At 46.2% G+C, this 144,179-nt stretch overlaps 1 protein-coding gene and 1 non-coding gene across 10 annotated transcripts; both read right to left on the bottom strand.

Moving 5' to 3' along the window:
• Nucleotides 1-34,605: 34,605 nt before the first annotated feature.
• LOC127233173 (small nucleolar RNA U13) lies at nt 34,606-34,710 on the bottom strand. The gene has a single exon (XR_007835472.1). It is a non-coding gene; the product is annotated as a small nucleolar RNA U13 (small nucleolar RNA).
• A 24,179-nt stretch (nt 34,711-58,889) lies between these two features.
• Syt6 (synaptotagmin 6) lies at nt 58,890-115,922 on the bottom strand. Of its 9 annotated transcripts, none has more exons than XM_051199089.1 (7): nt 115,484-115,922; nt 104,989-105,337; nt 102,874-103,432; nt 70,858-70,978; nt 65,689-65,860; nt 64,506-64,635; nt 58,890-59,228 (listed from the first exon to the last, which is right to left on the bottom strand). In XM_051199089.1, exons 1-7 carry the CDS (start codon nt 115,644-115,646, stop codon nt 59,157-59,159), a joined length of 1,566 nt encoding a protein of 521 aa, XP_051055046.1. In that variant the 5' UTR covers nt 115,647-115,922; the 3' UTR covers nt 58,890-59,156. The 9 variants fall into 9 exon arrangements, with proteins under 9 accessions (XP_051055046.1, XP_051055045.1, XP_051055049.1 ...); XM_051199088.1 differs by having other exon boundaries at nt 64,485-64,635; nt 115,484-115,920; XM_051199092.1 differs by having other exon boundaries at nt 64,485-64,635; nt 104,989-105,254; nt 115,484-115,627.
• Between the last annotated feature and the right edge of the window lie 28,257 nt (nt 115,923-144,179).

Here is a 144,179-nt window from a genome sequence, read left to right as displayed (position 1 = left end):
TCTCCAGCCTCTCTATAAAGAATTCTTTATTCCTTTCCCATGTTGTATTTTCTATTCTGTTCAATAAATACAGAGCAAAGCTCTCTGTTATGGACAAACCCAGCTCACAGGCATCAGTCACAGACACACACACCAGACAGAGTGTAGGGAGGCTAGTAGTACAGGCTACAGTAAGTGTTGTGGAAAATTAGTTGAAGATATGTTACATTTGTTTATGCTGTGAAACATTTATTTAATGATGCAAAGATGTATTGCATTCTTTTATGTTGCATTTATTTAACTCTGTGAAGCTGTGATTCTTTGCCTATCTAAACACCTGATTGGTCTAATAAAGAGCTGAATAGCCAATAGCGAGGCAAGAGAAAGAATAGGTGGGGCTTCCAGGCAGAGAGAATGAATAGGAGAAAAGATGGAGGAGTGAGAAAAGGAGAAAGAGGAGGACATCAGGGGCCAGACACCCAGCTGCACAGCAAGCCATGGAGTCAGAACAGAGAAGACAAACGCCCATAGGCAAAAGATAGATGGCATAATTTAAGAAAAGCTGGCTAGAACTAAGCCAAGCTAAGTGTGGGCATTCATAAGAAAGAATGACACTCTGTGATTTATTTGGGAACTGGGTGGCAGGCTCCCCAAAAAGCCAAAGAGTGAAAAACAAACAACTTCAGAGAAGTGGAGAATTCAAATTTGGGCCCACTGTTGGCCAAACTAATCCAAGAGGAACCTTGTGGTGATACTTATGATTTATTAAAGCTTGACTGGGGGTATAGAAAGCAAAGGTAGTCACCAGCCACAGAGCCAGGCAGTGGTGGCACACACTTTCAATCCCAGGACTCAGGAGCCAGAGGCAGACAGATCTGTTAGTTCCAGGTCACACTGAGCTACATGAAACTGATCCAGTAGTAAGAGAAACAGCGTTCACACAAAGGTGACCTCAGCACTTTGGATCACATGCCTTTAGTCCTAGGACTTGAGAGTTGTAAAAAGAAGAAGCAAAGTCAGTTTAAAAAGATTTAGCCTCCAGCCATGCTGAGGACAGGACAGCCCTTTCAGCCTGAGGTAGAGGTAAGAGCTAGTGGCTGGCTGCTTTGCTTTTCTGATCTTCAGCTTGAAGCTTGAATCCCACTATCTGTCTCTGGGTTTTTATTATTCTCACTACAGAACCTGCTTTATTTTCATTCTTCAATGCACACTATCTTATTGCTTTCATCTGTCTCACCGGCTCCCTAATGGCATTTACTTTTTTTGTTTGTTTGTTTGTTTGTTTTAGAGACAGTGTTTCTCTGCAGCTTTGGAGCCTGGAACTCACTCTGTAGAACAGAACTGGCCTTGAACTGGAAGAGATCTGCCTGTCTGTGCCTCCGGAATGTGGGGATTAAAGGTGTGCTCCTCCACCCGGCTCAATATCACATATTCACTCTCATGGCTTTTGGATTGTTTTAAAAGCCTGCCTTCATATCAGCAGCATGAAGAAGCCAGGGAAGATGGTAGTTTCTCCTTTTTACTAGGGAGGAAACTGAGGCTCCAAGAAACTGTCGTACTGTAAGTTATTAGGCATTTTTGTGGCAGATCGTGTTTCAGGTTGTGACTGACAAGGCTAATCTCCAGTCATACCTGTGAAAAATGATCTTGATTGGGTTAATTGATGTGGGAAGACTCACTCTGAAGTGGGCGGTACCATTCCCTAGGCTTGGCTCCTGGGCGGCACATAAAGGAGGCAGGTGGCTGAGTATGAGCATTTATTGCTCCCTGCTTCCTATCTGCAGATGGAACTTGACCAGCTGCCTCAAGCTCCTGGTACCAGGGCTTTCTTGCATGATGGACTGTACCTTGAAATGTAGCCAAAAATAAACCCTTTTTCCTTTAAGTTACTTTTGCTGGGTTTTAAAAATCATGCCAATAGGAAAAGTAGCTAAGACACTGGTCTTTTAATACTAAGTCGTGGTTCATACTGGCTTCTGGGTGTGGGTGTGGTCTGACAATGAGCTAGGGCTGTGGAAGCCTTTGTAGCACAGGTGCCCAGGAGTATGAAGGCAATTCTCACTTTTTGTCCTCTTTCTACCAGCCCCCCAGTTTAGGTTACAGTAAGTGAATGGGCCATTGGTAAATGGGTTTGGGTGTGGGATTGGTGTGGGTTAGGTAATGGGATGAGTGCTGTCTCTGGGTGATGGATTCTAGCCCTTCTCTTCTTCAGTTAGCTTCATGGAGTGACCCACAGAGGACAGCTCTGTCCCCACAGAGCCCATGCCAAGGCTCTTGGCCTTTTCATATCTGTCTAACGTCAACGGTCTCTCCCTCCAATGCACACATGTGCTCTTGAAGTTCTGCTCAGTGCTGTATGATTTGCTTGTTTGTTTTTGTTTTAGGTTTTGTTCTTTTTTTTTTTTTTTTTTTTGGTTTTTCAAGACAGGGTTTCTCTGTGTAGCCCTAGTTGACCTGGGAAGTCACTCTGTAGACCAGGCTAGCCTTGAACTCAGAGATCTTCCTGCCTCTGCCCTCCGAGTTCTGGGATTAAAGGCATGTGCCTGACTATGTTTTCTATTTTTATTTTTTAATAATATAAACTCTGAAGGATTATGAATGAGTGTCCTAAAAAAAGCAGGTGAAGGACTGGAGAGATGGTTCAGTGGTTAAGAACACTGACTGCTCTTCCAGAGGATCCAGGTTCAATTCCCAGCACCCACATGGCAGCTCTCAACTCAATTGGAGTCTTTAACTCCAATTCCAACAGATGGGACACCAATGCACATTTAAAAAAGAAAAAAGCCGCGAAAATAAATATTTTTTTTAAAAAAGAGAAAGCAGATGCATCCTCTGCACATTCCACTCGAGAACATCTAGAGGGGCTCACTTTGACCTCTGTTTTTCCCCCCGCTGTATTTTTGATCAATCATGAATACATTGTAAAGTATCCATTAGTACATTCTAGACATCTCCAACACGTTTCCTCCATTATCATCTTCTTATAGATGAGAAAATTGAGGATCAGAGAAGGTAAATCACTTTCTCAAGGTTGCAGAGCAAAATAGTGTAGTGTCACCACTGTGAGTCAGATCTAGACCTTCTGATTACAGATGCCATGACTTATGCCTCATACCCCATCAAGGGCAGGTGTCCTATTTCTCTGTGGGAGAATCCCAGTTTGGTGTCCCAGACACAGCAGGAAAATGATTCCATAAAGAGAAATGGCTCATATTCACCCAGTGAGCTCACTACCTGGGGCAACAATGTCATCTATCATTTAGCAACTATGCCCTGAGTCCCTGCTGGGTGTGCAGCCAGCTCTGGGTAAGTGAGATACTTCTAAGTCCCCTTCTAGCCCCAGAGGGACAAAGTCATTTCCAGTGATTCATAGATGACTAACTAACATATAGGCTCTCCTGAGCTTTCTGGTTAATCCTTTCCCAAACCAAGCAGTGGCTGTGGGCGGAGTTGCTACAGTATAGAAAGAAAGAAGGATACTAGGAAAGTGATGGGATTGGAAGCATAGGAAAGGAGGAAAATGGATGGGGGGGGAGGGAAGAGGGTTGGAGCAGGAGGGAAGGGAGAGAGAACCTCAAGGGAAACAAAAGCTTTGACAATTTGCTCTGGGTATCACTTTGTGTTATATGGTATTTGTGTATGATCCTGTTCAGTCACACAACGACTCTGTTCCAAGGCTATATGTTTCTTTTCTTTTTGTGGTCTCCATGGCTGAAGCATGTTAGACACATGCTCTGCTACTGACCCACACTCCCTGTCTGAGTAAATAAAACACTACTATTCCCCCTTTAGATTTTTAATGATGGAAACAAAATTATACCTAAAATTGATGTTTCTGGAATAAACCATTTGTTTTTCCCTGTCTTGTTTTCTTCCTCTAACTTCACCTTGGCCTCCTGCCTGGTCTTGGGTTTCAGAGCTCTTACAGGGTCTCTAAGACATCTTGTTGACAACAATTTTGTTCAAGAGGGTGTCCACAGAGTATCTTGTGGGCATGAGGTGATTGTAGTTAAACATTTTCACAAGGGACTTGATCTTTGTGATTTTCTTCTTGCCCATGGCAACTGTCACTTTTCGGAGATAGTTGTCAGTTCCAGCCACCAGAGCATGGCTGTAAGGGAGGTCTAGGGTACCATCATAGATGTCCCTCATGATTGACAGCTTTACATCTAGCAGCCCAGCCCAGGGCCAGCACCACTTTCTCAGGTTTCATAAACTTGCCCACTTCAACAGCAAGCAGCTGGTACCCACAGAAAGAACCTACATTACAAACAAGGGGGCTGAGATCCTAAAGGTTAAAAGTTTTTTTTTTTTTTTTTTTTTTTTTTAAACTCTGGAGATATAAGTCAGGCTTTGTATTACCAATACAACCATAACCAGGCATCTGGAAAATCTCTGTTTTCTTTTGAGGATACAAAGCACTCATCCTTTGGGGTCATGATAAGGAATAAACAAATGGCCTTATAGATGCTAGTGTGTGTCTGCATTATTGTTACAAAGTATCTGTCAATGTTAGTTCTTAAGGCAGTCTGCATCTAACAACTGTTGGTAGCCTCTACACAGTCTCACATGCAACTATCCTAAGAGTCATAGTCAACTACTGTCTCAGGCAAGCTGAACCCAGTATGTCAATTTATGATCAGCACACCTCCACAGTGTCTCATCTCTCTATTTAGCACATTCAAAACGCCATTAGAGAGATCATAGTGTAAGCCTTCATCCCAAAGTCTCTCCACCTTGAGAAGGATATCTAGATGTTTTCTTTAAATGTTTAATCCTTTTTTTTTTTATTTTACGTGTATGCATGTTTTGCCTACGCACATGTCTGTGCACCTTGTTCATGCAGTGCAGAGGCCAGAGGAGGGTGCCAAGTCTCCTGAGACTGGAGTTACAGACAGTTGTGAGCTGCCACGTGGGTGCTGGGAATCAAACAGGGTCTTCTGTAAGAGCAGCCATTGTTCTTAACTGCTCAGTTACCTCACCAGCCCCACTATTTATATATCTTTAGAGCTGTTCAAAACAATTGTCCTCACTTCTAGGGTAAGGCTGTGTGAGTCATTTGTATTCTAGCCTGGTATCCCAGGAGATGATCTTACTTCTAATTCTTTTTAAGTTTGATACACAATCAATTCTGTACACACAACAAAGAAGCCTGAACCCCCCCTCCCAAATGTGCAGAAGTTTAATGTCGAAATTAATCTTAAAGCAAAGTTAATTATCACATAATCATCTTTGTGCTACATGGTGATTAGCTATAAATGAAAGCTATTTGTGCAAATGAAAATAATCGGTAATATTTTGTATAATCAAACTAAGCATTCGCAAAGACTTCTAGGGGTGATCAGCAATTCTGAGCGTGGGTGGGTAACACAATTATAGCTGTCAGTGTCCCTAAATTGCTTGTGGAAAGGATTGGCCAAAGTCCTTCAGATGTTTACTACAACACCTTGTGGTTGTGAGGGCTCTAAGGATCCAGGCATTATGCTGGCCTGCCTCTGTCACCTGGCAGAATGCACTCAGACATCACCCTGGTCAGCAAGCAGGCACTAAGGACTCCTTTAAAAGATAGACTCCCACCCACTTACACTCTCTTTCCTGCCTTCCTTCTGTCCTTCTCTTCTGTCCTTTCTCTGTCTCTTTGTGTCTCTTTACCTCTCTTCTCTTTCCTCCCCCAACCCCCCCACTCCCCTTTTTAATAAAACTTCTCACTTAAGCTCTGTCTGCCTGGTATGTTTGTCCCCTGCCTCAGTCACCCTCACCTGCCGTGGAATCCGACAAGGTTCCCCACACGCCTTATAACAAGGGCAGTAGCCCATTCTCTTCCTTGTCCATGTCTGTTTCTTCTTTACTTTCCTTCTCCCAACTTTCATTGTTATTGTTGTCTTCATAGTGTCTGGGGGTAAGGTCTAAGGCCATCCATCTTCTAGGTACATTTAACATTTAACAAGGTTAGGGGCATGGGAACAGAATAGCAATCATGGTAGAATGGAAAAAAAAAAAAAAAAAAAGAGGCTGAAAGTAGGATTGGAGAGATGGTTCAATGGTTAGGAACACTTGCTGCTCTTACAGAGAACAATAGCTCAGTTCTCAGTACCCATGTCAGGTGGTTCTGTGGGACCCAGAATTAACCTGTAAGCTCCACCCGCCCAAGGAGCAGGTAACTTCCTAGAATGCTGGGAGTTGTAGAAAGCACTATGGGAAATACAGTGATCATATGGTTTTGTCCTTAAAAGCCCCTACAACATGTGTCTCAGAACCACTCACTGAGAACAGGAGTGGTCCTAATCAAAGTCCATCCTGGTCAGTATTTAAAACTTGCTTTAAATTTGCCTCTTTTTCTCTTTCAAATCTCAGGATTAATAGTTTGCAACTGCCTGTAACTCCAGCTCCAAGGGATCTAGCACCTTCTTCTGGCCTCTCTGGGCATCTGCATTTGTGCATGCATACACATAGACAAATAAATAATAAAAACAGGTTCTTTTAGTGACTGTCATCTAGCATGGTAATGATATTTGGGAGAGTGCTGCCTAGACCTCAGTAACCTTTGCCCAAGAACCAGCCCTGTCTGGTCTATCTAGTCACTGGGAAAGCTTCCCAACACATATTCATGTTCGTTTACCTGGCCAGTGGACTGGATCACGAGTAGATTCCTACTCAAGCTGAGACTACCAGAGTCATTTTTCTCTACACAGATCTGTGGTTCACAGAGAGAGAGATCTGTGTGGACATAGAAACAGACATTTGAACTTGGGAGTTGATCACTAAAACTGCAGAGAGAAGCAGAGATGGAGTCGGCATTACTTTTCTTACCACCTGACAAGAAGCCATTTAAGGAATTAAGGATTTACATCCACTCACTGAGGATACAGGCCAGCGTGGCAGGAAAGGCATGGCCACAGGAGTGTGTTTTCTCACACTTTCCTGGACTAGAAAACAGAGACCAAACAGAAGCAAGGCCTGGCTACAAAATCTGATAGCCTGCTTCTGTCTAATGAGGCTTCATCTCATAAAGGTTTCATAGCCTTCAATACGTCACCAACCGCTGGGGACCAGTCTTATGTATAAAAATGAAAGCAACATGTCACACCCACACCCAAACCCACTAAAGAGTTGATATGATTCTAGAGAGAAAGACGGGGGTGGGGTGGGGGTGTTTGGTTGAGTTCCTGGTGGACTTTAGCTCTACATCTGGAGCTTTCCTGAGACATCTCCTCCCTCATCCTCAGATCTACGAGGTCCTCTTGTTCCTATACAGCTCGTTTTTCTCTCTTGTGTAAGCCAAATGGATTCTGTTATTTGCTAAAAAGAAAACGCTGACCAAAATGCACAGAAAGGCAGATTGCTTTCCCAATACTTGTATAAAACAAAGAAGAATTTGAGTGGTTTTGCTGAGAGATAATATTGCTGAAAATTAACTCTGTTGCTTCTAAGATGTGAATGCTAAGCATAGTTAACCTTCTTTAAATCATTTCCCCTCCCTCCGTGTTTGGAGTAATTAGGCTGAATTGGGGGTGGGTGAATAGAGTAGGGCAGGGATATAAACCCCACGTTGACATTACATTATAGCAGTGCCTGTATCCAAACTCATCATCTGAGGCTTGGTTTCTCTCAGCCCACTGCTTCCTGTGGACTTTTGAAGGGCTTCAGGAAATTTGCTTCAGTGGGTCTTATTGCTGGGCCCAGGCTGCCTACCCAGAGCCTTTTGAGTTGAGGACAAAGGGTTCAAAGTCAGTGGTCCAGGGCTGGCAAATGACTCAGAAGCTAAAGGCACTTAATGATATGAGTTCAATTCCCAGGACCCATGTGGTGAAGGGAGAGGGACTAGTTCTGCAAATTGTCTTCTGACCTTCACACACGTGTCCCTTCTAATAAATAAATAAATGGAATGAAAAATTTTAAAGTCAATGGTCCTGCAAAATAGAGTGCTGGGGGGAGTGGAGAAATCAATCTCAAGAAATACAAGCCCACTTCCATCCATTACAAAAGATGTAATGCGTCTGAAAATGCAGACTTAATTTTTAAAAATGGTCCCTTTTCCCCCTTTGTCTCCTGTGCCAGAAACACTCACTTTCTTCAGCAGTTTGGTGTGGTAAGAGATGTTGGATGACTCCCAAGGGGCTCTGAATGTGTTCTCTGTGTTGGAAGTAATTAAAAATCCAGGATGAATTTACACACCTGAGCTTAGTTGGTCAGTCAGATGCCACATTTGAGGTAGGTCATGGCTTCATGAGCATGAAGAAGACCCCATTTCCTGAGTGGAGATGTCCTCCATAGAAAAGAAATCAGGGTATGTGTGTATTTCTGGGTCTTTCCTATGTATATGTTTCTGAATGTAAACTCCTTGAACTACTAGAAAATTGTATATCCAGGAAGAACAGAACTGTAGAAGAAAATCTCTCTGTGCAGCTAATAAGGATTTCATGAATAACTGCTTGGACCTCAGGGGTGAACAAGGAGCTGCAGACAGAAGAGAGACAACAAGGGCCTGGTCTCTAGCTGGAAATCTCAAGGTTTTGTTGCTGCCAGGCAACCCTTAGGAAGCACCCCGTGGAGCCAGACGGTAACCTGGGCATTCGAAGAAAGTGATGGACCAGGAATGAAAAGACCCCCGTTCTCATGGAGGGACACGAAAGACAAGCCAAAAAGTAAGTTTATTCAGAGAACGAAGGAGCTAAAACCAGGTAATAAGATGGATTGGAGTTAAGGAGTGGGGTTAGTTTAAATAGAGGGGTCAGGAAAGGACTCTGAGACCTGAATAATGAGGAGGCAGCTAGGTGAGGCCCTGGATAGGACAGGATTTTCATACCAAAAGCCTAAGAGATGTTCAGGGACAACAGAAATAACTGATTGTGAGGCTACAGGGCAGCGCAGAGGCTAGACCAAAGGAACCTCGTGGAGCATGGAAAAAGCTGTTTCTTTTGTTCTTTCTCTTTCCTTTCTCCATCCTTTCCTCCCTCCCTCCCTCACCCCCTTCCTCTCTCCCTTCTTTGAGTGATGACGAGCCTTTGGAAGGTTCAGGAAGGAAGATTTTATAGAGCACTGAGCCCAGAGTAGGGGCACGGGAAGCCAGGGCCAGGGTAGTGAGGGGCAATGGAGACTGTGAGGTATCATTGCATTTAATATATAACCAGAGGGGTCGGGATTTGAGGGGAAAGGATGTCAGAGCAAGATGAGTTGAGTCAATACACAGAACCACCATCTGTGCTGGAGAGAAGGGGGATGAAAACTGTTCTAATGGGAAACTAAAGATAACTGAAGGGGAAAATTATGGTTTTGGTTATGCTAAATCTGAAGCACTTTACTGTATAGTTTCAACAAACACATTATAAGCAAAATGAAACAGCAAGTCTAGAAAGTGTGGTGTCCAGAGAGGCTTCAAAAAGCCAACCCCTTTCACACTAAGGTCCTTATAATGGAATCCCAATTTTAAAGTTGAACCCATAACCACCCATGCGACTCCTTTGGTCTAGCCTCTGCCCTGCCCTGTAGCCTCACAATCAGTCATTTTTGTAGTTCCCTGGCATGGGTGGTTGTGGGCATATTTGTGTATCATCACTTGTAAAATGTGGCTAAAATATTGATGACATCCCAAGATTTCAGCAAAGATTGAGTGAGCAGCACTCAGAGCACTTAACACAGCTCCGGGTCCATAGTAAGCATCCGAATAAACATTAGCTGTGGTGGCTACACTCATTTCCCAAGCCTACCATAACAATGTGCTACCAACTGGGTAGTTCTAATAGAGCCTTGGTGCCTCGTAGTTCTAGACTAGGGAACTCGGGCATCATGGTGAGAATGGGCTCCTCCTACAGAGGACTACTTCCAGCCTTTTCCAGATTTTGGAGCTTGTGAGAAACTCTGGGATTCCTGGGCTTGGAGCTGCATCCTTCAGCAGATGCCCTGTAGATATGTAGCTGTCTCTGCCTGTGCCTTTATCTTCATGTGGTACTCAATCTCGGTCTGTCTTCTCCCTTTCTACCAAGACACTGGTACTTTATTTAACTATTTTTCATTATTTATTTCTTAGAGAAAGGGTGTATTAGTTAATTTTCTCATTGGTGTAATAAAACACCTGAGCAAGGGGAGGAAGGAAGGCTTTGTTTCAGCTTATGATTTGACCATGCGGCCTGTCATGGTGGGAGTGGGAACATGATGTGGCTGCCACACTGAATCCCCAGTCAAAGCAGAAAGGGAAGGATGCTGGTGATCATGTCTTCTCCCGTTTTCCTTTTTATTAGCTCCAGGACCTTAGCTAAGGAGGTACAGGCACCCATTTACCATTCATGGCAACTCCTCCCTCCTCAGTTAAGTAGTTCTAGAAGTGTCCTCACTGACAGATGCCCGTGATTCTAAGTCCACTCAAAGTGACAATAAATAAGCATCAAATGAGATTTCACTATGTGTCCCAAGTTGGCTTTAAACTTATTATGTAGCACAGGTTGGCCTCAAACTTACAGAAACCTGCCTGCCTCTGCCCCGCAAGTGCTGGTGTTACTAGAATGTACTACCAGGCCCTGTTAGACACCAGTCAGGGTCAGATTAAAGGCTGACCCTACTCCAATATGGCCACATAACCTTGTCTTAACCAGTTATATCTGCAGCAGCCCTATTCCCAAATGAGATCCCAGCCGAAAGTACTGCAGAGGAAAAAGGCATGATAACAACATTAATGTTACAGACAGCACTAACTTCTGTATCTTGGTAGAACAAAACCATCTACTACTGGATCTTTAGATTTGATGGCAGTCTTTTTCTCTAATAAAGGACATGATCACATGTACTTGGCATTTAGTTAAAAGGTTGAGGTGATCTATTTATATTTAGAATCATGGTATTTTTAAAGTGAATCTGAAGTGACCAGGAATAATTTAGTTCAATTCCCTTATTTCATGGTTGCTGAGACTGAAGCCTAGAATTGTGATGTGATTTGGCAGAGGGCACATAACTGGATAGTAGCCGGTCTAAGTCTAGAAACATCGTCTCATGAGTGTTTGTGTGGGTGTGCATGTTCATGTGTGTGTGTGTGCTTGTGTGTGTGTACATGTGTGTGGGGGTGTGCATGTTCATGTGTGTGTGTGGGGGGGTGGGTGGGTGGGTGGGTGTGGGTGGATGTGCATGTTCATGTGTGTGTATGTTTGTGTGAGTGTATGTATTGTGAGAGAGTGTGTGTGTGTGCATGTTCATGTGTGTGTGAATGTGTGTGTGTGTTTCCCTTCAGTGCTAAAGATATAAACTCTAGATTGTGGCTGCTCTACCTAAGCTGTCTACCACAGGCCTATTATCTCTGCAGTCCTAAGAAACCTTGCCTTCTCTCTTCTAAGGTAATGGTTCCCAATTACACTGACTTGGTCCTGGAGTTGAATAGAAATTACATTTCATTCCCTTCATCCATACTGAATCATGTCCCCTCTCCCAAGCATATCACCTACCCGAGGCCAACTGTATCTTCAAGAGAAAATATCAACTGTGGAGATCCAGGAGTCAGGAGAGAAAAAAGAGGTACACAGGACACTCCTCCTTCTCTGCTGGGTTCAGAAAACCTGTCTTCATTTTTTTTACTTAATTCTGGAAAAGTTCTGTAGCAATGAATGAGGCCAGAGTCTACAAAACTAGAAACAAATGTGAAGGGCCACTCCAATGCCATCTGTTGCTCCTGTAACCCTGGGGGGTGGTGTCATTTCAAACAACAAACTCATCCGTAAAGAGCAATTCTACTTCGACAACATTGGTCGGTGTTAGGAGTTTTAGAGTAAACGGAAGGAAAGATCACCTAGGATGCTTTCAGCAGCAGGTGCATAATGACGGGCTAGAAGTGCCTAAAGCAGTTCACAGCTAGTTCACAGCCTGAGAAGTCAGAGGTAGGCAGTTCAGGACTGCTCACTTGGTAGTACAACCAGTGGTTTCTTAGCAACTGGTTTCTCCTCTGGTCATACAAGGGTTGCAGCAACTTCAAAGGCGATTGCCGAATCTTGATATTCTTTCAACACACACTTTGTCCCCTGGGGACCTTGCACTTTCTTACCTTTCCTTTCAGGGCCACTCAGGCACTGGACACAGTAAACTGCTTGCCCAGGTCTGTGTGCACCTTCCTTATACAAATCAACCAATAGTGGGGTCCGTGCACCAAAATACTTTTCTATCAGGCGCTCATGCTTCAGACCCCTTGCTACCTGCTCTAATCGCCCCACAGTCAGCCAGGAGGCCACTGGAGACAGTCGCTAGGCTCCAGAGTTAGCTGAAATTTAGTTGGTCACTCAACTGTTCCATACTGAACAAGGGCTTTAGGGGACTTTCCCTCTGCTTCCATCTCTTCCTGAATGTCCATGGGGTGTCCCCATGTGGCTCTGGATAGTGTGGCACATTGCTTTCTCCAGAAAATTGTGAGAACTAACTATTCCCCACCCCCCACTGGCAACTACTTGAATAATGATAAAGCCTATATTTTAAAACAAATCAAAACCATGAATGGGTACTCAGTCTGTATTCTGAGGACACTGGTCTGAAGGTGCCTAGGATGTCAGATACACAACTACATTTCTGTCCTAAGCCCTAAGAGACTACAGCTAGAGAAAAGAGAAAAACTGAGTGGATGTAATCAAGGTAGACTTTCTGGGATGCATGTGCTCCCAGTTGAGAGCTGAGAGTCCCAGGTGGACTTGATGTGGGGCTCAAATGAATTGGACCTTGATGGGGATGGCAAACAGGTGTCCTTAATGTGAGGAGAGTGGTTGACTTGGGCAGAAAAATGTGTTTGGGTCTTGGCTTGCAATCAATCATTTGCCTTGGGAATGGGAGCAGACAGTGTCTCATCAAATGAAGCCACCTGGCTGTGTGGAGCACTTAGATGCTTCCCCTCCTAGGAGTCCTGGTTGCAGAAACAAGATGCTGTGACAAGAACAGTGGATCATAAGATCTATTTCTGCCTCCTGCTAGTGACTCACTGGATGACTCAAGGTGAATCTACCAAGCTCCGAGGCCCGCCCCCATCCACAGGGAACAGAGCTCATCAGAGTTCTCAGGCAGGCAAGGTCAGCCGTCTGGAGGGGCTGGGCAGAGACCACCAACCTGTCTTTCCATGGCTCATTCCCCTTCGGCCTTTCTGCCCCTTCCTCTCTTCCCACTCCCCAGCTTTATTCCCCGTGTTTTCCTTTCCCCAAAAGCACTGCTTCCAAGTAACCCAGGCAAGCACATGTTCTGGGATGGTATCGCTAACTCTGCAGGCTCCCCCTGGTCTGCTGGGGAGCAAGCCCCTGATTGCTTGTTGTTAGCAACTCGGTTTGCAGGATAAATAATGCGAACCTGAGTGCTGGCCCCTGTGGGCTAGAGCAAATTTCCATTTTGCAGCAGGTCAGCTTCTAAAGCACTGGAGCTTTGAATGTTAATAGGTGTTTCTCTCCAGGCACCCCTCTCCATTCTTTACAACGGGCCCCAGTCCTGGTGGGACTTTGCATTAGAATCCAACGGAGAAACTATTGCTCTTCTCATTGTTTTCCTTACAAATTAGTTTTCTGGATTTAATGGCTCTGGTTGCTGAGCAGACTGAGGAAATTGGGGCGGGATGAGCTGGAGAGCCCATTACAGGCACTTGGTTATTGGTTGCACCCAGAACTGTGGGGTTTGAGATTTAGGTAGAATTAGCTCTCACTAGAGTTGGGGGCGGGCTGTGGAGTGGGGGTGAGCGTTCTCTTTTCCTGGAAGGAATTTTATTTGTTATTATTGCGTGCTCAAAAAAATTTAGAGAAATTGTGTGTCACAATATAATCGATTGAGAAGGTTCTCAATGGGATGCGGGGGTGTGTTGTATTGCTCAGTTGTGGGAAGATCTTGTTATATAGTCAGACCTGAGGATTGAGCATTGCCTGAAGATGGCTTCATTAATACCATGCAGCATAAAGGCGAAAACAAAACAAGAAGGGGAAAACCCAAACCTGAGATGCCCCGGTCAAGAAATGTGGGCTTGGGTACATTCTAGGTGGGTAGACAGGGAGACAAAATGCAACTCCAGTTTCAGGAGACCAGGGCTGGGTTGGCCTTGGACTTGGAGGGGGTCACCAGGTTTGGGAGATAGTTGGCAAGAGCTGGTTAACCTGGGTGATTCATCTTTGGGTTTAGGATATGTTAGTCATCCCAGCAATGAGCTGAGACCAAACAGAGCCTTTCAGCCTGGAAAGCAATGCTGTGTGGGAGTTCCCATAAGGGGCTGAGCTTCCAAGTAAGAAGATGGAAGTGAACAGTGGGATGTGCAGCAAGAAAAACAACTATTAGTAAGGGAGAAATTGAGGAACAGCAAAGTAATGCCAAGGGAGTGGTGTTATCAGTTTCTGCTTCAGGTGGAAGCCTTTTGGGGTCAATGGGGTGATATGTTGCTATGAAAAATGTGCTAATAAGGATGTGAATGTCCCTGTAGCACAAGACTAGGATAATTTCCTAAAGAGTAGAATTAAGGCTCTGTTAATGGGGATACTATGTATCAGTTCTCTATCCTATACTTACTATAGTCTTTGGAAAGAAAGAAATTAGTTGTTGTTGTGGCCAGGGGTGTTTGTTTTCAGGTTATCCAGGGAAAAGCAGACTGTAGCATTTGTTCTGGGGAAAGCAGAAACAGAGTGGAAACAATTCATCATGTCTCTCCCTCAACACACAGGAGTTGTTCTCAGCTGAGAACCCAGTGGTAGGAAGACCTCACACATGTAGACTACAAACTGCTCAGGACAATTCCAAGGTGGATCGCTTAAATGGTCCATCTCTTTTACACCACTCTAGCCAGAACTTCAGATAAGCCTTACCCATTACTTGGAGACTGGCTACAAATGTTACAGCTAGTCCTCATGAGATTTAACCACTTAACCATTGCTTTAGTTTTTTTTTTTTTTTTGTTTGTTTGTTTTTTTTTTGTTTGTTTGTTTTTTTTTAAATAGGCTCCCATAGAGATACCATTGTCTCCTAGATAGCAAGAAGCAATTCTAGGAATACAGCACCCCTTTTCCAATAGGTGGGACGGATAGGTTTTGGGCTTTTCTCAGGGTTATGGATAATTGTCATCTGTAAGGGTTGGTTATAAGTTGTTATCGGGCTGTGGGTGGAGTAGTAAAGATTAGACTCAGTAATCTTGTTTGGAATAGCAAAAAGGGGATAGATAGGATAGGACAATAAGTAGATTATTGTATCTACTTGTAAATTAAAAAAGCAACTATTGGGCTTCTGAGCCTAAGGGGTGGGAGGGAGAAAAGCAACTATTAGTTTTAGATAATTTGCAATGATGTGGATTCTTGTATATTGATACAATTGTAAAATTACTTTTTCTATTTCTGTTTAAGATAATTTGTACATTGTTACAAATATGATTATTTTTGTCATGTTTTATATATGTTTCTACTTCTGTTTAGGATATATTGTATATTGATGCAAATTAAGGATATTTTTGTCATATTGCACTATACATATTTCTACCTCCTTAAGATATTTTTGTATATTGTCACCATTTCGAAGTCATTGTCCTTATACTGTACATTGGTTTACAGATTGTTATTTTATAATGTGAAGCTTTAGTCTTTAAGCTACATAGGTTATTAAGAATTACAGCTTCTTAATAGTCACCCAAATTTGTCATACTTATGTTAGCTAGGTTTTCTAGATGCACAAAGATGTATTCCATATAGGTAGGTAATTGTCAAGCACTTCCAAGACCTACATCATTTAAACATTTTAATAACTTAGAATTCTGTTGACATGAGGCATGACTGCTCCAGGCAGCACTGATCTACCCCCAAGAGCATGATGGACACCAAAGACAGTCCATATGGAGCTTGTTTTCTTTCTGGCAAAACTGGCCTATTGGGTAAAGAACTGCCCTTGCCTCGACTGCTGACAGTATGTATACTGTCCAATCTGTACAAGCAGGATACAAGGAAAAGTGACTGCTGAACCTTGCCAAGATAGGGTAGGACAGTCTTTTAAGCTTTCCTGCTTCTAAAAATGACGTGTAGATATTCTAGGCCTACAGACAAAGTTGGATGCTCCAATGCTACAGAGAAACACTGGGTGATTGTTCAGACAACCAGCTGTTTCTGTCATTTCTTGCATCTTTCAGAAGTCACTTGCTTGCACTTCCTGCTTACTCAGATAATACTATTTTCCTTCTCAGGTCTTTGATGGGGTTGAAGACTAGAAAGTTATAGTTACAATCTTCTTGTATCTTAGCTAAGGGAATATTAGGTACAAGACTCGGATTCTTCAGGATAAGACAGCTATTGGAATATTATCTATGGTCTAGACATGTAGATTGTGTTCCTTGCTTGATGTTTTCTTGTTGGTTGTAGTTTCATTTTTGTTTATGTTGTTACCCTTTCTTTCTTATGGACAATACTTGGTGGTTTTTGTTGTGTATAGTTTGTTAGTATTAGAAACTTCTTTATTAGAAAAAGGTGGCGGGGAGGGGTTGTTGTGGGAGCTTGATCTGATCAGCCAGTGACATTTGCGATGACTAGCCATACAGGTATGAATTGAGGTTGGGAATGGGGGCCCATGTACTCTTATTTGGATGTGGAAGACTTCCTGATGCACCGGTGGGTGACCTGGTCTGGAGCTTTCTTCATCCTTCCTTGGCAGACAGAGTCAACGGCATCACTTCCTGTGTATCTGTGAGTGGGTATATTGCCTATTTCATCCCTTAATAAATACATCTTCTTCCCGCTGCAACACACACACACACACACACACACACACACACACACACACACACACACACACGCACTCAGTGGAAGGTAGGACCAAGAAGAAAATGGTTGAACCTTGCTCCATTCTGTGATGGCAAATCTTCATTGTCAAGTTGAGTTGATTGGCTTTACAATTACTATGGAAACATGTCTATGAGAGTGTTTGCAGAAAGGTTAAACTGAAGAGAGAAGACCTGCCTTGAATATAAGGATCATCCCACTGGCTTAAGGCCCGGATGAATAAAAAGGAGAAAGTGAACTGAGTACCACCATTCATCTCTACTTCCTGATTATGGATGTAATATGACCAATTGCCTCATATGCCTGTTGCCATGCTATCCTCACCTTGATCGACTATATCTCCTTGAACTATAAGCCAAAATAAACCCTTCCCAACTTAAATTGCTTCTTGCCTGGTATTTTGATCAGAGCAATGAGGAATGTAACTGCTACACCATGGGAGGGGAAGAACAGCCTAACAGTGGTGGTTTGAATGAGAATGGTCTCCATAGAGTAATACATTTGAAAACTTGGTTACCAGTTTGTGAAACTGTTTGGGAAAGGGGAAGAGGTATGGCCTTGGAGGAAGGGTGTCACTGGGGCAGGCAGGCTTTCAGGTTTCAAAAGCCCACACCATTCCTAGTTAGCTCTCTCCACCTTGTGTGATCTCAGCTATTCCTGCTGCCATGCTTTGCTCTGCCGCGATGGACTCTAACCCTCTGGAACTGTAAGCCCAGTTAAGTCTTTTGTAAGTTGCTTGAACATCAACAGAGGACAGGCTTTGAAGGAAGATGCAAGAGAGGCTGGAGTAAGAGAGAAGCGTCAGAGAGAGTGAAGGATGCTCACTTGGTCCTTGTCTTCCTTATGTGCAGTAGCTGTCATTTGTTTGAGGACCTACTCTATTCTAAATTCCTTTACATTGATGGTCTCATGGAACTCTCATAATAATAAGAAGGCACCGAAGGATTAAAAAGTTATCTGATACTGAGAAGTGGTAGCAAATAAGTATAATCCCAGCACTTGGGAGGCTGAGACAGGAAGAGCATGTGTAGAGCACATGTATTGTTTTGTTTAATTTTCTATTGATTCTTTGTGAATTTCACATCATGCACCCAATCCACATCCCTTCGTATCTGCCCTCTGCTCTTGTAACCTTCCCTGCCCCACCCTCCAAAAAGGAAAGAAAAGAAAACAAATCTCACCATGGATGTTGTGGTGTGTCATTGTGTGTTACACAGTATACCCCTTTACCCAAACAGCTTTACTTGCAAAAGTTTATCGCTATGTATGAGCCATTGGTATTGTTCAAGGCCTCTGGCCTCTTGGATATCCTGTTGTTGTCCTGTGCCATGGAGATCCTACAGCTTTTGTTCTTCAGGACCAGCCCCTTCATGCGCTCCAGCAGTTCATGGATGGGGTAGATGTTGGGGTTGGCCAACTCAAAGCCCTGGATCTGGGTCTGGATGGTAGTCAGTTTGCCCACTCTCTTGTGCCCATGCCACCAGAGCCAGCTGTCCTGCTTTGCCCAAGCAAGGGGTGGGACTGGCTCTTCTATACTCATGACACCAGGGTGGGGCTATCTCTCCTATGCCCTTACCTTCAGGGCCTAGCTCTCTCATACCCTTACTACCAGGGCTAGCTCTACTGTGCTGCTTAGATGAGATGCAGCCCTAGCCTTGCTCTGCTCCCCACCATTCTCTAAGTACTGCAGCCAGGGAGGGGCAGGACCAGCTCACTGGCTTTCAGGCCTTTGGGGAGAGCTCCCCCACACTGCCCAAGCAAGGACTAGGGCCAGCTCTCCATGAGAAGAGCACATGGTTAAGGCCAACTTGTACTATGTAGTGAAGAAGCCTATCTCAAAAAAACAAAACAAAACAAAACAAAAAAAAAAAAAAACCCATTTCCTTCAACTTTCCCAAGGTCATTCTACTAGTCAGTGATGGATCCCAGCTCTATCTCAGGCAGTGGGACTCTAGAACTCAGGCTTCCCACCATACACATATGGTCCTAGGAAACAGGGTGGTAGTATGACTTGAAGTTCTATGAAGAAGCTGTATTCGAAGATCTGGTGGACTGCCTGACCTTGGACTTCACCTTGGAGACCATTGTGGTTGTAGAAAAGTGGAATGCTACAGGTTCAAATCAGAATCATCTTGGATTATCTTAGAAACCTCTTATAGCCAATTACTTTAACTTTTATATGTGACCTAACATTTTCATGACTGATAAATAAGTTCCTCAGGATGTATTATGAAGCTTAACCTCCATGAAGCCTAAAGCTAACAGTGCCATAAGATAACATCTGAAGCCCATAGAGGAGTGTTATAGTTTTGTAACTGGAATTTTTTATGGAAAAAGCCTAAGCGCCGGCAACATCCTCAGAATGCTGACCGGGCCACCCATCATCATATAAGCTTATTAGAGAGATGATTAATGGTACAAAGCAGGGAGAAGAGGTTTAGACGATGTGGGTACACTGGGAGGCGGGACAGATAGGTACAAAGTTTAGGCTTAAGTAGAGAAAAAATTAGGGCAAAGATCAAAAGTTCTGAATAATTAAGCAGTTGTGGCCAAGGTACAGTCTGGTTGACCATGGCTTCTGTTCTGGTTGTGCAAGGTGGTCTTGAAGTAACCTGGGAATAAACCGGTTCTCATGAGTTGCCTACTTCTGCTCCAGGGTCTACCTCCTCAGAATGGAGAATAGCCCTCATCTTGGGCATAGCTATTCTGGGAATCCAAGGTGTGACTTGAGAAAAAGTTAAGGATAATGTCTTATCTCTGCATTTTCTGCCAAAATAAAGGAGGCAGACAGACCCAAAAACTAAGACATTGGTGTTGGATGTTTGTCCTGTTTTAGTTACTGTTACCAGCTAGGACCACACCATTTTGTACAGCTCTTCTATCTTTGTTGAACTGTGGCAATTCCAGAAACTGGAGTAAATTGATTCCTAGAACTAAGCAACTTGGTTCTGCTCTTCCCTTCCTATCAACTCCTAATAACACCTTGCCAGGAAAGATGTTTATCCATCACTTGACATTCTTAAACTTACCATTCCCTGGTTACCCCTAGCAACAACCAACAGCAAGCTGAAAAAGGAAACATTTCAATCTCCTTTCTACCCACCTTCCTCTAAATCCTGTAAGAAAAGGCTACTCTAGTCACAGGGGCCTGAGCTCTCCTAAGGTGTCCTGCCATGCCTGTCTGACTGCTTGTATGTGGAGTAAATAATTCTTCTAATAAATCTCTTACCCAAATGGACAGCCTGCTTCAATGTCCCCCTTGAAACCCAAACCCAGCACCTTTCAAACTTGTGGAGTCAATGCTGTATAGCAAAAGCAGTTTCTAAGTGTTATCAGTTTAGATATGCAGTATCTTCCACATCTCCCTGCCCCAAAGACTCATGAGTTGAGAGTTTAGCAGCCAGCTGAAGGGTTTGGGGGAAGTAATTGGATCCTAAGGGCTCTGTTCTAGTCAGTGGCTAAATTCCTTGTAGATTAATACTCTGTCAGTATTATTAGGAGGTCAGAGGAAGAAGGAGGCAGGGGCTAGCCACAGAAGGTAGATCGCTGAGAGATGCCCTGGAATGCTGTCTCTTTGCTTTCTGCATGCTGTGAGGTGGACAGCTCTGCTTGACTAAGGCCTGCTGTCACCATGGCGCTCTCCCTCCCCTCAGGCCCAAAGCCAGCCGGGCAGCAAGGCAGCCATGGCCTGAAATGTCTGCATCTGAGCTTTTCCTCCAATTAAGTTGCTTAGGCCAGGTGTTTTGTCACAGTGACAAAAAGGAAACACAAAAAGACTCCTCCAATTTGCTGCCACCAGCCTACCCGTTGCTTCCACCCCTGCAACTAGTAAACATTTCCACTGATTTATGACTTTCTCTTGTTCTGTATTTGTTAAAGTTCATATATCCTTTTCTACCGTGACTCAGAGTGACGTCCATGTGTGTTTCTGGACCATTATCCTTCAGGGCTTAGAATAAATTTTTCCTTATTTGTTCTGGAGTAGGATCTTTATTAGAGTACTGGGGATTGAACACAGGGTGTTGTATATGCTGGGCAAACACTGTTCCACTGAGCTACACCCCAAGCTCCTGAGCTCTTATTTTAGGTCAACAGTAGTCACAACCTTCAGGGCTCTGCATCTTTCTAGCTTTGGATTTCTCTGGTGAAGGACTGTTTCACCTATTATTAGAGATAGAACCATATAGTCTTATAAAGAAGAGTTAAACTGTTAGGAAAGGGCAGTGACCAAAATCAGCAGTCATTCTGCAGACCTGGTTGTCATCTTTGACATGGAGAGGATGATAAAAATGGCCATCAACTCCCTGTTCTTTGGGAACGTGTCACATGGGCCACAGTAGTTACTGATGACTGTGGTGATGGAGTTCCACATTCCAGAGCTAACCAGACTCATCTTTGAAGGTGGCCCAGGACAGCAAAGGTCACAGAAGAGCTGAGGACCCTCCTTGGCACTCACCTGTCCCCTAAGTCAGAGTTATTCAGGCAATTGTGTATTACAGGAAAATAGGAACAAGGTAGGTCTTCCAGAGAACTACCATGGACAGAAGGAAAGGACCCCTGTTTGTTCATTCATTCAGTCAGTCAGTCACTCACCAATCAGATAATGATCACTCTGCAAGTACTGTGAGCCAAATACAACAAGAATAGAAGGCCTAGGTTAGACCTTCAATGTTTTCACTTGTAGATAGGCCAGAGACATAGAGCCATGTGTGAAAAGTGAGAGTGAGTCCTGTGGGAGAACTTAGGGCAGGGGAAGCCAGATAGAACCCCTGGAAAAGGTACTATCCATGCTGACCCCTGAAAGCCAGTAGGCATGAGGCCTGGTGAGGGCTGGGCAGCCAGAGAGGTGAGCTTTCCAGGCAGAGGGAGGAGCATGGATGAGGACCCACAAGAGAGCAAACATGGTAGGCCTAGTTCTTAGCATCAGCAGGATGTGGTGCCTCACACCTGTATCCCAGCCCTTGGCAGTTCAAGGCCAGTCTGGGTTACATAGGGGAATCTTGCCTCAAAAATTAGAACAATAACAACAAAAACCAGACAGTTCATAGGTAGAGGTGGTGCTAGAAGAGACCAGAAATTCTACCAGATGTAGAAGAGTCAAGTAGATATCCTTGGGCCAAGGCCTCAGAAGCTCAGCAGCATATCCACCAGGCAGGATGTGCCCATGAGTTCAGGGTGAGAATACTGGCAGGCATTTGAAGTGAGATCAGGGAAACAGAACCAGGACATGGTGAGTTCATGAATCCCTCTCTGCTGCTTTGTCAGTTCTTGTGATTTTTATGATTTCTTTACATCTGCCATTTTAACCCCTGTTTCCCTCTATTGTCTGTGGGAATTGGCAATATGAGTTTTAAAAATGCAAATGGTAATTGTTTGTTTTGATGAGGTTGGTATGGAAGGTTTGGGAATGTGTCTATGTCTTATTTGATAGGAGAAAGTTTATGGAGGATGGGTCGGATAGAGGTAGTTCCTCTGGAGAAACTAATGAGTCAATCTGTTCACTACTTCTATCTTTTTTTAGGCAGTATCTCATAGGCAGAGTTTTCCTGCCTCAGCAGCTGCTTCCAAATTGCCACCCAGAGGCTTATATTAATTGTAAATGACTGGCCAATAGCTCAGGCTTATTACTAATTAACACTTACATTTTAAGTTAACCCATACATCTTGTCTATGCTCTGCCATGTGGTTGTACCTTTATTAGCATGACAAGCTTATCTCTTGCTAGTGACTCTATGCTTCTTCATCCCATCATTCTCAGTTTGGCTTTTATGCCTGATTTTATCCTATTCAGCTATTGACCAGTCAGCTTGTTTATTAAACCAATCACAGCAACAAATCTTCTCAGTGTACAAAAGGATTTTCCACAACATGGTCTTACTGTGTAGTCCCAGCTGGCCTAGAACTCAATTAGGTACCCACCCATCTGTCCATTTGTACATCAACCCACATACCCATCCATCTACCCAACAACCATCCATCTACCCATTTATCCATCTACCCATCAACCCATACACCCATCTATTTATCCATTCATCCTTCTGCCCATCCATTTACCCATCTATCCACCCACCCACCTATCTATCAACCAAACACATCCATCCATCCATCTACCCATCAACTCATCCATCCATCCATCCATCCATTCATCCATCCATCATCCATCCATCCAACACATTCTATGTAAGTTCTGTGGGAGCAAGAACTCTGCTGCTCACCCCTTCTCTAGCTTAAACTGGTTCCTGCCTCTATCTGTTTAATGCTGGGACCACAGGCACATCACTCTACACCTGAATTTACTTATTTGTTTGTGTGTCTCCAACACTTGGCACACAAACAAAACTCAATGTGTAACTGTTAAATAGACAAATAAGGGATTGCTCCTTTCAGGGAGTTCTAAAGCCAGGCCATTAGATGAGAATATCAGCAATTCAAAGAATGCTATAGTAGAGAGAGGTACCACAGAGGACAAGGTTATTTAGGATGGTAGAGCTGGAAAAGGTCTGTTGTCAGGTCTGGGAGTGTTTTGAAATTTGAAGCAGGATTTCACTGTGCATCCCAGACTGACTTCAAACTCAGCCTCCTGAATGCTAGGATTATAGGCATATGCCACAACACCCAGCTTTGAGCCAACTTGTACAGGATAGACAGTTGCATGTGTCACCAAGAGCTGATCACCTCTTATACCAATATGACACTGTTGTATATTAGAAATTAACTTTGCAACACCAACTTTGGGGGAAGTGTTCAAACTGTAGTGGACAGCAAATGGCAGTTTGAAGGTTTGGAGTTTTGTAGGAGACAGACAGCTTTGGGTGGCCACATCACATCTCCTCATCTACCTCTGATGCCTATTACTGCTATGTTGGAAGGTTACAACCACACTCAAGCTCAGTACCCAAGAAATTCCACACCAAGCTCACCCTGCCTGCTGCCTCTGAGGGTCAACAAAGCCTCCAGGAAATGTTCATTTAGTGGAGGGGAGGTTGGTCAATGTACTCCCGGACAACCTCATGCAGGGGAGAGACTGAAGAGGGTGGAGAGACATCGAGCAACCTGCCCGTTAAAAGGTAGACAGTTTGAGAATCGATTCACCATCTGCTGGTGGAATCCCTCCCTCGGTTGTCTCCAATCGGTGGTGTCCCCATTGCATTGTCACTTCTCTCTGTCTCTCCCTGTCCCCTCACTGCTCCATTCTGGGTAACCTCACAAACAGTATTGCATTAGAGTCCTAATCCTAGACTGTTCTTAGGGGAACCCAACTGAGATTTATTTTGAAGGCAATAAGGAATGCTTGCAGCACTTTTCCTTTTTCTGATAATATCCCATGATAAACTCTATGTGCTCTTCTGGGCAGAGAGGACATAAGCATAGTAGGTCACAGTCCTCCAACATAAGGAGCTTATAGCTTCCCCTCTCTGGTAAGCGGTTCTGGTGTTTGTATTTCCGTTATCTCCTTTGGCCCTCTTAGCAACCTTTGCAGAGAGCCAGTGCAAACACCATTATCCTCATCTTACAGGGAAAGCAAGAGGAGACAGAGGTGGTCAACACTGCTTACAAGGTCACACAGTGGCCAGTGGCCTTTTAGGCAATTAAGATCTTTAGCTAAGTATATGAATTCTCTTAGTTACTCTGAGAAAGTAATGTTAAAAGCAACACATTTGAAATAATTTAATTATCTGCTTGCCTTCATTATTTTTTCTTTGCGTTCTCTGTTTCTCCTTAACTTTCCAAATATTGTACTGACTTTTAATCAGCGCTATATAATTTCTTCTGAGAAACTAGGTCAATGTACAACGTGTTAACACAGCTTTCCTTTTGCAGTTTAAACAAAATTTTAGTAAAATTTCATCTCACAAGGAGAAAGGGAAAAAAAACCCTTTAAGAGCTATTGCATAATTTGAAGCAGAATGCCATGATTATATATGCATTTTAGATGATCATAGGGGCCAAGGGCCCTGTGAAGGTGTCTGGCATGACAGGACTCTACCTTCTCTCTGTAGGTGGTTCTAATCCACTGGGGGCTTTAAATAACATCCTTATGCTTGGTGACTCACACATTTCCATCTCCAGCCCCAACTTCCCTTCTGAACTCCGAGCTGGCATATACAGCCTTTAATTGACATCTCTACTCCACTGGATGTCTCCCAGACACTCAGACTTCACAGGGCCAGAGGGAAACTCTAGATTTCCGTCCCCCAGCCCCCCACTATTTCTTTCCCCGTGTTTTCTCTCTTGGTGAGTGACACAAGCTACAGAAACTTGGAAGCTGCCCTTGCTCCCTTCGCTCTCACATCAGTCTCCATTCCATTACCAAGTGTGAGCACTTGTGCCTCAGAGCAGCTTCCTATCTCCTACCCTGGCCACCTCATCAGTGAAGCCACCATCAGCTCCTACCTGGCCTCTGTCTGTGTCCTCTCTTCCTCCTTTTACCCTTGCTTTCTGTTGAGTGAAGGGAAATTTTTCTTCCATTGTCTTTAGTGTCCCTATTAGATTGGGACATGTTGGATAAACAGCCATGGCTGCTCTTGGTGACCCAGTGAGTCTTGGACATAGCTCATCTACTTGTCTTTTGTCTCAGTGAGAAGCTGAATCATTCAGAAAGAAGAACCTACATGTTAGCAGTGTTTTAAGAGCAAGAGAACTGTTCTTAAATTGGCCTTTCTGTTCCTGTAATGAAACATTGACCACAAGCAACTTTGGGGAAGGAAAGGGTTAATTTGGTTTACAGCTCACACTCTGTCATGGAGGGAAGCCCAGGCAGAAGCTTAAGGCAGGAATAGAAACAGGGACCACAGAGGAATGTTGCTTACTGCCTTGTTCTCTGTGGTTTACTTGGCTTGCTTTCTTATAGAATCCATGACCACTTGCCTAGGGAGTGGTACCACCCATGGTAGGCTGGGCCCTCCCATATCATTAATCAAGAAAATTCCCCCACAGACTTGCCTACATCCCAATCTGATTGAGGCAATTCATCAATTGTGGTTCTTTCTTAAGTGGCTCTAGTTTGTGTCAAGTTAATGAAAATTAACCAGCACACCAAGAAGGATATTTCCCCCTGAATGACAGGGCTGCTCAGGAAAATTTATGTTTGGTAAGTTTTAACTGGGCTTTAGAATCTATTGTGTGTGTGTGTGTGTGTGTGTGTGTGTGTGTGTGTGTGTGTGTGTATGAGAGAGAGACAGAGACAGAGGACAACTTGCTAGAGTCAGTTTTCTCTTTCTACCTTGTGGGTTCAAGGATGGAAGTCATCTCTTTAGGCTTGACAGAAAGCACTTTACAGGCTCAGCCATCTCTCAGACTCCAAATCATCCCCCTTAAGCTTATATATTTGGACACTTGGTCACTAGATGACACTGTTTTGGGAGGCTGTGGAATCTGTTGGACATGGGTCTGGCAAGCAGACATCAGGCTTTGCTCTGTTTTCTGCTTGCTTACTGCGTCTGTCACAGCCATAAGCCGGCTCTGCTGCCATGTCTCCTCTGCCCCTGGGGACTGTAACTCCTGAACAATGAGTCAGAATAGCTCCCATCCCCTGGAATTGCTCCTGTTAGGTATTCTAGAGATAACAAATAGTCACCATCATAGGATCAGTCAGGCCAATAGATCTTCCCTTCATGGTGCTGTTTATATGGCTAGATTATCTATTTGACTAGATTGATAAAACAGGCAATCTGGTAGCTAGCAGAAATTGAGGGAGTTGGCATGTTCCAGTTAGATCTGGAAGTCAGAAAACAATGCGTCTATTGTGAGCTTAGCAAGAGTGAGAACCTTTGGGGAGCTTGGAATTGAGGCTGATGGAGAAATAAAAAATAAAAGCAACTTTCAGCTGGGCCTGGGTGTGTGGCTCAGTCCAGCATGCAGGAGGCCCTGGGTGTACTCCCCAGGGTTGCATACAGCAGATGTGGTGGCGCACAACTGTAACCCCAACACTCTAGAGGTAGTGGCAGACAGATCAGGGATTCAAGGTCATTCTCAGCTACATAGCAAGTTTCAAAAGCCAAATCCAGCATGGGATACATAAGGCCCTGCCTCTATCACAAGCAACAGCAAACATTTTCAGTGAATGTGATTCTCTGTGGGAATGATAGGAGAGTTTCTGGAATACAATGTCCACAAATTTGGAAACACCCCAAATCTCAAAATGGGATGGGAATGTGATTGTAATTCAGTGTGTAACCTAGTGGTTAGTTTGTACCATTGCAGCTATTTCATAGAAAATCTGTTTGGGGTTCAAGGAGATACAGAAGTAGATTGTCCTCTAGGGTAAGAGATTTATTAGAAGTTATTAACTCTATAGACAGACAGGCAGACAGCAGCACAATGGAGGCTCTCAGGAAAGTTCAGGCTCCTGTGGCCAATGGAGGTCCCTTTGCAGAGGAAGGGAAGAGGTTTTGTGCTGTGGTGTGAGTAGTCCACAGCACGCGCTTGCACACAGGCGTCTCTGAATCAGATATGCGGATGGGCAGGCAACTAGAAAAGTAAGTTCCTTTAGTTCTGAAAACAAAATTGCTGCATTTTCAGAAATTGTTACAGTTCAACCAAAATGGAACAGTCTCACGAAATGATGGGGCCCTGGCTGACACTGGGTGTAGGTGGCCACTCTTGTAGTTTCTGCACACAGCAAAATGCCTCCAACTCCCCTCTGTCCATTTGTTCCGCTTGCTCCCTACTTTCTTTGCAGAGCCTTCCCACCCCCTCCCCTCCCTTCACCCCACCCTACCCCCCAGCTTCTTCCTCACTCCAGTATCATGTATAGTTGACATAGCAAGTATCTCAACCAGTGGCCGTCATTTATTATCATTGTCAAGTGCACTGTATCGTACATAACTGTCCCTACCATACTTGTATATGACCAACAGCACGGCAGGTGAGTTTACACCACAAGTGCATGAGTATTGAGTTGAACTATGGCATCACAAAGTTACTGTGCACGAAAGGTCTTAGATTCAGGCTTGAGAGGAACATCTAGATTGATGGTTGGGGGTAAGAAATTTATTAAAAGAGTTACTAACACTTGAGGCCAGCTTGGTTTACAGAGCTAGTTCTAGGACAGGCTCCAAAGCAATATGGGAGGGGGGGAAGAGTTACTAACATTATGGACAGACTAACAGAAAACAGCATGGCAGAAGCTCTGAGGAGAATTCAGGTCCTAGCACCACAGAAAGATAATGTGCTGGAGACTGAAGAGAAGAATCAGGGTGTGGACGGAACCCAGGTGGCAGGAATAGTGCCTCTTATCACAGCTTTGTGTGTGTGTGTGTGTGTGTGTGTGTGTGTGTGTGTGTGTGTGTGAGTGTGTGTGTGTGAGTGTGTGTGTGTTGGGGGGTCTGGGGGGGCGTTGGGAGGGAATGATATGGTATGTTTCACAGCTGGAGCTTTCAGGCTTTCTGATTCCCAAACAGGAGGCAGGGAAGAGGGTGGGGAGCAGAATGTGTGGCCACCATTACTCCTTTTGATGGAAACTCCCTTTTCCAGGTGATCTCCAGGTTTCTGGTTTCTCACCCTCAGTAGGTGCCTGAAAAGGCAGGACTGTAGTGAGATAATTCACCTTGTCCTCACTCATTAGAGGTGGAGACAAGACCGGATATGACCTGGGGGAACTAGGCTGTGGAGGGGGCTTGGAGAGCTCTCTGGCTTGCAGCATAGGGACGGGAGCACATGGGAAGCATCCTTGGGACCAGGAACCTGCTGGTGTTGATCTATGTTGTGAGTTATTTCTCCCTGAATAAACATCTATTTGGCCTATTTGTTTCTCCTGATCCTTATTAAACATCAATACAGGACTACAGGTGTTTTGGCCTGGGCAATTCTAACATTTAATGTGTATTAGTCAGGGTTTTCTAGAGGAAAAGATGGAAGGAATACATTTTAAAAGAGGATTCGATGGTATTGAATACATGCATAATAAAAGAGGATTTATTGATCGGCTTACACGATGTGGTCTGAATAGTTCAACACTGGCTGTCTTCACACTAGGTAGGCTGAGAACCTGATAGCTGCTTGGGCAATGAGACTGCCGCTTCAGTGTCCCAACCTGGTGCTGAAGGCCTGGAGGATTCCTGGAGAGGCACTGTCTTCAGGCCATGTTGGAATCCCAAGGTGGGTACTGCTGTGAGCAAAGGAATGTAGCAGCAGCATCCAAGTAAATAAACTCCAAGGCAAGCCAGGCGGTGGTGGTGCATGCCTTTAATCCCAGCACTGGGGAGGTAGAGGCAGGTGGTCTTCTGTAAATTAGAGGCCAGCCTGATCTACAAAATGAGTTCCAGGACAGGCTCCACGTAGGAATCCTGTCCCAAAACAAAACAAAACAACCTCAAAAAGACACAAAGAAAGCAAGCAAAAACATTGTTTTCCCTGGGGCCTCCTGCTATTCAAGCTGCCACATTTAGAATGGGTCTTCCTACTTCAAACAACCAGATTAAGAAAATCTCTTGCCTCACAGCCTGTCTTTTAGTTGCTTCCAGATGCAATGGAGTTGGCAATGGAGATCCACCATCACTCTAGGCAATAAGAATTTTTCATCTCCACTGTAACCTAAGCATGGGAGAAAGGTCAGATCCCCTGAAAGGCAAGAGAAAAAAGCACATTAATCATTTTTCCAAATACTGTTCTCATTATAATAATGATAACACTAAAAACAAAGGAATTATTCAAAAACATAAAAATTGGAGTGTGACAGGGCAAAACACATATGATGCCCAACTAAATACTGATTTTTTTTTCTTTCTGTTTTACGGGGTTTGAACATAGGGCCTTACTAAATAAGCACTGTACCTCTAAGCTGCACCCCAGCTTCCAGTTTTGAAGAAGGAACCAAGTCACTTACCATTGAGATGTCCTCAGCTAGGCTACTTCTGATGAGAAGTCCTCAAACCACGAAGCAGAGAGATGTATTAAGATGCTGAGAAGCCTCTAGAACTGCTAGGGGTCTCTGATCACTGAGGAACTTTTCTGGCCACATATAGGTGAGCCTCTCTAACAGATTTTCTGTGGTAGCCAAACACACCAGCATCCTTTGACTAACACCAGCTACTCCCGAGTGAGATCTCTTACTTGGTCTTGAACTGTTAAATAGGGAACTGACAAAACTGGGTGGAATGGTACACACCTGGGCTGCCAGGCATTCCCAGAACCATTTCTCTGGTCAGAAAAGGGTTGGAGAGCAGTTTTGGCGTAAGGATCTGATTGATGAATGGGAGCTGTAAAGCACAAGTAGGAGCCAGAGTGGGTAGACATGGAAACTAGGTTTAAGGAGAGCAGGTGGCTGGGGGCTGAGTGGCAGGGTTAGCAACCCGTTTGTGGAATTTCTGAGCACGTGTGATGCAAAGGCTGACAAGCGAGTGGGCTTTGGTCCCAGCTCTGCACCTGACAAGCTTTGGAATCCAGTTCTTTCTCCAAACAGCGATGGAGGAACCAGGGCTCCTGGAGGCTGGGGGTGTGGGTAAAAGCAAAGCTACCGAGTAGAGTCAGTCCTTGGCTGCTAGACCAGCTATGCCAGTGGATATGATCTTCAGAGTGAGCATGGCCACCCTTACTGATGTAGCAGGTGGGTGTTTGGTCTAAGACCTCTGGTGAAATACCAGGGATTTTATAGATAGTAGGCTCTTTTGTGGGAGGTACACTAAGTAACAGCTGGCAGTAGAGAGATGATTCTGGGGTTAGCAGAAATCCATGGTCTGGGTTCAGTTCTACTGAAGAACTTATTTTTTTTGGAAATGTTTTATTTTTTATTTAAATTGAAAGTGTATGTCTCTGTCTGAGTATGGGTTTGTGCACATGAATACAGTGCCTTCAGAGGCCTGAAGAGGACATTGGATCCCCTGGAACTGGAGTTACAGGCAGTTGTGATCCACCTGATGTGGATGCTAGGAATCCAACTCAGGTCCTCTGTAAGAGCACTTAGCCGCTGAGCCACCTCTCCAGTCTTTCCATGCAGGATGCTAATTGACCCTCCAAGACACAAGCTCTATTTCTACTATTAGAAGTGCTATGAGAGCTGGGTGGTGGTGGCACACACCTTTACTCCCAGCACTCGGGAAACAGGGCAGGCAGATCTCTATGAGTTTAAGACCAGCCTGGTCTACAGAGCTAGTTCCAGGACAGGCTTCAAAGCAATACAGAAAAAACCTGTCTCAAAAAAAAGAAGGAGGAGGAGAAGGAGGAGGAGGAGGAGAAGGAGAAGGAGAAGAAGAAGAATGAGGAGGAGGAGGAGGAGGAGAAGAGTACTGTGAGAATGGAGCTGTCTAGCCAAACACCAAAATACTCTAAGAAGACTAGGCCTGACTGAAACAATAATGTAAGCAGAAGGGGGGCTGTGTCGTTTCTGAGCTGGAGATGAATTTCAGCCATGCCTTCCTCTCCAGGAACCTTGGAAACCACATGATACCCATAATAACACTGTGGCAAGAAAGCAAGAATCTGGATCCCTGAGCCACTGCTGGAGGAGAACAGCTTAAAAATGTTACTTTTGGATCTTTCATGAACAAGAAATATAGCTTTTTGTTAACCCAATCAAATTATGTGGGGTTGTCATGACAACTTATATGAGACAACTATCCTAATAACTTTCAATGAACCTCAGAGCAGAAGCTCTGCTATTGGAAGATCATAACTGGGAATCTAATAATGAGTCTCCTGATCAATCAGGATGATATCTTAAATCCTTTTTATTTATATTTTCTTTTTTTAACCTTTTAAGAATTATTTATTTATCTTTATTTTATGTGCACTGGTGTTTGGCCTACATGTATGTCTGTGTGAGGGCATCAGATCCCCTGAAACTGGAGTTAAAGGCAATTGTGAGCTACCATGTAGGTACTAGGAATTGAACCCCCATCTTCTGGAAGAGCAGCCAGTGCTCTTAACCGCTGAGCCATCTCTCCAGCACTCTGATGCTTTAACATCATTGTGGGATGTGAGACCTTCATTCTAGCTATGACGATGCAATATCAAGGTGACAGAGTCCAGTCTTGGGAGGCCCATAAGCTAGTAGACAGAGACAAGCTGTCAGGCTAAGTACTGACTGTGCAACATCCAAACTGAGCTAGCTTTCAGTTTCTACTGCCTGTTTGATGTCAGCTCAGGATGGCAATCTGTTACTGTAAGGGAAATGTGGGCAGATCCTACAGCTCTTCTGCCAGTGTGTAGATGATAGACAGCCTCGGTTTAAAAACTGAAGCAAGGGGCTGAAGAGATGGCTCAGCGGTTAAGAATGCTTACAGCTCTTCCAGAAGATCAGAGCTTGGGTGTTAGCACTCTCCAGTTTACTCACAACAGGCTATAACACCAGCTCCTGGGGATCTGTTGCCCTCTCCTGGCCTTCGTGGGCACACACACACACACACACACACACACACACACACACACACACACACACGTAAAAAAAAAATAAAGATAAAAACAATCAAATGACCAGAGAGAGGCAATAATTAGATGCTTCAGTTTGGGGCTGGGGGTGTAGCCTAGTTGGTAGAGTGCATGTCTAGCCTTCATAAAGCCCTGAATCGAATCCCCAGCGATGCATACCAACCAAGCATCCTGATGCACAGCTGTAACCCCAGCTCTTGGGATGTGGGAACAGGAGAATCAGCAATTGAAGGTCATCGCTGGCTGTACAGTGAGTTAGAGGCCAGCCTAGGATAACCTGGGACCCTGTCTCAAAAATCTAAAGCATGAAATAAAATTAAGAGAAAGGGAATATGTATGTATGTATGTATGTATGTATGTATGTATGTATGTATGTATGCTGGAGCTCTAAAAAGGATTATATATTTTAAGAAGATCCTTCAGTTCTATCTAGAGGTTGAGTCAGCACCTTTGAATAATTGCAGATTACCTTTGGACTCCTGGAACGTGGATATAGCCAGCTTCTGCTTCCTCTTATTTACATCCTTCTCATCTGCCCCTCTCCCTGGCTGGTACTTTACTTCCTATAGAGGGTGGAATTCACATGTGTGTGGAGAGTAGCAAGGATGTGTGTGTTCTTTGTGTGTGGGACCTGCAGATGGTCCCAGCTGAGTCTCTCTGTACGCTTCTGGTGAGTAATGCTTACTCTTCCTCATCTTGTAGGAAGAACAGGCCTTAGCTGGGGTCCTTGCACCTCTAGGAACCCAGAACCTGGCAATCCTTTCCTAATAAATCTTGCATGGCTCAGGGTATAGTTTGTGTGTATCCCAACATTTACATGTTGGAAATTAGATTGCCAATTTTGCATTCCTGACAGGTGGGCTTCAGGGAGGATTTAGGTGTTAGCTCTGCCCTGTAAAAAGATTAATACTGCCAACGAAAGACCAAAAAGTGAAGTTAAATGAAGGACTGTCTGATCTGGAAAGCTAACCAGTATCTGTTCCTTGGAATTTGCTAGCTTCCTCTCACCAGGTCCTGAGATGACAAGAATTCACACTGCCCCTCCTTTCCTGTGAGTCAACAGGTGGTAAATAGGGTCCTTAGAAAACAAAGAGATAGCTGTAACTCTGGTTTGCCCAGACAAGATTAATTAGCACACCCTGAGGCCCTAAGGTCTGTTGACCCTAATAGCAGACCATCCAGCCTCCAAGGGTCACATACTCAATGGACAGAGGGTCCCACCCCTCCCTAAGCTAGTTAGTGGGTTTGCCTTTAAAAACACCTGGGCCCAGGGGAGGGGGCTTCTCTCTACCCTGTGTGCTGGAGGAGCCCGTTTTGAAACGTTTCCTGTTCATTAAAGCCTCTTGCATTTTGCAGCAACTGGCCTGGACATTGAGTTCTTGGGGTATCGACCGAACCTGGAAGACTCCTCATTCTGAGGGTCTTACACCATGAGATGGACTTGTGGGAACAGGCCCTCTCTCTAGTTTGTTCTTCTGCCATATGGAAAATGGCCTTTCTCCCTCTCCTTCCTCCAAAGTGTGCTATACTCATGGATACTCATGACATACCCATTCCTGCCAGCACTTTGATCTTTGGCTTCTCAGCATCCACCACATTGAGACCAAGAGTTCTGTTCTTTATTGACTTCTTAGTCTCAAGTATTCAGATATAATGGCCCCAGAATGACTGAGACAGTCGGCACAAGTCCATAGCAAATACTCAAGTATCTCTTAGCACAGCAAGCTTTGTAGATGCAGATTGAGCTCTCCTGTTTTCCCAGGGTACCCACTTTAGTCTTCTCTGGAAAGACTCAAATATAGTCTCATATCTGATGTGCAGCTCCTATCTCACTGACCACAGAAAGCAGACTGTAATGTCTCTAAATGGCCCTGCCTCTTCAATACCCACATGCCTCTCAGGACAGCAAAAACTCCTTCCAAGGAAATCTTCCAAAAACTCCCCTTTTGTTTTCCTGCAGTTTTAGCTGAAGGCACCAATAATCAGGAAAGGATTTATGACCATTTCCTTTGTAAATTTTTATAGATGGTTACCTAGCCTTGATAGTTAACATTTATTTCTTCAGTGTTTAGCCAAGGAGTTTGTATTCTAGCATCCCATTATACTGGGCAGCAAATGCATTATGGAGAATGTAATTTCAGACAGCAATAAACTCCATGAAGAAATGGGAGCAAGGTGGTGTGGTAGAGGGCAGCCTGGGGGAAGAAGAGCTCATTTATAACATGTCATCAGGGGTGTCATCTATTTCCTACCAGGCACCTGGGCATGAAGCCACTTCCACAAGATGTGGAGAGGATAAAGCTTTCTGGGCAGTTGGAAAAGTGAGTACAGAATCCTGGATAAAACCAGGTTTTGGATAGATTGTGCTGGAGAGTCTTTGAGAAGTAGCCAGGCAGCCATCAGGAGGGGCCTAGGGTGTGGTGAGGGTTTTAAGCTGTCTGCAAGAATAAAGAGTCTGTTGTGGCAGTGATTAAGCCTAGACTGACCAGATCCCATTTATATTTTATTTCTTTCCTTTTTAACATGTCAGACAAATAATGTCCTGCTGTTGTAACACAGTCTGAGAGAAGCCTATTCCTCATGGTGACACAAAAACTCAATCATCACATTTATGAATCACAAGAAGGATCTTGTTTATATTTCAAAGAGAACAATGGCATGAACACACAGGAGGAGGGCTGTTACAGAATAAAAGAGCCTGAGGAAGGAAAGAAGGCACCGTGTCCCGTCTCATTTACATCCTTTCAAAAACATCTTTGGAACAAGCCCAGGAACTCAATAATATTATTATTTATTTTGTTAGGTGCAATGATACCATGATTTTTAGGTTAAAACCTATAGAAGCTGGAGATACAAAATGCAGGGATATATTGTGATGCCTGAGGTTTGACATATTCTACAAAAAGAAAAAAACAGATAATTGTGGTTTCAAATTCTCCCTAACACGTATTTGAAGGCCTTTCTCTTGTTTACATGTTCTTTTCTTTTTAATTGAGTGTGTGTGTGTGTGTGTGTGTGTGTGTGTGTGTGTGCTGTGTGCATGGGGATGATGTGTGCTCATGAAAGTAGTGCTCACAGAGTCCAGAATAAACTGTAGTAACAGGCAGTTGTGAGCTGCCAGATGTTAGTGCTGGGAACTGAACTCAAGTCCTCTATAAGAACAATATATGCTCTTAACAATTGAGCCATCTCTCCAGAGTCCTTCCCCCCAAAAACGTAGCTCTGAATGAGTTATAAATACAGGAATCTGTTGTGTGGGGAGAATAAATTGTAGGGGTCTGATATTGTAGAGGAAAACAAACCTTAAACTCAGTTTCACTATGACATGGTCACAACACAGATCCTTCTATGAACTTTCAGGGTTTTCCCTCCACTGGCTAGCAGCTATCACCCCTGGAGTAAATGCTAGAGGGAGTTCCTCTAAATCAGTTCAGCTCCAATGCTGTCAGTCTGGTGATAGCAACAGATTTCCCCGACTCTGGGCTCATGCCCCAAGCTTGTGCCCAGATGAGGTACCAGCTGCGAGCTTGGGCCTTTGGAACTTCTGATCAATTGGCCACAGACTGAGGTTCTCAGGGCTCCTCCTTTGTGCTGATTAATTTGCTAGAGGGGCTCAAAGAACTCAAGGAACTCAGGGAAAGACATTTGTTGCTTTATTGTAAAAATATTGTAAAGGATACAAATAAGCAGCCAGATGAAGCAACACATGGGATAAAAGTCAAGAAGCATCTCAAGCATGAGATCTCATCCTGGAGTTGGGATGGGATGCCATCTCATCACCTAAATGAATTCTTGTTCATCTTGTAAGCCTCTATGTGTTCAGCTGATAAATCCTCCCAGCCCGGTCCTTTAGGGTTTTGTAAAGATTTCTTTGGGTAAGTAGGACTGAAGTATGAATGCCAGTGTGGGAAGATGATTGGACACAGTAGGAGCTAATGCTAACAAACACAGCTAGGAACCTGGCAGGGATGTGTGTGCAGAGTCTCCTTGGCTTCACCATGCAGCATTCCTTCCTCTAGGGCTCAGGGCCCTTGCAAAATGAGCACCACATTACTGGCTGTTGGAGAATTTCTATATGGCTAGTTCCAAGGCAGAAAGGCCTATGATTCTCTTTGGGGAAGAGAAATTCTTCTGTGGCTCACCTTGCACAGAAAAAGGAGTAAGTTAGAGAGAGACTGCTCTGTGGTTCACTCCTGGAGTCCCAAACTACCTTCTATGCTGTAAGAAAAGGACTGTTTTTCACTTTTATTCCTCTGAAACCACTTCAGCCACTAAGGATGAGATGCCAATTATTATGCTTCAACAAAACACATGCTCATTGTCCTAGTCATTCAGGAAAATAACGAGGGTTATTATGGGAGCTGTGATCCAGGCTCTGTGGTAGGAAAACAAAACATATTTGTCATGCTATCTATCACAAGGGGACTGGAGAATAGGCAGAGGCTGGCTTGCAGCTCTTTGCAGTAGAGCAGAAGGGATGGTGAAGACTGGTAGGGGTGGGCTAGAGACAGCAACAGTGACAGACAGAGCTGACAGGTAGGATATGAGGAAATGTAGTATCAGTCCTGGTGGGGATATGGAAGTGGCTTTGGGTGCAAAGCTAAGAAACACAGGTCTTAAATTTACTCATTGTTAGATGAATTATATGAACACACGTTTATCTGTCAGCATTTGGGGAACTAAGTCTTGGACCCAGCAAAGTAACTTCAACCTGTCTGAGATCTACCTGTAGGTAAGGCTGTCATTGGCAAGCCATTTGTTTTTGGTGTCACATTTCTTCTCCCTTCTGGAAAACAAATAATGCAAATGGAAGTATGCATCTGTCACCATGTAACTGCCAGTGGCTTGGATTTTCTGGACATAACCTAATTTAATTAATGTCTTTTATTCCTGAAGCTATCTACCCTGTATGTGAAGCACTTTTGTTACTAATATGTAGTGAGATATTCACCTTGTCCGCACCTGTGGCATAGGCCACGCCCTTTGGGGGTGGAGACAGGACCAGATGTGACCTGGGAGAACTAAGGCTGAGGAGGGGGCTTGGAGAGCTCTCTTGCTTGCAGCACAGGGACAGGAGTAGATCTGGAGGCATCCTTGGGACCAGGAACCTGCTGGTGTTCATCTGTCTATGTTGTGAGTTATTTCTCCCTGAATAAACATTTATTCAGCCTATTTGTTTCTCCTGATCCTTATTAAACATCAATATCTGGTGTCAGAAGCGGGATCTGGATTTTCACTGGACCTGGTTTCCACCTAGGTGGCAGACACCGCTCCCTTCCCCCCACCATCCCTGAACAGGCAGGGACTCTTGCCTAACTTGTGGACACACCACAGCTTGTGGGACATTTGCCTCTGCCCTACAACTCCTTTACCTCCACAGCAGCCCTGAGAAGGCACTCACTGCTTCCCATCTTTAAGTGGCTTTTTAAATATTAGTACTCCATTGACATGAGACACTATTGCTCCTGACAGCACCATGCACCTTCCTGAAACATGTTGGACACTGTTGTTGCTCCTTCTGGAGTCCATCCTTGCTTCAGCTATGGCCTCTTGGGCAAAGAACTGGCCCCACTTCGACCAGTATTTTGGACATGCGGTCCTATGTGCTTGCAGGAGACAAACAGAAGACTTATAAACCCTGCCAAGTCAGGGTAAGACAGCCTTTTTACCTCCCTGCTTTTGTTGTGGTCTGTCAGGTACTCTAGGCCTTAGCCAAAACTGGCTGTACCAACATTGCTGTGAGACCTAGGGTGACTGTCCAGGTAGCCTGCTGTTTCTGTCCTTGCTGCACCTTTTGGAAGTTGCCCATCCGCACTTCCTGCCTACCCTAGTATTATTATTTTCCTTCTCAGGTCTTTGAGGAGGTTGAAGATTAAATTATCACAATTATTATTCTCTCTTCCTAGTTAGATATATTAGCTTAGGACAACTCTATTGTAAACTCTGTTTCGACCTCACCCTAGGACTAGATAGTTAGGTCTTAAGTTTGTATGTTCTTGATTTTCCTTTTCTTAGGGCACACTTGTTATTCACTGTTTCGTATATAGCTTTTGTATCTAGGGTAAATCTTTTCTTTAGGCTAAAAGGGAAATTGTAGTGAGTTATTCACCTTGTCCGCACCTGTGGCATATACCACGCCCATTGGGGGTGGAGACAGGGCTGGATGTGACCTGGGAGAACTAAGGCTGAGGAGGGGGCTTGGAGAGCTCTCTTTCTTGCAGTACATGGACAGGAGTAGATCTGGAGGCACCCTTGGGACCAGGAACCTGCTGGTGTTCATCTGTCTATGTTGTGAGTTATTTCTCCCTGAATAAACACCTATTTGACCTATTTGTTTCTCCTGATCCTTATTAAACATCAATACTAATATATTCTGATTTCCTGGCACTATAATAATAATAAAACAACAACAATACAGCGGCTGAGTGGTGCTGGAAATACGGATAGCTAGGAGGATAGTGCTGTAAGATGGATGGACTTCACTCTTCACAGGCAGCCACCACTTGGTCCATTCTGTATTTATTCTGTCATCCACCCTGGCCCCTGATTTCCTCCCCCTGCTTGGCCTACCTTGTCATGCTGTTCTCTAGAAAATCAGGTCATCCTGTACCTAACTTTTCCCTGGCCAATGATTTTTTAGCTGCTTACTGAGCCCGCTGTGTTGTATCTAATCCTCACTCGGCCCCAGCTATGTGCACTGCCATTAGGAACATTATATATCACCACTTAAGGACCATAATACTTACATTAATGGTTGGAACAAAAAGTCACCCCCTCCCTTGTGTTCAAGTGGCAGTTACAGGCTCCTGGAACAGGATCTTCACTGTCTTCCTAATAATGTCAGTATCTTCTAAGTTCTCCGATTTCACCACTCACACATCTTTCTGTAGAGCACGCTGTTTCTTGTCCTTTCTCTGCTACCAGAGATGGAGACCTGCTTTCCAAATGTGGGGTTTTCCTAACAGGAACCAACCACAACCTTTTGCCAACAGATAAGACACTTAATATATTTTAGGCACATGTCCTTATAAGTAAATAAGAGTGTTGTTTCTTCTGTACTTTTTTCTTAACATTGGGAAGTTTTTAGTGATGATCTAAGGACATACAATATTCTTTTTTCTTTTCTTTCTTTTTTGTTTTTGTTTTTCAAGACAGGGTTTTTCTCTGTGTAGCTTTGGAGCCTGTCCTGGAACTCACTCTGAAGACCAGGCTGGCTTTGAACTCACAGAGATCCTCCTGCCTCTGCCTCCTGAGTGCTGGGATTAAAGGCATTTGCCACCACATCCTGGCAATTTATATCTTTCATAGGAAAAGAAGAAGAAGAAGGCTTTACATAAATGCTAGAAGTACCTACATGGGGCAGGTAATGCATATATGTGTAATGCATATATATGTTTTATTTTTCAATATTGAATAGCACATGGATCAAGTATAATGATAAAAAGACACTTTTCTATGTAATTAATCTCTCTCTCTTGAGACAGAGTTTGATGTAGCCCAGAGCAGTCTTGGAGTTGCTGTGTAGCAGATGATGACCTTGAATTCCTGATCCTTCTTGGCTTTGTAGAATTCCTGTGAACTTGGATTATAGGCATTTGCCACCACATCCACCTAAAAAGTTCCTGAGACACAGACAGGCAAGGGAATAGGCACTTGCAATACAGAATGATAGGAGCTATAATAATGATAAATAAGTTCCTTATGAGAACACACAGAAAACATACTAATTCAGTTGGAAAAGGTCAAGGAGGGACTCTTTGAGAGGTATTGGGTGTGGTGCATCTGAAGAAGTAGAAAACAGATTCTGGGAGCTGAAAAACTATCCAGAAAGGATCTATCTAAGAGTGAAGTCAATCAGGAAGGCTGGAGACAGAGACAGAAGCCACATCATTGAGGGGTTGGGACACTGGAATACTACTAAAAGGTTTTAAGCAGGGGGCACATAATCAGATTTGTCTCGATGCTCTGTGGGAAATATCTGGGAGGAGAAAGATGAAGGGAGATTAGTTAAAAGTCTGCTAGGGCAAACTAGTCAAGAATATAATTGCCTGATTCAAGATAGTGCTGGAGGCTTACATAGAGTGAGATGGACTCCAGATATTTGGGAGGTAAAATCAATAAGACTTGATGTTTATTTAAATATAAGGGATGGAGTAGAAGAAAGACCAAAGGGCAAAACATTCATTATATTTGAATATAACCACAGGGTTGATGGTGCCACCTACTGAGATCATAATCATGGGCAGAGAAGGAGGGCTGGGGTGTGGAAAGATCATAATTTCAGTTTGGGATGTAACATGATATGTGGGACTGTGGATTCCATGAGATGAAATAAATGTACACTTGTAGACACATAGATACTGAGACATTCTGCTATTTATATTTTATGATGAATTCTTGGGTGCTCATAATTCCAAAAAAAAGAACAGAATTACAGACTGTATGGTTCTCATATGACTGCCAGTGCTGACCAGATACAGGACAACTAACTGTCAGAAACAACAGCAACCGATATGCTGACTAACCAGTAATTTGTGTGGTCAGGTTCAAATAAATGTCAATCAGATTCTGTCTCCGGAGTTTCAACCAAGCAATCTACCCAGGACTTCCAGCCACAAATAGACAATGGCATGAGACTGTCTTTAAGGCTTGGGTTGTGGTAGCTGTCAGATCACTGTAAATTACTGAGAAGACAGCAAGCTGCCACCCCTTATTGTCTTCCTGAAAGACTTGAAAAGAGAGGACGATGGAACAAACACAGACTGATAAATAACTTGGAAACCAAATCTCCATCCTTGAGTTTCAAAAGAGAGACACATAGAGAGATGGGGAAAGAGGAGACACCTGGTTTTGTTCTGACTTTCAGTTCCTGATTTCTTGAGCATGACTAACTATGCCCATATATACACTTTCTCACACATCCTACATGTTGAATACTGTGATGGCTGTTCTTGGTTGTTAACTCAACTACATCTGGAATAATTAAAACCAAAGAGGTTGGATATACCTACAAGGAATTTTCTTAATTAAATAATTTGAAATGGGAAGACCCATCTTTAATCCAGATCTTTTTGAGGTGGGAAGATCCACCTTTAATCTGGGCCACACCTTCTGTTGACAGTCTATATAAAGGACTTGGAAGAAGGAAGCACTTTCTCTTTGCCTGTTTGCTCTCACTCTTGCTGGCATGTTCATTCCTTCGTTGGTGTTAGATACTACTTTGTCAGGATTCTGGCATATACTGAAGATCAGCTGAGACATCAAGTCTACTGTATTCTTGAGATTTCCATTGGCAATCAGGCATTGTTGGATTAGCTGGACCACAGCCTGTAAACCACTCTAATAAATCCTAATATAAATATATATTCATTCTATCAGTTACATTACTTAAAGAACCCTGAATAATATGAATACTTAATTTTCTTTAATTTTAGTTCTTTTGTGTATGTAACCAGATTTCCCAGTAGAACAGAAATTGGTACCAGAAGTGAGGCTTCAAGTGATAAAGCCTTAACATCTAAAAATAAGCTATGATACCACTGGAATGATATATAATAACAGGACAGGATGTCTGCAGACTGTGATTTTGGGTGAATAAATAAATAGTAGACACATATAAGCCCTGAAAACCCAGGTCACATACACAGGTAAATCCACTGGAGGCTTAATGACTGAATTAACAGAGAATGCGGAAGACTATTTGTTACTTATGACATTAGCTAAAGTCTAGCAGCAGAGAGGCAGTGTTCTGTCTGGAAGGCCTGTCTATCAGAAAATAAGGGCAGGGTGATTATATAATTTTGGTGCAAAGAGCCCATTTTGCTTGTAACTGGAGCTCTCTGATTACTCAGAACCAAGTTCAGAAATTAATGGTCCTTGCTAAACTGTGGTCTAGTCCTAATTTTCTGTCTCATTGAGTTTCTAGTGCCAATGCTAAATCCCTGATTGACAAAGATAGATATTGGGGCCATTGGGAAAGGGCTGTTTGGCAGGAAAAGTTGCTGAGACATGATACTCTCAAAAGCTCCTTCAAGACTTTTCTTATGCTGCCTTCCCCACAAAACAAAAAGACTCCTTTCCACTAAGTAGCTAAGGTTAGACCATGGATGAGAAGGTCTTCTGAGGTCCTTGAAGTTCATTGCCTTCTTCTTTCTTACACTCAAGCATAAGTATAATAATAATAAGCATAGAGCAAGATCTATGCAAACATACATTTTTCAGATCCATTTACATCTCTATGTACCTAAGACCATGAAAGTGTATGAAATCACACAATAAAAGTGTAGATGAAAGAAACACTTTCTTATTCTGGCCGTTATAAATGCCTTGTACTGTGTAGTACATACAAGAAAGTAGATCTTGCCTTTATTATTCTGCTGAGCCTTCTAAGCAGCTCCATGAGGGAGTTACTGCTGCCGCTCTCATTTTACAAATGAGCAAAGTGATGGAAGAGGGTGACGTTACTTTGCCTGGGTCACACAGCCTACAGGAGTAAGTGTAAAAGCCTGGGATGAGTTCATTTTTCAGTTCCTTAGCAACAGAAAGGACTCAGAATTCACAGGACAGAGCTATATGCTCTGGACCAGAATCTAGGGGAGCAATTCTCCTAAAGTGAGTACCACTTTGTAGTCACCAGGACTGGCGTTTCTGACATTTGCAGACATGTTGGAAGAGAGCAAGTGTCTTGTGAATGAGGAGATGTTTATCCCCACAGTTTCTCATTTCCCATACTCTACCCATCATCACTAGCCTCACTGCTCTGCAGCCTCTCTGGATGAGACACGCTAACTTGTCTGCCCACTCAGGAAACAAAGAGAAGCTTGTGCCCCACAGTTGTCCTTCCTCAGTTCTATCCCCACACCATTCTTAGGGTAAGGCCCAGTGGGCAGTGGATAAGGACAGTAGCAAATGGTATTTTGTGGGAAATTTTTATATAGCCAAAATCATTTGGGAAATGCTGAATTAAACAAAGGAAGATGTCTGTCCTTAATGCATTAATACACATCTTCTAGACTAGGGCATGCCAAGAATGCCCAAATGTACTTGACCACAGAACAGCTTTCTAACGTGGCAGTATTTTAAGCAGCAATGGAGAAGGGCAGAAAGACACTGTGGAGGTGGGAGGCATACAGGAACATCTCAAATCCTCCTCAAGGATTTGCAATTCCCCACTCTCTATTCAAGTGCAATCGACCTTGGCTGGAAATCTCAACAGGTAGGTGGGGATTTGTTTGTGTGGGTTGAATGTGTGGTTCAAGCAACCATGTGTTTGTACAGCCGTGCACCCACATACATAAGCACAATTGCAGGCAATCAGTTCAAAGGTATGAACAAGTCTGGTTTTAATGAGTTGGCATTTTAGGTTTCCCATCACCCAATATTTACTTAGGTCTCTTTGGGGACACTTTGATAGCTAAGGCAGAGCCTGCCTCATGGTGGCTGCAGCTTGTTGCTGTAGGTAGTCAGAGCTCCTATCATTCTTAAAAGTCTAAAGTCATTTGAGAGACTGTCCAACTCCATGTTCTTTGCCTTACCCCTCTCCTGCCCTACCTACTGAGGACATGTTGGAGGAGCCTTTGCCTTGAACTTCTTTCAACTTGACACTCTCTGTTTATTTTTGCACCCCTAATTACCCTTTCAACTTGCCCTGGTTTATTTTTGGAGGTTTCCTATCCACCTCATTAACAGCTTGCAAAAGCTCCTGTCTCATATTTCTACCATTTATACCCTTCATTAAACACAGTGGCCTTTGTTATCTCAGAGCATCGGCCTTGTTAGGATTTAAGTGGGATGACTGGAAGCTATCGCCTAACTGGTATTCAGGCATGCCTTTCCATCCCTCCAATCCTTTTGTCCAGAGCCTGTCTCCCCAGGGTTCTCTCTGTTCCTTTTTGGTTGTCCTTTTTAGTAATCAAAGGCTGAGTATGAAGAAGAGGCTTGGCTTCTGGCTGCTCTGGTTTTGTCTTGTTGATTTAGGGGCTGGAGGTGCACAGGCAGCACCTACTCTGTTCCCACCAGGGGTTATGAGGAAAGAGGTTGGCTGGGATTTTTTTCCCCCAAGCCTTGGCAGCCAATGTGTGAACCGAATGGCGATACTTAATTAAATGAGCACCAGGACCAAGGTCCCGGAGCTTACACCTGCTGATCCTCCCACCTCATCAGGAAAACTCTACCTAATTACCCTTTTCCGCTGGCCCAGTTTGTATCCAAGCCTTCTTAGTAGGACTGGCATCCTTGAATACTGAAAGCATCCTTCATCAGAGGCACCATATCCTAGATATCACCTGCACAGGGAGGAAGGGCTGCAAGGGTCAGAAGAGATGCCTTCAGTGGCCTGAGCTGGCTTTCTGGGAAGGGTTAGGGGAACCTGTGGTTTGACCAGGGCGGGGAAAGCCTGGTCAGTGAGCTGTTCTTTCTGCAGGGGCCCAATCTCTCTTGTGAGACTTCTGGTGTCCCTGGCAAGAGATGAACCTGCCATCTGTGCTACTGGCTCAGGACTGATGGGTGTGGAGAGAAGGAGCCAGGCTTGTGGAAGCAGTAGAGAGTGGGTAGGACTGGACTTTTCTGTGTTGGAATCCTGGCTTTTCATGGCCTGGAAATTTCCCTTACTCTCTTGTATCCTCATATATGTGGTAGGATGATTCCACAGGAGATATCTCATGGGTGATGGCAGAAATGGTTATAGTAATGTATGGAAAGGGCTGGGCATGGTGCCTGGCACATCATGATCACTCAACAGATGGCAGCTGGCATGATTGGTATCATTGGTAGATCGTAGCCCTCCTGGCTCTAAGTGGCTTCTGGAGACTACAACAACACAGTTAGAGAATTGAAAATGACCCTGTGTCTGTGCACAGGGCAGGACAATTTGTGTTTATTGTGATGCTGCTGGTTCCAGGCTGTAGGAGACGTCATCTCCTCATTCTTTCTCTTTAGTGGTCAAACATTTGTTAAGCACCTATTCCACATCAGGCACCTATGCATGGCAGTTTGGAGACCTCAGCTCTTAAGCAGCTCTCTGATGGGAGAGGCCCTAGCTAGATTATACTTTAGAAGGAAGATACAAGTATCAGACTTAGAGAGGGACAAAAAGGAGCTATTAATTTTGATCTGAAAAATATGGAACTCTGAACAGACAAGGAGGAATGTTTGAGCAAGAAAAGAATATTCTCTTAGTTCATTTTCCCATTGCTACACCAAATATTCAAAACTTAATAATTTATTATGAAAGCAAATTTATTCGGGCTTATGGTCCTGGAGGCTGAATGTCTTAAGATTGGGCAGCTGTGGCTGGGAGGGCGCTCTGTTGTGTCATAACATGGCAGAAAAGCAGGACAAGGGGGTAAACAAAGAGGAGGCAAAATGGATGACTCCACCTTGTAAAAGCCCACCCTTGCTCCATGAGCCACTGTCATGAGAATGAACTCACTCCCGTGAGAAAGACTGCCTCTCTCAAAGGACCCACTTAGCCACTACCTCAGTGGTCACCAAACATCACTAGACATGAATACTAGAGAGGACAGACCATGCTCAAACCACTGCAAATGCAGAAGATGAGAAGGATGTTGATGGGCAAAGGAGGAATGGAAGAACATGTAGGCAGAGGTTTTTGTCCCACCAGGTCCCACCACCCTTCCGCCCCAAATAAACCCACAGACTCTATATTAATTATAAAACTGTTATCCAATGGCTTAGGCTTTTTACTCTTAAGTATTAACCCATAACTATTAATCTATGTATTTCCACATGGTCTCGGTTTACCAGAGAATGTCTGGACCTGTACTCCTTTGGTGGCTACATGGCCTCTATTCACAGCCTCTCTCCCCTCAGCATCCTCCTTGCCTCCTAGTCCTGCCTATCTTCCTGCTTCTCCTGGCCAATCAGTGTTGTATTCATCAACCAATAAGAGAAACATATATACAGAAGAACAGCCCCCATCAAGAACATTCTAGAACAAGGCAGCAGTTTTTCTGAGCTCCTGGGAAAGAGGAAATGCATGGGCATCTGGCAAATGCAGCCTGAGAGAAGAGAGAAAACAAGCACATTGGGCTCAAGGGTGTTGTGTGCAAATGCCATAGGGAGCAGCCTGATGGGAAGGGCTAAGGAAGGTAACACTAGATGTTTCTTTCAGAGAAATCACCAACTAGGTCTGTATGAACGTAGCTAGGCAATGAGTCCTAACATTCTACTGTCAGGAAAACCCTGTCATTAATTTTTTCCTATAGATCTGACAGCTTACTTTCAAACACTTAACACAGAGGGTCTCGACCTGTTGATCTCCACCCCTTGGGGCAGGGGTCCAATGCCCCTTTCACAGGGGTCACCTAAGACCACTGGAAAACACAGGGTTTTATATTACAATACATAACAGTAGCAAAATTACAGTTATGATGTAGCTTTTGCTTTTGCCTCCTGAACCCACCAGTCCCTTATGGTCTAGCATCTGCTTCATCAAATCCTCCAGGATTTGCCCCCTGGGCAGCTGAAAGAGCTGCCAGGTCAGAGCCTCACTCCCTGACTTCCTCATGTTCCTGTTTGTCCCCAGCCTGGGGGATAAACAGATGTTCTCAGTCATGATCAACTGTCTGCCTCTTTTATCAATCTTGGGAAGTAGATAGCTCACCCTGCTGTCATGGAGGATGAGGTATATAGCACTGATGAGAGCAGGAGGTGACCTTCAGGGCCCTGGACAGAGCTTCTAGTCTGTTTGTGCCGAGAATGAGGGCTGCCAGACAAATGCCAGGGTAGGGGAAGTAACCACACCCTATTCCTGGGGTAGACCTGAGTCCAGTCTCTAATTCTGAGACCAAATGTACCTGAAGGCCTGGACCTGGACTTCACCCTGCATCAGAGTCAGCAGTAGGGGTTGGGATATAGACTGCCAGGCCCCAACACAGAACTGCTGCACTGGAATCTGGGTGAGAACCGACTCCCATTTCTACCAAGCTTTCTGATGGTTGGGTGCACATAAAGTTTAAACACACTGTCAGAGCTAGCCCTCAGTTTCTGTTAAGCCTGGTACTAGACCACCTGGCCCCTTCCAGCGATAGATTCTTCTCTCTAGAGAATCTTACATGACCCAGGTGTGCAGGGCAGCAGCAGGAAGGAGCCAGATGATGAGAGCGCCCTGATTGGATCCCTGGTAGATGACAGGTTTGATGATGTAGAAATGAAATAGGTGTATGGGTTCAGTGCTGGCTTCAGCTGTGGAGGGAGACGCAGTACCTTCTGGGCTGTCCATAGAGGCTGGGATGAGGACCCAAACTCTGAGTGGGATTGGGTTTCTTGGGTGGGGGAGGACAAGGCTTGGGAACCAGGCATGGGACCTGTGACATGCTTTGAATGGAAGATGAATGCATGCCATTTTCACAGATGGCAAAGTCCTTGCTGATTTTTAAAGCTCTTTGCAAACATTAATTATTCCATATAAAGTTTCCTGGTTAACAGATAGGTGTATGCCAAAGTCTTATGGTGGCTGAGCTATCAGATAAGCGCAGGGAGGGCTTGGGTACACAGTCGTTATCCACGGGGCAAACATGACTAGTTTGCTCAGTGATGCTTTAAAAAAATAATAAACTGGCTGTCTTTAAGTGGAGCCTTCACTGTCTAGTTCCCACAGCCAGTTACCCTCTCTTTGTTTTGTGGCCTTACACATCTATGCCACCTGCTCATCCCCTGAAGGTACTGGAGTTCGCAACTCCCGGATTGGTATGATGGAGGGTGAGCAGTTGAGATTCCAAGTAGGAGAGATTGCAGGAGTAATCCAGAAGGGATTTCACGGGATCTGGAGACAGACTGGGCTAATGAGAAAGACTAAATAAACATGGCACATGGTGATTGAGGGAGGGAGTCAAGAGTTAAACCAAGGGGATAAGGCTGCAGGAGCCTATAGGAGGAGGCCTGCTGGAGTTGCTGGGATCAGGCTGCACAGATTCATATCTTAGGGCCTAGCTTAAGGGGACCTGGGCACTCAGCCAGGATGTGGGTCAGTCCTTCACAGAGTGGCTGGTGATGTGAAAGGATCTAAGGGCTGGACAGTTGGTTCTCACTTGTAAGAATGTGCGTATGAACTGGGGTGACAGCAAAGATGGATCCCAGGATGGGGATAGAGTCCCTTAAGGGGAGAACTCCAGGGGAACAGGTTGGGGCTGCTGTCTTTAGTGATGATCCACTGGTTCTGCAGGCTGGAGCCAGAGCAGCTAGCTGAGCCCTCGGGTGGTTTGGCCGAACTCCCCAGTGAATTCCTTAGGAAGCAGAGCTCCAGTGTATTTGGCTTTGCCTGTAGGGCTGGCATGGGCTCCCTGCACACTATGGTAGGGTGTGGCTACTCTACATGTCACTGTGTATTCCCTGTAGCTGTGCTTGGCCAAAACTGAGCTGTTAAGTGACCTGGAATCTTGCAGCCCTTGACTCTCCAACCAGAGAAGCTCTTCCTGAGCGGGGGGGGGGGGGGGGGGGGTTGCTAGAGCTCCTACATCTGCCTAGGACACGCCCACTTTCAGGTTGACCAAACACCTGCCAGCTTCTGTTTGGCCTCAGCTGTTCCTCCCCATCCCTTACTTCAAGCTACCTGTGAGGTCAGAGGTCAGTTGGGGCCCAAGATGAGGAGAGCACTGTCAGGGATAGAGATTGTATGTCTAGATGAGGGCAGTTTGCTCCCACACGTCTTCACATTGTCCCCTAGAGTAAAAATCTAGCTGCTGTGTTCCCTGCTTGGTCTCTGAAGCAGAATCTGGACCAAACCAAGGGCCAGTTAGCTTCCAGTGGGAGGGAATTCCTGAGTCCAGAGTTCTCTGGAGCAACCATCGCCTGGCGTCCTCCCACTGGAGTTCAGCTAAGGTTTTCTCTGGAAAATACAAAGCACTGTTTGAAGGAGAACTCTGAAGTCTGGAGGACAGAGGGGGTTGGGGGAGACAGAGACAGAGATACATACGTGTGTGCAGGTACCAAATGCGCCATGCTTATGTGTGCAGGGGCTAGAGAAGAATGTTGGTTATCTCCATCTACTGCTGATTTCTATTCCTTTGAGACAGAATCTCTCCCTAAACCTGGAACTTGAGTTTTTCAGTTCAGCCCCAGCAATCCTCCTGTCTCCACCTCTTATTATCACTGGGGGTTCAGGCTGAGGTGAGACCACCCCTAGCTTCTTACAGTAGTTCCAGGGCCTGAACTCAGGTCCTCATGGTTGCAAGTATTCATAGTCACAAAACTAACTCTCCAGCCCAACCTTGTCCTTCTCGATGAACATATAAAAAACCACAAACGACAACAACAACAACAAAAAAACACCTTGTATATTTTTATAGTTGATGGCAGGAAAGTAGATGAAGGCTCTGAGAATGAATCAGTTGGGGACAATGAACAGCCGTTCACAGAGCTCTCAGGGTGAGCCGGCATTGTCTCTTTCCCCTGCAGCTGGCAGGACCACCTGCTTCTAAAATTGTGTCTAAGCTAACCCACTGTGCAGAAGCCAGGCGCGCACACACGCACACCCGCACACATACACACACACACAGGCATGCACACAGAGGCACGCGCACACACACATGTACATGCACATACACACATGTACACGCGCGCACACACACACAGGCATGCACACACACGCACACGCACGCACACGCGCACACACACACACAGGCATGCACACACACGCACACGCACGCACGCACAGGCATGCACACAGAGGCACACAGAGGCACACGCGCGCACGCACACGCGCACACACACACAGGCATACACACACGCGCGTACGTGCACACACACACCTTTCAGCTGCAAGGAAAAGGGCTTGTGAGACAGCTGACATTTTAAAGACAGCTGGAGTGAGTGAGATATCGGCTGACAATTCATTAAATGTCACCACTTTTGTTTCTCTTTAATGCTCAGCGCTTAAGTTCTTCTAAATTAATTACAGAGCTACTTGATTTATTCCTCGCACGCATCCCTCTTGCTGTCCCTCCCACCCTTCCTCTGCTTCAGAGCAGTAGCACCTTCTTCCCTTTGTTCTCAAGTTGCCTGCTTGTGAAAGGTGAAAGGAGGCAGGCCTTCAAAGTCCTGGGAGGCTATGCAGGCCCTAAGGGAAGTGTCATCAGTGCACCCACGGGCCCAGAAGCTCAGCTGAACAATGCATAGCTGCTGTCAGAAACTCACTTTACAGGGGATAGACATGAGGTGCAGAGAGCCTAAAGGGTCCGCTAGAGAAGACTTATGTCATCTTAGTCCATTTTCTGATGCTAAAACAGAATGTCATAGACTGGAGAACTTGTAAAGGAAAGAAATTTATTTGGCTCATGGTTCTGGAAGCTAGGGAGCCTAAGAATATGGTGATGGCATTTGCTTAAAGGCTTGTGTTGGGTCATATTATAATGGAAGGGCAAATGACCACTTATGGTGGAGCAGAAAATCTAGCAGACCCATTTTTACTAGGAATCTATTTCCAAGATAACCAACCCACACCCATGGTAACAGCACTGATCTGTTCATGAGGGCACAACTCTCACAGATCTAATCATTTCCTGCAGGTCTCAGCTTTTAATAGCATTAAGAGGGCACGTAAATTCCAACCAGACTCTGATGATGTAGCTCAGTGGTATAAGGCTTGCGTAGTGTGCATGAGGCTGCTACTCCAATACCCAACAACAACAACAACAACACACACAACACACATTTTGAAGGGAACATTTAAGCCATAGCAAGATCAAAGAACTCCAGAAAGTCAGGAATTAACCCAGATCTTCTGACCCCTGGCTCCTGAGTTTACTAAACACACTGGTATCAAAGAGATGAATCCATCCCTACCAGGAAACTCGGGCAGGAAAGAGCATTGCGTGGCAGGTGGCCATTGGGATTCAATAAGCTGGAGAATTCAATTGTATCCTTGCTTCATTGGTAGGAGGATGAGCAAGCAAAGGGCACGGGGGCAGCTGCAGGCATATGGCGTCTCTGCAAAGGGAGTTGGGCATATTTGGATTATGTGAAAGAGAACATTCTTGGTAATTTAAGGAAGACAGTATCTGAAGCTTGTATGGCTCTTTGATTTCACAATCTATTTTAACTGTTATGTGTCACTGTCAGTAATTTCTCCAGGGAGGTGTAAGGCCAGGATACAAAATGGCTCTGTCCCTTTTCTTGGTGATTAGCAAGTCTCTTGTCATCTCAGGGTCTCGCGTTTCCAAAAACTCTTAGAATGTCTGGCCACAAGTTTTCACTCCTCATCACCCCAGCCTGAAAGGGTCCTCACAAACCTGGCTCCAGCAGAGATTCTAGGAAGAGGTGCAGAGAGAAGAAATGTTACATATCTCAGGAAAGCCTGAGGCATCTGCCTATGTGAATGCTCTCTGTGTGTCTGGATAGTCCCTGATGTGTCACCAAACTTCTCCAATCTACAGGAGCAGAAAAGAACCACTTCAGGGAACTGCGTCATGCACCCTCTCAGTGCCTCTCCACAGCACTCATTTCCGGAGCTTGTTGGCTTCAGCTGACAGCCCTGACAGCAGAATCACATTCTGCATGATGGTTGGGGACAGAGTGGACCTGTGGAAGTCTCTCAGCTTGAAGGACTCCCCCAGATCCCCCAAACCATGTCTTTTCTGACCTATGGTGGCTTACCATCCAACTGCCTATTCTTTGGGTCTAATGGCACAGGTCTTATTTGGAGCTACATATTGTAAGGAGTGAGCATGCTTGTCTTTGTTGAGTTCCATGCTCCTTTCCAGTACAGTTGCCACAGTACACCAAGGCTTTGCCTTTCCAGCATCATTCACCAGAGAGTATGCATATAGGATGATTGACTAGGGTGGCATGAGATGAGCAGATCCCATGACATTTAGTAGCTCCTTAAGGGAATAACTGATGTTGTGGATCAAGAGGCATTGCAGGGCACTGTCATGAAAAAGGTTAGACTGAGCTTTCTACGTTTTAGAGATACGCAGTGAAATACAGGTGCATAGATGTCTGGATTAGGCAGTTCTTCTCTGGGAGGCCTCACATCCCTAGTGTATCCCTAGCATTGCCCTTGCTGTGTTATAGAGAAGTTGACTTCTAATATGTGGCTGCCTCCTCTGGACTGTGAGCTCCTTGAGAGCTGTGCTTCATTAGCAGGCAGCTTGACATCATGGTGAGCATGTGACTCTGAGTTTTAATTATTTGGATTCACTTATGTGACCCTGGCCAAGCCCTTTAATTTTATAGGATCGAAGGGAGAATTGAATGAGCTAATGCCTGTGAAGCACTTTAAATGTAGTCTGGCATATGGTCAGTTCTTAGTGTATGTTAGCTGTTATTGTTAGCGACTGCCATATCCTCAGCCTTCACATGTTTACTGAGTAGCTGAATAGCTATGTGCACGCAGAAGAGGTTGACCTACAGTAATAGGAATTAAGGCAGATGAAGTGGTTGAGTATTTTAGGCCTGAGACAGGGCAGGAAAGGGAAGCTAGGCTGTAGAGTTGCATTTTGTTGGAAGTTGTAGGAGATGATTTCCACAGTAAATGAGTAGAAGGTAAATTAATATACGAAGTCTAGATAGCTTAACTTGACTCTAGAACTCTGCCTGATCCTGAACTAAAGTGAGGTGGGGTGACTTTGTGGACAGAATGTGGGCATATGGCATCCTGGAAGAGTCATTATAGTGTCCTCAAGAGTGGGATCCCTGTCAGCATTACTCAAAGCAATCCACAGATACATGACAATCCCTAACAGAATATAAGTGATATTTTCTTAAAGAAATGGGAAAACTCACCCAAACAGTATTATGTATCTGTGGGACTGAGGATCAAATCAGAGCCCCACGTATGCTAGACAAGTGCTCTACCATATAGTTATAAGTTTGGTAAAAGAATGAATTGGAGAAATAATACTTTCTGACTTCAAAACTTAATACAAAGCTATGAAAATCAAAATAGCATGGTACTGACGTAAGAATGAATATGTGGGACAATGAAATAGATTAGAGGGCTCTGAAATAAATTGCTGCCTATGTGGTCAAATGATTTCCAGTCAAGACAATTCAATGTAAGAGGGTCAGTCTTTTCTACAAATGACGTTAGGGGAAAGTGGGTATTACATGGAGTGGATTCCTACCTTATAGCATACACAAAACATAACTCAAAATGGGTCAATATCTGCGTATAAAAATTGCTTACAGGGAAAACAGTTTGGCAACGATTTCTTAGATATCAAAGACACAAGTAACAGGAGAGGAAATAGTCATCAAAACTTCACCAAAGTTACTAACTTTGGGGTATTAAAGGGCATGGTCAGTAGCATTAAAGATGCAGGGCTTCAAAAATGGTTAAGTGGTTAAAAGCCCTTGCTAGAAAATCATGATGATGAGAGTTTGGGTCCCAGTAGCAACATGACAAGTCAGGTGTCCTACCTGAAATGCCTGTGACTCAGCTCTGAGGGATCTGGTACTCTCTTCTGGCTTCTGGGTGTTTGCAGGTGCAAGTATCATCACCCACCACCCACACAAAAGCATCACCAACAATGGGAATCCATTTTGTAGAACACATACCTGACAGAAGATCAGTATCCAGAATATGTAGAGAACCCCCACAGCTCCACAGCAAACAAGCCAATTCAGAATGGGCAAGGAATTTGAATAGATATTTTTCCAAAGATGCTAAATGGCCAATTAGCACATTGATGCTCAGTGCACTAATTACTGGGAAATGCAAATCAAAACCATAATAAGGCTGGAGCTCGAGCTCAATTGGTAGAGAGCTAGCCTAGCACATACAAAGCTTTCAGTTTGATTGCCAGCACCATAGAAAACAAGGCACTGTGGTAAATGCCTGGAAATTTAGCACCCATAGAGGAGGAAGAGGAGTGTAAGGCTATCTTTGACTACATAGTTGGGTTACATGAGACCTGGTCTCAATTAATTAATTACCATAGTAAGATATCACTTCACACCTAACAGCACGGCCACCATAAACAACAACAACTACAACACAACCACCCTGGCAAAGATGTGGAGAAATCAGACATCTTATGTACCCCGGATGAGGATATTAAATGGTATTGTTGCTATGGAAATAAGGATGGGTATTCAAAAAAATAGTCATAATTTTATACTGCTTCAATTAATTCTGACATATATGTATATGAGTTGAAAGTAGGAATTGGAATACTTTTGTATATTAGTTTTGAAAGAAGCATTATTCACAATAGCCCAGAGGTAGAAGTAACCAAGTTCCCACTGACAGATGAATATATAACAAAAATGTCATGTCTTATACATAATGAAACATTAGCCTTAAAAAGGAAGCAAGTTCTAACACATACTGCAACATAATGAATCTTGAAGATACGCTAAGTGAAAGAAGTCAACCATAAAATGGCAAACTCTATAATTCCACTCATGTGACAGACCTGGACTTGTCAAATTTATAAAGACACAAAGTAGAGCTGTCGTTGCTAGGTGTCGGGGGTGGTGAGTGAAAGGCACTAAGTTTGGGTTTTGCAAGATGAAACAAGTTCTGCGGTAGTTGGTAGTGACAACAGCTGTGGACCAGGGGCATAGTAGAACTGAACTGTGTGCCTAAAAACTGTGGACCAGGGGCACAGTAGAACTGAACTGTGTGCCTAAAAACTATCAAAATGGCATGGTTTTGTTATTAAAAGGCAAGGGCAGAACAGAAGGAAGAAGGGGAGAAAAAGTTGCGAACACGAGTGAAATGGGCTTTTGGGAACAGGGTTATAAGCACCTGGGGCGAGCCTGTTATGAAGATCCATCCTCGGGAGTCCTTAACTGATCTGCTTTTGTTCATCGGCGTTGTCGTTGATCGGTACTTCATGGTCACCTCTCCATCACAGTTCATGTTGCTTTCTTTTCCCTTCATCTGTGCCAGCTGATGGTCTTTGAGGCCCTCCCTGCCTACTGGTACCCACTTAGCAATGTCAGCTTTCCGTCTTAGCGTCTTGTTCTGGGTATGCAAGCTTTCCGTAATTAACATCTCATGCCTGACCTCTCTGCCAAGCTGCATCTGGAACTGCAGCTGTCTGCTGGACATCTCCAGCATCTCCAATTGTTTGGCCCAAACTGGACTCTGTTTTTCCTTGCTCTGCTGCCCCTGACTGTAGTGAAAGACATGGATCGTTTGGATCTCAGGTGTAGGAGACATACGCTAGGAATCCCTTCCCCCTGCCCTGCTTCCAGCTCAGCTCAACTGTCAGCATTGTTGTTTGCCCCCTCAGTGACCACATACCACACAGGCACCCTGGTTTCCCCACCCACTATTTGTGTTCAGCTCCCTTCTTTTTCTGAATCAACCACTCAGTAGCTACCACCCTTCATGGGCTGGTTATGTTCGCTGTGGTCTTCCCTAGGGCTACTCAGTAAATATTGCCTGTCTTTTTTCCCATGAACTCTTGAACCTCATGTGTTCTGAGAGGCCATACGGGTAATTCCAGCAATCAGTTGTGAGGGAATGACATGAGGCACTTCTCCAGAGCACATAGACCAATATGACACCAGTGGTTTTTTCCCCCCTCGGGCATGGTAACTAGCAATGTCTGAGATGTTGGCTGTTTTGTCATCTTGTGCCTCTGGATAACTATTGTGTTCCCATTGTTGATGTGATGGGCATGCAGAAAGAATGAGAGATACACCTTTACTGCCTTCAGCCTCTATTAGTGCGGCATAATCCAACCTGTACTGACGAATACTGACCTTGCTAGTTTTAAAGCTCTAGTTGGAACCAGTGCCTCGGTGGATTCTGCTTGCTGGACCTGATGGGAAGGTGGTGGAAGGTACAGTGACCTGCTTAGGCACCAGAGACTTCTCTCAGCAGCTTGGCTCCCTGTAGACCACCAGTAATTTGGATGCAGTTGTGCAGAGATAGATGAAATTTCCACGTGCCTCTCTACAGGGCACCTTCTAAATTAATTAGAAGCTTGAGGTGAGCAGAGAGGACATTCTGTTAAGCTGGTGTTCTTTTAAACATTTTGAGTCTATGATATTTTAAATAGTCCCTGCCCCTGCCCCCCCCCCCCCCCAGACCAATGCTTTCCCAAGTTGTGCTTTTGTGAGAGTTAGCAGTATTTCTCTTCTGAAAATACAGAAGCATTGTATTTTCCAGTTAGGAGAGTGACCCATTTCCTCACAGACGCTTCAGCATCTGTAGGGGCTACCTGTGATGTTGAGTGGCTGAGGACAGCCAGGTCCCATGTCCCAAATGTTCTGAGCATCAGCCTGACAGAAGGCAGGCAGGACCTAGTCTGTTGTGGCATCCAGGTGTCCTTTGAGCAGAGTGAAAACCCAGCGGCCCTTCTGCCTGTCTCTCTCTGACTAGGAAAGTGGCTATCTACATGTCTGAAGTGAAGAGAAAAACAAAAGCTATGCTGTGCCCCGTGTGTGCGCTGCCTGCTGAATCCCGGCAACATAAAATGACAAGAGAAATGGGCAAGAGACAAAGATTTAATTGAATAAAAACTCCAGGCTGTGACAGGGGTGGGAAGACACAGAGCAGTAATTAACAACATAATTTTTTTAAATGATGATACAATTAATTAACATCCTGGGAAGTGCAAAGGGGGAGGGGAGCATCTCTCAGCCAAGAAACACTGCGAAATAAAGGAGAGGCGAATCTGGTGTCTTTTGCAAACATCTATGTGCAAATGGCCCCAGTTATCACAACTTCAGCAAAGCTCCCCCGCTCCCCCAAGGGGTTTCTTGCACTAGGGGAACTCAACGAGCCAGTCCATGTTAAATTTCAGTTTATTCTACGTTAGCGGTCCATGAGTTCTCATCCGTGAAGGAGGACTCCTGGGCTAATGAAAGGAGAAGCCTGTTCATACCATTCATGCTTCAGAAGAGGAGGACTGATCTGGTCACCCTTGGTGGTGACCTGGGGGGAGGGAACCCAGGAGATAAAAGCCTTCCTGGAGTGGGCTTCCATGCCTAGTGTATCCCAAGGCTGATGGAAGTAAAGCCGTTGACTGGGGTGGTAAGAGGGCTGGCCATAACCAGGGCACAATCTTCTGAAACTGTTGGGATGCCCACTTAGGGGAAAGAGTAGCTGTGACAATAGAAGGGTCTCTCAGACAGGCAGTGCTAGCCCATAATTCATGCAGACCACACCCTCCTCTCTAAATCCTGCCTGAGGGTTTGGGGTGGCAGCTAGGCATGCTTTTGGAACCCACTTCTGGGAGAATGGATTGCTCCCTGTGACCCAGAAAACTCAACTGTCCCCTTTCTCTCTGCGCTGCTGTGTGGCTGCAATAGTCGCCTTCATGCAGTCCATCATCGTCAAGAAACACAATAAGGTTGGTTGCTTGCTGGGACTCTTGTCATGACCACGTGGGTTCTCTCCCTCTCAAGAGTACTTCCAAACAGGGAACTGCCTGACTAGAAAGGCTTATCAATGGTAAGATATTAGGGGAGGAACTCTTTACACACCAGCCCCTAGCCCGAGGCTCATACTCAGTGAAGTCTAGATTCATCTACATTTACTAGAAAAGTAGATTGCTTTTGTTGCCACAATACCCTGTTGACTCATGTCCAATCTGATCACACTTCTGGCCAGCAGACATGGAGTTAGATCAGCAGAGAAACATGGTGGCTTGACTTGAAACGGGGGTTACTTTATTAAATCTCTACTGCTACAGCATGGGACACATGGAAAGGGGAAGACATGAGGTATGAGAATAGCTTTTGCATTCTTGGCCTTCTGTCCTTGAAAGAAGGATTTTTTCCAAGCTGACTTGCTTCCTGCAGCTCTTACAGTGCTGAAAACTGCTACTGTGTAGCCACAAGTTAAAGTGGAAACTCAATTTCGCGGGCTTCCCAGAGCAGTTCACACTTTAAACTGAGTGGATCACCCTACTCAGAGCATGATGGAAAGGCCGCTAATCACTCAGTAGGAATGTACTATTATAAGTACAGGCATTCATTTTTCTTTTCTAAACTGAATATGGCCTAAGGTAGATATCTAATAGAAAAACAAACAAGCTAAGAGCCTCTCACTGAGACTGAAACAAACAACACAGAATACTTATTAGTTTATAGAACTAAAGTTTCAGGAGAGTCATTGACCCAGAGTCTGTGGGAACAGAACTAGTCTCTGGATGACTTGGTTTCAACTAAGAGGAGGCTTTTCATCAACAGGCAGACTCAAAAATGTGGTTTGGATTTCAAAACACCCCATTCAGAAAAGAACGTTATCTAGATTTTTTTCTTTGCTCTGTTTAGGCATTTTAAACAGCTGCTTGGTACTTTGTGGGAATTATAAAGCTATGTATAACACAGAAATGGAATCCTTCTGGAACACATGTGCCCCCTTTCTTTACAATGAAGGTTATTTTTGAGAACTAAGATTGTGTTTTCAAACAAATGTGATCATTAACTGTGGTGTGTTGGAAAACATATGGCGTGGTTAGTTTCAGCAGGATCGCTCCTAATGAAAGCGTCTAAGTTCCCATGAGGAATCGAAATGCTACCAGTTGAAGAAAGCCAACAAAGGGGGGGGGGGAAGGAATCTCCCTACAGAGTCACAAACATGGCAGTGGTCTCATGATGTCAATATGGGACAAGAGGACCACATCTTGGCTTGTGTCACAGCAGTGAAAAGCTTCCAAGAGGAATAGCTCGCCTCAGAAAGGTTCCTAGATTGGTTGGTCCCATTCTTGAGGGCACTGAAAATATGGCCCTGGCTCCATCCTATCGCTGCCCTCTCCAAGGGTGAGCGCTTGTGGCACAAAATTTCAGATTCAGTCTGCCTTTCCCAAAAGACTGATCATTTTATATTGTATTTCCCAGAACCAACTTCTGGGCTCGCCACTCTTTGTTTTGTATCTCTGATTATTGTTTCCTCGACAGCAGACCCAAACAGAGCAAAAAAACCCACAAAAACATCAATCACCTTGGGAGACAGAAAAGACTAACACAGGTCTGATCACAGAGGACAAGTGTCTTGGCCTTGCCCTGCACAGGAGCAGTGAAGACCATGGGCTGGCAGGCAGTGGCTGCTGGAGCAGCCGTCACCGTGACTGTACAAACACTGCGTTTAGACGACAGACAAGTGCAAAAAGAACATTGCTGAGTCCCGTTTGTGTGGCTCGGCTGTGCGACTTATGGTGTCGGAGGTGGTTTTGGAGATGGGCATGAGCTCTCACTGTCGAAACTGGCAGCTCGGCCCTGCCACTGAGGGGAGAAGAAAACCTGGTTATTGATTGCTGGGGGAATTGACTTCTCAGATTCACTGGCCCATGCATTGTGTCCACCTCCCCCCGGCCTCAGTAAGCTTTCTAGACCTTTGCTATCAGCCATGCAAAAACAAAGATGCAAGCTCAGAGCTTCCTGTTTGGAATACTTTGTTTTCAGAAAAGATCTACTGCAGATTTAATTTCAGCTTCCTTTACAATATGGAGCGTTTGTGTGCGTGCGTGTGTGTGTTTGTGTGTGTGTGTGTGTGTGTGTGTGTGTGTGTGTGTGTGTGACTGTTTTAATGAGGTGCTATGACTGAACCGTTTCTGAGTGCTTCGGCCATTTTTCACACAATGAAAATCAGAATATGTTAGCAGCAAAGAGAGGCAGCATGTGCCCTTACTGCCAAGAACCCGTGATCATGAATCATTAGTGATTTGTCTGGGAGCTGTTAACACAGGAAAAAGCAATCCTGATGCTGCTTTGGTTGGGGCCCTCTCCTTCAGTCTTAAGGCATCTTGTGAGTATTTGCACTGGCTTGTGAAGGGGCAGGAGGTGGGGAGACATAGCCCCGCCCATTCCCTCTCCACTCCTCCTCTCAGGGCCCCTCCAGCCCCATTGAAGTGGGTGATGTAATGAGGCGGAATGGAGTGAAAGAGCAGGTAGAGGATGGATGGGCCTGTGCCTGGAGCCATTCAACCCTTCTTCAGATGAAAAAGCTAGTCATAGCTAAGAGATGTCTTCTGGGCAGAGATCTGACCCTATGAATACTCTTGACCCATCTAACAGAGCTCTAACTTCAAAGTGAGTCAGTGTCCACTGTTCACTCACTCTTTTGTGGCTGGGAGAACCAGTACTTTCTCATTGCCTGCAGGGCAGGTGCCAGAAGGAAGGAGGAGAGGGAGAGGGACAGAAAGGGAAGGAGTGAGAGAGGGAGGGAGGGAGGGAGGGAGAGCGCCCAAGCGCTAAGTGGTCTGGATGGCTCTCTGAAGCACAAATGCAGCCCCTTTCTGCTTTTCTTTTCATGAGCTACAGGGATCTCTTTCCTGGAGAGATGGAGCTGAGGTAGCATGTGTTTGGATGCTGCAGGAGGAATCCAGGACAAAGCTGCCCTTCAACAATTTCCAGACAGAGCCGAGCTACCTGAGAAGTAGACTGTTTGACTTTCAGTACTACTCCACAGTAAAGGGGACACCTACAAGGCCAAAGAGAGTCCACGGTCCTTCTCTGGGTTACTTGCTCCCTGGATCTCCCTGTGCAGGCACGATGAAGGTTTCTACAACTAGCTAAAGGGCTGTTGGTGTGGATGACAGCCACAGCATGCCCCTGACCTGACCTTCTCACCAGGGTGAACTTGGGACATCACCCAGTGAAACCCTCTTATTCTGCTGAGCCAGCAGACAGAGACACAGGGAAGTCAAGATCCAGACAGTTAGGGGCAGATCCAGGGCCCAGCTGGGCTCCTCGCTCCCGACACATTGTCCTGCCACTGTGCTGGCGTGTGACCACCCACTAGGGGAGGAAAGAGACACAGTGTAGTCAGGTCCACACCAGGTACTTACTCCTGACTCCAGTGGCTGTCTCTCCACTTGCAGCGAAATCCACGTGAGCGAAATCACAACCGAGGGGTTCCCTGGTGAAATATTTTAGATACATAAATGCCTGGTTCTTGAGCCCCCTGTGACTTCTGGCGCCAGTGTTTCCTAACCAGAAGGTGACACGAGATGACTTCCTTGTGCTTCCATCCAGCAAAGCTTCAAAGTTCTCCCTTCCCACCTCTAGTCAGTGCGAGGGACATGGCAATTATGGGCTTACCCCTGGGTAAGTATGTCACTTAAACAACCCGACCCACAGGCTAGGCCAGGACAGGAAACATGAAATGGCTAGGTGAAGGTTTTTCCTTTCTACAACAGCCCAGGGAGTAGTCACACAGAGTGTGACTGTTTACAGGCACAGATGAGGGGCGCTGGCTCCCCTCCTAGCCCCTGAGTTTTCCTATGCAGATAAACAAAAGGAAGAGATGGCTTCATGGACAATGCAAAGGTGAGTGATTTCGGCAGACTTATCACGGTGGCTCTGAAATAGCAGGAAACCTGTCCCCAGCACACAGGGAGCTTATTGTTCTGGGGCAGCTATGTCCTACTTGGGTCCTTTGCTGCATTGAGGGGGTAATGTTCCCGCTGAGATCTCAAAATCTACGTCAGATGCCTGGAACATGGTCTTTTGCTGATGAAGCACCTTGAATAAGGTCACTGGTCAAACCAGCTCTGTGTGTGGGGAGCAACAAGGACACACAGAACTAGGAGGGCAGGGCACTGGCTATGGCTTAATGGATTTTTATCCATGAGAGATCCAAGCAGGGAAGAAATACCTTTCCAGTTAATTTGTTTCCCTCAACCTTAACTTTAAATCCCAAGCAGGCAAGCACGCATGGTGTTCTCTGTTCTCATTAATGAAAAAGAAATGATCACAGCGTGGGAAACTCTGCTAGGTTAGGTGCGAGGCAAACACGCAGGGCTTCGCAGAGATTGGCCCATTTGTCATCTCGAAAGCTGGGAAGATTTCTTTATAGGCCACACACATGCAAGACTTGAGTTTCTAGCTAAACAGCTCCAAAGAAGGCGAGATGGGAGCCCGTGGGATGATTGGGAGGACACAGGTGGAAAGAAGTCCAGGAAGGGAGTGACTAGGTCATATGAACCAGGCAAGGTTGTAGACACATTTTTTAAAAAAAGGTACTTAAACTGTGGGTGTCGAGAGGGGCAGTGGAAACCAAACCGATGCATACTGCCGAAATCCTAAATTGCCAAGACAAATGCCCTTTCGAGGGGAAGCTGTCCTCTGAGGAGAAAATGTGAGGAGAGCGGGTGGGGGGAGGGGCACTCTCCATGCAGCCCGGTGAGCCGGGTCAAGAAAAAAAAAAGTAAACCCAAAGGATATGAATCAATTTAATCTCTTTTTCTTTTTCCATATACAGTTACCTTCCCTTCACTGCCTCATCAAATATTCATTTCCAAGGGCTCCACTTCACTTATCTTCCTTGCCTTTGTCATCTGGACTAGACAGCCGGAGTTTCTCAAAGAAAAGGCCCTTGGAATCAATTATTTGGCTTAATTAGACAGTATTCATCATGATCGCAGGATCGAGGCCTGGCTTTTCTGGGGTGCTTTGCCCTTCGCGCCAGACACCGCTCTGCTCGTTTCTTTCTTTGTCAGGGGCAGGTGGGAGGGGCCTGGCAACAGTGACCCTCTATTACAGATTCAAGATAAGAGAAGCAGCTGTGGTTCAACACACGGGTTCTTGAGCCCATGTGCCCCGAGAGTTAGCGTTTATCAGAAAAGACCAGAGGAGGGCAGTGAATTACTTGAAGAGTCACAGCCGACTCTTAGCTCTCATTCCATGCCAGGCCCCCATGCACTCAAAACTGGTTAATATATTTATTCTATTCTTAAAGGTTTCCACAATATTTCAACAGAAGGGGCAGGATTAAGGCCTTACATCCTGTCCTGGGTGAATACACAAGGACTTTGGTGAGGTGTTAGAATGGCTTCCGGTTGGCTAGCACTCTGCCCAGTAGTGCCTACTTGTGACTGGGAGTGGGAACCTCACCCACACCATGAAGAGAGCTTTCTGGCTGAGGGCAGGGCTCCACAACAGAAGGAGAAGCCCTGAAGGACTGGTCTCACTCACTGAAGAGCCACAGATGTGGTAAAACCACGGAAGCCACAGGACTGGATGGAAAGACCTGAGTTGGCAGGATCTTTGGCTTATTCCTGGCTCTTTGGTACTGCCTCAGGGCCTGGGGAGGTAAGCTGGCTAGCTTGGCTCCCTGGAAGCCACCATCTCCAACAGATTTAACATGTCTAGTCTCCTTAGCTTCTGCTCTTTCTGGGACGGCACCTTGAACCATGGTTGGGATTGCTGTGCCTACCCTGAGATGGGAAGGAGGCCTGCAGATCCTCAAGTGTGCCATGCCTTTTCTGATCATGCGGGAGAAGGGGTATTCTTAAAGGCCATGTGGAAGAAGGGAGAACTCTTTAGTTTGGAATTAAGGGTTTTCTGTTTTGTACAGTTCTCTAGACATAGTGAGTGCCTACTAAGATGGAGGAATCATCACCAGGCTTCCCAGGATGGGCTGGGTATGAGATACTAGAAATGAAGCTGAAAGCTTGACTGACCACCCCAGCATCCCGGCACACTTGAGGAAAAGCAGGTCTGGGGCCACTGAGAGAAGGAAAGGGCGGGGACTTAGGGGGCTGGTAATTTAGGGTCCAGATTATAGGAGGTCTGGACAGGGCAATGGGAGCCAGTGGTGGTCCTTCAGAAGGGTAGGACCATGAGAAAAGTGTCCAGGCAGATGTGGCCTGAGTCTGGAAAGAGCACAGGAGTGTTCATCTGTGGGACTTGGTGCAGGGTGAGCATATTATAAATACTCCTCAAAGCTGCCATCGAGAGAGGAGTAATGGGCTCAGGAGGCCAAGCCTGGAGGCCCAGCCTTGTTAGAACTCAGGCCTCCAGCTTTAGTCAGAAGGTGTGACACCTGACACCATACTCTCTCCTAGCTGTGGTAAGACAGTGCATGCTGGAGAGAGGACGTGTTCTTTGGGTATCTCATCAGATGAGATAAACTGCCAAGCCGTAGCTGTCTGGAGTCTCGGAACTTACTGTTCTGATGGGGTGGAATTCCTTGCCAAATCTGACCTCACCCCCTTGGGGCTTATCCTACAGGACTAAATTGGCCCAGGAGCTTTGAGAAAGCTTTTCAAGCTGGCACAATGAACTTCCAGAAACTTCTTCAGAGTTCTTGCTTTCCATTAAGGACTCGGTGTTGCTGTTGAACTTTGTTATTTTTTAAGGCAAGGTCTTGTGCAGTCCACATTGGCTTCAAACCTATGAAGCTGAGGATGACCTTAAGCTATGAATCCTCCTGGCAGACACTGGGATAAGCTGTGTGTGCCACCATGCCTGGCTTTAGGCAGTGCTGGGGAGCAAACGCAAGGCTTCATGCAGGCTAGGCCAGGAGTCTACCAACTGAACTACACCCTAGCCCCATGACTGCTACCTTTTGAAATATTCACCATCAGGGACATTTTGCCAGGCAGCCTCCAGCTTCCTTCTCACCTGTCTGCTTATACTGAATGTTCCTCATGCCCCTTTCCCATAAAAGGCGGAGGACTCACAGCAGCCATCTGCCATTCTCCAGCCCACGACATCATGCAGTAAACATGCCAGTGGCCAGGCAACCTCACCCACCTCTTTGAAGGATTTCTTTACCTCCACCAAGGAGTGCCAGTGTGCAATGGGTTTCCGTGGGTATGCCAGCATCTCATTCCAGTGGTCCCTGCCAAGGCCTTCAGCATTGATCCCCACTCTACAGACGCCTATGATCTCATTGTGGCCAACTCTGAGGGAGAAACAAAGGTCTTTGCATTGGTCTTTCAAAATGCTGTGAGAAGGGATACCCTTTGGGGGAGGGGCTAGATCTAGTAGCACATCTAACTCAGAACCATGAGCTCTGAAGATCAATGCTTATCAGAGTCTTCAGCTGCCAGTGGCCCAGAGGCTTTGCCCAACCTCTTATGGTAAGGAGTGAGTAAAGGCCATAAACCTACTTGGATGCTCATGAAACAATGGCAGAAGGCCTGGCTGGGTATTAGGTGTCTGTCTCTTCCCCTATTTGACTCGGGAAGCATGTTACAACCTCTCCGGAGATCCCAACACTTGGGAATAAACCAACCTGCCATGAGCATCATTTCTCCACACCATTAGTGGCTAGGCTGTGATTTATCCACTCAACAAGAACATAAATCATCCCTCAAGTATGTTAGTCAAGCACCTACTGTGCCTGAGAACTTGAGCTAAAAATCTAGGGTTGACGCTTTATTGTGTGGTTTCTGTATCCTTCAGCTAAAATGATGCTTGGAGAAGAGTCATGGGAGATGGAATGGAATGGTTGAAAATGTATCTTAGGAAGAAAGGATCAAGAGAGAGAGAGAGAGAGAGAGAGAGAGAGAGAGAGAGAGAGAGAGAGAAGGGAGAGGAGTTAGTGGGATGGCAATTTGGAGTCCGGATTATGGGAGCCTTGGGCAGTGTGAGCCAGTGGTGGTCCTTCAGAAGGGCAGATGTGTCCTGAGTTGGGTGGCTGACTTAGGGCAGAGAGTGATGGGGGCTGCACTGCCATCTTATGGGAGAGGAGATGCTAGAGGCATTTGAAAGGGCAGAAAATAGGACTTGGTGGCAAGTAGAAGAGAAGAAGCAGTGAGGGATGAGTTGGTAGGCAGAGTTACCCCTGATGGGAGCAGGCTGGGAAGGGAAGCTGGAGATTTTAGTAAGGGGAAGTCCATGTTCTTCCTCAAATTCCAGTGTCTTTCTTAAGTGGGGCCACATTTGAAACAAATGGGCTAAGGTCAAGCTGCACTGGGGGACAGTAACCATAGTCCTTTGGGCAGGCACCTACCTATCATAGTCCATAACAGAGATGAGCAGGCTCACTTGATCCATGTTTTCTGGGGGGATGTCAAAGATGATGGCCTCATTGTAGACAGGGTTGAGGGTGTTCTTCTTAATAGTTGTTTTCTTCTTCTTCAGTCTCCGCCCGTCACACAGCAGGGACACTTTGACATAGGGATCTGTGCCAATGAGGGCAGTGCAAGACATAGTGTGTTAAACAGATGTTTGTTGTTCCCTTTGTTTGCTTTTTGACACAGGTTCTACTCTGTAGCCCAGGCTGGCCTCCAGCTCACAACCATCCACCCGCTCAGCTTTCCAAGTGCTGAGGTGACAGGTGTGAGCCATCATTAGACAGATGTTGTTGGTCAGCGTTTGTACAGAGGGACTGAATCGCTGGGCCCACTGCTGCTCATCAGGTGGGATCCTCTGGTTAAGGTAATTCCGTCACCTTGTATTTATGTAGCACACCTGTCTCTGAGGACGCTCCACACTTACAAAACAGTCTTTAGCTGCCTTCGTATTCTGGGGAGAGTGCCTAATGGGGTGTCACTAATAGGAAAACTAGCCCCGATTTAGACAAGACACTTGTCAATGGTTATGTAGTTCCCAGCCCTAAATCTCAGCGGCACCGGGGCTGGAGAGCTCAAAGGAATATTGAAGTTGCCAAAAGCACCGTTTCTTTCACCTATACAGAGTCATTTCCTCTGGAGTTTTGCCAGCTTTTTAACCAAAAGATTAAGGAGTTAAAAATAGGACCCGGTGCTGCCTGAGGAACAGCCACATTTACAGAACGAAGCCACGGTCACAATGCTGCTCCTGTCCTCCCCACTCGAAGGTGATTTTCGGTCCCACTGTCCCAGTCATCTCATTTCCATTTGGGATCAAGAAGCAGGGAAGTGGTCCTGCTCGCTGCTTCCCTGGAAGCCATTTCCTGGCCACTTCTGAGCAGTGAAGCAAGGAGGGACTGTGGCCAGGAGAGTGAGTGAGACAGTCCCCCAAGACTCAGGGCAGCTGGTTGACATTTTATTTCTCAGTGGGATCTTGGATTCTCTCCATGCTGCAAAGAGATGTCTTTTTATTAAACTCCCATGATCCCCCTAATCTTCTCTCCTCTTTAGCTTTCTGAATGGGTATTTCATGGTCATCTTTCTAACCTGAAATTTTCTACTCATCCAAATGAAGGGACACCTATTATATCTCATAGCACAGGTGTCTCAGTCACCATCATAATTAGTATTTATGCCGCACAGCTCAAGAATGAGGACAACTCGAATGTAATAATAGCTTTGAGACCCTGACATGCTCAGGCACCTTCTTGTCCAGAAGCCAGGGCTCATGTGAGCCTGTTAGGAGGCATGAGCCAGAGTAGTCCCTCTCCTGGCCTTGTAGTTCTGAGATAAGTAGGCCGCATACTGTTTGGCATCATGTTGGGGAAAGGGCAGATGAAGGCTACACTTAGAATAAAAACTAGACACCTGCGGAGATGAGCCAACCAAGCCCAGAGCCTTGACAGAATTCTCATAGACGCTCAAGTGGGCTGCTGACTAACCAGTATGACAGTGGCAGCTGTGCCTTAGCCATGGGGACACTTGGGTTTATGGAGGAACTGGGGAGATCATGAGGAATTTAATCAACCTCCTGTCCTGGCCATACACATTCAGGGCCCCATTCTGGGGAGCATTCGGTAAAGAGGAAAAAGTGTTGGAAGTTTGTATGTCATGGCTGTCTGGTTTCCACGGGCTCTCTTCCCTATGGTTATTCCCTAGGACATTGGTCAGGTCACCATAACTGAAAAGAGTCAGGCCCAAGACCCATGTTTAGTATTCAAGTTTTTCCAGCTACACATTGCTTTAGAAAGTGTCTCTAGGTTTGTGCTACCTTGTTCCTCTTTTATTCCTGGTCCCAGACACTCCATTCAGAACACATTTCCACATAAGGAAAATACAGGCATAGCCACTTGTCCCTGAGCCACCGGGCCAGTTCCTTCTTCCCAAGCTCTGTCCATCAGTGCACAGAGTATCTGGTTTATAGCATTTGGTGAGCAGATTCCTGCAGGAATGGAGCTCTTTCCAGCATCTGAGAGGCTAATCAGAGAGCAGAGATGACTGCTCCCCAGGGTGCTTCTGGGAAATGTTTGTGGCATTTAGCGGAATGGTGGCCCCAGATGATCCTTGAGGTCTGTTCTTCTCTACGATGCCTTGAGCACCAGGGGCCTAAAACCCAGCCTGTACTCCTGCTTCATTGTGTGAGAGTCATCAGAATTAGGCATTTGGAATTCGTTCTTGTGATAAGAGATGTCTATCATCTACTGTGCAAAACATTTATCATCTATCTCCATTTCTAGGCAGAAAATGGAGGCTTAGAGAGATTAAATGACTTGCCTAGGACTTGATCCCAGGCCTGACTCCAAAGTTACTTTTGACCTCTAGTTACAAAACAGTTTATAAACAAAAGGCAGCAGAGACAAAAGAAAGGGTTATTCCACATTTTTGTAGCATACTGCTCTTTTATTTTGTGCTAACTTTATTGTCATGGTTCTAAGAAATAGACTTAGATAGCTGATTCTGGGCTAGTTCAGATCAAAGAGAATGGAAGATCTTTGGCTTGAGAGGTCTACATCTAGAACAGACATTAAGGAGCTCCGTTTTCTTTCCACATTAGCCCAATGTCAGACCTGTCTGGGCAGAAGGCAACTACAACCTCAAGCTCACAAACAGATGATACATCATGAGGTGCCCTGGGCATGCAGGTATCTACTTCATCATCTTGGGCCGGTTTCATATGCTCGATGTAAATTCATTTATTCAGTGTTAGCTTGCTCATTCATTAGTCCACATTAAATGAATGCTTATGGTGTTTCATGCATTGCTCCAGAGACTTGCACAACTCATGGAACAAAACAGGCATCTCTGTGCAAAAAAAGGCCGTAGCATTTACAGAATCCAGCCGAGATTTAACATGAGCTTTCAGACCCAGGTAGGGAGGAGGGAAAGTTGTGAGGGAGAGGTTAGAACTTAACAGTAAAAACAATCTTTTCGCCCCAAACCCTCCTATTTACAGCAGCCCTTATTATTGTTACCTATGGCTTCCCTCCAAGATCACTCTCTGGCACATCAATTTGATTACAACAGAGAAAACAGGGTTGGGGACCAGGGCAGCAAAATTCTATTTCCCTCAGCCGCCTTGAGAGTCCTCAGTGACTTTCCGTCCCTGTGTGCACTTATTTTGGTATTAAAATGAAATCTACGTTGGCTGTATTCGGGGAAAGCTGGCTTGCTGTTGCCTGAGAGCTTTTTCCCATGTCAGCAGAGGTTCATGATGCTCTCTGCTGAATCCTGATGTGAGTTAGCTGCTTTGGGGGAGGAGGAGCCTAGGGGCCCTCAGCGAGGGCTTTGGACTTGGGTGGGTCCTACAGTGACTGTGGGACTGGATCAGGATTTGAAGGGCCCCCAGACCCCTTCCTCCATCTTCATAAGGTGCACCAGAACCAACAGCCTCTCTCTCTCTCTCTCTCTCTCTCTCTCTCTCTCTCTCTCTCTTCTCTACCATGGTGGGTACTGAATCCAGGGCTTTGTTCATGATAAGCAAGTACTCTCTCCAGCACTGTGCTGCATACCTGGCTCTTGTGTTTTTGGGACAGGCTCTCACTATGTAGCTCAGGCTAGCCTTGAACTTGCTATTTGCCCAGACTGACCTCAAATTTGCAATCTTCTTGCTTCAGCCTCCCAGATGCTGGGAATTCAGCTGTTTATAATCATATTTCCAGGAAAATAAACAGTGAACACAAACGGAATACTTGGAAAGTTCTTTTGCTGTATTTTCATGAGCTCAAAGGTTCCTCCTGTATGGTGTTACACTGGTAATCAGAATCATCTGAAGAGGCTCTTGGACAGAGGTCTTGGGAAACAAACCAAGCCTTTCCCCTCTTCAGCATCTTGATGCAGCCCCAGGTTCACTGGGAAATTCTCTGGAAGGCTTCACTTGTCCACATCGCAGAGCAGTTTGAACTGACAGTGGGGAAGGAGGTTTCTAGGCCTGCTACTGCTTTGTTAACTCATAAGTTCCCCTATGACAGTGGTTGTCAGCCTTCCTAATGCTGCAACTCTTTAATACAGTACCTCATGTTGTGGTGCCCCCCCATCATAAATTATTTTCATTACTGCTTCATAACTGTAATTTTGCTACTGTCATGAATCGTAAATATATGACATGCAGGATGTCTAAAATGCAACTGCAAAGGGGTTTAGAACAGGTTTAGACCTGTAGCGTGGCAGGAAGGATCGAACCTCCTGTGCCACATCAAGCCTGGAAGTTTCTGCAGCTGCCTTCACACAAATGTCTCCCCGTGGCTGGAACTGCACTAGATTTCTATTCAGTGCAGCTGCTGTGGTGCTAAGGCCAACACAGGAGCTTTGCAGGAAAACCAAATTCTTGAATTCAAATGCACTTTGCTTTCCATACAATGCATCCCCTCATTTGGTGATTGCAGTTTGCATGCTATTGCCCCAGGCCTGGGTGAACCTGCTAACATTTACATTCCAACTCCATATAACCTCTGTAGGTCCTGGGAAGACTGCCCCTCCCCAAGAATGATATTAGTAATATCTACTGAGTGCCTACAAGTACGTGGATTACCAAGCATATTCTGAATTTGACCAGGGCACAGGATTAACGCTCCCAATTTTCAGATTTAAATAACTGCTTCAGTTTAGATCTTGAATGTCCCTCCAGGATATTGAAGCCCTGGTTCCAGCCTGTGGGACTAGTCACGGGGACATGCCCTTGAAGGGGGTATTAGGACCTTGATCCCAATCCTCTCTCCTTGTTTCCTAGCTGACATGGGGGGAATAGGAGTCCTGGCTATGTTGTACTGTGTTGCCACAGGCTCAAAGCAAGAGGGTCAGATGACGATGGGCTGAAGCCTCTGACCTGTGAGCCACACAATCTCTTCCTCCTTTGAGTCAGTTGGCAGATGTCTGCCCACACGGAGGCAGAATGCTAGCACAGAGTCTGTATCTTTATGTAGGGAGGAGGTGGCAGAGGTGGGATTCAGATGCAGGCAGTTTTCCCCCCAACAACAGGGGCAATTCTCGCCCTTTCTTCCCAAATAGTCTTCTAAACCCTATGGTTTGGACTTCAGGGAGACCAAATGATAACCCTGGAAAAAGAGAGGTACCTGAGTAGCCTGTGATGTCCATTGCCTTGAGATTGCGACACTTGATCACTGTGAGGGTGAGCCTGCCTGCTGTGGGCAGGTAGCAGAGGGAGAACATGATCTCCCCCAAGTCCACACTTTCCTGCAAAAGAAGCAGACGAGAGAGCAGGTGAAGGGCGCTTGCTTTGCCGGCAATGGCTATGGGGAAGTCTGGACCCAAAGTGTTTGGAACTGCAGTAGTCAATGTGTTTAAGACCCAAGGGACTGGTCTCATCTGGGGTAACTGGGAACAGAGGGCAGCAATTACAACAATGCCCCTTCAAATATTTACTACTTCCGTGTTCTTTCTCACTGTAAATTTTGAGACTAGTTTGAGGCTGACCTCAAACTTGCTCTGCAGCTAAGGTAGACCTTGAACTTCTAACTTCTGCCCTCTGAGTGCTTGTTGGCTGTGCTTACAAGCTTTCATCATCGTAACTCATTTCTGAACTGCTAGGCAAGCACTCTGTCAATGAATTGCACTACAGTCCATCCTTCTTCTGATCAGATTCTGGGTCCATCTTTGGTCACTAGCTTTATGCATATCATGGCTGCAGACCTTTGGTGTTTATATACCCTTGCCCTGTTACTGAGCCTCTGATGTCCATCTATCCAGTCATGTGGTCAGAACACATTCTTTATCCCCTGGATCATTCTTCTTCCAGAACATCTGAAACTCTTCTCTGCTCTGTTTCTCAGTTTATTTGTCTTTCATCACCCGGCTGCCTTGGCCCCAGGCTCTATCTTCCTGTCTAGAAGTAGACGTGCAAGGAATTGATACCCTACTGAGGCCATTCTGCCAACCAGCCAGATGTACACTTGCCATCTCGTGCTTTATGACCCGTCTCATCCAGTTTGTCCTCTTCCCTTAAATGTGATGATCCTTCAGAAATACACAGATGCTCTGTTGCCTCTCCTACCCCAGAATCATCTCGCCTAGGGATCCCTGGAAGCTTCCGAGAGAGCAGAAAGTATCCCTTCCTAGAAAGTCAGAGCATCTTTCTAGACAGACAGCAAGCACGTCCATTTGTTGTAAGAGATAGCTCCTCAACAGATTGCTCTCTCTGCCTGCTTCCTACTTATTGAAAGGGGGTACAGATGGCTTAGAATTCAAAGGCATGGAACTGTCTTCCAGAGGTAAGTTAGAGAGAGGAGGCAGAGGACGAGGAGGAGGACAGAATTGAGGTGGCTCTGTTTTCAGATGAGGCCTTCTATCTGTTCATTTATCCACCCATTTTTTGAGTCAAAAATATTTATCAAACACCTGCCATGTGCAGAGAGAGCAGGAGAGAGCAAGGAGACAAAAATCCCCACCTTCACGGAGCTTGCATATTATTAGGGCCATAGATTATATATACATACATATATACATTAAAAGGCAAACAAGTTAGTCAGAAGTATTAAGGGGGAAAAGTCAGGCAAAGAAGGGGGTTAATAAATGACTGTGGGGGGTGGTGATACTAGCAGAATTTTTAGATACTTAAGTCGGGTGTTTCCTGACTCCACCCATCTATCTGTTCACTGATTGATTCCTTCTCCTCCTCCTTTCATATTTATTTACTCAATTTTATAAGTGTGTTTTGTCCATGTGCAGTATATGCATGCCTAGTACCTATGAAGGTCAGAAGAGGGTGTCAGATCCTCAGGAACTGAAGTTACAGACGGTTGTGAGCCACCATGTGGGTGCTGGGAATCACCCAGGTCCTCTGCAAGATTAAGTGCTCTTAACCTCTGAGCTGCCTCTCCAGCCTGGGCTTACAGAAGACATGTTACAGGGTTGAGTGGATACAGCTCCCACACCCACAGTCAACCAGGCCACTGATGGCGCTGGACTCCCATCTTCTCAGGTGTGCCCCTTTGTCTACCTAGACCCTTCATCAAGGGAGGGAGACACAAGAGGTGCCCTGTGCCCTGGAACTGGGGGAACACCACTGTTCCCTTTGTGCCTGGGGTCCTCTATGTGATCCAGTGGCACCTCTGGATAACATACCATCTCTGACTGAACCAGTGAGATACAAGCAGAAATCCATCTCTCCTTATTTCCCTTCACAGTGCTCTAGGTCTGACCCTGCCCAAAGTTCCAGAAACTGTCTCAGACTCACTAAGTACAGGAGCCAACACTGTGCACTGCTCAAGCGTCTGTTAAGTCCTTAGCTGCTTTCTCTCAGTGAGCCTCAGCATAGCACCAGAAGGTGGGTGCTACCATTACGCCTGCCTCACACTGAAGGAAATGAATGTTCCTGAAGTTAAGGACTTGCCCGGGGTTGCATGACTAGCAAGTACTTTACTGCCAGGCACTCATATGTCAATGTCCCCGCTTAGAAACCTTCAGCTCTCCCCCTTGTTCAGCTTCTGACTCAAGACTCTACTTTGTTGGGGACCGCATCAGCGGTCCAGTTCTTTCTCTCTTCCTCGTCTTACTCTCTTCTGCAGGCCCATTTCTACTCCACCTGACTCGTCTGTCTTCAGTTACTTCTGCCAAAATCCTTCTCCCTCTCCCCCTTGCTTAGACAATGCCATACCAGATGAATGGCTCATGGGAGTTACCAAGTACCTCCCTCCTTCAGTTGTGCCTAGCCCTACCATGTAGCAATTAACAAAAGGCCCCTTTGGTGTGGGATCTTTGTCTAACAAACCACATACCCTTTGGAGGCAGCAAACAGCACAGACGAGGCTCGACAGATGCCGGTACCAAAGGAGACTGTGTTACAGCCGAAAGAATACCGGCAGGGGGGATTCTCTGTAGCCACATTATGATCAAGGTAGGGCCTTGGGAAGACTTCTGGAAGCCCCTGTGGCTCCTCTAACAGGGAATAAACAAAGGTCGCTGTCACCATGTCCCCATCATTGCCATGCTGTAGTAGCAGGGTGGCACTTACCTATGCCTCCTCTGGGAGATTGGCTTTGGCTACATGGGCTCCATCAGGGTGAATGGAGTGTCTGAACAGCTCTCAAGGATGGCTCCCTCAGGGGAGCGCTGGCCCAAGGGCCCCCTCTGTTTGCAGGACTGCCCTTTCCCACGAGACTGTGGAGGCATGCGGGTGCTGGATGTACGGTACAGTATGGAGTCCCCAGGCCCCATACCTGAGACTTTCACTCTTCCCCGATCCAGACAGGAACAGGAACTGGCTCAGAATCCCACCATGATTCAGAGAGAAAATGGGGGCCAAAGCCCAGTTTCAGAGGCTTCTGCTGTGGCAGCCTGGGCCTCCTGAGCCTGCTGGCAAGCTGGCTGCCCTGATTCAGTGGACTAAGGAGTGTTGTTCCACTTTACAGGCAGACAACACGGGACTAAGGTATTTGCTCAAGTGAAGCAGGTTCATTCTGAGTAAATCCAGAGGGGGGAGATAAACAAGCAGCAGCCTTTCACTGATAGTCACCTCTCCCCCCCCCTCTCTCCCTCTCTCTCTCTCTCTCTGCACTGACCTCTTTCTCAGGTTTCAACCCAATTCTCCACACCTTGCCAGCCTTTTATCCTCTTTAGGCAGAGGTCCACAAAGTGTCAGAAACCAGCTCTGCCCCCCCTTTACTAACCTAGGGCTGACAGGGCTGATCAGAGCTCACTAGCAGCTTGGCTGAAGCTGGGAGAAAGTGGGCCTGAGGCCAGGCGAGGAGAAGCAGAAACCGTTCCTAAGTGCAACATGTCTTCCACCCACCGATGCTTCTGCCAGGGTGCCGGGCGTTAAGATTCTGAGGCACACCCATTGTGACACTGCTTCGTTAGGCTCCACAGCAGCTGCTGCCACAGACCATTAAAGCATTCTTTCTCCTTGATGCACTTAACATCACCCTAGACATACTAGACAATGATGATGATGATGAATATTATAGAATGCTAACTGGAAAAGGACAGTGAACCACAATCCAAGAGACCCAGGCTTTTAGTCCCTCTGCTGTTTATTACCTGTGAGACCTTGAGCAAGTCATTTTACATCTCTGAACTCTCACCTGTGAAATGAAAGGGTGATGCTCAATATCTATCCTGTGAGCCACGAGACCTAAGACTTCACATCAGAAGACCTAAGAGGATCTAATCTATAAACCGTCACCTGCGGAGATGGTCCAGGGGTGCTGAACTGATGTCCGTTGCCCATCTCAATGAGCCTAGCAATATGGTTTGACAGTTCAAACACTTCCAATCCTTCCGCTCTCACAGCCCCCAGATGGTCTGCTGTTCTCTGGGGCCAATCAAGCTACTTCCTAAACAGGCAAGGAGTGGCGTCAGTGCTCTGACTCTGCCTGGGGAATCCAGGCTGAGCAAAGCAAGAATGATGCTTCCCCATCTTTTAGAGAACACTTCTAGTCTCTTAATCATTAAGTAGCTTGTCTGAATCTCTCATCATCAGCAGAGAAGCATCCGCTACACTTTCAGGAGAGCCATGGGAGACCTAAAAAGGCTTTTGGAAACACTGGCCAGGAAGTGCTGTTAAGTTACTTTGGGCCAAGTGGACCTGGAAGGAAGATAGTGTGGAAGCCAAAATGGCTCTGATGGGTGAAGAGGCATGAGTGATTAGCCCCTCTGTGAAGGCCTGAGATTTAGGGCTGAGGCACACAGATGAACCAGATATAGAGAGTGGACCCTCCGAGCCAGGCTGACTCCTCTTTCTCCTCACAGCATGGGTCACAACACACAACTTGAACATTAATGTGGGGATGTTATGATGGATGCATGTGGCCCTTTGAGAGTAGGGATGGGATCTGGCTTGACTTACCATTTCACCTTTCATGTCTAGCCCATGGCCTGACAGATAGTACATGAGAATATGGATTTGGGATTAGGCAGCTCTGATTTATGAGTAATATAACTTATACAATCCTTCATAGACTTGGGGCTAATATCCAACCTACCTCCTAGGGTTATTGAAAAGATTAAATAAGGTGATTCATGCAAAGTGCTTGGCTTAGTGTTTGGCATGGAGTAAGTGCTCAGTATGGGTTCACTGCTCTAATTATTACTATTATAGAAACTTCATGGTCTCAGGGTGGATACAGAGGAGAGGAAGGCAGTCAGGGCTGGCTTGTGCAATAATACGGGCACAATAACAGAGCTGTGTGGACCTGAGAGTGTAGAGAGAGCAATAAACTCTGGCAGAAGTATCAGGGAAGGCTTCCTAGAGGGGTGACATTTGACAGGCTATAGAGAGGCGAATAAAAGCTACTTGTTAGCAGATAGAAGCAAGCAAGACCCTCCAGGCATACAGATGTGCAGTGAGTGAAGACAGAGGTTCCATGCAGCCAAAGGGTGTGGCAGGGGAAGGGATGGGATAGGTAGTGGCCTAGATGCGGTGGGAACAGGAGCAGGCCCCATCCTGAGTGCCACGTGGCTCATACATGAACCTTTGCTCTTGATTCTTCAGATGATGAGAGACTACATCTGTTCCATCTGTTTCTAACTGTCACCTTCTCCCCAGACACCCACACCAAAGAAAGACCATTCCTGTGTGGGTCACTTAGTCATCTCACAATTACTAAGTGTGTCTCTGTGTGTGTGTGTGTGTGTGTGTGTGTGTGTGTGTGTGTGTGTAAGAGAGAGACAGAGACAGAGAGAGGCAAAGAGAGGACTAAATCCCACTGGGTGATTATGTTGTAGGGGATGGAGACAAAGATAGGTGAAGTCAGTTGCACCCAAGGAGCCAGCAGGGTGAGTGGGGTGAAAGGCTATGACAGAGTAGCAATGAAAGCTCAGGAGGTGACAGCAGCCAGGAGTAGAAAGGCAGCAGGCCAGGAGCTTATGGGTCTGGTGCCCAGAGAAGGGGTGTGGCTTAGTGAGGAAGGAGGAGCAGGCTGACAGGAGACTGAGGAGAAGTGGCCGGAAGCTTTGATAGCCTTTAGGAATCATCCCCATGGAAGGAGTCCCTGGAGGAACAGAAGCAGGTGGAGGGCCTCTGCAGGCTTGTAAAGAATGGATGGCATGAAAAGAAGGGGGAGCATGACTCTAGATCCCACAAGGTCTTGTAGAAGCTGCGTTGACCCGGAAATGGCTGTATCAGTTCTGACCCACACTGTCGTCCCGTCCACCCTCTCCCCCCGCCCCCCGTTCTGCTACCTTCCCTCCCCGTCCGACCACCCATCAGATCTGTCCGGCCTGGACCCAGAAGGCTGCTCTTTTGTTCAAAATTCCTCAATGACTCCCCATTTCATGTGTGTTTTGTATAGATGGACAGCCTCTCCTCCAAGTGAAACGTCACTCAAAAGCCCAAATAGACACAACAGATGACATGAGCTCTGACATCGGGCTCTTCCATGTCTGCCTCCAGCTGCCCCCTTGAAGGTCACCTGTCCACAGAATCATCAAGCTCCTTTCTGAGCTGGCCCTTGCTTCCTTGCTAGCCTCATCACCTTCTACCATTCTTCCCCAGTTGCCCTACCCCAACCGCAAAGAGCAGAACATTTGTAGAGTTTTACTATATGCCATCCTGTCCTGTGCACGTAGTCCCACCAAGCTCCTGACATCACAAAGCCTTGACAGATGGGTCCTGTCGGTACCCACCCCCATCTTAGTCACTTGTCCTGTGGCCATAATGAGGGAACCTGGAGAAAGAAACTTAAGGAAGAAATGGCTGTTTTGGCTCATGGCTCAAGGCTATGGTCCACCATGGCTGGGAAGTCACAGCATGAGGATCTTGAGACAGCTGGTCACACTGCAACCATAGTTAAAAAAATAAAATAAAGTAAAGGCCAATATACACATATGAGTGCTCAGCTCCCTCCCTTTATTTTATGCAATCCAGGAGCCACGTCCAGGAAATGGTCCCATTCACAGTTAAGACATGTGTCTTCCCACATGACATGCATGAACTCAATCAAGACAGTCCCTCCCAGGCATTTCCAGAGGCTAAACAATCCTTCACCAGGGTGCCTTGTGTCTTGTCTCCTGGTGATTCCAGAGCCTGTGAAGTTTGTAATTAGCACTAGCCATTGCCCCCCCCACACACACACATGGGTACACTGAGGTACAGAGCAAGCAGCCGCAGGACGCATAGTTCTCAGTGACACAGCTAGGATGTGAACTCAGGCTCAAGAGCCCACACTTTGAGTGCTATGCTTTCCCCAAATCTTCTGCTCCTCAGTGCCATCACCTTGTTCTTCCCGCCCCCTGAAATGCAGCCTTGATGCTTCTGATTGTTGTCCTGGGTAACACTTGTCCTCCTGTGTCCCTGCCCTCCTGGCCTGCTTTGAGGCTGTGTTCCCATGATCCTAGGGACAAGTGTGACACATGCCATAATGAAGAGGCAGGGCATAGCTCAGATAAAAGCAATGGGATCTGGTGGCCCTCTGGATGGCGGGGCTGCTGTAGAGGGAAGTGAATGACACCTAGAACGCCCCACACCCGCATGCTGGCTTGGCTTCCTACTGAGAAAGTGAGCCACGGAGGCGGGAATGTGTTCCAGGGTGCCAATTCGGGATGCCTGCTGTGAGCACCAGGCCCAGGGGATGGGTTGGTTCCCTGCATCCCTCAAGCCTGTGCTTCCAAGAAATCAATGAGGAAGCTGAGGATGGCAGAAGTGGAAAGATAGACCGTGTCTGTTGTTGCTTGGTGCTTCTCGCTGGATGCCGGAGCAGGTTCTACTTGTTCTGTATTTCCTGACTGCTTTTCTCATGAGTGCTTTTCTGCCCCAAAGCTGTTGCAAGGTTATGAATAAATGATCAATTAGAACAGAGGTGCCTTAAAGAACTCAGCATTCTTTAGCTTCTACTTCAGTGAGGATGCCAAGAACTTGGGGTGGTTGCAGTAGAGCTGGTGACTCGGGGAACAGAGGTACCAGGAGCAAGAGCGAAGTCACCTAAGCTGTGCTTGATCTCAGGGGACCCCCTGCCCTGAGAGACCAAAACACAACAGTGTGGGGGCAAATATTTGAGTGTCTGGGCATCTCAAGGGACACCTAGGAAACCTCCTCAGCCTCTCCTTTGGACCTGCCATTGGCAAGAGGTTCAGAGTACCACACACACTCCTTCTCTTAGACACCTATATCGGCCAGTATCACACTGGGAGGGTAGCTCTCGTCCTAATAACGTCAGGAAGGGGGAGGAGAATGGGATGAAGGGAGTCTGAGGAGAGCACAGTTTGGGGGAGGTTCTGGAAGGGATGGAGGCAGTGCCTGCTAAAACCAGAGTCTGTAGCAGACTTTGTCCAAGAGTGGCCAGGGCAGGGGGCCTTTCCTCAAATCTGTTGCTGCTATTGTTTTTTTCATTAATGACATATGGGGGTGGTAGGAAGGAGTAAATGGCAAATTAGTGATGCTAATGATGAGAATCTGTCTTCATTTCTTGCCCAAGAGTTGTCCTGCCAGGTGGCTGTCAGACAGCTGACAGTTTTCCCAGGGAAGAAGGTGGCATCTCAGCAGTGAGTGATCTCAGCTCTCTGTCCCTCACTGGGCTGTGGTGACAGGATCTCTCTGAAGGATGCTCTAGTCTAAGTAGATAGTCCCCTAGGGTGGCTGGGGACTGTTCCTTCAAACAGTTGCCCTGGAGGTGGCAGGTAGACAGAGTTCTGTCTCTGATTCCAGGTCTCTGGAGACTTGGGGCTGGGCACCCAGAAGGTTTAGGTCTTTACCAAACCCCTCTATTCTTACTCTAGAACCTCTTGGCCTGGCTGAGCCTCCTCTGGTTCCCTTCCTATCTTATGGGCTACTCCTGCCCAGCTCTTCTGTGTCTCTTCTTAGAGACCCTGGCTCTACCTACTGGGTTTTCATGATTGCCCAGGCCTAAGAAGTCTTCTCTTCTCAGGCATCCATGATGTTAATACCCATCACCATAGTCATGACTCCTGGGTTTATGGAGCCTCCAGACAGCACTTCTAGTCTCTAAACCAGCAATTCTCAACCTGTGGATCTCAACCCCTTTGGTGGTTGAACAGCCTTTCCCAGGGGTAGCCTAAGACCATCTGCATATCAGGTATTCACATTACTATTCACTTACATACTACAGTTATGAAGTAGCAATGAAAATAATTTTATGATTGGGGGCACCACAACATGAGGAACTGTATTAAGAGGTCACAGCATTAGAAAGGTTGAGAACCATTGTTCTAGACTGGCAGCTCTAGCATGGTATTCTCGGCATGGCTGCCTCACAGAAACCTCAGAATTCACAGGTACTCAAAGATGAGTTTTCCATCCTTCGTTTACATTTTCCCTTCATTGGTAAATGGGTCTTCCATCTGCCACAGTGTTCGAGCCAGAAATGAGAAACTATCATGAACCCAGCTGCTCTCTTCCTTATAATGAGCTCTTTACCAAGCTGAGCAAACTGTCTCCAGATCTCAAGTCCCTCACCTCTCTCCATCTCTCATGCCACAGGGAGCCAAGACACATCTACCATGCCATGCTTGTCTACCTCCTTGCTTCCTTTATTCCCACCTGGGTGCCAGAGTACTCTCTGATGCCAGAGTACTTCTCTGCCCCCCCACCCCAAAGCTTCTCTTATGTTGGGCTCTGAGTGTGAATACCTTGATCCCCAGATGGTGGCGCTCTCTAGGTAATCTGTGGGACATTTAGGAGGAGGGGACTGAAGGAAGTGCACTGTTAAGGGGCAAGCCCAGGCTCTTTGCCTCCTCAAGCAGCTGCTGTATGCTACCTGCTCCACTGAGCAGCCTGCCACCACACTTTCCCTGCCATGATAGTGTCCCCTCAAACCATACACCCAAATAAATTCTTCTTCCCTTGTTCCTGTCAGACATCCTGTCGTAACCATGAAAATAAATGAACACACTTTGCATTAGGAGAAATGCTGCACACTCTTGCCAAGTCCTGCAGGACCTGCATGCATGGAGCCAGCTTCAGCCCCAGACTATCCCCTGGCTTTTCCCACGCTCAGGGCTTCCTGCTTCAGGACTTTGTACACGGTTCCTTCTGGTGTATGCTCCTAAAGGACAAGGTCTTACCGGAGTAAGAGAGAAGCAAAACAGGTGTTCACACACAAAAGCAAATGAGACATTCACTCTTAGCTTCATGCAAGCCCGGGAATGGCTGCCCTTCAGATGACCCCTGCCTCCACACCCCAGCTATTTCATTTGCCTTACCCTGGTCCTGATCCTTACTCTACCGTATTCCCAGTACTGAGCATGTTGCTAGGTATATTACACAAGCTGCACTAATGAGCAATTCCACATGGGAGGGTCCCTTGCCTGGCTGAGAAAGTGACAGATAAGGGGGCTGGGATGTGGCTCAGAGGTAGTGCATTTGCCTAAGTATGCAGACCCCAGATTCAATCTCCAAATATTGTAAAATAAAATAGAGTGTCGACTGGAGCAGCCATTTGGTTCACCTTGGCCCAGCAATGCTGATAACAGAAAGCCTCAGGGCAGAGACTTGCAGGTGTTTCTCAGCAGTGGTGTGACTTCTGCAAGAAGGTCACTTCAAGAGCTGGGATCTTAGGGTTGGCAAAGTGGTTGAGTGGGTAAAGGAGCTTGCTGTATAAGTCTGACAACCTGAGTTTGATTCCTGGGACCCAAGTAAAGGTAGAAGGAAAGAGGTACAGATCCACAAAATTGTCCTCTGGCCTTCCTACACACTCTAGGACATACCCATGCCCACAGATGTCGTACACGCCCCACCCTCCAATCTCTCTCACACACTAAATGAAAATAGTCTTTTTAAGAGGTGAGGGATTATTATGTCCTGAGTGGGATCTAAGATCTCTGAATCAGAATCTATGAAAGTAGGGTCTAGGTGCTCAAATTATTGACGAACATTGCCTCAGTTTACAGAGAAAGGAAGGGACAAGCTTCTTAAGCTGCCCTTGGACAGACCCTCTTGGGATCACTGTAGCACAGAAGATGGTCCAGTGTAACCAAAGTCATTAGATAGCAGAAGCTATGATCCGAAACAACCTCCTTTGTTGGGCTTACAGGAGTCTGATGATGGAAGCCCCACAGTCCCGGTCCATGTGGAGCAGCTTGTTCTGCATCAGGCTGGGCCTCTGCCTGTGCACCAAGAGGTACGCTGCAGAGTGCACTTTCAGCAAGAAAATGGCTGACCCAAATTTAAGGGGTTTAAAAGTAGTGATGTTTAATCATCATGGTTTGATTATCAAGATAATTCCCAGGTGCACTTCTTTGATGGACAACATCAGCAGCACTTGGAGCTTATCAGAGTCACCTCTCACCAGTGGGCAGGTCCCAGAAGTCTGTTCTAGGTGGAGCAGTGATCCTCAACCTTCCTAACACTGTGATCTCTAATACCACCTCATGTGTGGTGACATGCAACCATAAAATTATTTTCGTTGCCACTTCATAACTGTAATTTTGCTAGTGTTAAGAACCGTATTTTAATATCTGTGTTTTCCAGCAATCTTAGGTTAACCCTGTGAAAGGGTCATTCATCCACAAAGGGGTCACGGTCCACAGGTTGAGAACCATTGAGTGAGAGGAACCAACTCTGGAAGGGACATTCTGGCTAGCATTCTGAAGTTTCTTCTGCTTCTTTTTAACCAGATTTTTTTTTTTTTTTTTAATAAAAGTCAGAGTCAAGAAAGAGAATTCACAGTTGTGGAGCATCAACTAGGGACCATGCTGAGAAATTAATATGTATTCAGTTCACTTCACTCAGAGGAGCCCACTCTCAAGGGCACCTTGTCTTATAACTCAGAGGAGTTAAATACCTTGCTAACCATTTTTATTTGGTCTCAGATGTTAACTCTAAAGGCCTGGCTCTGCACCCCTGCCAACCTCCTCTAGAATTACCCAAGTTCCAGGCCACCTTCTGCCCCTTGTCACTGAAGATCAAGGGATTCTAGGGACCCAGAGAGGTGACATTTTTTTTTTTTTTTTTGGTGTTCTGGAAACAAGAAGCACTAGATTTGTTTCTTAGAACATCTGCCCTCCTCCTGCTTCTGCTTCACAAGAGACAATGCACAGTGTCACCCTGTGTCACAGACAAAAGAGGACTTACCTCCTAGGCCCCTGAACAGCTAGTGTTGCATGCAACCTGTCGTTTCCCGTGAAAAACATCTGGGATGTTATTATTTTCTTGGATGCTAAACTGTTCCTGTGGTCAATGCCTCATTTTCAAGGAAGACAGAAGGAAGCTTCTAGCAGCAAGCAGAACCCCTGAATCAGAGTTTATACATAGCTGTGTGGAAGGACCTGGAACACTCTGCACAGACCTTTCCAGTTGGGTTGTTGGGGTGCAGCTACCAGCATTTTGGCGAGGATACCATCAGTGAAGTTTTGGGCAGGTCAAGTGTAGCCTCTTCATCTCCCACAAAGCTGGACTTTGCTTTCTGGTTGTCTTTCTTAGGTCCTGAGGAGAGAACCATCCCTATAGGCTTCTTGGGAGAGCTGAAGATGTCAAATCCTTAGAGTTCATTCCTTAGTGTGTGATCTCTATAGTCCACAATGAGGCAATACTAGTTACATGTTACTAGGCAGCCATGGGCAGCCATGGGCAACCAATCAGCCAACTCCTCCAGTCTCAGCTGGAAAGACCCTTTCTTTTCCAGTTGTTTGACACCGTGGAGTTCAGGAAGGCATCACTTTGATGACCTCACCAGTGCTTCTGGAGCTGCTTATGCCCTTTCCCCTAGTTACCATCTACTGTTTCATCCTAATTATGCCCCTGTGTGTTTTTAAGCCTGTATCTATTTCTTTCCCTTTTGTTTTTGAGACAGGGTCTCATGTATCTCAGCTGCCTTGAATTTGCTATGTAGCAGAGGATGACCTTAAGTTCCTGATTCTCTTGCTCCCCTTTCCAAGGGCTAGGACGACAGGCATGCACCACCACTCTGGGGTCCTTATCCATCTTTACTCCATCTACTTTTCCCCCAAAGAAACTGTTTGCTTGGTTTTTAAATTTTCAGCATTTGATCGACTTTCACCCATACTCATAAGTAAATATAAGCAATGAGCTCGAGTTGGGGTTTGGTGAGGGCTGGGGTCTTGGCCTTTTATTTAATCAAAGGGGAGGGATGGAGAGTCCACTACATGGGAGCTATTACAAACAACTTGATAGGGGTTTGGGGCCCTGCTTCCCAGTAGTGTAACTTAAAAGCCACTCCTCTGGACTCTCTGACCAGGGCCCATGGGCGGTGTTGTCTGTCATACTTGAGGTGTGACAGGTGGACAGGTGTCGGGGCTCTGCTGCTGAAGCATGTGAGAGAGGCACAGAGAGGGCCTGATCAGCTGCTCACAGACAAACCAACTCTCCTTTGCAGCAAACTTCCTTCTCTCCTGGTGTGTTGGTTCAGGTGCTGGCTGGCACGCCTAATGGTTGTCCCATCTGCCTGCCCCATAGGCTAAGGGCTCAGTTATGTGCTATACAAGTCTGAGTGTACACATGGGAGAGGAAGGAGCAGCTGCTTTGGGTAGTTCCTGGGTGGAAGATGGGAAGGGGGCCATCTTTTGGGCTAGGTTCCTAAGGCTACAGCTAGCTTTAGAACCCCAGGGATGCTGTGGTATTGTTTTTCAGGCTTCACTCATCAGACCATATGAAACCTGCAGAGCAGGCTTAAAATTCTAGCTCAGATGCCCCAACAATGGATGAACTTACTGAAAGACAGGGGTGGGGGTGGGGGAGCTGGGTTCAAATCACAGCTCAGTGCTAACCAGCAAAATGATGCCTGGCAAGTCACCAATCCCCTCTGAGATGTTGTTTTCTGCTGTACAACACTGGGCCGTCCGACCTCGGCTTCCATGGAATGGGTGCTTTTGAGACCCTCTACATGGTGTGTTGTAGGTGACTCTTCAGACATTCTATCAAGATTTAGACCCCCACTGCTCTGACCTGCTGTGGAGCTGCTGGCTAGGAGTGGCTCCCGAAGCCTCTAAGCTGCTTTCTGACAGCCCAGCATCAGAAGACAAGGCAAGCAGCACAGCAGAAGAGGACAAAGACAGAGGGGAAGGTCCCCAGATCCTGAAAATACCAGAGGAAGGGCCAGGCTCTTCACCGAGGGCTTGTTCTGAAGCAGGCCTCCCTTCCCCCTTCTGAGAGCCTGCCTGGGAGGACAGGATGAAATGCCAAATTAGCTCCATTATTGTAACGCCTCCAAAAATTATAGGCCGCATGTTCTGCCAGAGCCAGTTAATGGCACCCACTGGTGAGCAGGCGACACTAATGGTTATTTCCTCCTTTCCAGGCACCGAGTGCAATGGCAGAGTGGTGAGGGCTGATGCCCCTGGGGTGGGGAGGGAAGCAGCCATGGGGACCGCAAGGCTCAGCCTTTCCTAGCACCTAGAGTTAAGGGTAGAGAGGTCTCAGAGCTACGGGGGGGGGGGGGGTGCCTGAGTTCCTCTGCAGATTTCAGTCTCTCAGAATAAGTTCCTCTGCTGCAGGTTCAGGAATCGACTGGTCTGGCATCAAGGCAGACAGGCCATTCTACAGATCACAGTCCGGGGCCTCAGACTGGCTATTCCTGGGGTTCTCACCCTGGTTCTCTCCAGCTCCTCTCCTAAGTCAGGCCCAGCATTTCCTGGCCTCCCACGCAGCCTCCAGCGTTTCCTCTCTCACCTCTTCCTGCCTCTCCCACCCACATCTGCCTCTCCTCTCACACCCTACCCAGCCATCTCCTGTCAGTGTCAGCCTCAGCTGAGGCGACTCTTCCTCTAGGAGGCAAGGGCCCAACCAGGGGTGGAATTAATTGGTTCAAGCAGACCCAAGTCCCTTCCCCTGAGGCCCAGCAATGGGGAAATCACGTGTTCCTACACCTGGGGTGCTTCCTATAAATCTGTGACCACTTCCATCCCCACGCTCCTGATTTTGCTCTAGTCCAGCCTACTTTGTCCCTGAGAAGAGGATGACAACTGGATCTGTCTTGCTGACCCCTCTGAAGACTGCATTGCAAGCCTGGCTCTTCCAAGTTTGTAGATTTGGAGTAAAGACTTGTCTGTGGAGTGCCAGGTCCCTGGAGATTAGAGTTTCCTTCCCAGTTTACACCTTAGGAGAAGGCTTTGAAGGGCTGGACAGCCCAGCTGATCTGACGCTAGATAGAATCCTCATGCCGAAACCTCTTGCTTATTTTCTAGTTCCGTCTCACATATGTCAGTGCAAGGCCAAAGTTCAGGTTTTCAGGGGACATTCAAAGAAACAAGACTGATGGGTGGCAAAGGGAAGCTGAACGGCCTGGATTCCACAGCCTATCTGCCTCAGACACAGAGGGGAGGTGAGTGCTAAGTTAGTGAAGACATTTGCTCCTAGGCAGCAGTTACCTGGTTTGCTCTGTGCAGGCCTGTAAAGAACCTGGTGTGGGTTCTCTCCTGTAACGCCCAACAGGACTTTACAGAGACTTTTCCTACCACAGCTTCCACAAATCAAACATGCTAACTCAACTAGCCTGTTTAACTTGAAGCTCCAGTTCCAGCAGCCAGACCCAAGCTTCTTTTCTTCAACCTTTATGCCAAACCAGCCAGATTCTCTGTAAGGTTTTCCCCGAGGATCACATTCATTACACGTAGCATCCAAGGCCTATTGCTTCTGGCATCTCAACCAACTCCACAGACTCATTTTTTAAAAATTTTCTCTTTATGATCATCTCATTTTGGGGGTGCATGGTATAGAGGGGCCCTTGAATCCTGACACAGAGGAGACTGAGGATGAGGGATCAAGATTAGGCCAACTTGGTCTACACCAACGTTTAAAACCAGGCTCACTTAGGTTGACGAGATAGCTAAGTGGGTAAAGTTCTCGCCACACAAGCCTGACAACCTAAGTGTGAGCTCCATAAAGGCATCACGCTTTCAGAAGTAAGGAACCAACTCTACGAAGTTGTCCTTCTGGCGTCCACACATGCACATAACACGTGTAGATCCACATACATACACCATACATACATGACAACAGCAATTAATGATGATGATAAATTTGAAATTTTTTTCAACTCAGCTCATAAATTTGTTGTGATGAATGAACTATTATTATTTTATTTTTTGTTCTGTTTTTTGAGCTGGGTCTCTCTGTCCTGGCTAGTGTGGAACTACTACATAGATTAGGCTAGTCTTGACTTAGCCTTGGCTTTGCCATAATGCTTTTGCCTTTGCCTCCCCGTCACTCAGATTACAGATATGTTATCCCACACCTAGCAAATGAAACTCTTTTGTTTTTGTTTCTGTTTGGTTTATTGAGAGAGTTTCACTGTGCCGCTCTCTAGCTGGACTGCAACTGTCAGTTTAAGTTTGGGGCTATTACTAACGAGATGAATAAAGTTTCAGAATTCAAAAACTAAGTTTGAACTGACCCCACGCTGATGTGTTGTTTTTCTGATTGCCTCCCATTCTAGGACTGTTTTCCTAGCATCTGGTTTATTTTACTTAGCGGATGCTGAATTCTCTGCCTATGTTTTCCTCTCCACATCTGCTGCCAGATGCTCCAAGTCAAATGTGAGGCCTCCAGCTCAGCAGTGTTTGGAGGCAGGGCGTGCCTGTTGTCTGGGGCCCTGCAGGGTTCCATCTGACATTCTTTCACTTATCCTTTTGCTACTGTTGTACAAGGATTTTAAGCACATTTCTAATCTTGCTATTGTCTCCAGTGCCAGCTACAAGGTGACAACAAAATAAATGAAAGTTCTTATTGCCCTGGGAGCTCAGACAACTCAGTTTCTCGAAGCTTAATTGTTTCTATCTGCAGAACTGGGATAATGCCGTGTACAAAAATTTGCTAAGGACTGAATGAAACAATAAGGTAAAAAAGCGTTGTAAGTTCGGCAGTGTGCTAGAAACATAAGGTTGTCCTATTATTAGCTTGTTGCTGCTGATAGCAAGATGTGGTCCCTGCCCCTGGAGTGTCTGCATCACAGCTTGGAAAAGAGGGGCAATGCTGGCTGTTTGGATCCCAGGGCTGTGTCACTGAGAAGATATCCAGAGTTTCAAGGCGCAAGATGTTCAAAGGCAAACTCAAAGTCCCCATCCCCAGGCAGAGTTCGCTGAAGCTCTGCCCACAAGGAAGCTGGCTGGCTGGAGACAGTTCCTTTTCAGGTTGTAAGAGGCCCTCCCTCCAGATAGAATTTGGGAGAGCTTCAGCCCTATCACCTAGTAAGAAGACACAGATGGCCTGACACCTCAAGGCTCCAATTATAGGGCAGCAGTAGCCTATGGTGGCCACCAGCCTGACCTCACTGCCCACCTCTGAGCCTGCACACCTGCCCCCTCCTGCCTGCTGCCCTTCTATATCATTCCATTCCCTCCAGCATTTTTGAATGAACATGTATGTGCGGGTGTATATATACCATGTATAGCAGGTGCTGATGGAGCCCAGGAGAGGTCTCAGAGTCCCTTGAGCTGGAGTTACGGGTGGGCTGCCTGATATGGGTGTTGAGAACCAAACTCCGCTTCTCTAGAGGTTCAGGAAATGCCCTTAACTGCAGAGACATCTTTCTAGCCTCCTCCCCCTTCCAGCATTTTTTGAGAATTACCTAATTCTAGCCCCTTCCAGGCCTCACCTAGCAGATGCATCAGCCTCACAGGTCCAGATCACTCTAGAACATCTTCCTGACTCTTTGTATTTACAGGACTGTTTAGCAGCAGGGGAGTTTGTGAAAATATTGTCTACCTTCTCCTTCCTCCCTGCTTCTTTCCCTCTCTCTTTCCTTCCTTCCTTTTCTTCTTTTCTTCTTTCTGTTGTTCTTTTCAAACTATCTAAAATAAGTATAGAACCATTCTCCTTAAGCCTAAGGAAGATACAAGTGGATTCGAGAACTTAAGGTGATTCAGCCAGGCATGGTGGCTTGCAGCCACAGTCATAGCACTTGTGGGGCTGAGGCAGGAGGATCATTGCAAGCTTCATGCCAATCGGAGTTATATAGTGGGCTACTGAGGAAGACTTTATGAATGAATAAGTATGTAAATGAGAAAGTGATCTCAATTTCCATTCTCTGCTCCATCGCTTTATAGCTACATGGCCCCAGGGAATTCCCCCAGTTCTTCTCATCTTAAAATGGATTTCTTCCTGTACTGAGAAGGTGAAATGGGGTAATGCATTTGGGAAGCTTTTTATAAACATATTAGGTGTTGTTATTGTTAGATTCAGGAGCAATGAACAGTGGTCATACCCTGGGAAGCTCCTCCCCTTCACCCAGGTTTTCTTCTCCCCTGATTTCAGGCCTGTGGCAGTGGTCATTTTTCCACATCTCACTACTGGGGATTGGGAGAACAGACTATGTTATTCGTTGGAGGCCACACAAGCAAGGGCAGCTTGAGCCCACCATAGCCAGCTCCAAATCACATTCACCAAAGGTTCTTGGGAGTCTGGTGTTGACTCTACCCTCAAACTAAAATCCTTCCCAGACCTCAAGAATCCAGACTAAGGCCTGGCTGACTTTGGCCCGTCCCCATAAGCATCTCAGGGGAGGGGCTGAGATGGAGAGGGATAATCATTACCTTCCTTTGACAGCACCTGTGATCACAACTCGAAATGGATGCAGCCTGAGCTTATAATCACACTCCTGGCTATTGAGATGCCCATTTCCCAGCACACAAGGTCCCCTAGAAATTCTCTTCTCCCAAATGTACTTCATTACAAGAACCAAAGCACTCCTCTGGGGGGGGGGGTCCCCTGGGAGGAGAGAGTGAAATGGGCTAGACTAGGAGTGAGGCTCTCTCATTGCTTTCCCAGTGTGATACAAATGTGAGGGGTGTGTGTGTGTGTGTGTGTGTGTGTGTGTGTGTGTATGCGCATGCGCGCGCACAACTCTCCTTTCCTATTTCACGAAGAGGCAGAGTTCAGCCAGAGTTTCTCTGATTAAAAAAAAAAAATCTTCCATATCAGGTTGGGATATTTTTCCTTAGGGTACATTCATTCCCTGAAGAGAGCTCAGCCTTGAATAGGGGAAGGGAGAAGAGAGAGAGAGAGAGAGAGAGAGAGAGAGAGAGAGAGAGAGAGAGAGAGAGAGAGACTAGCCTTGTCAGGAGGACTGGACTAGGAAGATATCCATAGCTTGCCTTTCCCTGGTCTAGCTCAAACCTACTTCAAAGAACCACAAACCCCTTAAAGGTCACCCAGAGCTCTAACCCCCACCTTCAGGATGCCCACACAGGCTGTTCCACCTCAGCTTGCTGGCTGCAGAAGGCTCCACATCATCATGCTGGCTGCTCTGTGTCCTTCTCTACACCTTTCTGGTTGCCAGTCACCTCTCAGCAGCTGACTGGATGTGCTGATCCAGGGTGGACTAGGCAGGGTGCTTTCAATACTGCTCTCCTCACAGGGCCCCTGGGGAGTGACTCAGCTGGAGACCGCTGCTGCTCGCGGGGGCAGCATTTCCAATCAGGTGCCTCAAGTCACAAAGCCAGCCCTGTCCCCAACTTCTCCAGAAGAGAACTGTGCCTCACATTGCCATGACACACCACAGAGCTGATTTCCTCCTCTGAAGTTGGATGAGCCCAATGTGTCACTAAGATGAGTCAAGCAAAGGCTCAGGAGGATGGGGGCCTTGGTCAGTACAATGCAGGTGTGGCAAAGCCAGCTTCTCTCCACACAGACACCCTCCATTATTCCAGGAAGACACAAGGCCCTCCAAGGTACAGAGAAGGCTGAAGGGGCCTGCCAGGGTGCTAGTGGCTGGAGCAGCGACCCTTGTCCACCCCCCAGGGGCTCCTTTCAGGTTTCTTTTGATTGTGGCTACCAGTACATGTTCTGCTTTTGCCATTGCTCAGGTGTAGACCCCAGCACTTCTTTGGGTATCTCCAGTGCCCTGGAGTTTCCTCGTGGTCTAAAAAAGAGCTCTGAGTGCTAGGGTGACCAAACTGACAAGGCCCAACGGTCCCCAGGCCGTGGGAGCCAAACAAAGTCCCCTCCCTGGCTTCTTCCTGGTAATTCTCTGCCTGTTTCTGGGGATCAGTTCCCTCTCTTTCCTCTACATTCATCTCAGTGTCCTCATAGCCCATCTGCTTCCCAGGAAAAACCTCATCAGGTCTCTCCCTATCCTGCTCAGGCTCAGTTGTGGGTGATTCCCAGCCAGCCACCAGTAGCACTGGATGGGCTGAGGTGGGGAGTGGCGTGGCTACGCCCACCTCCAATCTCAGGTACAGTAGTGCACATCTTCCTAACAGGGGCCCTTCCTGCTGTGTGCAGGCAAATGCTGCCCCCTCCCCAAGCTACAACAATGCTTCAGTAAGGAGAGAAAATAAAGTGTCATTTGAAAGCACTGAGGTGTCCTGGAGAGGACGGAGAGAGCAGGCATAAGGCAAGGCTCATGTCATGCCCCTGAGTTTTGGATGGATATGGGAAGGTAAGGCTGAGACCGAGCCTGGGCAGAGCCAGAGAAAGCTCAGTTACCCTGGGTAGTTTAAAGAGGGGTCTTGCATGCTTACACTTGACCTTGAGGCCTGGAACTGAGGAAGTGTGGGAGGACAGGGTGGCTGGTGGGAGTGCTCACAGGAGGCATGGCAGGCAGACACTATGCCATCACTGTACTCTTCCAGGTGACACTGCCACTCATCTTGTGTGGCATGGGCATGTGGAGTTGGGCTTGTATATCCTGACTGGGTCACTAAAGGGCGAGTCTTCAGAAACAGAGAAGATGATGACGTTTCAGAAGAGTCAGACAATGGCAACCAGAGAGGACTATGAACATACGGACTGCCATCCCAGGCAGAGGCCTCTCCCAGCCAGCTGCAGAGATCAAAGGAAGGTCAGCTCGCCCAGGATGCCTCCCACCACTCACCCTGTAGCCCTGAGTGGGCTGCCCAACTCACCGTACATGGGAATGAGGGATAATACTGGAGCCTACTCTGCAGTGTTGGGGATTATACTTAATCTCTGGCATTTATCATCTCACACACTGAAGGCTGAGGAGCCCCAGTGGCCATTGCTAAACCAGCAAGCATGATTCTACACATGTTGGTCATCTGATTTTGTCGTCTTGCTTTCCCCAAGCACACTCCACACTCACTACCCAAATGCTTTGAGTTGATAATATACAATAGCTCTTAGAAACCACTCCCCAAATCACCTGCTGGTAATGTCCAGGATAGCAGTGGAACAAAACTCTAAAATGACAGATACAAAAGTCCTCTGAGGTAAGCTAGTATCTCTCAGGCCATGAAACTAAGGGAAAAGCTAGTCTGTGTTGACCAGAGAAGCCTGAAGGCCTTAACAATATGTCTGGTCCTCCAGTCCCAACAACAAGCCCTCATTCCGAGTGGACTCCATGGAAATCTCTCCAGTGTTGGTGTGGCCCTGGAAAGACCCTCAAGACCTTCCTTTGCCTAGAAAGGAAGAAATGAAATAAATACTCATGAATAATAAGTAGATGTTAACTCAGACATGAGAGGAAAATGAATGAGTGTAGATAGGTACAGTGGGGGACTTAGGGATTGAGTGGGGGCTGGCTGCTGTGTATAGCACACATTTCTATTTGTTGATGACACTCAAACACCGTAAAAAATATGCAAGCAATTGAGCCAGCCTGACCTAGACCCTGCAGCTTCTCCTTCAAGGTATGAATATTTATTATGCACAACGGCATGTTTTGAGTTGGGGGTATGATGGCTCAGCATCAAGGTACATTGATGAATGGCTTCTCTTCCGATCTTGTTTTTCCTGCTGATATTGCCTTGTTCTTTGCCTTTGGGAGCTCCCTATATAGGCAGTGAGAGGATGGGGGGGCCTCGAGACAAAAGTGGGGTGTTAGAAAAACAATCAAGGAATGAGAATTCCCTGTGGGCATGTGGTAGGAAGGACACAGACTGGAACATCTCCTGTCCATTAGCTTACAGAGTCACCTGGGCAGGTTGTATGACTCTCGTGGTCTTAACTTACTTGCCTGTGGCAGGTACAAGTTGGGCTAGATCATCTTTGAGAACTGTTCCAGCCTTGACATTTTTCAAGACCAAGAAATGAGAACACAGAGTCAGAACACTGTGGTCCACAAGAAAATAAGAAGTCTGCCTCCAAATGGCCCCGATGCTTCAAGTCTGTTGCTATTCTGGTCACTCTTTTGCCTCAAGGTTCTGGTCTCTCTGAATTGCTGCTGATCTAGGGGACACAAGACAGCCCCTTCCCTACAAATTAATCCTGGAGTTCAAAGCTATGACAGTATCTAGAGGGCCTAACAATATCCTCCAGAGAAAATGTCACTGTGTGTTATCAGGTGACAGAAGAAGCCGACAAGTGCATACTTTCTTTCAGTAAGGTGGAAAGATGGTATAGAAAAACTGCCTGTGTTGGAGGAGCAGAGTTTGGGCTTGTTACAGAAGCTAGTTGCCTAATGGTTTCCCATTCATTCTTGTGTAAGGCAAAGATTAGCTATTTATACCATTGAGAGACACAGCATACTAATGAGGGGCACATAGGGCTGGGTACAGGGAAGCATGGGCTTACCCAGTCAGTTCTATGCTGTAGCAAGATGCAAGAGCAGAGAGGCAGGTAAACCTGGGTTGTGCTGTAGTCACTGACAGCTGGGCTCTGCAGCAGGTAAGCTCCAGCAGGAGCAGGGCTGTGGATGCTAAGGGACTTGTCACAGGAAGAGTGGAACTGTCTCTGCTGTTCTGAGCCTCAGGCAGTCATAAGGCTATTTCCTCTAAAGCTACAAGAGAGGGCCTATTGCAAAAGGACAACCTTAGAAATAAGAACACCCATAGCCAGTAGAGCAGCTATTGAGCAACTACAGGTAAGGGCAGGTCACAGCCCTGTCTGGATCAATTAGCTTTGTTTTGTAGCACCACATAGGAAACCTTTAACCCCAGGTACCCAGGAAAGGCTGCTGGCCCCAAGCAGCCCAAGTGAAGGGTGTGGAGTAGTTGCTGCACACACATTACCTCTGCAGAAGGAAATGCTCATGGACATGGGGCATGTGGCTCACCTCTTGCTCTCACCATCAGGATCTTAGGGGAGACTGGGTATGGGATGCCGTCCTTGTCAATACCTCACTCTCTCCCCCTTTCTGGGCCTTTGGCAGATTGTCATTAGTCCTCTGCTTGAGAAATCTTGCTCCCCCAGGCAGTCTCAGAAAAGACAAGACCCAGACACTGGGAGGTATATAGTACTCCCAATATGGAAGCCTGCCTGGCCAGGATGGAAAGAATCCAAGGGTAGACACCTCCTCCCACTGGCCCAGGGAAGAGGGTGCCCTGAGAGGGTGCCTGGAGAGATCAGTGCATCCAGTGACTAATGAGGGCAATGGGGCTAAGCCAGAGGGAGACGTGGGGTAAATGAGCATTCAACAAAGGCAATCAGACAGACAGCAGCTCCCACTGGGCTGCAAGTAAACAAGGGAGTCCTGCCGCCAGCCCCTGGTGGCCCTGAGGCTTCTGACTCAGGCAACTGTCAGGGGGTTTGCAGATAGGGCTCACTGGGGACTGCTCAAATGCAGGGCAGGGGAGGGCTGGGCAGCCTTGTGAATTATTCAAGATGTTCTGGGTGTGGGATTTGCCCTAGGGAGAGGTCCTCATGGCTCATGCAGGGCCACTCTGTCCCTTTTGTACCTTATGGAGGTTCAGTGTGCCCATGATTTGTCCCAAAGGCCTCCTCTGGCAAGCTCTCCCTTTCTCCTTCAGTCCTGCATGCAAGAATTCAGACACTTGGGGGGTTTAAGACAGAATTCTAGGGACACCAAGGCTTTGCTACAGCCCAGAAGAATGGATTTCCCTGGCCTGAGAGATGCTGAATGACTTGGGGATGCTTAGTCCTAGACTTGCCTACACCTGTGCTTTTCTCTTATGTGGGATGGCCTCATGGGCACACTGCAAAACCAACCTTTCCCGGCCTTCACATCTCACATCAAAGGGCATCCCCTTTAGGAAGCTCTCCTACAACAGCACGAATGACCTTCCTCAATTAGGCTCCACCAAGATGGCCTTTGTCCTGGCTTGTGGTGACCTCCTTATGATGGCAACATGGTCAAGTCTCAGTCTACCTTCTCCTCCATTAGTCACAGCAGCTGACAGGGTGGAGCCTCTCTTTTCTTCTGGAAGGACTTCCTTGTTTTCCATGTCACTGGGTCTCTCCAGCCTTGCTCCCGTGGCTCTATTGTTAGCGTCCTAGCCTCTTGGGTGGTGTCTCTTCATGGTTCCCACATCATTCCCAGGGCCCAGTCTTGGGTCCTCTTCTTGATCTAGGCCTATCCCTACTGGGATCTCAAGCAGCCTCAAGACTTGAGTTCTGTGTACAGGCTGTCTCCTATATTTATTTCTTCAACCATGACCTCATTCCAGAATGCTAGACTCTATATCCAACTTCCTACTAACATCTCCACACAGATGTCCAAAAAGTGTCTCAACAATGGTGTGTCTAAGCCTGAGCTCTGATCACCCTTCCTATACTAGGATTTCTCCACTCAGTGAACGGAGAGGTCCACCCTGGATTGTTTAGGCTAAAAATCTCAATTTTTCTCTTTCCCCTACATTTTAGGCACTAATATACAATGTGCCAGCGATATTGCTTCTTTCAAGACATGTCCAGATGTCAGACATGATGGCATATGTCTATAATCCCAGCACTAGGGAAGCAGGGGTAGGAGGATGGCCCAAAAATTCAAGGTCAGCCTATGTTACACAACGAGTTCCAGGTCATGGCTCCAGAATATGAATCTATCTCAAATATATAGCAACAAAGTGGTTCAGAAATTAGCCACAGCTTCCATCCCTACCATGACGTGGTTCTTGTGGTGTCCCCAAAGCACTGTTCTTGTTCTTCTCCTCCCATCCCACCCTTCCTTCTAGCCTCAGCTGTCACCTCTCTCTCCTTTTGCTTTTAAGTCACTATGTTCCTTTGGTCACATTATGCTTTTCCTGCAACTTCTGTTTGAGTGCCCGCTCTGTGAGCAAGGGCTGTGTTTGTCCCTTTGATGCCCAGGTGTTGTAGGACCCATGTCTGTTTCAGGAGGGAGCAGAAATACCTGCTGCTGGATGCAGACCCCTGGGGCTTCTCTCTTATGACTCCAGTCAGGTCGAACCTGGGAACCTGGGGTCCAAGATGGGCGTTCTAAAAGAGAGGGTCAGTTGCTGGCCAGCCAGCCCTTGGGAGGCTTCATCTCAGGGTGATTTGATGAGTCACAGCAGATCAATGACCATATTCTCATTCTGTACTCTTGGGTCTCTCTTGACCAGAACTTGAGCATGCAAAGAGGATGCAAGTGGAATGCTTTCATTCCTGGAAGGCAGCCTCCCTTGATGTGCTGAGCCAACAAGGACCTGTGTGTCCCCAAGACTACAGAAGGGCCTTCTGGCTACTTCCATCAGACTGTGGGGTCAGATGTAAAGAAAGGACTGGAGCTAAAGGTGTCTTATTCCCAGCCTGTGCCTGGTACCTGGTAATCACACTGCAAGTGGTTATTACACAGTGAAAGAGAACAAAAATGTATGTAAAGACATTCTTGCTAGACCTTCCTTCCAATCCAAAGAAGTCAGAGAAGCATACTCCCTACTTCTGACCACCTCCTTTATCTCTTCCTGGTCCTGGTCTTCACAGCCATCACAGTGACCCCAAGCTTCCTTTTGTAAAGTTTTCTAGACCAGTCTTGGGTGACTGTTCCCCCTCTCTGTACTGTCTGCAGTAGGGCACAGCTTTGCATAGCTGTGTTGTCAAGTCACTGGCCAAGTGTGCACTCTGTGTATAGGTGTGTGAGGTCACACCAGACCTTTGTGCCTGGGCATTCTGAGATGAACTTCTTTCTTCGCAGTCTTTATCATAGCAGCCAACAAGCACTCAAAGAAGCAGCTCACTATTACATAGTTAGCACTCAGTACTTGCTTAAATGACAGAGGAATGATTACCAAAGCCAGTGTCAATAGGAAGGAGACCAGGAAAAAGGTAAAAGAAAGAAGGCAAATGCACAAAAACTGTTCCTCAAATAATCTGATTTTGAGAGAAAGAAATCTAACCAGACCACAGGGGAGCATCCAAACAAAACATCAAATCCCTTGGTGAGCCCACAATCTCAATGTCCAGTTTCTGCACCGAGGAGTGATCTAAACACACTGAGGACTGAAGACCTAGGTCCAAATCTTGCTCGTACAGTTGTGTCTCTGGATGAAATTAGCTGGCTCACTTAACATTGAACCTCCATTTCTGTATGCACATGAGAGGACCATCATTGGGTGATGGAGAAAGAGTGTGCTCCGGCTCCTCAGGAGCTTAGGCAGTGCAAGCTGCTTTCCTCAGGATCTGCTGAGGTAAGTGGGGGGGGGGGTGCTGAGTGAGGGCAGTGGGAGCCAGTGCCTCTTGAGAGGGAGAAAGCTATGGAGAGAACCTCTGCCTATTCCCCAGGCTCTGTGAGAGGACATGGGGAAAATTAAAGAAGAAGGGATGTCTGGAAAGTGGACCCAGTGTCCAATCGCCCCAGGTTCTAGGCTTCTTTTGGGGAGACCATGCAGGTGCACACAGCTCTACTTCCATGAAAGCCAGGAATCTTTCTATGGGAGAGGCTGAAAAAAGTCTCAGACCTTTGGCAAATTCTCTTGAACTGTGCCCAGAGGGCAAGTCACTTTTTTTTTTTTTTTTTTTTTTTTGAGTCACACAAAAACAGTTAAGCCAATAAATAACAAGGATACAATACTCCTTGCTTCTCTGTGGTTTCCCTTTCTATGGTTTCAGCTAATCAGTCAACCACAAACCTCAAATATTAAATAGAAAATTCCAGAAATAAACAATTCGTGTTTTAAATTGAATGCTGTTCTAAGTGGTATTACAAAACACCACAACATCTATCTGTGCCTTGCTTGCCCCTTTGTCTAGTGTATCTGCACCGTATGTGTCACCCACCCATTAGTCCCTTAGTGATTGTCTTGGTTATGCACTAGATCAGGGTAGTATCATGGGGCTTGAGTCTACTAAGCAACCCCAATTTTACTTAATAATGGCCTAACACACAAAAATAGTGATACTATTTTATTATGGTATATTGTGATTGTTGTTCTGTTTTATAAGTATCAGTTATCAATCTGTTACTGTGTATAATTTATAAATTTAACTTTATCACAATGTATAGGGAGATTGGTACTAGGGGCATCCATAGGGGAGCCTTAGGATACGTTTGCCTTGGATGAATGTGTGTGTGTGTGTGGGGGGGTGTGCTCTCATAATGTCTAACTACCAGCCTGACAGGTGACCGGCACTGAAGTGGACAATAGGCCCGGGAATGGGAGAAAAGTGGTTCACAGGCTGAGCCAGTAGGAAAGGCACAGAGGAACAGGGTTTAAGCAGGCTGCTCTGGGCCAGTGCTGGCTGAGGTAACTCAGGAATTTTGCTACCATTATAGAACAGAAAAGACAAATTGCCCTCGGTCTGTAAATGGTGAAATTGAATCATAGTCAAAATATGCCCAAGGTCTCAGAGCATGTGGGTGCAGAAGCTGGGATGCAACACAAGTTCATTTGGCACCAGGAGGAAGCTCTTGCTGCATGACCCTACTCCTTACTGTGCTGGAGGTTTTCTACCACCCATGGCATCCTTTTCACCCTGCAAACCAAGTGCAGGCTCCCCAGAATTATCATCACCCCCACTAAACAGTCCCCCCCCCCATCTGGAGTGATCTAGGGAATCAGTAAGATGTCCAAGTAAGCCAGGACCATGCAACATAACATATTTATGGCTCTAATTACAGCAGGGACAGTGACTGACAGAGATAGCTGCATGCATTGGGCTCTGACACCTCTGTAACAATAACTACAAGACTACAGAGATGGTAGCAAACCCAGTGACAGTGGCTCTATTATAATGATAAATCTACAGCTTTATATAGAAATAATGAGACTAGGGTAGGAGAGGGGAGGGGGGAGAGTTGGATGAGTTTAGTCAATGGAGCTCTGGTTGGAGAGACAGAGGCAACCCCCTAAGATTGCCCAGGAGACTGGCAGGGACCTTCTTCATGCCAGCAGGAATGAGAGCTGCCACAAAGAGAGCCATGCTTCTGGCTGGAATGGATGCCACAAACTCCCTTGCTTTCTTTCCCAAGGCTTTCTTTCCTCAAATCTGCAAGACTGGAGGGCTGCAACTGCTCTAGTATATCCTGTCTGCCTGCTTCTCATCCTCCCACAGTCCAGTGCTGTATACAGCTGGAGGCCAGGGCTCCCTGGGACTTCCCTTTGCAATCAACATAGTTGGTCTATCCAGATGTTAACCTCCCTCTCACTAGCCTCAAGCTCAGTGTAGACAATCATCAGGTTTTACTACTTCAAATCAACTTGAGCCCTGGGCCAGTGGACCAGCCTGGTTCCACATGCTAGGACTGAATGTGATGCCCGATGTGCTCAAGGGGCTGGTGGGATAGCATCCGTAGCAAAGAATGGTCACAGAGTGTCCTTCTAATCCTCCATGCTCATGGTGCCTCTCTTTCCACTCAATTTGTGAGTCGCTGACTCTCTGTTCCAGTCCACACTGCCTTGCTAGATAGACTCACCAGAACAAGCTGTGTACTTGAACTCTGAGTGGGTGCACAGGATATCCCTTCCCAAGTTTGGTTGTGCCTACTATAAACAAATGACTGGAGCTTCTCCTCCAGGACACCTTCCCAGGCTAACCCAATTTAACAGCAGCAGAAAGTCACTACAGACACAGCTGCTCCTGAATCCTCCCCTGGGAGACTTTCCAATACAGAACATGACTGGAAATGTACCTTGGGGACACAGAAATACATGGGAGGGGCGGCTGCTGTGACACCAGAAGATCACATGGAGGAGGGCTCCAGGGAGGTGTTGGAAGGTGGTTTGCACTGGCAGAGAGGTAGTAGACAGACCTGTGTAACTGTCTGTAGTGGTTAGTTCTTGTCAATCTGACAGACTAGTCACGAGGGAAGAGGAAACCTCAATTAAGTAATTGCCTCCATCAGACTGGCCTGGAGGTGTATCTGTGGGGCATTTTCTTGAATAATGGTGGATGTGGGAGGGGCCAGCCCACTGTGGGTGGTGCCACCACTGGGCAAGTGGTTCTGGGTTATATAAAGTGAACAAACCATCAGAAGCAAGCCAGTAAGCAGCACTCGTCCACGGCCTCTGCGCCAGTTCCTGCCTCCAGGTTCCTGCCTTGTCTTCCCTTGACCAGGGACTGTAAGCTGTAAGCTGAAATAAACCCTTATCTCCCCAAGTTGCTTTTGATCAGTATTTTATCCCAGCAACAGAAAGCAAAGGGGTTCCTGTAAACCAAGGTAGGACTGTTGGGCTTATTGAGGGACCAATCAAGCTGGAGCAGGAAAACTGTCATTCCAAGCTCCGGTGTGAAGCACAGCTCTGAGGACAAAATCAAGCACATGGGAGAAACAAGGCCTGCTTGCTGGCTGCACTCATCTGCCTGCCGCCCCTACCCCCACCCCCACACTGCACGGACTACTAGATTTTATATACTCCGCGTGCTCAGTCATTCCCTGTGACGGTGACTTGGGTCTCCCTGGTCCCCAAATAATTAAATTTTCACAGCCAGCATCATGACACAGGTTAAAAAAAAAAAAAAAAAAAAAAAAAAAAAAAAACACCAGCCTGTTTACAGCCGCCTTCTTCATCTCACCTGAGTTCTTGTCTGTGGGGTTTGAGCCAGTTCTGGCTAGTGAGGCTTTGGGTTACAGTGTCTCCTTGGTTCCCACCTGAAGAGTGAGCTCAGCTCAGAGAGGCTGCAGGCAAGTCCAAGTGTGAGCGTGGTGCCCAGCTCTGCAGACCTGGAAACGCCTGTGCTGGCCTCCCTCTGCCTCTCGGCTAGAATATGTCCACTGTTTTTGGCCTGGTGGGTTATTTCTATTCCTCCCCCGTTGAGTTCAATTCCTTTCCTTTAGAACTCTTCCCCCACTGTCTTTCTCTCTCGTGGCTTTGGAGATTGTGATCAGTAAACAGTATTTTCTGGCCTGCAGCTGCTGAGTATAAATCACCTGCCTCTCTGGTTAGCTTTTTAAGTCAAAGAGGTTGCCCTCTACCCCTGCCCCACACTCACCCAAGTCCTCATAGTCCTCTTAGGAGAAAAGAGGTGGAGGAAGGCTCCACTCACACTGACTATGCAGAGGAAGTGACAATGGGACCAGGGTGGGGACGGCTACATTCTAGTCATAGACTGCCTGTTCCAGGACGAGACTTGCTCTTCTGTACCAGACAGGAAGATGGGGGATCTGTTCAGGGTCAGAGAAGGCTCCTAGGAAAACTGAGTAGGCCATAACCCCTGGCTAGCAGAGCTCCCCACCCGGGGCCACAGCCTCACTATGAGAACTGAGCTGCCCTTCACCTGTGCAGCCACCGTATGGAAGCCCACCGTAGGAGAGCACAGGAAGAGATGCACCAGATATGAACTTCAGAGTGATTTATGCTGCAAAGCTCCGGGCCCTCTCTGGTTGCTGCTGCCGTTTTGCTGTCCCCCACCCCAGCCCTACTTTGTTGACTAGGTTTGCTGCTCACACTGTTCCTGGGAATGGAACATTTCAAGAAAATGAAGGGGATAGCACTGGGACATTGTTATGTCCAACAACGAGACTGGAATACCCCAGAGTTCCTCCCTGAGGCAAAAGTAGAGTCCATCAACTTTCTCTCTGAACGTATCACATTCTGTATCAACCAGTGAGGGGCTGGTTTCCACAGAACCTCTTCCACATAATGACATTACCTATGCACTGTCCAAAGGTAGGGTTTTTTTTGGGGGGGGGTTGGTTTGGGTTTTTTTTGTTTTTGTTTTTGTTTTTTTGCTTTTGTTCTTCAAGACAGGGTTTCTCTGTATTGCTTTGGAGCCTGTCCTGGAACTAGCTCTGTAGATCAGGCTGGCCTCGAACTCACAGAGAACCGCCTGCCTCTGCCAGGATTAAAGGCCTGCACCACCAATGCCCAGCTTTAAAGGTAGGGTTTTTTATGTATGGTCACCTCTGCTAAGGTACAATTCAATAAACATCCAGGGAGACACTCCAGCAGCCAGCCCTGCAAGTCAATTAGAGTTTGGCTAAATGCCCCTGCAGACTTTCATCTACACAGGTGAGTGCAGACGGTACAGCCTAGCTACATCTGCAGGGTACAACAAACTCACCATCTCAGCTGTCTGTGTTAACAGAGGCTCTGGGTAGACCTCACTAGGCCCTGTACCAGGCTTATCCTCCACTTCTCTTAAAAACCCAACCTGAGGGGCAGAAGAGACAGCAGTGGTTGAGTGTGCACTGCTCTTGCAGAGGACCCGAGACTAGTTCCTAGCACCAGCATCAGGCAGCTCACAACTACCTATAACGCGTGGCTCCACAGGGCATGATGCCCTTCTTCAAGCCTCTGTAGGCTTCAATGTGCACAAACCTTTCTTTGAACAGACACATGCATACACACAATTTGATTTCTAAATCTAAAATCAAACAAGCAAATAAATAAATATAAGTTAAACCTTGACTCTTTGAAACCTTCCCTGGCCATTTTCAGGTGATTGTGGACAGTCCAGGAATCAGACCTTGTGTGTGAACTCGTCCATTCCTTCAGGCTAGCTTTCTGGATCTCCCAGACTGAGAGTTCCATGCCCCAGACAAGGGACTGTGCTAATGCTGTTCCTAAGCAGCTGCAGCCTTCCTTCTGGACATAGTAGGATTGCTTTGCCCTTGCCTCTTGGACATTGAGAATTGCCGTGTGTCTTATTTTTGCTAATGAAATATGAGTGGAAGTGACATATGTTACTTTTTCCTGGAAGCATAATGGAATATTGCATGCTTTGCCATAGCCTTATCATCCCGATGTCTAACTGTGTGAGTACACACTGGCCTCTGTTGGCTTAGGCCCCTTAATTACAAGGTCCAGTAGAGCCCACAGGCAAGTTGTGAAGCATATGTATCACAAACAAGAAACAAACTTTAGTTGTCTTAAGCCACAAATTCCCAGGATTGTTTCTTACTTCAGTTTGAAAGATTATATAACATGATTTATAGATAACACACTTAAGTTTAGCAAATAGAGAGAAAAACCCATACCATACAATCAAAATCAAAACATATAAATTTCCTTCCTTCCTTCTTTCTGTCCTTCCTTCCTTCCTTCTTTCCCTATCTAGGCAGAGTTCAAGGACTTCCCCACAATGAACTGGGCCACTAGGAAGTTTCCATAGTTTCCTATGTATCTCTAGAGGGACAGAGATCTGGGGACATGTCCCACCCAACTCTGAACTGCAAATGCCCAGGTAGCCAAGGGAACAGGGCTGTACTCACACTGGTGGCATACTGGATGTCCTTCCAAACAGAGGTCTCCCGGGACAGGTCAGAGGCCTCAAAGAGATTGTCCAGGATGACCTCCCCAATCATGTCATGGCGGGAGAAGCGGTCAAAGTCAAAGACACTGAGATGCAGCTTGCGGTCAGCCAGCTCCTCATAGGGCACAGGGAAGTGGAAGTTCTCATCAAAGGTGGGGTTCAGGGTCTTGCGGTGCACCCGGGTCTGCAGCTTGCACTTGCGGTCAGGCAGGAGGTAGATCTTGACATAAGGGTCAGAACTTCCACAAAAGTCCTTGGCAGGGAGGTCAAAGGCCTTCAGGATGCGCACAATCAGGGTCTCACTCTCGTAGTCATAGCGTAGGCTGAAGTTGATCTTCCCACAGCTTTTGGCGGCCTCAGACTTGGCATCATCCCCATCCACTGACTTCTGCTTATAGAGCTCAGGCTTGATGCGGCCAATGCTGGTGGGCTGTTCTGCTGCTGGTGGCAGCTCATTGCCATAGTCTACGCTGGAGACATGCATCTGCCGTGGCAGGTGGCGCTTGAAGGATGTGTGCCTGGTAGGGGACAAGAGGAAAAAAACAAAACCAACCAACCAAACAAACAAACAAAAAACAGTGTGTCAGGGTTTGGGAAGAAGTGGGATAAAGACAGACCCAACCATGGTGGCTTATCCTCCCTCTTGGTGGGGAGCTCCTTTCCCTTTCATTGACCCCACTTTTCCTCTTCATACATTTTGTGCACGAAGTGATTGGAAGCATTGTGTGTCTTAATATATGTAAAGTAGTTGGAATGGTGCCTGCTGTACAGCAATAATAAATGTTAGCCATTGTTTTAATCATCCTTCCTGCTTTTCTGACATCTGCTTTCTAGGTTTCTTTCCTGGTAGGCACGACTACTTTCTCCATTAGACTGTGAACCTCTCTGTACGAGGAGGACTATCTTTCCCACTGCCTGCATCTTTATAATCATCATCATCACCGCTGCCATCATCAGTACCACTTACTTAAGATTTAGCATCCGGCAGACAGCCAAATATTTAAAGGCATAGGCTTTAGAAATAGGCTACAGGTTAATTTTGGTCCTGCTACTTTGGGCAAGTTAGTAAATTCTCTGCACTACAAAAATAAAGATAACAAAAGTAACAGCTCGGTAGAATTGTGTGAGAGTAAAATAGATGCCTGCAAAATGCTTAGAACAGGGCCAGGCGTGTGATTAGCAACATGTGTTAGCCCTCAGCATTACTGCATGGGTTCTTTCAAGGTTCCTCACAACCACCTTAGCAGAGGCATTTGCCCTATTTTATAGTTTAGGAAAATGATGCTTAAAGTGAGCTGTATGCCTAAAGCCATGTGGCAAACCCTGCCTAGGGGAACCTTAGCATCTTCATGCCTGGCTTCTGGTCTGAAGACCATGCATCTTTCCCTTTGATCAGTGTCTCTGAGCCTGAAGGAACATTGCAGGGATCCAGGAATCAACAGGATTCTCAAATTTGGAGTGCCTATCCACATCTTTCAGAAATGTTTCTGGATTGAGTTAGAGTAAGCAGGCAGCCATCATGTTTGTTGCCGGTAGGCTTTTGAATTAGATGATGCCAGGTTATGCAACTGCTACCATGTAGAGAACTCAAAGGGATTTTAAAGAAACCCTTGTTCTTAAAACTCCTGAACTCTCGTGCTTTACCTCCAATGCAGTCTATAGCTACTGCTTTACCTCCAATGCATGAGAGTCTATAACTGCTAGGCTTTACTGACCTAGCCCTTAGAACATCATGAACTTGCACGCCTCTGGATTTTGCCTATACTTTTCCCCTGGCTGAAGTCTTTCCTTTCCTCAAAACTCTCAATCCAGCTTCTAGTCAGGTCTTCTGTGTCCTTGCATTTGCAACCACATGCACAGCCTCTCACCTTGAAGGTCCCTCTTTCACCACACCTACCCTGATTGTCACCTCCCCTCTTGATTGCCACTGTGGACCACACCATCTGCTCTGGTCCTCAAAAGAAACATGCTACTATTTCTGTACCCTGATTGTCAGAGGCTGGAATCTCTTTGATGCACTGTACCAGAAAGAGTGGGTGCATGGTGGTCAGGAAGGGAGGGGTGCACCCTTCACCTGGTGGATGACGCTGGTTCTGTGGTCTGTCGCTGAAGCCTTGTGTGACGCATGATGTGCTCTTTGACCGACATCTGCACCTCGGCTGGGATATCTGGGGAAGTGTGGCTGATCTTCACAGCTGCCTCCAGGAAACCCAGGGCACTGGGGTCCTTCAGCTTGTCTGCCATGTTGCCTCTGGAGCTGGGACTTTGGAGGGTCTCTGAAGCAGGGTTAGCAGAAGAAGGGCTGGAGGCCTCCTTGTTCCTCCTGGGCATCCAGCACAGCTTCCAAAAGAGAAAGAGAAAAACTGCCACCAGGGCCACGCCACACACAATAACTACCACGGCGAGGAGGCTGACAGAGGTGCCTGCCCTCAGCATGAGGCAGGCAGGATAGGACAGAGACAGACAGAGGTGGGGATAAGCAGGTGGGGCATTGGAAGGAGGCGCACACAGAAGGGACAAAGACGGAAGAAGAGAGAAGAATGGTTATGAGCAAAGCTGCCAAGTCACAGAAAGAGGAGATGATTCGGGGGTCGACCACTGAAGGTCCATTTTGTCAACTAGCTGCAGCCTACGGTTCACCACAGTCTGATTGCTTCAGTATCACCCTGCCCCCACCTTTTACCAGCTTGGGGAGCACTGGCTGCTTGCCCTACTGCTCCTGGCTTGTGCCCAGAGAGGGGACGGTGATTTAAACGGGACTCTAAGCAAATGTGCAAATTCCTGAAGCGTTCATATTTGTACGCTGTTTGAATTTCTATTAGAGCAGTTACTGTGGCCAGACTTATAAGTGTCTTGTTTTTCTTTTTCGCTCATTTTATTTTGGTACTAGGGATGAAACCCAGAGCCTTGCCCTTGTTATGCAAGCAATCTCTCACTGAACTTTATCTCCAGCCCCCAATGGAGATTTTTGTGCACAGCCCATACACAGTCTATGAGGTAGGGGGCAGATACTGGCTAGCTAACTCATGCTCCCTTCTTTGTCCAGGCTCTATCCTTGTTTGATCCTAGAACAAAGCAGGAATTCAATAAACACCCAGCTCTCTCCCAGGGAGGGGAGCCCAGCCCCATTTCCCTAAGGGTAGGTGTGTTAGCTTCTCTTTTCCTAGAGTTTTCTGCAGTAGACTAACTGGGCACTTGTATTAAGTTTGAATCTGATTACCAGAGTCTGTATAAGTCAAAGTTAAGTACAAAATACCAATGGCTCCCATCACTGTCTTCTTCCATTCTGCAGTTCTTTGGAAGCTTTGTTGTAAACCTAGTATTTGTGAACCTTGTGGCAAGCTGGGTTGGAAGCAGGCACGTAAAGCCTTAACCTGCTCCCATCTAGACCCAGCCATGCTGATCGCCTCGAGAGAGCTGTGTAGAATGACTCCTCATGTGCAGAGCTGGTACACAGACTCCTACCCCACTTCCTTTCCTCAGATGTGAAAGTGAATCTTTGAGCCCGAGGCAGAAGTCAGAAGGCTCAGAGCCAGAGGTATGCCTGGCAGGGCTGTCATGTGATCACTTGTGGATAAGCCAGTAGAGGAGCCTGGATTAGCTAATACTGTGTGAGAAGCAATGAAATTCCATAACTGTTACTACCCCAGATGTCCGACTTCTTTTCTGGAAGAGGCCAATGGCTTGTTAATTGGCCCTGGGCAGATTGGTGATGCTGGTGACTCCCTCTGCACAGATGAGTCCCATCAGCTCAACCCTCTGCTGTCTTTCACCTGGCTAGTCCCTGCAGACCTCTGGACCGGCTGCTAACTGCCTTACACAAATCTTAGGACTTGCTGTGTGCACCTAGTCAACAAGTACCAAAAGCAAGGATTTACAAGAGGCCACAGATTAGTCAGACATAGAACTGGGGCCCGGGCCCAGGCGTCCACTATCCTCTCCTTTCCATTTCCATGACTTGTTTGTCCCAGATTAAACTCTAGACTCCTCCTATAGGTTCCCGTATAGTGTGTTTTCATTCATGAACCAGCATATAAGCAGGCATACATGAATGAATTACAATTCTTTCTCATTTAAGTTCAATTATGCCAGACTGCCAGATGCTGAGCTAGGTTTGGCAAAATGCCTAGGTCCCTCCAGGTTCTTTTACTGTATTCAGTCCTTAAAGAAAGCTACCCTACATCCTGAGGAGGCAAGAACTTTAGCCATGCTCTCAAGGAGCCACCATTGCCTTCTATCACCCTCTCCAGTCCTTGCGGGGTTCAGCAGCCAGGTGTCTCCATGGAAGGGGATGAAGAGGCGATTATGTGCAAGTCTCTTCCCACTACCTCCGCCCCCATTCAACCCAGCACTTCAGATTGCTTTTTTGGCCAAGAGCTACCACTGGCCTGTCCCCTAGAGCAGCAGTTCTAAACCAGTGGGTCATGACCCCTTTGGGGTCAAATAACCCTTTCTTAGGGTCACCTAAGACCATCAGAAAACACAGATGTTTACACTACAATTCACAACAGTAGCAAAATTGCAGTTATTAAGCAGCAACAAAAATAATTTTATGGCTGGGAGTCAGCACAAAATGAGGAACTGTATTAAAGGGTCGCAGAATTAGGAAGGTAGAGAACCACTGCTCTAGAGACTACAAAGTCTCCAATGAGACACTCATGTTCCCCAAGAGAAAAAAAAATCCAAAGTATTATAATATTTATTATGTCTTATAAGTAGTCAAAATCATATACAGATTGACAGTAAGAAGTATTTTATTATTGGATTTAGTTCATTTATTCAACATCATATGTTTAATATTAAAGTGGTTTTTATATATCCAATTATGTGATCCTCTCTAACGAAACAGGTAAAATTATTATCTCCCTTCGTGTCTAGTAACATCTAGAGAATAAATAGATAGCCCAAGTCACACAGTAAGGTGGGCCTGGTCTCCAGCCTCACCCACACAGCTCAGCAATATCACTTTGGTAGCGCATGTATGTAACTTGGAGACAGGCAGACATATGTTGGAAGTACTTACACTTTTTCCTGTTGTACATGTATGGTCTAAATGGCTCAGAGGCTGTTCTTCCAAGCCCTTGCCCTTCTAGGTGCATCTGGAAAGCTATTGTAGATGTGTACATCCTTTCTAAGTGTCTGCACATCTCTGGACCCTTACATCTGCTCTTTGTTACAGCTGCTCTGGGCCCATTCCTGCAGTGAGTCACTTTAAAACAAAAGGTATTTCTAGGGCCATGCTTTCCTTTGATCATACATTTTACTTGCTCTGGTAATAATTAGAATTTTAATGAGAAGGGAGGAGGTAAGGGGGGAATCCAGAAAGCACAGAGTGCATCTAAATGTTCAGCTTAACAAAAAACAAAATAAAACAACAACGACAAAAAAAAAAAAAAAAAAAAAAAAAACAACCTGAATTCATAAATGAAAGGTAGGGGGAGGGGCCCGGGGACCAGGGGAGAACCCTTCATGTAGTTGCTCTTTCGATTGCTCCTCCATGTGACCTCTAGCTGCTGTTCCCTTGGCTCTATGCTTAGAGAAGACAACAGATATGGATTATTGGGAATCAGTCCTTAGCACTGAATTCTGGTTATGGAAGAATAGGAGGGCCATCCTATGCCTGGCGAATCTTCTCCCAGAACTAGAAGAGCCTGGACATTGGCATCTCGCACGAAGGCAATACAAGGAGAACTAGGTTCTGGATACTGAAAGAGTTCATCCATACAGAAGACATATGGTGGAAAGTAAGAAGGCAAGAACAGGCCAGGCAGTGGTGGCGCACACCTTTAATCCTAGTACTCAGGAGACAGAGGCAGGCAAATCTTTGTGAGTTCAAGGCCAGCCTGATCTACATAGTGAGTTCCAGGACAGCCAGGAATACACAGGGAAATTCTGTCTCAAAAAAAAGAGAGAGAGAGAGAGAGAGTGGTGGATTGGAAGGGAGGGAGGGAGAGAGGGAGGGAGGAAGGAGGGAAGGAAGGAGAGAGAGAGAGAGAGAGAGAGAAAGAGAGAGAGAGAGGAAGGAATGAAGCAGAATCAGACCAGAGGAGGCTATAATTGCAGAGAACTTAAAAACAACTCTGGGTGGTCTTGAACTCAGCCAGACTTCATTTCCTAGTGTGTTAGTCAGCTCTCCCATCATAATAAACACTAGAGATAACCAACTTATGACAAGAAAAGGATCATTTTTGATTTTTTGAGGTTTTAGTCTATGATCTATCAGTCCCACTGTTTGGTCCATGGTGGTACATCATCATGGATGGATGTGGTAAAACAAGATCTCTTGCATCATGACCAAGAAACAAGAGAGAAGAAGAGAAGGGGGAAGGGACTGGGGTCCTGATGTCCCTGTAAGGGGTCTGCTACAAGACTTCCCACTAGACCTCATCTCTGGAAGGTTCCACCCCCTCCCAACAGGCCAACTTTAGGAAACAAGCTCACCATGTAGTCCTTTGGGCTGATACTACAAATCCAAGCTATGACACCTGCTTTTGGGATCTGAGACCATGTAGCCACCTCTGGGAGGGAAAAAAATGGGTAGATCTATTTATGCGTTAGAGAACATAATCCTAAGAATATTGTTTGGAACAAAGGCATGTGGCTTTAACCCTAGCTGGAACCTGGACTTCACAGATACTCAGTACCTCAGGAAGGGTGTGTGTGTGTGGGGGGGGGTAGGGCACACCAGTGCAGATGACTGAAAAGTAATGCCATCCACATTGCTTTCTATAGGTTATTCCTGCCTCACCGGAGCATTATGAAAATCTAATAAGCACAGCCCTAATATGCAAAGAATGTCCCCAAAACATAAGCTGCTATTATCCCCCAGGACTTGGTTTTCTTCCTTCCTTCCTTCCTTCCTTCCTTCCTTCCTTCCTTCCTTCCTTCCTTTGTTAAGTATATTTGTTTGCTACATACAGCTAGGCCTCTGGAGTGGAGAATGAAGACCCTAGATCAGAGGGCAAAGTGGCAGAGTAGCTCAGGCCCCTCTTCCCTCCAGAGAAATTGAGATCCCCTCGAAGCTCATTAGGGCAGGGCCTGCTTGGTCACCTTAAGTGAGATTATCTGGTAAATTGATGGATGTGGCCTCCTTCCTCATCCAGAGATGCTAAGTTATTAATTAGCATCCCAGGGCCTGCTTATCTTCCCTGGCGACACTTCATTCTCTAAAGGCAGACCAGGTGTCCCCTCCTCTTCCCTGCATTTGTAGTGTTAGGATTCATCAGCAACTCTTGCTGCTCGCTATTGTTCTCATTTTTCTAATGTGTTCCCGTGTCAGGAAAGTGCATTTCATAACCATCACGAGCATTCTTGCTAACAGATTGTAATTGAAAAGACAACCTGGAGAGAGGAATAGCAAAGAAAGGGCCGGGTCCCAGCTCACCCCAGTACCAGAGAAGCCTGGTGCAGGGCCTGGAGTTGTTGCTGGCCCCTCAGAAATACAGGTGCCCAGCTGTGCTTTTCTTCACACTTTTATGGAGTCATAGGTGAACCACAGCTCAGAAACCAGAGAAGAGATACAGAGGTCCAATAACACGGAAGGAACAGCATCTAGTCCAGGGAGGGAAGAGACTCCAGGCAGAACCATTCATATTAATATTAATGATAGTATTTGCTGTTCATTTCTATGCAGCAGGCATTGTGCCTTTTGTATCATCTCATTTAATCTTTACAGCCTCCTGAAGAAATTCATATTCGCTTCTCACAGATAAACTAAGTATAGAGATGATAACTAGTCACTTGCTCAAGGGATGCAGTGCGTTAAGCAGAAGAGCAGGGATTTGAATGTAGGGCTTTCTGATGCCATAGTCCAGGCTCTTGAACTGGGCTTCCCTGGGGACTGGGGGTGGGGCAGAAGCACTGCAGACTCTAAGCAGCACAGCCAAGTCAGGGAGGCATTTCTTACCTGGAACCTGGAGAAGTGAGGCTATTCTCTACTCTTTGGTCTGATCTTAAACATGGACATATCCCTGCAGTCTTGGATGGCAACTAGCCTCCACTCTGATTTTTCTTCTTCTCTGAGAACTGCATGTCCTCGAGTTACCATGAACTACCAGACAAATAGCCAGTGGCTCCTGAAAAATTCTATCCAGGGATATCCCTGAGGGGTGTGTGTGTGTGTGTGTGTGTGTGTGTGTGTGTGTGTGTGTGTGTGTGTGCGTGTGTGTGTGTGTGTGGTGTATTGAGAAAACAGTGGCTGGTCCTTACTGAGGCTAACAGACATGGTCCATTTATAATAAGCCCTGCCGTGGCTTGTAAATTTATTAGGAGAAGTGAGTGTAATTAAATTCGGGGGTGGGGGGAAGAGGGCCATTGCTTCCTTTTCTCCTTTAGAGAGCTGGGCTGAGCTACTGATGGGAATAATTAGCAGAGTCCAAACAGAGAAGGAATTAATGCTCCTGGAAAAACTGTGATGAGGAGAGACAATGCTGGGCTAATTATGGCCGCACCAAGCTTTATGACTGGGTGCCTGCTTCCACCGTCATTAGAGGGTTCAGAGATAAATTGGAGGCTAATGTAGAATGCTATGGTGAGAAGAGCTTTGGCACTAATTCAGTTATTATTATTGAAGATGATCACAGTACCTTTCTATCCATGGTCCCCTTGAATGGGGAACTAGAAGTTGGTGTGGTGGAGGGGAGGAACAGTCAGGTAGTCTCTCCGTTCTGTTCTCCGCCACAATTAATATAAATTGCAACTAGTGAGAGGAGAGATCTGTGTGGATGTTGTGGGCAAGGAGTTCAGTGCCCCAGAGAGAGCAGTGAGGGATAGGGTGTTATTTAAACCTGCAGGGTCTGGACTGGATGCCCAGCTGCCTCAGCTCTGTCTGCATTTCCTAAGAGGCTCAGTATTAGAGGTTCTTCTTCCTAAGTCCAACCTGCAGGGTGATGATGAGCTCAGTCGGGTCTTCTTGTCATGCTTAACCCAACTGAAGGTGACCCTGAAGAAGCCCCAGAGTCAGTCCCAATCATTTACAGCCTCATATCTCCCCCCCCCCCAGTTCAGTGGACCAAGAAGACATGTTTGAACAGTAAGGAGAGAAAGCACAGATTTTGCAGAGCTTGAAGTAGTGAGACACACTAAAACTACCAGCCCCATTTGGCCCTGTCACAGTGAGAGGGAGAAAAGACCTTCTGGAGACTCTAGAAAGCAAGGGCTCTACAACAGTTAAATGTTGGGCTTTAGACACTCAATGTGCATCCTAAGTATAGTGGCACTGTCTCAGGAGGCTGATACAGGGGGATTGTCACAAGTTTGAGGCCAGCCTGGGCTACATAGCTGGATCCTGTCTCAAAACATCAAGAGAGAAAAAAGGTTAAGGCATGAAGCACACTAGGATTGGCAAACCATCCCACCGGTTGTTTAGGGCGGTGAGCTTCTTCCATGAATGTAAAATATAGTATTTCTTTCTTGTGTCTAGAAGGAGCCAGGGAGTGTCTGGTGCTTCAGATAAAGAAATGGAACTCTGTTCTAGAGAAATGTGCATTTCATTTGCCAGCGCACACAGGGATAAAAATTTTTTTTTCTGGGCTGCAAAAGCCACCTTCAAAGGTAGGTGGATCACAGAACATCTCTAGAGTCATTAATGAAGCTAACAAACATCACATCCATCTAGGGCCATAGGTAAGCTGGGAACAGCCACTCCCGGCTGCCAGCCTGCAGTACCAGGCAGCTTGGGCTAGCTTTTGGGTTCCTGCATATTCTAGAACACTCTTAGATTTCTGCTGCACACTTTGTCCTCTGCAACTGGACTATGTATAAAGTTCATTCACCTCCACAAGGAAAATGACTGAAGGAAAGGCCTGTTGGTGACTGTTTGAGTATATGGGGCATATAAGGAGTACATTAAGAAAGAAAGCAGGCCGTTGATCCGTAGGGCTTTTAGAGAAAGTGGGGAGTTTGCTTTTAATTGAGAAGTTTCAGTATAGATCTTTCCAAATAGGAGGGTCTGATTTATCCAGATTTCTGATGCAATTCCTTGCCTAGACCCTGGCCCATGGGAAGGTCTGTGCAGATGGCAGAGGACTCTGAGTCTCAAAGATGAAGCTCAAGGAATCCTGGGAGCTAGAGACTTCAGAGCTGGCAGAAGGCAGGGAGGAAAGGTAAGATGGAAAAGGGAGCCAAGCATACCCTGCCCACTTGCATTCCTCCCCATAAAACTATAGATGAAAGATCCAGCATTGCTTTGGTTGGAGGATGGGATCCTAGATGGAGAAAATAGTGCAGGCTGGGGGGTGGAAGGTCTGTCACCCTGGCCTGAACCATGCATCTCCCAAGACCCAGTGTTCATCTAAATCCCCAAGGTCCTGCAGCCAACTGAGCCACTTCCTCGTGGTGTGATCCAGCTCCCTTTCTGCCTGCATCTCTTGTCCTACCTTGGCCCCAGGATTTCTTGGGGCTTGTGACAGACACAGTAACCAAGTTAAGGCTCCCTGGGACCAGAGCAGTTTGTACAACTCAAATTCACCTTAGGGCAGGGTACTGTTTCATGTGGTACCCTGTCTTTTGCCCAGGCTTCACTTACCTCAGATTGTTCAGATTAAAGGAATCTTTTGGGAGTCAGAATACCAGTGTCTTTCCCAACATGTGCACACAACCCCCCCATACCCCCCAGCATCAATACCAGTATCTCCCCCAACACATACACACAACCACTCCCACCCCCCACCCCGCACCCCAGCATCTTTGCAGTGGACAGGTAGTAGTGCAGAACTCCGTGGATGTGTTCTGGCCCTCCATACTCTGAGGGAGGACTCCACTGCAGATGAAGCATTTGAGGAAAAGATGGGAGGGAGCTAAAAGAAAGGAGGGAGGTACAAAGTGACTGACTTCAGGAAATTTCTATCTTGGAAGTATATGGAGCTGGGGGGTGTAGAAGGAGATGACACCAGAGAAATGGTATCTAATAACAGTCTAATCTGTTCTGAGAATACCACAGAGGGAGAGCCAACTTTAATCACGGTCCCACTTGTAAAAGTTCCTTAAGTCTAGTGTCTTGGTCTCTTCTGCTGCAGTCATCAACTCATTGATTAAATAGTGCCAGAGAAGGCCAGAGAGAAAAGCAGTGTCCCTAATGACTCATACAGATGTGAGGTGGGCTCCACTAGCACAAGACTGGATGCAGCCTCCTAGAGGATACACACAGCCTTCCCTGGCCTCTCTACCCCTCCCTCGAAGGCTAGCTATATTCCTAACCTAGAATCTACCTCTATCTTTGACCTTTAACCTCAAATGGAAACAGGGCTCTGGAGTCTGAGGTCACTGGGGAGCTTACCCAGCCTGCACCTGCTCCCAGAACCCCTCCTCTGGTCGCTGGCCACTTGTCCCTGGGGAGGCGAGTGGGGACTATATTCCTGCCTCTAGCATTCCCCTCTCCTCTTTCCCGCGCCAGCCATATGGAACCACGAAGTGACCTCCCACTTAAGCCTAGGCCCAAAGCTACTAGGGTCCGAGTGCGGGTCTCGGTCGGGGACAAGGTTCAGTGAGTCTGCGGAGCCCCAAGGAACTCCAGCGCCTCAGGTTCTGCAGGATTTCCCCACCCCCACGCCGCATTCACCCCGGGCCTCGCGCTGCCCCGGGCCCTTCCCTCCGAGGGAACAGGACCCATACACGCTCTGTCCTGGACCCTCCTAATTGGGGGACAAAGGATCCTGCTGCAGCAGGAGAGCTGCTTGGCGGTAAAGACTGGTGCAGCAGGTACATACCCGGGCCGGTCGGCTGCCACGCCGCGGACACTCCCGCGGCTCCCGCCGCCAGGGCGCGACACGCCACCCCTGTTGTCGCGACTCCCGCGAGACGTCGCGGCTGCACGCGGGACCCTACCCAATGGGCTCGGTCTCGGGACTCACCGTCTCCGGTGAGCTTGACTTGGCTCAGGCTGCCGCCTAGGCTCAGCGGCCGCCCGGGCTGCGTCCGGCGCGCGGTCCGCACCTCCCGGGCCGGAGGTTCCCGCCTGGCAAAGTCCGGCGAGAGGCACCGGCTCAGTTGCGCACCCGCCCGGAGTCCGAGTGAGTCAGAGAGACGGAGGGAGCGAGTTATAGGGGTGTCGGGGTGGGGGGGTAAGCCACGACACCCCGCCCCCGCTCCCCCCTCGTCCCCTCCGCCCCCCGGCGAGACGCAGACAGCCGCTCGCTGCTGAGAGACCTGGACACAAAGACCGCGTGCCAGCTGCAGACGCAAGTTTTTCTCAAGCCCAGGGGCTCGACCCGCCTTCACCCAGTGGACTCTGGAACCCCCCCCCCCCCGAGGACTCAGCCTTTCCTCTGCAGCCAGGATGTCTCCCTCTCCACGGCTCTGGCCGATGGGCCCCAGGGTGAGCCTAGAGACAAGGGAAACTGAGGCCCCATGGGTGCCGCATCCTCGGAGCTCTCACATTAGTGAGGAGAGAAGGGGTTCTCCTCCCGGGTTCCCTTGGATCTCTTTCTGAGGGCGGTGAGCCATCGAACTGGCCCAGGCTGGTACCCCAAGCTAGACTTCTAGGTTCTGGGGGTCTTGGGCCGGTGCCTTGGGGAGGGGAGGTCACCGGGGTGAAAATCCAGGAATGGAGGGACCTCTGGGTCTCCTGGTACCTGAGTCGGCCGCGCTCGGACTCTGCTCCGGGGGCTGCAGCTCGAAGCTCCGACAAGTCTCCACGTCCAGCCCGAGAGGGGGCGGCCGGGCCCGGCACAGAGAGGCCAGGACCGCGAGCGCCGCCTGGCACCGAGGCCCTCCGGCCCCCCAAACCCCGCTCATGCCCCGAACACTTAGGTCTGAGGAGCAGTGGCTCGAACCCCACACCACGGCCGGACTGGGGCGGGGCAAGGCGGCCCTAAGAAGACCCTCCCGCAGCGGCCCCCTGCGGTTCAGCTCTGCTTTTAATCACTTCCCTGCAGGGTCCCCGCCCCTCACGTGGCATCCCGCGGCAGCTGGCAAGTCTGGCGCCTCTCGGCCGCCCCCTCCACACGCAGGGACCTGACTGAGTCCGGGAAGGTTCCAACCCCGCTGTCCCACAAGGTGCAGGATTCAAGGCCAGCTGAGCAATTATGAAGATGTGACCTTGGACCTTTCTGGGACTCCGTTTTCCTTTTCATAAAGAGATTTGATGATTACTGGTACTTCATGAGCTCCCTGAGAATATAGGTAGTACTTGTGAAAACGAGGGGGAAATTGCCACATGTCACACCAAGTGGGCATCGCAGTAACACAACATAAAAAGGGATGGCCTGACTGTACGGCGGGAAGACCCTGCCAAGGCTGTTGACAGGAGAACTTAACCGGACTTGCCGGGTCTCAGCTTCGGAGATAGAAGACCCCAAGACTGCGGAGCGAGGGGAACTGTAAAGACTTTCAGAGCCCGGCAATCTTGTGGTCCGAGGCACGGCACGTTGCTATGGAGACGGAGGCAGCGGCCGTCTCTCTCCATGGCAACGGGAGGAGAAAGTTTCTGGCGAATAGGAATGGGGAGCATTTCAGGAAGGGGTTCGGTTCCCACCAGATCTACCTCCACGCATCAGACCAAACCCACCAGAAATAATGTATTTTTTTCTATGAAGCACACATAGCAAGGACACATAGAAAGGTGGAAAACATAAGGAGGCTAGACTGTAAAAAGAGCTCCCCTCGGGAACCGTGAAGTGAGACTCGGAAGCAGGATGGCTGAGATGCTTCACTCAACCCTGGAAATCTAGGAGCCATTGCTAACTGCCAGGGGACTGAGCCCAGTAAGGTCCTATCAGGGTAGATTCCTGTCCTTCACCTATCACCAATGTGTCACCTTCCCGAGTTGGGATCTTGGAAAGAAACTTCAGCTGGAGTTCCTGCATCTTCAACTATGGGGCTGGGGTGTGCAACAGAGAGTGGTAGGGGAGGAGGGTCTTTCCTCCGAATTAACCCGCTAATTGGAAGTGGCTTGGGCTGTGGCTAGGTTCCGGAGGGAGGAGATTCGGAGCGCCAACTCCAGGCGATCCCCATCGTGCACCATCTGCACCAGCCTCATCAGAGGTCCGTTACAAAAGCAAATCCCAGTCAGTGAGGGCCCGGTGTAGCAAGGGAAAAAAAAAAAAAAAAAAAAAAAGCTGAGGCCCTGTCCGTGGTGCTGAAGGTTCTGTTGGTACAACCAGCTTGTGCGCAACGTGTTAGGGAATAGCCGGGAGGGGCAATTAATTATAGCCAGTTCTCAGCTTCCACCTGGGTCCCTGGAATTTGCCATAGAGAGATGTAGGATTTCAGGCGGGAGTGCTGAGGAGGCTTGATCCATGAGCCCTGTGCAATCCGGACCACCTTCCAGCCGGTGGTGCGGGGTTGCTGTTCCAACAACAGGTAAGCTGCTGCCTCTCCGTTCGCCTTCCCGAGGAACCAACCAAGACTCCCCGTCATCCTCCCCTCAGCGCAAAAGCAAACCTCAGCCCCCAGGAGAGATCGGAGTTCCGAGGCCCCAGGCTACACTCTCATTAGCAGCTTCCCAAGCGGGGGTTTTGTGTTTATGTAAAACACAAATGGAGAGCTGCTCTCTGGCGGTGTTTATAGCAACTTTCATTCCGCGGCAATTTCTCCCTCCCCCTTTCGAGTTCCTGGGGACATTCACAGAACAAAGCATCTTGCTTTGCTTTTGCAGAGGGAAAAAAAAAAAAAAAATAGGACCACCTTTCCAAGGGACCAGGTCTGTGATGCAGGGAAATCAATATTTTGCTTACACTGAGTGGAGGAATTTGCCTTTAAACCTAAGGCAAAGGAGCCTGCCTATTCGGAGCAGAGCAGGTGGCAGGAGCTGAGAATTAACAGATAATTTCTCATTGTTCCCGGATCCAGCCTCCACACTCGGCAGGCAGCTCTGCATCTCTGGCATTTCTCAACCTAACAGAGCAAAAGAGGTTCTACCCTGACAGGGCTGCAGGAAGAGGCTGAGCTCCAGGCTCCTAGTGCCAGGGTGACTGCATGAAAGAGACAGAGGTACTGAGATGGAGGAGATAGGCACAGAGACTGTGGGTGTAGGAGACATGGAGAAACCTAGTCAGACACCTATGAAGGCACACATCCAGAAAGTGACTAAAATTATTTTTTCTTACACTATGATGAGCGTCACCCTAGCTGTTCCCTTGCTGCCTCACCATCCACTGCTGATGCCACTGTGGTGAATAGCCAGTATCAAAACAGAAGAAAACTTCCTCTTGTGTCTCTCAAACCCTTCCCCCACCTCCAAACATATCTAAAAGTCTTCTCACATGAAGAAACAAATTCAGACTCCCAGGGTGTCACCCAAATGCCAGGGAGAAAAAGGTGGAACAAAGTGGAATTGTAGACCACTCAACTGCAGAGAGACTATGCTGCATGTGGGTTTAAAGGTGGGGAAGAGAGAGGGGAACGTGGAGAATATGGCCAAATGCCAAGCACGGACATCAGACAGGGTAGTAGGAAGCCTGGGACAGTCACAGCCACTGTCTGGACTTCAGTGTCCTGGTGAAGCAGGTGATGACTTTCCAAGTGCCCAGCACACCTTGAGCTTTTTCCCTCCCATGGGCTTTCTTATAGCTTTGGCCAGAACTGTCTGAATCTGGGGTCTCTGGACCAGGCTGCTCAGAAGTACAGAATGGGGCTAGAAAAGGGGTGTGAGGCAGGATGAGAGATCTGAAGCAGAAACTAAAGGTCTCCTATTCCCCGTGCCCTTGTCATTCTCTCCCTAGATAGCCAAAGTGCACATTCCCCACTCCCATCCCCATTCTCTGCCCTCGGGGTGACCACCCACCCTACTCAGAGCAGCAGTGTCTTGTTGAATTATGCTACAAATAAAATAAATGAGAACCACATTTTTTTTTTTTAATTTGAACCTTGGTAAGAAATTGCTAATGCCGTAGGCGGGAAGAGTGAGCTTCTTTGACATGAACCGATGTGTCATATCATCCTTCCATCTCCGTGCAATTTCTAAATAGGGAACCCTCTCCCCAGCCCCCTCCCCACCCAGCCCTTCCAGTCTCCAGCAGATGTAAAGGTGGTATCTGATCTGATGCTCATAGCTGGATAGTCTGGCCTGCAGGAAGAGATACAGGGAACTAGACACAAAGCAGCTCACTGCTTTGTCACGAACCCCAGAGCCACAGGGGCTCTCTGACCCAGCTTCGAGGGCCCCTCTGTTCTTTCTACCTCCCATATTCCCTTCTATAGAGATCAGAGAGGGTCATCCAGGAGGTATAGTGTTCAGAGGCTGACCTGTGCTCATTTGCTAGGCTAGTCCCTGAAAACAACTGAGTGGGAACTTCTCTCATTCAATCCTCACAACAAAAAGGTGGCTCCAGACACTGTCCACAGAGCAGTACTCTTCCTCCCTCATACTGAGAGAAGGGTGGTGAGCTTGTGAAATTTTTATATCTTCCTTTAAAACGTTATGATATTTTAAAATAGACTTTCTTATATACAAAATGTATTTAGAAATTAATTGTGGAAGACTGAAAGATTTAGTCCTGTGTGTGTTTGCAAAGATCTAGGCTCTCTGAATTTTGCCATTCCAGCCGCCTCGGGATCCCTGTTTTGGAAGAAAGTCAATGTCATTGACAAAGCACAGAGACAGAGCCTGGGTTGGTCAGCTCCTCCTCAAAACTCGAAGAGCTGGGACTCTCCAGAGGGCGGCTTAGAGAGTCTCTGCTACTCCTGGGATGTGGCCTGTGCTCAGAGCCCAGCTTCCAGGAAAGGACCTAGACCACAACCTCAGTGTTAGGAATTCTCCCTGAGGAGCCTCCAGAGAGTTTGTAATCTCAAGACTCTGGCTGTTCCACTAATGAAAGAAAACAAAATAAAATGTCAAAAGTAATTAAAGTGACATGTTAGAAAAGGCCTGCCAAAAGATGTCTTAATCCTTGATTTCGATAGAATTCAGACAGCAAATCAAGGGCTTGAAATCTCCCATGGAATGAAAGGAAAGTACAAAGCCGCTTATCAAATTATAGCTTCTCTCTACACTGTAGGATAAAATTCTTTTCCTATCCAAGAGGCCAGGCAACACCTATGCTTCTGCTGTTTGCTAGAGTGTAGTAGTGACTGGCTGAGCTTCGCTTCTTTCCTGCACTAACACTTCGTTTGTAAAGTGAGAGGCCTTTGATACAACAGTCTCGGGTGCTAACCTCTGCGAGTGCCCCTAAGAGCAAAGTAATTAATCTCACTGGTGAGTCCCACCCCACCACTACCTTACCCCCAAGAAAGAGAGAGAGAAAAAGAGAGGAGAAAGAGAGAGAGAGAGAGAGAGAGAGAGGGGCCCTGGATTCATGGCTAAAGTAGAGGCAGAACTAGAACACAAGCCTGTGCCCTCTCTCAGCACTCACTAAGGTCTTCACTAAGACCCAGAAACTGAAGACATGGCTGTTTCCTGTATATGGCAACCTTCAGATACACCCACTGTATGCAGATCCCTGAGCTCGACTCCAGGCAGCTCTCCTGAGGGGGTGCAATGGGTTGCTGTGGAGAGAGGCCATGAGTGACAATGATTTAAAATGAGTTCTCTGACCTCTATGTTGTACAAATGCCCATGTCTATATTGACCAGGAAACTTCTGTGGCACAATTCTCTCTAAATTTCCTTCCCTTTTAGTTCTCTGCTGTCATCCCTTCCATTTTCTCCAGGGTTCAGCTCTCCTCCTGTGTCCCTGAACACTTTCTCCAAGTGGCCCACCCTCCTCTCCAACTTCAAATGTTCAAATCCTGTTTTTGTTTGTTTAGCCTAGGCTAGCCATCAACTGGATATGTAGCTGAGGATGACTTTGAACTTCTGATCCTTCTGCCTCTGTTTCCCAAGGGCTGAACTTACAGGCATATCCCATGCCCAGCAATGATACCATTATCAATAGTAGTTCTGTGGGAGGGTGAGATGGCTCAATAGGTCAAGATTCTTACCGAGAAGCCAAACAGCCTAAGCTTGATTCACAAAACCTATGTGGTAGAAGGAGTTAACTGACTCCTGAAAGTCCTGCAAGTTGTTCTCTGACCTCTACATGACACTTGTAGCACACTTGTGTCATACATATACACATGCATATGCACATAAAGTAAAATGTAATGTAACATATACATATAGACACACATGCATACACATAAATACACACACAATACACAGACACACACATACATGCACACACACACACACACACACACACACACACACAAAACTTTCAGTCACTGAGCCCTTAAGCCAGTCTAGGCTCTATATTGCTTCCTTAATCCTCACACAGCCCTATTAGCCAAAGCTTCCAGGTGCCGAGTGTAAAGACTGGAACTCAGTCCACCTCACTTCAGAGTTCACACCCCAAAGACCTCACATTCTGTGTCTCTGACTTCCTCTCCTTGCTTCCACATGGGCATTTAAAACCCCTAGTTCTGAACAACTCAATCTCTAAATGTCTTGAAGCCTTGCCCTGTTCTGATTCTCCAAAGCATCCTCACTACCCTAGTCTATGCATGCAGCACCCTCCTCTGGATCATGGCAGATTCTACAAAGGTACCTTATGATTATGCCACCCTCATTCTCAAAATTCCTCAAATATTCTTGGCCCTTGATGACAACTTTGGCTCTCCCCAGAAGGGCAGACAAAGCCCCTCTAGACCTGGCCTCCTCCTCTCTGTCCTTCTGTCTAGCTGCTTCTCCATATGCTCTGGTGTCCTCTACAGGCTGCTTGAGCTGTGGTCTCAAAGGAGCAGCCCTGTGTCTCCCCCTCCCTGCCCTGCCACCCACCTTGGATGCTTCTATGCTTCTTCAGCTGCTCCAAGTGCTGGAACTTTGTGACCAATCAATGACATAATATTGGTGCAACCACGGGCCAGTTGCTAAGCCTCTCTGTGCCATTGTTTTCTCACTAACGGGCTGGAGATGATGGCGGCTGCCCGCTTTCGTCAGTACTGAGAAGTTTCCATGAGTTGGCATTCAGACAGCAGACCTCTGGAGCTGACTCAGGTGTTCCCTCCACTCAGTGTTCTCCTTTGGCGTGGCATTTAACAAGTTGTACTATTGACGTTCCCTGGCCTGCATGTGTCTTAAAACAAGATATACCTGTCTCACTCACTGTCTTCAAATCCTCACATCAGGTCCACATCCTACAGTGCAGGGTGAGGGGATGTAGTGTGTGTGAGGGGATTCCCAAAGTATTTTCCCAGGCCAAATCAGGCAGGCTTCTTGGGAGGGAATTATTTTGAGCTCTCTTGAGTTGTTTGATCTTACTTGTTTTGCCAGGTGACTGAGCTAGAAGGAACGGGAGAACATTCCAGGCTTCAAAGTTTCAAGCCAAAGCAAATATTTTCTGGGAAAGAGAAGCCAACAGACTTCCTTCCCAGGACCAAGTGAGAGGGAGACCCCAGGCCCTCAGATATTTGGTGCTGAGGCTCACTCAGCTGTGGGGGAAGCCCCAACCTAGCCTTCTGCCTGAGAGTAATAGCTCCATAAGAAGCTGGAGGCACCTATTCTGAACCTCTCCACACATACATCAGAATTCAGGGCTCAAGAAATTCCTTTTAGCCAGGCAGTGGTGGTGCACGCCTTTCGTCCCAGCACTCGGGAGGCAGAGGCAGGCGGATCTCTGTGAGCTCAAGACCAGACTGATCTACAAGAGCTAGTTCCAGAACAGCCTCCAAAAGCCACAGAGAAATGCTGTCTGGAAAAAATCCTTTTAGAGATGAAATTTCTCTTTTCTTTTGAGTGTCAAGCCATCGCTGAGAGGCAAGTGTGTGTCTGTTGGGGCAGCTGACTGTTTGCCAGGATAAATTTCTGATAATAACACAAAGTCATTAGTGTGCAATTAGCACTGCTAATGAGGAATGCAAATTTTCCTTCCCACCCTCATCCCCCACTTCTGCCTCTCTTCGAGTTCATTCTTCTCTGCCTCTTTCTTCCCAGAGCTGGGGGTGAGGTAGTTCGAGAAAGCATGGGTAGAGACATACATAGAAGAGAGCTGTCATCAACTACATTTTGACTCTCGATGTTCCCAAATTAACAAAGCACTCGTGGGGCTGGGAGAGAGGTAGAGAATGGAGGTGTGGAGGAAAAGCATGCAGGCTTGGGCATGAGTCATGGGGGTGTTTGAAGAGGCTTCAATGATCCACCACCACTCAAGAGATCCTGTCTAGTGTCTGGGCAACAGGAGCTCCACCTCAGCATGGAGGAGACAGCTAGACTCAAGGCCAGGTAGCTGTGCTATGGGAGGGTCAAACTGTGTTTGTTTCTAAGAGAAGCATCTAATATTGTTGGGGCTATATTTTGTGTCTTTCTGAGTAATTATTTCCCCTAAGAAATACACAAGATTTTTCAGTTACACTCCTGAACATACCTGAAAGATACTCTGAAGTTCCTTTCAGGGGTGGCTACCCAGCTTTTGGGAAATTTTAGCATCCCCAAGAGAGTGGAATGGGGCAAAGTTAAAAAAAATGCTGAGACAATCTGTCCCTGAGGTTACTTCCTCAGGGTGGGCTGCTCTGGCAAGCAAGAAGTTGAGCGGTTGGGTGGAGCCCACCTTATCCCCTAGGAACAGGAGAAGGATAAGAAAGGAGGAAATGGCTCCATGAGAGGACTTCAGTGGAGAAGGTTGGGAACTAGGACCAGGATTCCAAAAACTCTTGCAGAGAGAGCAGCCGGCATGGGGGTGGTTGCAAGCCACAGCTCCAGAGCCGGAGGAGACCACAGAGAGTCTGAGAGCCTGCCACCCCAGCGGGAGGTGGATTGCATGGCCTGTGTACCTCTACCCAATTCTTGTGCATGAAAATTGCCAAAAAACCAATTATTTTCCTCACAGCTATACTCTGAGGGAGAATGGCTGGGGCCTTTCATTATTCATCTGACTAAAATGCTAGAGCCAAACAGCACCACATAGAAAGGTGTCTGTTTCCCCCCAGAAGCCATTGAAATTGTAACTGAGTTGGGGAGGGAGAGGCTGGCTTGGGAGGCTCTGGGCTACTGCACACCAGCTCCCTGGGATGTGAATGGTGTTTGGTCAATGCTTTTCTTGGGTTCCCTCAAACTTTTTTAGGACAGTTCCTTAGCAAAGAAAACCTTTCTACACGGCCCTCCCTCCCTGTGGAGGCCCACAGAAGAGGCTCCATTCCATCTTGACTTAAGGTCAGAGAGTTCAAACCTATTACTGATCCTTTAAGTTATGTTTGGCCTAAGGTGTGACTACTGTATGTCTTGCCTAGACAATAGGATATTTGGTTTAGGGTGTGGTTACTTGATCTTTTGGGTATTGAGGAGGTAATTACATTTGTTTTTTCCTTGTATCATAGCAAGGAAGTCTTTTGCCTTCCCCCCCACTTTTGATTGGGGTATATAAGAACTTTGAGTAATAAACTTGGGGCTGATCACAGTGTTCACTGTGATCTATCTTCTGTTTCTTCTCTATTTCTTTCCTCAATCCTCACTCCTCATTTCAAGCATGGAGGGACAAGTCTGCTGGACTGGACACATTCCAATACTCTCTTCAGCTTCCCCCAAAGGCCAGGATCAGAGGTGGTATGTAGGGCCTTCATCTACTGACATCTTCTTTAGTCCTTTGGGTTAGCCTTCCCTAGAACGTGTTATCTCTATTGTTGTAACTGTTCTGGACAAGGACTGATAAAAGTGACTGAGTAAACAGTGTCTGTTACCTAGTTGAAATGGGAAAAATTAATAAAAGCCTAAAAACTTAGACTTCAAAGCCCATATATGTAGTGATATCCACTTCCACGCCTGACCTTTCTTTCTCCTAGAGCATACTTGATATTTGCTATCATTGTATATAGCTTTGTATCAAGTATAAATCTTCTTCTTTAGGCTAAAAGGAGAATTGTAGTGATATCCACCTCCACACCTGTAGCACTGACCACACCCTTTTGGGCGTGGTCACAGATGTGGATGTGACTGGTGATAAGGATTAGATTTGGAGTTCAGAGCTCTCTTGCTTTCTGGTCCAGTCCCAGAGAGCATCCAGGTGGCAGGGTTGGCATCCTTAGAACAGGAACCCGCGGCAGTCATCTGTTTCCTGTGTAAGTGCATTCTCCCCAAATAAACTTCTCTTCACCTGTACTGAATCTAGTGAAACTTGATTCCTACACCAATGCATATAAGAAAAGGGAAACTTTCAAGCTCCTCTGAGCTCCCAAAAAGCAGCCTGATAGATAAGGCTGAATAAAAGACTGGGTAGTAACTAGAGGCCTGAGGCCAGAAAACACACCCCAGCTATGTCAACATTTCTCTGTCCTAAAGAAGACCAGATAGCCATCAATTCCCTGGCCTAGGAGATAATTAACAAACTTATTTCCCCTACAATATCCTGCTTAATTGTATCCTGCCCAACATATAGTTATTGTTTTGTCCTATGTAACCACAGAAGCTTTGTAACCTTGAGACTTTCAGTTTAGTGTACTTTCACTTTAACCCCACCCCCACACTTTCTCCCGAATGGGCAGAATCATTGTTGTGGCTTGCCAATAATGAAACATTTGTTCTTGCATTCGGTGAGTCATCTCCTTGGTGGTGAACTTTTTGGGGTCCTGTGAACTGGGCATAACACTATTAAGTACTTAATCAGTTTCATCTGGGTAGCTCAGCCAAGATAAGAATTTCAAAGTTTGTGAGGTGGATACTTAGTGTCTAATTCCTCCTTGCCCGGAAGGGAAGGGAAGTGGAGGCCACAAGTATCTAAAGCTGAGCACAGGCCTGTTGAGCATAGTATTGCGGGGCTGTCTCCCTCTTCTATCTGGGATGTCTAAAGCTGGCCATGTGTCTAGAATAGCTGCTTTAAAGATGCTAGGCATATCTTGGAGCTCTTCCTACAGAGCTCAGCTACCTAGATAGATGGACCCTCCCTATCTCTAGCTCCTTTCTTTGGCTCCCTGACACTAGCACGAGGGGCCTCTAGAGCACTTCTAGGCTGTTGCTTCCCAGTGGGCTCCAAGCCTACAAAGCCTCTTCCCTAAACCAATGGCCTCAGTTGCTTCCACCTGGGCCACTCTGGGATCCTGCTGCTTCCTCTGTGTTCTTCCCAGGGCATCTCTTAGTTCTACCTCTTAGTTCCCCAATCCAAGTGGAGACGAGAATCCTCTTCCTTGATTTTTCTCAGCATGCCACAGCAAGTTGGCATTAGAGAAGTTCCCAAACCCTTAAGGAAACATTACCATAGCCACAATTTCTGGATGTTTCTGACCAGAGAGACCAGGTGCCTTATCTACAGACCTTTCCTGGGTGCAGGCCCTATGAGGATGAGCCAGTAGGGTGGCACTGAGGCTGAGTCCTCAAAGTTCCAACTCAACAACAGGAAGAGGGGCCCTGGAGTTTGCCACAAGCTCTCCAGCAACAGCCAAGTAGTGGCCTGTGCTATACCAGGAAGACAAATGCTATAGGCTCCTGGGGACTGGAGACAGGAGCCAATGCCCCAGGAACAGACGCAGACTTGAGGAACAGGCAGCATTGGGTCAACACAAAGCAAGTTCCCAGGAGACAACTGCCACAAATACCTGTGAAAACCCAGAATTGCTTACAGGGGGTGCTGTATGGTCCCAACGTGCATGACAGCAGAGGATTCTGGGGTTAAGGCAGAAATCCTCACTTCCTTCCAGCTTCTGCCAGTTTTCAGAAGAGCTGAGCAAGCCATTCTGACTTCTCTGATAAAAACTTAAAAGAAAACCACAAGAAGCTCACTTGGCATTGCATGGCTCTCATACTAAGTTCAAGACAATTCTAGTTGACAAAACGTAGAGAGGTTAAGAGTGTGAGCCTTGGAGCTGGTTGGAGATGGATCTAAATCCTGTCTGCTTAATTAATTCAGTGTCTATAACCCATCTGAACCCCCATTTCCTGAACTGTAAAATAAAGAGTATATGACCACTTACCTGAATTGGAATAATTCCTGGAGAGGATCTGGAATACATTAAGTGCTCAATAAATGGCAGCAATATGATTATCACTTGGATTTGATTGTGGTCTATTGAATGACCTCAAATTCAAGAGTATGACCTTGATAAAACTCTCTATTGGGGGACACCTTACCCACATTTGAGTAGCAAAGACTGACAGCAAAAACTGTGCATATCTGCTCTAAGAGGAGGATCCAGCCTTCAGGTGGCCCCTTTCCTCCCACGCTGAGGTGGACACTAGTGGGAAAGTGGAGAGGCAGCTGATGATTAAATTGAGCCCTTTAGACATGAATTATGGATCGATGACCTTTCCTGGCTTAATTACTCCCACTGCTGTGTGGCCTGGGCTCTGGTGTGAGGCCCTGGAGGGGGGCAGATTCTGCTCACAGCCAGCAAAACCCAGAGCCCCAAGCTCCTGCTTTTATCCACAGTGGTTCACATGGCTATGTCTGTGGCCAGGAAATTCTCTCACTGTGATGAAGGTCATGCCCTAGTCCAGGGGCAGACCTCCTCTTGACTCTCCTAATCCCTTTGACCTTTACAGAATCATCCTTTTAAGCTTACTGACATCAGCTCATTTTTTAAGGTGGAATCTGAGGGTTCTTAATGAAGCCAGCTCACTAATAGATCTATGGATTCTTACTGTGATGGTACATAGAAAGAGCAGAGGGCATTGGATGGAGGGTGACCCGCACAGCTTCATGAGGGTAGAGAACAAATCATTGAGTTTTGCTTGATAAATGTTTCCAGACACTCAAAAATAAAAGTAAAGAATAATAAAATGAAATCCCACATGCCTATAACCTACCTTCAAAATACATTGATATTCTAGTTTTGCTAATCTCTTTATTTTCAAAAGTCTTAAGGCAAATTCCAGACATTATATTAGTGTACCTATCAATTTGTCTGCATGTACTTCATATATATATATATATATATGTATACATGTATGACTTTGCAAATATGTACAGTCACCACCACTCCAATACTAATAAAATAATTGTTATATACACTATATAATCATTATTCAGTTGTCTACAGTGTCTTATAATAGTTGGCATATTTTGACCCAAAGCACATTGTGTGTGTGTGTGTGTGTGTGTGTTTGTGTGTGTGCTGTATGCATGTGTGTATGCCCACACATATAAGTGCATGTGAAGGCCAGAATAGAACATTAGTGTCTTCCTCTCTTGTTCTCTGCCTTGACTGAGAGCCTCTCACTGAAATGGCTAGGCTCTTTTGGCTTGGCCGGCTGTCCAGAAAGCTCCTGAGAATCCTCCTGTCTCTGCCTTATTTTGCTGGGGTATCAGGCATCTGTGGTCATGCTCAGCTATTTACATAGATGCTGAGGATTTGAACTCTGGCCCTCATACTTGCAGAACAAGTGGTTTTACCTACTGAGCTACTATCTCCACTCCAGTGCAAGGGTTTTAAGTAGAGTGACTTTCTTCATCCAAAGCTGAAGGTTCCCAGTAGAATTATCTAGACAGCTGAATGTGGCCAGTCAACTCATTAGTGGAGGGGTAAAGATAAGAGCATGAAGAATAACCAGCTTTTAGGCTATGTCTCTTATGATTATTACAAAACTTGACTTAGGACTCTGCCCAAGAGTATATGTTACCCTGTCTCACAAGACAGCCATTTGTTCCCTTCATGAGCTTCTTGGATCCTTATTCTGAGTTGAAAGTTGAGGGGACAGATAAGGAAGAGGCTGGGAGCTACAAGAACTTGCTGTCTGATACTGTGACAGTCTGGTATCTTGAGCCTGCAGTCAAGCATGTACAAAGACTAGGGTAGAGAAAGGAGCTCAAGTCTGCAGGAGCCAGGGAAGGCTTTAGAAATGATGGCATTCTGAGGCTGGGGAGGTGGCTTCATGAATAACAGTGGTCACTCTGCAAACATAAGGACCCAAGTTTGAATTCATAGTACCCACATAAGAAGCCAGTCATGGCTGTATGCCTGTAACCTCAACATGGGTAGGGATGAGAGTAGGGGGGTGTTGGAGCCAGGTAGATACTTAGAGTTCTTTGGCCAGGCAAACTAAAATGGTGAGTGAGTTTTTGGTTCACTGAGAGGCCTTATCTAAAAATAGTAAGGTAAAACACAACAGAGGGAGATGACATGGAACATCTTGTTCTGGCCTCTACAAGCATACCCATGGGCACCTGCACAGATCTCTCTCTCTCTCTCTCTCTCTCTCTCTCTCTCTCTCTCTCTCACACACACACACACACACACACACACACACACACGAGAGGGGGGGAGGGAATTGGGACTACAAGTGTTAAGGTCCCTAAGAGAGTCACATCTCCAGATGCTAAGGCAGAAACAGATGCAGAGACCAAAGAGAGATCAAATATCTGCTTTCTTATAGGTGAAGCTGAAAAGGAGAATGCAGCTTAGATGCAAAGCCCAAAGGGACTCCCTGCTTCTCATCACAAAAGATCTTAATTAATTGAGACAGGGCTCAGAGCCGATGTGGACAAGAGAAAGAAACATTAGACAAACACCACCCAGTTAGGAGAGCATCACTGTCGACAGGCCAGCACTGCTAGAGTGGGCCCTGGAGAGGGATCCTGAGAAGCTTGTCTTAGACCAGATGGTCTGTTGTGAGCAGCTGTGGCTCAGCTTCTGGAGTCCTCACATCAGATGAGAGAGGATGCTTCCTGTCTGCCTGTGGTCTCCATGTCCTCCCTCAAGGCCTGGGCGCTGTGACCAAATCTTCTCAGCCAAATCATTCCTCACATGGGTTGTTCTCTGGAAGTCTTCTCGTTCTTCACTTCCTGCTCTCCTTATTGACCTCTGCAGGCCACATTCACACCTGAATGACTCTCACCACACTCACACCCTGACTCCAGCTCACCCATACTCTGCCCAAACTCCTGGCACTGGTCCTTAGGCCGTCGTTCAGGTCTCTTCACATTACAGACATCCCCAACATTGATATTAAGTCAATACACATGAACTTCTAATGGCTCCTTTCAATATAACACTGCTTAGGTGCTTAATCCCAGCGAAGGCCTGTTCTCTAATGAACAAATTCAGCTAACAACCAAATCCATAACCAAGCATAGGACATACTGTAGTATGTCCAACAAAACAAAACAAAAACAAACAAACAAACCAGACTCCCAGCTCTCAGAAGCTTAAAGCTAAGAGACGAGAGGGAGGATGAGCCAGAGTCAGACAATCACAAATGTCAGGATGAATCAATTAGGTTCGAGAACACAGAACAGAGACACAGGTGATGCCTTTGTGGGTAGAATGTTCAGGAACAATTTCTGAAGAAATGACATTTGATAACCAGGACAAGAAATTCCAGACAGTGAGAAAAACAAGTACAAAGGGCATGATGTGCTTGAATGTTTAAGGAACATGAGAAGGTCAGTGTGCCTGGAGCCAGTGAGGCCAGTGAGATGGCTCAGTGGGAGAAGGTGCTTGCCACCAAGCCTGAAGACTGAGTTATATCCCTGGAACCCACTTACTGGAAGGAGAAAACCAACCCCCAAAAGTTGTTCTCTGACCTCCGTGTATGTGCTGTTGTGATACACATGCTCTTACACACACACACACACAATGAAGGAATGAATGAAGGAATGAATGAAGGAATGAAGGAATGATTGAGGAGGAATGGAAATATCTCATTGTGGAGTACTAGTCAAGTGGAAGGAAGGATGTACACTCTGCATCTGTTACAGAAAGAGTGCACGAATACATGCATGGATGAATGAATGGGAGGCAAAGCTGAGCCGTCCACTATAAATAAACACCTGCTGCTATTTGAATGTAAACTAATTAGAATGAAATGAAATTTAACACTTTTTTTTTCCTTTTTAAATCAAGAGGCTGGAGAGATGGCTCCGCAGTTAAGAGCAGTTGCTGTTCTTGCAGAGGACCTGGGTTCAATTCTCACCATCCACACTATGTGGCTTACAACCACCAGTAACTCCATTTCTAGGAGTCTTGATGCTCTCTTCTGGTCTCCTTGAGTACCTGAACATATGTGGTGAACATACATATTAGGCATAAACACACTCATAAAATAAAGTTTAAAAGTCTTATAAAAACAAAAAAAGGATAGGAAAATGACTCTATGGGTAAAACTGGTTCCTGCCAAACCTGGGGACCTAAGTTTAACCTCCAGCACCTGCTGTGAATATGTTTTATTACCATTGGTCAATAAAGAAGTGGATTTGTCCAATAGCCAGGCAGAATAGAGCCAGGTGGGAAATCCAAGCAATGATATAGGGAGAAAGGAGGCAGAGTCTGAAAGATGCCAGTAGCTGCCGGAGAAGCAAGATGTGAGGTAATAAGTCATCTGCCTCTTGTAAATACACAGATTAATAGAAATGGGTTAATTTAAGTTGTAAGAGCTAGTTAATAACAAGCCTGAGGTAACAAAATTTCCATGAAGTCTGAGAAAGATTTTCTTTAAAAAAAAAAAAAAAAAGATTCTGAACACACAAAATGGAGTCCCACTGGACTTCCTAGTCTCACGCCAGCAGAGGCTTAGAGACACACCTCCCAACAGCTGCCTGCCAGATGGAGCCCATCACCAGCTACCAGGAGCTAAGGGGATGCAGTGTGTTTACCATAGTCTCACACAGGCCTCAGTACAGAGAGGCTAATCAGCCCCATGCTGTGTAGTAGATTTAGTTTTTGCTCATACAGACAAAAAAGACTAAAAGATACGTAGTAAAAAGAAGTCCACACAGGAAAAAAAACAAAAAAAACAAAAAAACAAAAAAACAAAAAAAAAAAAAAAAAAAAAAAAAAAAAAAAAAAAACAAGATCCAGTGTGTTTTACAATGTGTATAGGCTTAAAGAAAGAAAAACAAAAATGGGTATTGTTATGAGTAGGTTTTTCCTGCCAGCCTGGACCCACCGCCAGCCCCAATTAACACACACTGTATTAGATATAATTCTGTTGGCCAGTTACTAGTTTCTTATCGGCTAGCTCTGTCTTAAATATTAACCCATTTCTATTAATCTAAGTGTTTCCATGTGGTCTCATCTTACTGGAGAGTGGGGCCAGCGTTCTGCTCTCTCCAGTCTCTACATGCTGACTCCTCCCTACTACTTCCTCAAATCCTTCTTATCTCCTAGTCCCGCCTATCTTGCTTTCCTATTGGCCAACAGTACTTTATTCATTAACCAGTATGAGAAACATATTTACAGAATGACATCTCCCATCAGGGTATAGGCAGTTACAGAAAGAAATAAATAGTTTTCAAAAATAAAGTCTTTAAAGAGAGAATAAAAATAATATAAAAGAGAAAAGCCACACAAGATGGTAAATATACGGATAATTTGGATCCTGTTTGTTTTTATGTTGATTTTTAATTTTTTGATGGCTGACTGAGAGATATGGGATTGAAAGAGAGACTAATAAAATACACCAAAGTAAATATGTTTTAAATGCCTTAACTTAAAAACATAAGCCAAAACAATATATTTGTAAAATGGAACTTAAAAGAACATTGCTTTGAGAGGAAGCTGTTTCGTTTTTGTTTCCACGGGCAACAAGAGGCTATGAATTTGTTACATGTTAAGATGTAGCAGCTTTCACCCGGTGGTGTTGCTACATGCCTTTAATGCCAGCATTCAAAAGGCAGAGGTAGGCGGACCTCTGTGAGTTCAAGACCAACCTGGTCTACAGAGGGAGTTCCAGGACAGGCTCCAAAGCCACAGAGACACCCTGTCTCAGGAAAAAAAAAAAAAAAAAAAAAAAAAGATGGACCAGCTTTGATTGGTGGAGACCTCTGATTGGCAATGTCTATCAGCAAAGGTTATAACTGGTCTTCCCAGGATTTGGCCATTATCTCAAATTTTATCAGGGATCCACAGACAGCAGGAAGAAGTTTAGAGAAATGACATCCACATTCTCAAGAGTTGGGGCAGTATGGGCGGTCTTTGGTTATTTGGTAGGTTATGGTTGTTTGCTATATTAAGGGGGAATAAAGGGATATAGGATAAAAAGGCAATTATTAATCTCAAATATTTTGTATTGGCATGGATTTTGGTATAGTGATGCAAATTTAAAATTAATTTTGTTACACTGTTTTATTCTTGTTTAAAGGATTTTTGTATATTGATACAAATTTAAGGTCAGTTTTGTTATACTACAATTATATCTCTACTCTTGTTTGAGATATTATGTTTATGCAGCTCATTTAAAAATATATAGTTAGGAAATACAAATTAATAATCATCTATAATTATCAAACTTATAATCATGTTAGTTAGGTTTTCAAGATATACAGAGATATATTTCAGATGGATAGGTAATCTTCAAACACTTCAAAGACCTGCAGAATATGACATTTAAAATGTTTTAAGAACTTAGACTTTTCTAGACAGCAGGATACATCTGCTCCTGACAATACCAATTACTTCAAGAAGATGATGGGCATCAAAGAAATTCGCTATGGAGTTTCTTCAATGTGGCAACACTAGTCATTTGAGCAAGAAACTGCACTTGCCTGGACTGCTTGAAGGTATGCTGTATAAACTGGGCAGACAGGATCCACAGAAAAGTCACTGCTAAACTTTGCCAAAACAAGGCAGGATAGTCAGTCCTTCAGGGTTCCTGTTTCATAAAAGAAACTTCCAGACATTCCGCAGGACACAGAGAAAAGTGACTGAGGAACTTTGCCAATATAGGCATGACAGTCCTTCAAATTTTCCTGCTTCACTGAAGAGTCTGCCTTATACTCCAGGCCTATAGGCTGAAGATGAATGCCCCAATGTTACAGGGAACTTTGGGTGACTGTCCAAGCAACCAGATGTCTCTGTCATTTCTAGAGTTTTGGAAGTTACAATGCACTTCCTGTTTACTCAGGTAATATTATATACTTCTGGAGCCCTTGATGGAGCTGAAGACTAGATAAATATAATTATAGTTATTCTTAATTATGACAAAGATAAATTAGATATCATACTTTAGACTCACAAAGATAGGATAAATGATAGAGTATTTTCTTTAATTTTGACAAGTACTGTAACTGTAACTAAATATTATAACTATAATTATTGATAAGTGTTTTGTTATATATAGTTTCACTGTGTTAGCATTAAAAACCTTCCTTTTTGGTTAGACAGAAAGGGGGAAATGATATGGGATGTCTTTTGGTATGCTGTGAGTATGTTTTGTTACCATTGGTTAATAAAGAAGCCAATTTGGCTAATAGGCGGAATAGAGCCAGGTAGGAAATCCAAACAAAGATACAGGAAAGAAAGTGGAGTCTGGGTGACACCAGCAGCCGACAGAGAAGCAACACGTGAGATAATAAGCCATGGTCTTCGTGGTGATACACAGATTAACGGGTTAATTTAAGCTATAAAAGCTAGTTAATAATAAGACTGAGCTAATAGGCCAAACAGTTTGTAATTAATATTAAGCTTCTGAGTGGATATTTGGGAACTAGCAGTCAGGAGAGAAATGTCAGTTACAGGGAAGAGAGAGAACTCTTGCAAGTTGTCCTCTGACCTTCATGTACTATGGCATGTGCATGTGTTCACACACATAGTAAGCAAATGTAAAAATCTGTTTTAATTCTCAGAAGTGGTAGCAGCTGCCTGTGATGTCACACTGGCCAGCAAAGAGGGAGACACTGCCATGGAGGGAGTTGCTTCCGCCACTGCAGAAAGCAGCACGCTCTGTCGGACAGAGCCACCATGGAGCTTTGCAGACCTTGGTGACTCTGAGTGATGGAAGAAGGGTCTGGATATAGACAAGATGCTCATGAGCTGTTTTACATTTTCAACAAGGTGACAGAAGTCTTTAACCCCAGCCCTTGAGAAGTAGAGTTGGAAAGACCAGGAGGCCAAGCTCAGCTCCCTGTCTCATCTCTGTTCCATCCCATGTCCTTCTGCTTATGTGATGCATACAGTATAGGACAAGGGTGCCAGTAGTGGCATCACTAGGAAGTGTAGAATAGTGTCAGAGAAAGAGATGGTGGTGCCTTGAGCCTGGATGAGAGTGGTAGAGGTGGTAGGTTGCAGTTGAATTTTACTTATACACATGGCTATGCTCATGAGTTAAAACTTACCCCACCCATCATCAGTGGATTAATCTGTTGATGAACTCATAATTTGATGGCATTATTAGAAAGTGACAGAAACCTTTGGAGGTGATATTTGAGGAAGTAGGTCACTAGGGGATATGTCCTTGGTGGATATAGCTTGTTACCAGGTGGTCTCTCACTTTCTCTCTCTCTCCCTCTCTCCCTCCTGGCCACAGTCTCTCTTCATCCTGGCTGCCATGATGTCAGTACTCTCCTCTACACAAACTTCTGATGCCAACATGTTCTGCCTTACAGGTTTGGGACAGAAAAGATAGTCATGGCACTTCTATATTCTGTATTATACCTACACTATGTGGTATAAAGGGATACACACTTGCATGTTGTTACTACCGTAGCATGTACACACTAACTGTTATTCACATTTAACTCTCTCACCACCAGTTGGCCAAACCAGTTGCTCCTGGAGGAGTACAAGGCAGACCCCAGCAGCCATGACCTAGATTAGGCATTGGAAAAAGTAACTGAGTGCAGACATCTACAGAATGAGGCAGAGGGTAAGGATAATAAGAAAACATCAGAAATGAAGCTGACCACTTGAGCAGAGGGCCAGAACTTAGCTCTGAAAGGATAAACTGCTTCTGGTCCCTAGTCCACACCCCACCCTCCACCTCGAAATAATCTGCTGGCTAGAGCTGAGATGTAGGCAGTATGTTTGAGATGTTAATCCACTGCCTTAGGCGGCCAGCTTGCTGAGTAAATGCAATCAGAGACTCAGTTCCTGGCACTGCTCACGGGCCAATCTGGTCACAGGCAGCACAAGCTCTGGTAAACTCTGGCCCCTCCACAGGGACAGCTTCAAGGCCTCTCAAAAAGCCACTGAGTCGACGAGGCATCACCACCAATGCCTGGACTTGGAAAGCCAGAGCTCTGGGCTGGGAGACTCTTAGGTAGCCACAAGTGATTGTACTGGGGAGCTTCTGCTTTCCCAGGTCCCTGGCACATAGACTACGTCAGTGTCATTTCACAAATGGAGACGTTGGACTTTCTGATCCAGTGCCTGGGTCCGTTCCATTCCATATCTGTCTGTTGTCGGGCTTGTTGCAGAGTTCTGACTTCTAGAATGGCTGACACAGCCTCATTTCTAGAAACAGCCTCTTGGGACATGCTCTGATAAATTGGTCCGACTATGTTTATGCCTTTATTTTTAAAAAGTGGCTGTTTGCATGTAAAAAAGTGGCTGCCCCATCCTGAAGCCGTTCAGTCCAAAATAAACACTCAGAAACTTATATTAATTATAAACTGTGTGGCCTATTGCTCAATAATAAACTCTTACAAGTAATTCTTACCGGTTTAGCCATGTGGCTTGGTACATTTTTCTCAGTAAGGCACTCTCATCTGGTAGCCCCGCCAATACTTCCTGCCTGGCTACTGGCCAATCAGTGTTTTATTAAACCAATGCAAGTGACAAATCTACAGTGAACAAGAGCATTATTCTACGTCATTTATATCCTCTAAGTCATCAGGGGAGCTAATGATTTTTTGTATCGCAAACTGTAATTAGAGTTAACACAGGAAGATTTTCTGTGTACTTTCTCTCTGTTTGGCCTGTTTTCTTACACAAAGTAGTTTTCTGTCCAGCCTGCCATCTTGGATAGTTCTTGTTGGAATTCTTTTACTTTCAGACTTTTGTGAGACAAGAGAAGAAAATGTAAAAATGTCTAAAAAATTTCAAGTAAAGTCTACCTAGAATTTACAACAAACAAGAAAAATGTGATTTAATGATGTGTGGACAGATTATGTTAATTTGATATACAATCTCAAAAATGTAATTTAGATTCAACTCTCTTTTAATAAGAGCAGGTGAATTTGTTTGTTATGTTGCTCTCTCTCATGATTTTATAGAAAGAAATACAGTACAGAGAAAACAGTGAGTGAAAATAAAAAGACACATAAAGAAGGATAGTCTGAGGATACAATTTTTGGTAAGGAAAGCTCAATAGAAAAGAGAATTTTCTAATTAGAGAGGATTTTTATATGGTAAAATAAAGTTTTCTCCTTTGATAAAATGACTATAATTTTCCAAATTGCAAAAGGAAAGATGTGGACAAACTCAGAAGGCTTAAACATGGTGGAAAACATCTGAGCAAATCACACAAGGCTTGAGAAGGAGGCAGCTTAAAGATGGTATGTCTACGCTGATTACAGGTTATTAAAATTCCTAGCCCAATTTCAGTCCATGGATATAAGACTAAAATATAGTCCTCTGCTTAAAACAATGAGGTCAGAATAAAACAAAGTCATTCTGGGGATTTGCGGAAGCAGGGAGGTTATATGTTCAAGGCCAGCCTGAGCTTCTTGGGGAGACCTTGTTTCAAAGCCAATAGCAAAAGTGGAGTCAAGGAGTCATAGAGAAATGGTGTTTTGTTCTATTTTGTTTTCCAAGACAAGGTTTCAAGGTTTCTCTATATAACAGTCCTGACTGTCCTGGAACTTGCTCTGTAGACCAGGTTGGCTTCGAACTCTCAGGGATCTGCCTGCCTCTGCCTCCTGAGTACTGGGATTAAATCCTGGATGCCCTGGAAGAGTACAAGGTCGTTATCAGCCAAACTAACCAGATGGAGTGTTTTGAGAAGTGTTTGAGCCCAAACCCCCACAGAATGAGGTCAGGGTACAAAGGAGGGTGCCGAGCAAAGCATAGACATCTCAAGTCTCAGAGCAGTGGCCAGCCTCCAACCAGGGGGCAAGGGGGAACCTGAAGTGACAGATTGCCTTTATCTCATACCCCTTCTCTCTGTATAAATAACCCTGGCTGGAGATGAGAGGGACTAGGTAAGATGTTTACTAAGGTCTTAATGCTTCTCAGGGCTCCAGCCCTCTGGATAAAGCACAACTTAAGGAATTAGTCCTACAAAGGCTAGATTGGCCTTTGTGGTGACAGCCACAGGCACTCTCAATATCCTAACAGTAGCCAATGGAGCCATCTGAGCATGGAACCAAATCCCTGAAACCATGAGCCAAAATACATCACTCCTCTAAGTTGTTTTTTCAGGAATTCTGTCATAGCAACAACAAAATAGAATACCATGCAGATATGTATTCACGGAATGACTTACAATGAGGCTGTAATCTAAAAATTCACAATAAATTGAAAATTTGAGTTCAGAACATATTTTGATTTTTAAGACAGGATTTCACTGTGTTGGGCATCCTTGGCTGTCCTGGATCTCACTCTATACATCAGGCTGGCCTCAAACTTGCAGAGATCTGTCTGCCTCGGCCCTCTAAGTGCCGGGATTAAAGGCGTGTGCCACTGCCTCCAAGCTTCATGATTTAAATACAACTAGTGTACTACACAGAGCTGAGCAGCACAGCATGCCATAGACTATGGGCAGTTTCCCCACCATGACGTCATGGTTATTAACTGAGAGAGTGCTTGATGCTGCGGTCCAGTATTATTTCCTGAGAAACGATCAAAATTCAAAAGTTGAAGGGCAGTTTTTACTAAAGGTGCATAATGCTTTTGTACTACTGAGGAGTCACCAGTGAAGCCATCATAAGTCATGACTTCCAGTAACTTTTTTTTATTATTTCTTTTGTTTTTGAAACTATAACATAATTATACATTTTCACCTTCCCTTTCCTCCCTGCAAACCCTTCCATCCATCCCTCCTTGTTCTCTTTCGAATTCACAGCCTCTTTTTTCCTTAAGTTGGCACATGCACATATGTATACACATATACACCTATTCCTAAATGCAGCCCACTCGATATGTAGAATGTTACTTATATGTATGTTTTCAAGGATGACGATTGGGCATTCAGTAACCAATTGATATGCTCCCTCTCTAGGGACGACTATTTCTTCTGCTCTCATCATTCCATGGTTGTCTGTAGTTATTTTTGTAGGGCTGAGGTCTTGTGGCCTTTGCCCTATTTATTTGGCACGTCTAACCCATAAAGTCTCACCAACATGACTGCCTAAACATGGGCTGCGCAAGGACTGTCGGAGTTTTAAAGGTGGAATTGGTAAGGCTGCTGTGGATTGAATGCAGAATGTAGATGTGAGAGGTCAATAGTGACCCACAGCTTTTTGATGTGAGTAAAGGAGGGTATAATACCAACGCCAGAGCCAAGGGTTCCTGGGAGAGAGAGGTTTTGGTGGAGGTGAGGGTGGTGTGGAATCCGTGTGTCCAGTTTGCATGTTTGAGATGAGTGATGTTTGAGATTCCTATTATCCATGCAAAGATTTCAGGCAGGGCTGGGTATTTACATTCAGAGTACAGGACAGAGGTCAAGGCTGGTGACAGCAATCTGAGAGATCATCTTTTCAGCAGGAGGCTGTTTTGTTTTTATTTTGTAAGACCGGGTCTTGCTATGAAGCTCTGGCTAGACTTGAACTCACCACCTTCCTGCCTCAATTCCCTGAGTGTTGGGAACACAGGTATTGCCACCACATCTGACCTGGAAAATTATCTTTAAAGCTGTGAGATTAAATAAGTCCTTCCAAGGTGTTATACTGTATATAGTTCTCCCAAAATACATATCCTGGAATCCTAAACTTCAAGATGCTGGTTTGGAGGAGGCAATCCTGGGGGAAACGATGAATTCATGAGGACTGCACTCTCAAAAATGGAATCAAAGCTTTTTATAAGAGAGGCCTTGGAGAACAGCCAATCCCTTTACCATGTGATAACCCAGCTGGAAAGCACACGTTATGAAAACCTAATCCGTACCAGAGACTAGGCCTGTGATACCACCGTCTTGGATTTACCATGTTTCAGAACCATGAGGTGAGGGTCTGTTGTTTACAGGCTACCAGTTAATGGTGTTTTTCACACGAAAAGAGTGAAGGATCATGGAGAGAAGGCCCAAGACTGGGCCCTGGGTCTGCCGTTACTCTGGAGAAGAGGAGTCACAAGCAGATTTGGTAAGTGGTGGCCGTGGATGAGTAGACAGTAACTAAGAAGGATGAGCCGTGCCAAAGACAGATGAAAGACAGAAAGCGGAAGTCCTGAGATCTGGGTGCTGGATTTGGTAGAGAGAACCTTGGCAATGGTTCCACCCATGCAGGAGGGAGCACGGGACTAGAGAGGATGTAAGAGAGAGCAGTAAGTGAGGCTGCAATTACACTTTCAAAGGAGCTCTGTTGTGGGGGTACAGAGAAGTCAGCTGATGTGGGGGGTCAAGGGATGACCCTATTTTAAGATGGGCGATATTATAGCATGTTTTCCACACTGATAAGAATGATCCGGCAAAGCTCGGGAAATGACACACAGAAGAAAGAGGGGTCAGTGCAGGAGCGATGACTTTGAGTAGGGGAGGGAGAGATGTACTTCAAGCAGAGAGTTTGGCCTTTGATGGAGGTGTAGACTCTTCTTGCAATAGGAGGGCAGGGCAGGGTGCAGACTCAGTGTGCAGGCAGATTGATGGACATGGTGGAAAGTTCCCTTGACTCAGTGAAACAATACACAAGGTCATGAGCTGAGGGTGGGAGAGGATAACAGAAAAGGAGGCTGAGGAGAGAGGAGGAGAAGGTCTGCCACAGTTCTGGGGAGAGGAAGAGCCAATTAACTAGGCGAGCAAAGGAGCACTCCCCACAGCATGGAGGGCTCCCCCGAGGCTCATGACCATGAATTTAAATGAAACACATCAATATGGGTGTGTATTTTTCCCAGTCATGACTGTAGGTGAGGAGCAGACAGTGAGTTGGATTTAATCAGGACTAGAATTTTGCCAGGCAAACAGGAGTGAGGCGGGGGCAAGGCAGTTGATTATAATGACGCAAAGACCGAGTATAGGGATGGATGTGGGAGTCTAAACTGGGTGTGGCGGGAAGGAGGGCAGAGTATGGAGGGTGCAAGGGTGGTAGCTGGATAACGTGGCAGTCCTGATTAAGTATGCAATGACATCACAGGTAGTGAGGGGTGGGGTTAGAGGAAGAGGAAAAGGCAAAGGAGAAGAAAAGGCAGAACAGGGGATTGGAGCAGTGAGGTCAACAAGCTGAAAAGGCAGTGTTTCTATGACAACGAGAATCACTAAGTATCATAACAAGTAGGTGATGGGGTAACATGAGTGGGGTGGATGTTGAGGAGGTCATGTCACAAAGTAAAAGAACTAGTTAGTATAATCTGATCCTGTGTCTCAAAGGAGTCCAAGAATTACAGCAGTGTAGGAGAAAACCGGGAGTGGCCAAGGGCAGCCAAGCACCAATAGTCTGAGAGTTGTGATTCCTGGTGCTGGGAATGATCTGGGTATCAGGCAGACAAGGATTTGATTTTGTGAATGTATTCAAACCGAGGGAGCAGCAGAATGCACAAGACACTATTGGAAAATGAGACGCGTTAAGGAAGAACATGGAAATGTTATCCTCGGTGTCTGGCCATGGGGCTGTTTTAGATCAGGCAGTCTGGATGAGATGGTCTTGGTGTCAGGCAGAGGGGAAATGAATCACAATGGTAAGTTCAAAATCAGGGGCCAGGACTGGTGAAACCGCTTAGCAGCAGGTAAAGGTATTTGCTGCTAAGCCCAGCAACATGAGTTCAATCCTGGGCCCCACACTGTGGAAAAAGAGACCTGACTCGTGCAAGTTGTCCTCTGACATGTGCTGCATGTCATAGCATGTATTTACATGCTTGAACATACACACACACACACACACACACACACACAGAAGGGAAGGAGGGAGGGAAGGAGGAAGAAAATACAATTAAAATGAAACAAAACAGTGTCAAGAAAGACTTACAGGACTGGCATCCAAGTCAGAAAAACAAACTGTGGAAACCCCCCAAGAAAGATGAACCTGAATCATAATGTGCATCGCTCTTAAGGATGTATGGGCACTGGAAAGAATGTTCTAGAAGATCTGTGTGTGGCCAGAAAAGTTACAGCGCTCCCAACATCTATAAGATGATACATCTTTTTTCTTTTGCCCTTAACCAAATCCTTCTTCCTTTGTCTAACATCGAAGGGCATTTTAATTCTGTTTGCATTGTTGGTCGAACATTAAAATTGCATCATTGGTTTTCTTTCCCACTTGTCCTCATTTTTTTATTTTATTGTTATGGAGTGCAAAACAAAAAGCTGTGATCAGATGAAGACAATAGGGAACGGCTGGAGGAAATCTGTGGAAATATCCTCCCTCCCCCTTGAGTTTCGCCTCTGCTCATGTCTGAGACATTCATATGCATAAAAAGGCCAGAAATCTATCACAAATGGCAGAAAATTGCGCTGCATTAATTTCAGAGCCTTTGACTCTGACAGCTCAGTCTTCAAGAGTGGTGCTTCTGGAGTGTTCAAGAAAGGGAATAAAAGCTATTTTGCTTATCTGTTTCATATTTTAGAAGGATATATTCCACTGCATTATCCGGGGAGATTTTTCTCAGAATCTCATCAGTTTGTTTAGAGCTCGCTTGCACAAGCTCTTGGCTTCAACTCGAGGGCAAAAGCTCAGAAAGTATGGGTGAGGCTGGTGAAAGCAGGGCCTTGTAGGAGCCAAATCAAGGGAAATGAAATGCCTTTCAAAATGAAGCGAACTACTTAAGAACCAGACGCTGAAAAGAAAACTCGGGTTCTTGGAATCATCTCCCTGGCTGCTTCCTGGTTTGCTCATTCAGCCTTCACGAGATCTGTCTGTGACAGGGAACCTGCCCCAACTCTAACAAATCATTCTGTCTGCTGTGGCACAATGGCTATGGTTCTTCCTTGACCCCTGGTAATGTTCACCTATTGATTCTGGGTCGCCCCTCCACAGCCTCCCACCCAGAACAATTCTTTTGGCACCACAAAGCCAGGTTCCTGTCTGCCTTGGGTTCAATGGCTCAAATTGCTTTTCCATGGGATTGCTGCCACTTCCTTCCAAATACAAAATGGTTACTCTCCCACGTTGGGACTCACACTCAGACATACTTTTGATCATATTGTCCTTGGGAAACAGAGCAGGGTGGGCATAACAGAGGTTGAGGGATGGAAAGCAGTCCACCACCATGCAGCTCTGGTAGACATGGTTGATACACTGCAAAAAAGCAAAGCCAGAGCTGGCTCCTATCTCTTCTTCTTAAGAACTAGGGCTAGACATTGCACAATGCAGATGTGTGTGTGTGTGTGTGTGTGTGTGTGTGTGTGTGTGTGCTCTTTTGTGAATCATTTAAAATACATATCAACTACGTTTATTTGTGTGTGCATGCACGTGTCAGAGGACAACATTTGAGAGTTGGTTCTCTCTTTTTGCCAGTATGTCCTAGGAATCGAGTTCAGTTCATCAGTCTTGGCAGCAAACCTTTTAATACACTGACCCATCTTGCCAGCCCTGTGAGTCAGTCTATAAAGGTGATCAAAGTTATGGATCTCATCAGATTTATATGTTTAATGAAGAATCCCACATTAAGCCTGCACCCTCCCCAACATGGGTGACCAGCTTCATTTAAAAAAACCTCAGCTCTGATGTAGAGATCCACAGCTAAGGACTGGGCTGAGCTCCTGGAGCTTAGTTGAAGAGAGGAGGAGGGGGTCATATGAACAAGGGGGTTCAAGATCATGATGGGGAAAACCACAGAGACAGCTGACCTAAGCTCTGGACTCTGGACTCTGGACTCTGGACTGAGCTGGGGATCCTGCATGGGACTGAACTAGACCCTCTGAATGTGGGTATACCAGACTTTGTTGACTCCTCAGGGGAGGCCTTACTCTTTCTGAGGAGTGGATACAAGTGGGGGATGGGAGGAGGTGGTGGCGGGGAGAAGGGGAATTGGGGCTAGTATGTAAAATGAAAAGAAAATTCTTAAATAAATAAATAAATAAATAAATAAATAAATAAATAAATAAAAAGCAGCAGGCAGTGGTGGCACATGCCTCTAACCCCAGCACTGAGGAGGCAGAAACAAGTTGATCTTTGTGAGTTTGAGGCCAGCCTGGTCTACTGAGTGAGTTCCAGGACAGCCACCAAAGCTATAGAGAAGCCCCCATCTCGAAAAAACAAACAAACAAAAACCAAAACCAAAACCAAAACCAAAACAAAAAAACCCAAAAGGAAAAGGAAAACCAGAAAACAAAAGCAAACAACAACAAAAATACCCCAACTCTGCTCCAAGTAAAAACTTTCTAGCCTGGCACCAAGCCGTGCTGAACATTTCCCAGCGTTTTCAATAGGGGACCTGACGCAAGTCAGCTCTTCCTCCCTCCTTTTAATCAAGCTACACATGTGCTGTGTTTCTCATAGGCCAGGGGCACCACTCTGAGTAAGCCACGGTCTCATTCTCAGGGTTGCGGGGGAAGAGAGCAGGCGAGCAATTACACTCACATAATTGTGCTATCATACAACTGCATTGCAGCCGGGATGAGGACATGGCGTGAGTGAATACCTCAGTCCCGGTGTGAGTGAGTACCTCAGCCCTGGGGGCTTCTGACAAGACC

This window comes from Phodopus roborovskii, unplaced genomic scaffold (assembly GCF_943737965.1).
Source record: "Phodopus roborovskii unplaced genomic scaffold, PHOROB, whole genome shotgun sequence".
NCBI classification, from domain to species: Eukaryota; Metazoa; Chordata; class Mammalia; order Rodentia; family Cricetidae; genus Phodopus; species Phodopus roborovskii.
Note: the sequence above shows the minus strand (reverse complement) of the source record. Positions and strands in the feature narration are given on the sequence as shown.

Bases quoted from the DNA above. Each gene is read 5' to 3' on its own strand.
- Syt6 (XM_051199088.1), bottom strand. From the start codon at position 115,646: ATGAGCGGGGTTTGGGGGGCCGGAGGGCCTCGGTGCCAGGCGGCGCTC. The intron at 64,636-65,688 runs GTAGGTGCCTGC...TTTCTCCCTCAG, and splicing joins TCTGTTATGGACTATGATAG to AGTTGGCCACAATGAGATCA. The intron at 59,229-64,484 runs GTGGGTGAGGTT...TTCTCCCCTCAG, and splicing joins TAAAGAAATCCTTCAAAGAG to TGGCAGGGCCGAGCTGCCAG.